At 49.7% G+C, this 143,593-nt stretch overlaps 2 long non-coding RNA genes across 2 annotated transcripts; both read right to left on the bottom strand.

Moving 5' to 3' along the window:
• Positions 1 to 8,101: 8,101 nt before the first annotated feature.
• LOC309542801 lies at positions 8,102 to 59,531 on the bottom strand. The gene is made up of 2 exons (XR_014224448.1): positions 58,873 to 59,531; positions 8,102 to 8,375 (listed from the first exon to the last, which is right to left on the bottom strand). It is a non-coding gene; the product is annotated as an uncharacterized lncRNA (long non-coding RNA).
• Positions 59,532 to 61,020: 1,489 nt separating this feature from the next.
• Positions 61,021 to 68,707, bottom strand: LOC309542758. The gene is made up of 3 exons (XR_014224399.1): positions 68,586 to 68,707; positions 64,100 to 64,175; positions 61,021 to 61,233 (listed from the first exon to the last, which is right to left on the bottom strand). It is a non-coding gene; the product is annotated as an uncharacterized lncRNA (long non-coding RNA).
• Between the last annotated feature and the right edge of the window lie 74,886 nt (positions 68,708 to 143,593).

Raw genomic sequence — 143,593 nt, forward strand, 5'->3', positions numbered from 1 at the left:
GAATCCAGGAAGGAAGAGACCCAGGGGGGCAGAGGGACCCAGAGAAGAACAGTCAGGCGGAAAAGGTGAAGTAAGGATATTAAGTTGGTGTACAAGGGGTGGAGACTCAGACGGAGCTTCGCCGGTCTAACCCATAAGACGTAGAGTTGCACGCAGCAGCTGGAGAATGGAAACTGTAACTCAATAAAGACTTTTACAAAGTGATTGCTGGCTAGCGTGATCCTCTGTGAGCTAGGATCTGGAAGCAGCTCTGACAGTATCCATTCTTAAGGAAATCAACCCTGAGTGCTCACTGGAAGGACAGATCGTGAAGCTGAGGCTCCAATACTTTGGCCACCTCATGAGAAGAGAAGACTCCCTGGAAAAGACCCTGATGCTGGGAAAGATGGAGGGCACAAGGAGAAGGGGACGACAGAGGACGAGATGGTTGGACAGTGTTCTCGAAGCTACAGACATGAGTCTGACCAAACTGCGGGAGGCAGTGGAAGACAGGAGTGCCTGGCATGCTCTGGTCCATGGGGTCACGAAGAGTCGGACAAGACTAAACGACTAAACAACAAGAACAAACAAGGTTAATTTAAGAAAGGTGAACATTTTGATCACGGCTATTTTGTCTGAGAGAGTGAAGTTGATGTTGTTCCATCTCTTTAGGTCTTTGTTGAGTGGAAGGAGTGGAGGTTTCTGGTTATTTGTACCTCTAGGTATCTGAACTTGGTGCGGCAAAGTTTTATCTTGGTGATGTTAGTGAATTCTTTTTCCGAGAATAGTCGCTTGTTCTTTTGCTGCATTCATTAAATATTAAACCATTGGCTGTGGTGAGGACTGCAGGGCCTGCTCCCTTCCAAGGCCTTTTCCAGGTGACACAGGGGGCGGGCGCCAAGGCCCTCACACTCCCAGCTACAAAAGGACTCCTTTTGCAATGCTTAGAGTGTGGGGCTGGACTCATTTGGAACAAACTCCTGGGGAAGTGTGGGGTTGACCATAACATCCTTCTGGACCGTCTAGAGGGGCTGGGATCTGGGTTCACTGTTATACTGTGGTTCCGCTCCTTCCTCCTGGGCTGTGTCCAGAAAGTGGTGGTGGGGAATGAGTGTTCAGACCCCTTGGCCCTCAGGGTTCCGTCTTCTCCCCCATGCTTTTTAACATCTACATGAAGCCGCTGGGAGGTTTGGACTGGGTGTCCATCAATATGCAGATGATACCCAGCTCTATCTCTCTTTCAAATCAGAACCAGTGAAGGCGGTGAAGGTCCTGGAGGTGGTTGGAGGATGGATGGCGGCTAATGGATTCTTGATTCCTGACAAGACAGAAGTACTGTTCTTGGGGGACAGAGGGCGGGCCTGGTCTTGAATGGGGTAACTGTGCCCCTGAAGGACCAGGTGTGCAGTCTGGGAGTCATTTTGTACCCACAGCTGTCCATGGAGGCGCAGGTCAGCTGTCTACCAGCTCCACCTGCTACGCAGGCTGAGACCCTACCTGCCCGCAGACCGTCTCACCAGAGTGGTGCATGCTCTGGTTATCTCCCTCTTGAACTACTGCAATGCGCTCCACGTGGGGCTACCTTTGAAGGTGACCCAGAAACTACAACTAATCCAGAATGAGACGAGACTGGTGACTGGGGGCGGCCGCCAAGATCACATAATACCAGTCTTGAAAGACCTACCTTGGCTCCCAGTACGTTTCCAAATACCATTCAAAGTGTTGGTGTTGACCTTTAAAGCCCAAAATTGCCTCGCCCCAGTATACCTGAAGGAGCATCTACCCCCCCACATTGTTCTGCCCTGACGCTGAGGTCCAGCGCCGTGGGCCTTCTGGCGGTTCCCTCATTGCGAGAAGCAAAGCTACAGGGAACCAGGCAGAGTGGCGCCTGCCCTGTGGAATGCCCTCCTATCCATTTAGGAGTCTGTCCCAAAATATTATTATTATTATTATTATTATTATTATTATTATTATTATTATTATTATTATTATTATTTCAGGGAAGTTCAGGGAAGTTTTTAATGTGTGACATTTTAATGTATTTTTAATCTTTGCTGGAAGCTGTCCCAAAATATTATTATTATTATTATTATTATTATTATTATTATTATTATTATTATTATTTCTGTTACTGGTAAGAGACTGCTTTCTCTTTGTACTGCTTATCTATGGCCAAGGGGGGAGGAAGCTGAGCCCCAAAGCCTGACAGCATCCTTGTTCTGTGACTCTTTGGATAGCTATGGTATTAGAGTCCATACTGTTAGTCCTGCATTTTGCTGAGGCTTGGGAGTATATTTGTTTGAGGGTTTGTAAGAAGTTTGAACCAAATTTCATGTTAGTTAGTACTGCTAATAGGTTCTTCCACTCTAAGCAATAAAAAGCTTTGAGGATGTCTAGGGACATAATTGTCAGTGGAAGTTTAGTTACCTCGCTGTGTTCAATCAGATTCAGTAGTTTCTTGATGGGGTCTGTTATATTGCGACCAGGGATGAAGCCAGTCTGGTCTGGGGCTATTAACTTGTGTAAGAATTTTTTTTGGCGGTTGGCCAAAATTGATGTGAATATCTTTTAATCTTGGTTTATTAATGAGACTGGGCAGTATGATTCTACTTTGAGGTTGCCTTTCAGTGGTTGGAGTAGTTGGGGAATGTGATTTGATGTTGTCTGGGTTGGTGTTGGGGTGGGAATGGGAATGGGGATCTCTATGGAGGTGTGGGGCAGGGGAGGCATTGGTTGTGTTGGCAATATTGCTGGCAAGGGGTAGAGGAAAAGGGAAAGGGAAAGGGGGGTCACTAGTCTGTCAGCTGTGTTGCTGCAGGGTTGTCAAACTATGGTTTGATTTATTTGGTTGATGTTGGTTTGGTGTCTTGTGGTGCATATTCAGTGGGACGATTCTATGAGCAGTGCTTGACTGTACCGGTTTGCATTGTTGTGTCGTGTCTGTGGTTTCTTCTTCCTCTTTACTGTCTTCCAATTAGTTGTTGTTGTTTTGTCATGGCTGTCACTTTGTGAGTCTGTCGATTGCCATTCTGGCGGAGGGTCGAGTCCGAGGTTCTTCAGTAATTGCAGGGCTTTAGGTATGTTGGTAGCCGTGTGCTGTACTGTGTTGGTTGTTACAATGAGGTGGAAGGGGAAGCCCCATCAGTACTTGATCCCTGCTTGTTGGAGATGTTGGGTAGGCTTTTTCTCCAGTTTAGGGTCTCCTGAGATAGATCCTGTAAGGCCATGATGGGGTTTTCAGAGATTGGTTGAGTTTCTGAGGTTGTTCCATACTTCTTTATTTTTGTAGCAGGCGAAGCACACAATGTTTTTTTGGGGGGCGTTGGTTTTCAGCATGGGAGTGTCAGGTTTGGAATTGTGGTTTTTAGCCAGTGTACTGTGAGGTCTGCTAGGCTTTTCTCCTCCACTTTTTCGGGAAATTTGCAGAAGCAAATGTTGCAATGTCCATAGCAATCTTCAATGTCCACTTGTTTGAGTCTCATTTCTGTGCTTTCTGTTTCCAGGCAGCTTACCAGTTCAGCCAATTTATTATTCACACATGTGTTTTCCTCTCGGTATTGCTCTACTATTCTTTCTTGCATTTGCTTCTTGTTCTCTAGAGTTCCCACTCTGGAGGTCAGGTCACTGATTATTATCTGCAGGGGAGACACTGTGGTCTTCAGTAGTTCTGCTAATCTCAGCTCCATTTCCCTCTGGTCTTGTTCTGTTGTTGGGTTGTTGTCATTTGGGCGTGTGTGTTGAGCTCTCAGTGCTATTCACCATCTCCCTGGTTGGTGCCATCTCGATCTCTCTGATGCTCTTGGTTTGAGATCTGCGTGGTGTCCTTTTGGTGTGGAGCATGTTACGGTTAGGAGATGTGGTAGTGGTGGTTCCTGGGTGTTGCTGGGTTGCTGAACATTATTGATTGGTGGCTTTTACAGAGCATCTGGATTAGATGGCCATTTTTGTCACATCTGGGATGTGTTTTAAGGGCTTCTCTGGGGTTTCCATAGTTGTCCCAGTGGTGTGGGTGAACAGTACTGAGAGCACAACAGACAAGCAGACAGACAAGTAGACCAACAGACAAACAGTTGACATAAAAGGGTGACATAAAAGGCAGAGATGCAAGAGACCGATGGGGTGGGGCCAGAGGGAGGATGGGCAGGTTAATTTTGGATGCCCCCGTGCATACAATGGGGAGGAGTGGGTCCAATTAAGGGTGGGAAATGAGATTAGAGAGTTAAAAATTTAAGACAGGCAGGGTTGTGTTCAGGAACCAAACCAAACCAAACAAAGACAAAAGGGAGAGAGGAAGAGGAAGAGATAAAGGGATAAAAAGGGATAAAAAAGGAGGGAAGTTAGAGTAAAATATAAAGACAAAAAATGAGAGAGAGAGAGAGAGAGAGAGAGAGGAGGGTGGAAATAGTAACAGTAATGATTAAAAAATTGCAGTGGTGGTCCAAGTTATGGATGTATGAGGTAGGTGACCACAAAGGGGGGGGGGTTTACTATTGAAAGTGGGTGGGGAGATATAGGTCTGTAATTTTAATTATTTTTATTATTATTATTTGTTGGAGGGGAAGGAGATAAAAGAAAGGAGAGAGGAAGGAGGCAGTAGGAAATTTAAGAGTTAAGAAAGAAGGAAAGAGAAAGCAAAAAACAACAAAACCGAAAAAAGAAAAGAGAAAAGAAGAAACTGAAGCTGTTGAGGTGGTGGTGCCTGGAAGTAGTATATATGCTATCAAATGATAAACGTAAAATATATCTATATATGTAGAAACTCGCTTTGAGAGGGGGAAAATAAAATAGGAGGGAAAGGAGGGGGGAATGGAAAAGTTTTGTTTTCAAAGAGGCTGATGGTAGTAATGGGAAGGTGGGGGGGAGGAAGGATTCCCCCCAAAAAAACAAACAAACAGGGACTCAGATTTTTTATTTTATTCTCTTTTTTCTATTTAATATAAAAAATGAGAAATAATAATAATAATAATAATAATAATAATAATAATAATAATAATAATAGAATAAAAATTAGAAGGACAGAAAATCAGGGCTGAAGTGGCGATCCCAGGAAGTGGCCTGTTCAGGTCTCCCTTCTGGGCACCTCCATTTTAATTCTTAGGAGTTAGAAAAAAATAGAGGTAAAAAATCCGCCCTGGCCCTCCTGGTTCTCACCTACCTCTCCTCTTTCTTTGGTGTCGGTGGCAGTGGCGACAGCCACTTTTTTCTTTGTTTTCCCTTTGGCTTCAGAGGCCTTCAGGCCCTGGAGCTCTGCCAGGGCATTGGTTGGGTCTCTTGGAGCCGGTGTTGTAAGCCAAAAATGGCTTATCTTCTGAGTTAAACCAATAAAACTCAGAGACAAGAGAAGTTAGGAATCCATTGTTGTTTATTGCAAAGCAATAGGTTACAGTCGAATCTTTTTGCCAAACTGCAACCCTGCCCAAGGGTCTGGGCAGGGGTATCTATAACATTTCAAACAAAGGATTTCAGTTTTCACCAATCATGTACATCATTACCTCATTTCATCTTTAATACACATGTGCAATAAGCATTGCTAACTAAACTTTGATTCTCACCGTGATTGTGTTAGTATGCATGTTGGGAAGCACGGCGACTTGCCAAATCATCACTTTTATAAACAACAGGTTACCATAACTTCTCTGTTAGAAACATATTCAAAGATTTATAGGGGTTCATATTATCACATTCATTATGGCCCTTTGGGCCACTACCACACCGGCACGGCCAAGGTCACTGGGGAGAGTCTTGGCGGCTTCCCCCGCTGACACCCGGTTCCCCTCCGGTGGTAGCAGACTGGAGGCCAGCCAGCCAGGCAGCGCAGTTGGAGCTGGCTGTTTTCAGGAGCTCCATGCTGCTGTGGCGCCCACTATCTTGCTTCGCCGGAAGTCCATGAGCCTTTTTTTTAAAATACCTCAGATCGCAGCAAAAATGTAAAGTCATTTTAAGAGTGGTAAAATGAGAAACTGCAGAAAGTTGTGCCATTCACAAGGGTGGGTGTGTTTACCCTCCCCCTGATTAGATTACCCAAGCCTTTTTTGCCTGCACATGTCCTAGGTGAATAAGGGAGCTATTATTGAAATCACAACATCATTGTGGATACACACACTCCATTGCCAGAAATGCCCCGTCTATTTTGATCTGTTTTCAAATGGACACAGGCCGCATTCACACCATATACTATACAATTTTTTTTTTTTTTTTTTTTTTGTATATACTATACAATTTTAAACAGTCATGGCTTCCCCTGAAGAATTATGCAATCTTTAGTTTGTTAAGACTGCTGGGAGAGACCCCTTTCAGAATTAGAATTCCCAGAATGGTTTTACACTGTTATGTAATGTAATGTTATGTTATGTAAGCTTGGGTTGTCTAATGACTCTCAGCACTCTTAAGAGGTCAGAGCTCTCAGAAATCTTTGGGAGAAGCCATGACTTTTGGCGTCATAGAGCTTTAAATGTATGAGTGTGAATGTGGCCTTACTGCAGGGCAATGCAGAATCAAACTGCAAATAAGCTTTTGTTTTTGGAATGAAACTAGTTTCTCAAGAAACACTTTTCAGGGGCAAAACAATGTGCAATGGATCTCAGTTGTGTGTGGATTGCATAGAAAGCACAAGTGCTCAGTTCACTTTGATTCTAGAATGAAAAGTCTGTATCCAACCCCTCTCTGCCTCCCACATTGTATGGGGGGAGGGGGCTCATTTAATTTCACTGCACACAGGTGGTGTAGTGACAATAAAGGTTTATTTATTTATTTATTTATTTATTACTACTACTACTACTACTACTACTACTACTACTACTACAGGCAGTGCCACAGGTGGTTAATGGCATGCTTCAGCCTGACAATAGAATCCTGGAAGAAGCACTGCAGGATGTGGCAAGCAGTCTCAGAGACATGGCCAGGGTGTTGAAGAAAATGCATGGTAAGCTTGATATTTCCCACTTTCATTCACAAACTATTGCTCAGCCATTCATAGCACAAGGACAGAAAAGGTAGAAAGCTGGAGAAAATAGCATAAAAGTGATATGCACTCTAAAATGGGAGTAGCAAATGCCCTCCAGATGTTGTTGGACACAACTCTCATCATCCCTGACTATTGCCCATGTTGGGTGGGGTTGATGGGAAATTGAGTCCAAAGACCCCTGAAGAACCACAGGCTGGCTATCTAAAAGACAACAGTTGTGTGTGTAGACTAAGATTGTGCAGAAATATGGAAAAGTCTCATGATGTGATCCTGACAACAGAATTCAACTTCCTGAGCATATTAAAGGTAAAGGTAAAGGTACCCCTGCCCGAACGGGCCAGTCTTGACAGACTCTGGGGTTTGTGCGCCCATCTCACATCTATTGGCCGGGGGCCAGCGCTGTCCGGGGACACTTCCGGGTCACGTGGCCAGCGTGACAACGCTGCTCTGGCGAGCCAGAGCCGCACACGGAACGCCGTTTACCTTCCCGCTGGTAAGCGGTACCTATTTATCTACTTGCCCCCGGGGGTGCTTTCGAGCTGCTAGGTGGGCAGGCGCTGGGACCGAGCAGCGGGAGCGCACCCCGCCGCGGGGATTCGAACCGCCGACCTATCGATCGGCAAGCCCTAGGCGTTGAGGCTTTAGCCCACAGCGCCACCCGCGTCCCTTACTGCCCTGTGAAAAAGAAAGTGCAGATTCAGCTACTCAAAGTAGTTCCACTGAAATGAATGAACCTAAGTTAGTAATGGGTTTGCTCTGAGTAGAACTAGCACTGGATAGGATCAGCACGGGAAACCCAATGAAGCCACTGAGGGTTGCCTGCTTGGCAGTGACCTGTCCACATGACTTTCTTGGTGAAACGTTCATTTGTGGAATGCCCTCCATTGTGAGGTGTGTCAGTCTCCCTCATTATTAGCTTTTAGGAGAAATTTTAAAACACCAAGCATTTGAGAGCTGAAAGTCCTGCCCCTCGCACCCCTGAAATTTTTAATTTAAGAATAAGAGCAGTTTTTTGGCAGTTTTAGAATATTGTTTTCAACTGTTTCAAGAAATCTCACTAGTCTTGTTTTGGTATTGATGTGTTTTCTGCATGGACTCCTTTGGAGAAAGGGTGTAATATAAATTTAATAAAATAAATAAATAAACTGACTTCACCAGTTTTGGAAATGTGAAATTTATTTTTGATCCAGTTTTGTTTTTGTTTTTATGCTTCACTTCCTAGATTACGTGGATCCTGCAATATTCTACGGTGTGATACAGATCTTCTTTTCTGGGTAAATACAGCATGTATACTTTTTGCTCTTTAAACGTTTTCCAAGTAGGAGTAGAGGGACAAGCAGGGGTACACTCTTGAGAAAATCCGCGCTCTAGAAACAGCCACACATGCTGCTCTTATTTCTTTATGCATTTGATTCCATTTATGCATCATTTCCTGTAAAATAAGTTGAGGTGAGTCCCAGGACCGCAGGCAGCTCTGCGCGGCCACCGGGAGCGGGGCGGAGCTTCTCCCCCGGCTCCCGGTGGCCGGGCAGAGCTGCGCTGGTCCCAGGAGCGCAGGCAGCTCTGCGCGGCCACCGGGAGCGGGGCGGAGCTTCTCCCCGGCTCCCGGTGGCCGGGCAGAGCTGCGCTGGTCCCAGGAGCGCAGGCAGCTCTGCGCGGCCACCGGGAGCGGGGCGGAGCTTCTCCCCCGCTCCCGGTGGCCGGGCAGAGCTGCGCTGGTCCCAGGACCGCAGGCAGCTCTGCGCGGCCACCGGGAGCGGGGCGGAGCTTCTCCCCCGGCTCCCGGTGGCCGGGCAGAGCTGCGCTGGTCCCAGGACCGCAGGCAGCTCTGCGCGGCCACCGGGAGCGGGGCGGAGCTTCTCCCCCGGCTCCCGGTGGCCGGGCAGAGCTGCGCTGGTCCCAGGACCGCAGGCAGCTCTGCGCGGCCACCGGGAGCGGGGCGGAGCTTCTCCCCCGGCTCCCGGTGGCCGGGCAGAGCTGCGCTGGTCCCAGGACCGCAGGCAGCTCTGCGCGGCCACCGGGAGCGGGGCGGAGCTTCTCCCCCGGCTCCCGGGCAGAGCTGCGCTGGTCCCAGGACCGCAGGCAGCTCTGCGAGGCCACTAGGAGCGGGGCGGAGCTTAGCTTGATGTTTTCACTGTGGACTCACCTCAACTTATTTTACAGGAAATGATGCATAAATGGAATCAAATGCATAAAGAAATAAGAGCAGCATGTGTGGCTGTTTCTAGAGCGCGGATTTTCTCAAGAGTGTACCCCTGCTTGTCCCTCTACTCCTACTTGGAAAACGTTTAAAGAGCAAAAAGTATACATGCTGTATTTACCCAGAAAAGAAGATCTGTATCACACCGTAGAATATTGCAGGATCCACGTAATCTAGGAAGTGAAGCATAAAAACAAAAACAAAACTGGATCAAAAATAAATTTCACATTTCCAAAACTGGTGAAGTCAGTTTATTTATTTATTTTATTAAATTTATATTACACCTGTCAGGGCTGCCACCCAGTCCCAGCTCACATAGGACCAAGTCCGCCAGCGTTCACTTTATAAGAGTCTTTATTAAGTTACAGGTTTCATTTCCGAACTGCAGCGTGCAGCTCTACACCTTCTGCCCTAGGTCGGCGAAGACCCGTCTGAGTCCCCGCCTCTTGCACACCAGCTTAATACCCTAGCCTTGCTCCACCTCCTTCGCCTCTCCCTACGTCTCTGGGTCCTTCTGCCCCCCTGGGCCTCCTCCCTTCTACTCTCCTCTGACGCTGACCCCCCTGATCCTTCTGCCTCCTTGCGGCGGGCTTCAGGACCTGGCTCACTCTCCGGGCTGCTTACTGCTCCAGCTTCCGCTGCATTTGAACTTGGCGCGCGCGCCCAACTCTCTACTTTCTTCTTAACCGTTGCCTCGCTCTCTGAGGAGGGCGTGACCACCCCTGACTCGTGCCCTCCCTCCTGCTGACAGCCTCCGGAACCCGATGCCTGGCTACCTTCCTCCCTGCTGCTCTCAGTCTTGAGCGTGGGTCCCGACTTCCAGCTGCTGCCGCCCTCAGTTATGAGCGTGGGTCCCGACTTCCAGCTGCTACTCTCTGAATCTCCTCTGTTCCCTTCCTCCTGGGGTGTCCCCCCGGATCCCCCCCTTGCTCTGCTCACTGGGGCTCCCTTTTGGGAGTCCTCTGACTCACTGCTTAGGCTTGGAGATCTCGGGTCGTCATCATCACTCATTTTCCCTTCGGATTCCTCCCCCTCGCTCTCTGCTTCCTCCCTTCTCTGCGTCTCTGCTCCTGAACCCCTGACATCCATCCCCCCCTCGAAGCCCCCCCTTCCCCCCTCCCCGCTTTCAGGTGTGGGTGCTGGGTGCTCCATCATCACGGGAGGGAATGCCGGATACAGTTCGCTCCCCGTGGTGGGCCACCAACTGAAGACCTCCGAGTCTTCCTCCTCGCGGTCGTCGACGTTGACCTGTTCCGCTTCCATCTCTGTACCGCCGTGCTCGAACCCAAGGTCCTCCCCGAACACGTCCATGTCAGTCTCTGCGTCGGTCGCTCGACCTGGCATCTCCAGCCACTTCCGGCGCCATTGCTCCTCCGGTCGATCGTCCCACCAATACGAGGTGTCTGACGCCGAACCCGCCGGCGATCCTTCTGGGGAACGGGTGCTCAGTGCGGGTTCCCCGTCCGAGTCGAATCCATGGAACGTGCTGGAAGAAAGTGTGGGCGTGAACAGCCAGTCGTCGAAGAAGCTCGCTGGCATGGGTCTGTGTGGGAAAAGGGCATGAAACTCGTCCTTGAGCAGGGGTTCCTCCAAAGCGTAGTCTGGCACCCAGCTATTGGCGCTGGCCCGGGTGCCCTCTCTGGCTAGGAGGTATTCGACTCCCTCTTCCCCCCATCTGGAGTCCAAAATCTCCGTGACCTCGTTGATGGGGTCTTGCTGCGTCACCCCCCGCGTCTCCGTCCGCTCCCGGAACGGACTCGGTGCCGTCCCTGGCTCCTGGAATCTGTGAGGTGCCTTGTAGGGAGTGAGCACCGACCTGTGGAACACCGGATGCATTCTGGAACCCTCCGGCAGCGCCAGTCGGAAGGCTACCGGGTTGATTTGTGCTTCGACTTGGTACGGACCGATTTGCTTGTGCCCCAACTTCTTCTTGGCTAGTGACCTGGTCGGCACTGCGTGGGCTGCCAACCAGACCCAGTCTCCCACTTGGATCTCTTCGCCAACCCGCCTGTGCTTGTCAGCTTGCACCTTGTAGGCGTGCTTAGCTAGCTCCAGCTGCCGTCTGAGTTGATCGTGGACCGCCTGCAACTCTGACGCGAACGCGTCCGCCGTCTGTGGTTCTCCTTCCCCCACTCTCTCCCGTCCCGGGAAGGTTCTGGGATGCCTCCCATTGTTGGCGAAGAACGGCGTCACCCCTGTGGACACGTGCTTCGTGTTGTTGTAAGCGAACTCGGCGAGCGGCAGGTAATCCACCCAGGTCGCAGGCTGTTGATTGGCATAGCATCTCAGGTACTGCTGCATGATGGCATTGACCCTCTCTGCTTGCCCGTTGGTCTGCGGGTGTCTTGCTGATGCCAGATCGACCTTGACATTTAGAAAACTCATCAGCTTCTGCCAGAAATTCGAGATGAACTGGCGTCCGCGGTCGGACAGGATAGACCGCGGCAGACCATGCACTTTGAACACGTGATCTATGAACAGTTTGGCGGTTTGTTCCGCCGTGGCCACCTTCGCACACGGAATGAAATGTGCCATCTTGGTGAACAAGTCCACCACCACTAGTACAGCTGTCTTGCCTTTCGAGCTGGGTAAATCCGTGACAAAGTCCAGGGCCACCCTCTCCCACGGTTCAAACGGCGTTTGCAGCGGTTCCAGCAGTCCCGCCGGTGGTTTGTGCACCGGTTTGGCCCTCTGGCAGGTGTCGCACCTCGCAACGTAGTCCGCGACTTCCCCTCTCAGTCTGGGCCACCAAAAGTCCCTTGCGACTAATTCCACCGTTTTTTCCGTGCCAAAGTGCCCGGCCGTGGGTGCGTCGTGCAGCTGCTGCAGTACCCTGGTGCGAAGTTCGTCTCCCGGCACGTAGATGGCCCCTTTACGTAAGAGCAAGCCGTCTCGTATCTGGAACTCGTCGCCCTTCGCCGTGCCCTTGTGCACCTCTGCCATCTTTGCCTGCGCGAATGAGTCGTCCTGCAACGCCCGCCGCACCGCATCCAGGTTTACTGTGGCTGAAGCGCACGCCCACGCCGTTGGCGCGAAGATGTGCATGGCTGCCGCTGGCGTCGCCTCTTCGAGGTATTGCGGTTTGCGGGACAGTGCATCCGCCATGATGTTGGTGTCGCCTGGGACGTACTCTATTCGGAAATTGAAGTCAGCAAAGAACTCCGCCCAACGTATCTGCCTCTGGTTCAGGAACTGAGCCGTGCGCCAGTGCTCCAGATTCTTGTGATCCGTGCAGACCTGCACCGTGTGCTTGGCGCCGATCAGGAAGTGCCTCCACGCCTTGAAAGCTGCATGAATGGCCAGCAACTCCCTGTCCCAGATGGTGTAGTTCTGCTCCGACTTGCTGAGCTTTCTGGAGTAGAACGCTCCCGGCCTCCAGACCCCCTGTGGGTCCCTTTGCAGCAGGACAGCTCCCACTGCTCTATCGGACGCGTCTGTCTCTACCCGCATCGGTCTGCTGGGGTCGATATGCAGCAGTTGCTCTTCCGACGCGAAGAGACGCTTGAGTGCCTGAAAGGACTGCTCCGCCTGCTCCGTCCAGATGAATTTCTTTTTCTTGGAGCTTAGCGTGTCCGTAATGGCCGCCGTCTGCATCGCGAACCCCTTGATAAACTTGCGATAGAAGTTGGCGAAGCCGACAAACCGCTGGACCTCCTTCCGGTTGCGCGGGCTCTTCCAATCCAACACCGCGCGAACCTTGGCGCTGTCCATGGCTAGCCCCTTGTCCGACAACTTGTAACCCAAGAAATCCACCTCCGTCGTGTCGAACTGGCACTTCTCCAGTTTGGCGTACAGTCTATGCTGCTGCAGCCTCTTCAGCACCTCCCGAACATCTTGGTCATGGGCTTGCTGCGATTCGGAGAATATCAGGATGTCATCCAGAAAGCAGACGCACTTCTTGTAAAGGAGTCCCGCCAACACATGATGCATGAAAGCTTGGAAACAGTGAGAACCGTTTTGCAATCCAAACGGCATCACTCTGTATTCGTAGGTGCCCAGAGGCGTGAACATGGCTGTCTTCCACTCATCGCCCTCCCTCATGCGGATGAGATTGTACGCACCTCGCAGGTCCAACTTGGTGAACACGCGTCCCTTGCGCACCGTCGCCAGTAGGTCGTCAATCCTGGGCATGGGGAAATCAGAAGGCTTGGTCATCTTGTTTAAGAGGCGAAAATCCACCACCAGTCTTTTTTGGGGCGTGTCTTTCTTCTTCACGAAGAAAACAGGACTGCCCCCTACTGCCCTGGACTCCCGGATGAAACCGCGCTGCAAATTGTGATCTATGAACTGTTTGAGTTCCTGTAATTCGTCCTCAGACATGGAATACAGCTTCCCTTTCGGCAGCGTCGCCCCTGGTAGGAGGTCAATCTTGCAGTCATATTGCCTGTGCGGTGGTAGCTTGTCAGCCTCTTTCTCGCAGAAGACCTCCAGAAAGTCTGCGTATTTGTGGGGGACTGCTTGCAACGTTCCCAACTGCAGTTGTGATTCCTCCTCCTCTCCCTCCTGTCTGGGCAGGATGCAGTGTTCTGCGCAATAAGAGGAGCCGAAGATCAGCTGTCTCTGGTACCAAGCCAGTGTCGGACTGTGCCTGTCCAGCCAACTCATGCCCAACACAATGGGCGTGTCCGACAGTTGGGTGACATTAAAACTGATGACTTCCCTGTGGTTGCCAAGGCGCATCACCATCGGTGGCGTCTGCTTCACCACCTGCCCCCCTAGCAACTCTCTGCCATCCACTGTGACGACTTGCAGGGGCAGAGTGGCAGGCAGTAGCTGTATAGCGTGCTGCTCCACAAAATCCTGCGCTATAAAGTCTGCGTTGCTTCCAGAATCCACAGAAAGCGGCACTTCGATAGTGACGCCATCGGGTAGCTGGAGAGATGCTGTGAGCTGCACTACTGGTTTGGGTGGGAGGGGGTCCGTGGGTTGCAAGATCGCTGGGGACTGCTTCACTGATGCGTCTGGCTGGGCCCCAGTGCCTCTGTCTCCAGCCAGACATCGTCGTTTCCCTGCTGTGGTTCTCCTTGCTGCGTTGCTGCAGTCACCATTGCTGAGGCTGCAGTGTGCTTGTGGAGCCTCCGGGGACACTCTTTCGCCAAATGGCCTGGATCCTCGCAGATGTAACACTTCCTGTTCCCTCTAGGAGGCTTCGCTTTCACTGCTGCCGGTGCTAGGGCTCTGGCTGCTGACTGAGCCCTTGCACCTCCAACCTCCATCGGTTCCCCTCCCCCTCCTGGCGGAGGTGTGGATTGCGCACGCGCTGCTTCTCTTGGAACGAAAGAGAAACTTCTCGCTGCTTCGCGCCCTCCACGTCCTTCATCTCTGCACCATGGACGTTCTTCCAGCCTCACCCCCACAGTCAGCGCCCTTTGGACCACCTCCTGCGTGCTTCGGGGCCTCTCCCCCCTTGCAATTTCATCCTTGACCGCAGCGCTTAGACCCTCCCAGAACAGGTCTCTGACAGGGGGCGAATCCCGGTCCCACTCTAAGGCACTGACCAGCGCAAAAAAGCGGGCGTGGTACTGCCGGACGCTTGCCCTCCCTTGTTTTAGTCCATGAATCTCCCGTCGGGCAAGATCCACATCAATAGTAGACAAAAAACACGCATCCATCGCTTTGATAAAGGCATCTGCATTCTGAAGCGCCGGATCTTTATCCCTCCACAAATTGCGTAGCCACGCTTACCATCCCCATGCAAATGGGATAGTATGAACCCCACTTTCTCTTCCTCATCTCTAAAGTCTTTTGCCAGCAGTTGCAGTGCGCACATTACGTCTGCTCGAAAATTGGGGTACTGTTGTAAATTCCCATCGAAGTGAGCCACAAGCCCTCCTGCTCTCCGTGCCAACCCAACCCCCTCCGGTCTGGGTCCTGGCTGCCCGTGTTTAACCCATGCTTCAAACCTGGCGTGGAGATCTCTGTAGGCGGCTGCCGCATCCTCCTCCCTCTTCTTGGATGCCAGTACCTCCGCGTTCAATTGGGTAACTGCCTGTTGCAGCGCTGTAACTTTCTCTGCTTCCGTCATCTCTGCTAACCGTCGTGAGCTTGCTCCCAAACACCGATCCCCTCCTCCAGCTGCCTCTCTCTCCGCTGCGAGATATCAGGTGTCCGAAGCTTTTGAGAGACGGGTCTTACTGTCAGGGCTGCCACCCAGTCCCAGCTCACATAGGACCAAGTCCGCCAGCGTTCACTTTATAAGAGTCTTTATTAAGTTACAGGTTTCATTTCCGAACTGCAGCGTGCAGCTCTACACCTTCTGCCCTAGGTCGGCGAAGACCCGTCTGAGTCCCCGCCTCTTGCACACCAGCTTAATACCCTAGCCTTGCTCCACCTCCTTCGCCTCTCCCTACGTCTCTGGGTCCTTCTGCCCCCCTGGGCCTCCTCCCTTCTACTCTCCTCTGACGCTGACCCCCCTGATCCTTCTGCCTCCTTGCGGCGGGCTTTAGGACCTGGCTCACTCTCCGGGCTGCTTACTGCTCCAGCTTCCGCTGCATTTGAACTTGGCGCGCGCGCCCAACTCTCTACTTTCCTCTTAACCGTTGCCTCGCTCTCTGAGGAGGGCGTGACCACCCCTGACTCGTGCCCTCCCTCCTGCTGACAGCCTCCGGAACCCGATGCCTGGCTACCTTCCTCCCTGCTGCTCTCAGTCTTGAGCGTGGGTCCCGACTTCCAGCTGCTGCCGCCCTCAGTTATGAGCGTGGGTCCCGACTTCCAGCTGCTACTCTCTGAATCTCCTCTGTTCCCTTCCTCCTGGGGTGTCCCCCCGGATCCCCCCCTTGCTCTGCTCACTGGGGCTCCCTTTTGGGAGTCCTCTGACTCACTGCTTAGGCTTGGAGATCTCGGGTCGTCATCATCACTCATTTTCCCTTCGGATTCCTCCCCCTCGCTCTCTGCTTCCTCCCTTCTCTGCGTCTCTGCTCCTGAACCCCTGACAACACCCTTTCTCCAAAGGAGTCCATGCAGAAAACACATCAATACCAAAACAAGACTAGTGAGATTTCTTGAAACAGTTTAAAACAATATTCTAAAACTGCCAAAAAACTGCTCTTATTCTTAAATTAAAAATTTCAGGGGTGCGAGGGGCAGGACTTTCAGCTCTCAAATGCTTGGTGTTTTAAAATTTCTCCTAAAAGCTAATAATGAGGGAGACTGACACACCTCACAATGGAGGGCATTCCACAAATGAACGTTTCACCAAGAAAGTCATGTGGACAGGTCACTGCCAAGCAGGCAACCCTCAGTGGCTTCATTGGGTTTCCCGTGCTGATCCTATCCAGTGCTAGTTCTACTCAGAGCAAACCCATTACTAACTTAGGTTCATTCATTTCAGTGGAACTACTTTGAGTAGCTGAATCTGCACTTTCTTTTTCACAGGGCAGTAAGGGACGCGGGTGGCGCTGTGGGCTAAAGCCTCAACGCCTAGGGCTTGCCGATCGATAGGTCGGCGGTTCGAATCCCCGCGGCGGGGTGCGCTCCCGCTGCTCGGTCCCAGCGCCTGCCCACCTAGCAGCTCGAAAGCACCCCCGGGGGCAAGTAGATAAATAGGTACCGCTTACCAGCGGGAAGGTAAACGGCGTTCCGTGTGCGGCTCTGGCTCGCCAGAGCAGCGTTGTCACGCTGGCCACGTGACCCGGAAGTGTCCCCGGACAGCGCTGGCCCCCGGCCAATAGATGTGAGATGGGCGCACAAACCCCAGAGTCTGTCAAGACTGGCCCGTTCGGGCAGGGGTACCTTTACCTTTACCTTTAATATGCTCAGGAAGTTGAATTCTGTTGTCAGGATCACATCATGAGACTTTTCCATATTTCTGCACAATCTTAGTCTACACACACAACTGTTGTCTTTTAGATAGCCAGCCTGTGGTTCTTCAGGGGTCTTTGGACTCAATTTCCCATCAACCCCACCCAACATGGGCAATAGTCAGGGATGATGAGAGTTGTGTCCAACAACATCTGGAGGGCATTTGCTACTCCCATTTTAGAGTGCATATCACTTTTATGCTATTTTCTCCAGCTTTCTACCTTTTCTGTCCTTGTGCTATGAATGGCTGAGCAATAGTTTGTGAATGAAAGTGGGAAATATCAAGCTTACCATGCATTTTCTTCAACACCCTGGCCATGTCTCTGAGACTGCTTGCCACATCCTGCAGTGCTTCTTCCAGGATTCTATTGTCAGGCTGAAGCATGCCATTAACCACCTGTGGCACTGCCTGTAGTAGTAGTAGTAGTAGTAGTAGTAGTAGTAATAAATAAATAAATAAATAAATAAACCTTTATTGTCACTACACCACCTGTGTGCAGTGAAATTAAATGAGCCCCCTCCCCCCATACAATGTGGGAGGCAGAGAGGGGTTGGATACAGACTTTTCATTCTAGAATCAAAGTGAACTGAGCACTTGTGCTTTCTATGCAATCCACACACAACTGAGATCCATTGCACATTGTTTTGCCCCTGAAAAGTGTTTCTTGAGAAACTAGTTTCATTCCAAAAACAAAAGCTTATTTGCAGTTTGATTCTGCATTGCCCTGCAGTAAGGCCACATTCACACTCATACATTTAAAGCTCTATGACGCCAAAAGTCATGGCTTCTCCCAAAGATTTCTGAGAGCTCTGACCTCTTAAGAGTGCTGAGAGTCATTAGACAACCCAAGCTTACATAACATAACATTACATTACATAACAGTGTAAAACCATTCTGGGAATTCTAATTCTGAAAGGGGTCTCTCCCAGCAGTCTTAACAAACTAAAGATTGCATAATTCTTCAGGGGAAGCCATGACTGTTTAAAATTGTATAGTATATACAAAAAAAAAAAAAAAAAATTGTATAGTATATGGTGTGAATGCGGCCTGTGTCCATTTGAAAACAGATCAAAATAGACGGGGCATTTCTGGCAATGGAGTGTGTGTATCCACAATGATGTTGTGATTTCAATAATAGCTCCCTTATTCACCTAGGACATGTGCAGGCAAAAAAGGCTTGGGTAATCTAATCAGGGGGAGGGTAAACACACCCACCCTTGTGAATGGCACAACTTTCTGCAGTTTCTCATTTTACCACTCTTAAAATGACTTTACATTTTTGCTGCGATCTGAGGTATTTTAAAAAAAAGGCTCATGGACTTCCGGCGAAGCAAGATAGTGGGCGCCACAGCAGCATGGAGCTCCTGAAAACAGCCAGCTCCAACTGCGCTGCCTGGCTGGCTGGCCTCCAGTCTGCTACCACCGGAGGGGAACCGGGTGTCAGCGGGGGAAGCCGCCAAGACTCTCCCCAGTGACCTTGGCCGTGCCGGTGTGGTAGTGGCCCAAAGGGCCATAATGAATGTGATAATATGAACCCCTATAAATCTTTGAATATGTTTCTAACAGAGAAGTTATGGTAACCTGTTGTTTATAAAAGTGATAATTTGGCAAGTCGCCGTGCTTCCCAACATGCATACTAACACAATCACGGTGAGAATCAAAGTTTAGTTAGCAATGCTTATTGCACATGTGTATTAAAGATGAAATGAGGTAATGATGTACATGATTGGTGAAAACTGAAATCCTTTGTTTGAAATGTTATAGATACCCCTGCCCAGACCCTTGGGCAGGGTTGCAGTGAAGGAAGATGGGAAAAGTTTCTCTCAATATTTTCTGTGCTTTGTATTCTGTACCTAAGAAAGGTTGCTCTCCCTGTGCTAATCCTGTGCTAATCTTATTTCTGCAACTTTTGCAAATTTTGGCCAGACAGTTAGCACGCCGCCAGTGACCGTTTGCTAAATTTGGTTGGCAGGGCAAAAGTTCATTTCCTGCCTTGCTAGCTAGCAGAAGCTGCTACTGTAAGCAATAACCGACCAGACCTGTTGCTAAAGAGGCCCCTTTTCCTGTCTTATGCTTACTAATGCTTAACTAGCAAAAGAGGACACGTGTACAAGGAGGTGGAAGGGAGTGCTTGGCTTAGCAGAAAGACAGGAATGTCTAGCAGGCGATATTTTGTGTTTAGCAAGCAATATTTGCTAGCCGATTGGGGGAAGTCTGCGGGTATAAGAGAGTGTGCTGAAGTGACTTGCTTTACAGCCAGTGTATTTTCAGGAACTATCCAGCTGGTTGTCTCTGAGTACAGACCTTGTCTCTGTGCACAGATTTTCAATAAACTCTTTTCTCCAAAGAAGATTTCTGCTTTCCTGGTACTTTTGTTCCCTCCGAGGTCCAGGGGATGGCGTGGCTAATGGATCCCTAGGTAAATAAGGCTTCATCTCTCTGGGGGCTCGTCCGGGATAAGCCCCCTCCCCAATATGGACCGGAGGCGTTCGCATTTCCGGTGCACACCCTGCCAGTTTGTAGGGGGAGATTGCCACACCGTCCTGGAGCGGAGACATCTAGTTGAGGGAGAATAAGAGGACAGAACGGCGCCGAGGGGACAGGTCCGCAGCGGAAAAAGGTAGGCCCGAGGGAAAGGGCTAGGGGCCCGAGGGAAAGGGCTAGGGGCCCGAGGGAAAGGGCTAGGGGCCCGATGGAAAGGGCGAGAGGCCTGATCAGCCTCACCTGGTAGTTGGCAGTACAGTGCCCGTGCAGTAAGAGTGCCACCAGGAAAGGAATTGGTAAGGTTTGGGAAAGGGAATGGGGCAGAGGGAATTGTGTGTGTTTTTTTGGCACGTTGCATGTCAGAATTATTTTGGTGTATTGCATGCTGGAGTTATTTTGGTGTGTTTAGTGTGTTATATTGATGTGTTTTGTATGTTGTATGTTGCATGCCAGATACTCTAGTGACTGAATTGTCAAGTGTGGGCCAAGGCTTAGTGTCCCCTTGGCCGAGCGATTGTAAGGTTGTGCATTTTCTGACAATATGTAGCATGTGGAGTGTGAGAGAATTTTGAAACCCTGTTAGGAGCAGAGTATCTGAATGCTTTTTAAATAACTGGAAAGCGGCCACGAAGAGTGATGATTTGGGGATTCAAATTGAAAAGAACAGAGACTCAGAACTTTATGTGAGGTGGACTTGCCAACCCAGGGAACTGCGTGGCTTTGATTTGCAATTAATCAACCCCCTGTGGCAAATCAACCCCCTGTGGCAAAATATATTAAATGTCTACCCAAACCAGATCCCCTATATCTCTACATGGAAGACCAATGTAGAAAAGAATCTACCATGGCTAAAGTCTTGCTGTGACAGCAACACACAGAACAGGATTTGTACAGTGGAGCCTCTGGTATTAGAAGACCCAGAAGATGAGGAGAGGGGAGTGATTAAGCCACCACCTTACACTCCACCAACAGCCCCCTCCAACCCCCCCCCCAGGCCAAGATCAAGAAGCACAGGGAGGTGCTGGTGTAGGGGGAGGAGGACCTGCGAAGGAAGATAACGAAGAGTTTAGGAAGACACTAGATGATATGAATCAAGGAAAGAAAATGTGGACAGAAAAACAGAAAAAGAGACTAAAGGAGTTTGTAAAGCCATTTGAGGAAGGAGTTGGATGTAAGCCCTTTGTTAGTTGAGGCAGCAGAAATGCTGCACCCCTGAAAAGAGGAAGTGGGGACAGGCGGCGAAGAAAGTATGTCTCACAGACAGTATGAGAAAACCAGGAAGGATCAGGCAGCCGGAGAAATGCCCCTTCGGAGAGTTTATGATCCACCAGCCCCTGTCCCAGCTGGACAAGCGAAGGCACCACAGACAGCATATACCCTTTTCAAGTGCAGATGTCTGTAATTGGAGAAATCAGAACCCCTCTTTTGAGGAGAATCCAGCAAAGATCATAAAACTGTTTGAAGGGATTTTTAAAACCTAAAATCCCACTTATGATGATGTACAATATCTCCTGGACTCACTACCAACTACAGAAGCATTGCTTGGCCCCTGCATGAGTCAACTAGGGGAATAGAGAAGGATCTTTTTATATGGGGCAGGGAACAGCAACAGGCTTTTCAGGATTTCAAAGTGGCATTATAACAAGCCTCAGCGCTTGGCATCCAAACCCCGAGAAGCCTTTTACCCTGTTCATAGATGAAGACCAAGGGGTAGCCAAGGGAGTCTTATGCCAGAAACTGAAAAATTGGCAGCAACCTGTCGCATACTTGTCAGAGAAGCTAACCCCAACAGAGCAGAGATTGCCCCCCCCCTGTATGAGAGCAGTTGTGGCAGTAGCCACCCTACTGAACAAAGCAGACAAATTTACTTTTGGTCAAGACACTGTTTGTGTGACTCCACACGCAGTCCCAGCACTGCTTGACATGAAGGGTACCTATTTTCTCTCCCAAGCAAAGATGAGAAAGTGTCAGATGTTATTGTTGCACCCACGTTTGAAGTTCCAAGTCACCACTGCCCTCAACCCAGCTACCCTGTTGCCGGTAGGAGAAGGTGAGGAGCAGATGCACGATTGCATTGAAGTAATGGACAAAGTATATTCCAGCAGGCCTGATCTCAAAGACGAGGCAAACGAGGCTGGGCAGCGGAAGGCAGGCTATGCAGTGGTAGCCCTGGAAGACCAGGTGATTGAAGCAAAGTCACTCCCGCCTGGAACATCGGCCCAGCTGGCAGAACTAACTGCGCTTACCAGAGCCCTGAGCCTGGCAAAGGGACAGAAGATAAACATTTATGCAGATTCTAAGTATGCATTCCTGACTTTACATGCCCATGGAGCCTTATGGAAAGAAAGAGGTTTGCTTACCTCCAGAGGAAACCAGGTGGCCCACCCACAAGCCTTATTGAACCTTCTGGATGCTGTATGGGAGCCCGAAGCAGTAGCAGTTATCCATTGTTATGGACACACAACTGGACCAGGAGAAGTGGCCAGAGGAAATCGACTGGCAGACAAGGTGGCCAAGGAAGCAGCCCGGGAACTGGCCCCAGCTCCGATCATTGGAGCACTGATCCCAGAAGAAATTTTAAGCACCGCTGACAAGCCGGCTTACACAACACAGGAAAGGGACACTGCAGACGCCCAGGAGCTGACATTGACCAAAGAAGGATGGTATCTCACCCCAGATGACAGGATATGGATTCCAGAGTCCCTGTCTCGGCAGATAACTCAGAGATACCATGAGTCAACCCACATGGGACCAGATGCTACCACCAAGCAGCTGGCAAAGTGCTTCTATATAACCCACCTTTATCAACTGGCAGCCCAGGTTTCCAGGAAATGTCTGCTATGTCAAAAGAATAATCCCAGAACCGGACCACTGGCTCCCCCGGGAGTTCAGCACAGTGGAACTGCACCTATGGAAGATCTTGTTGTGGACTTCACTGAATTACCCCGTTGTGGACTATATCGCTACCTGCTGGTGGCAGTGTGCACCTACACTGGATGGGTCGAAGCATGGCCAACAAAGACTGAAAAGGCAATTGAAGTAACCAGGTGCCTGCTTAAGGAAATCATCCCTCGCTATGGATTGCCAAGGTCCATAGGATCTGATAATGGACCAGCATTCGTTCATGTAGTCCTACAGGGACTGGCTAAAGCGCTTCAGATCAATTGGAAGCTGCATACTGCTTATAGACCCCAGAGTTCTGGAAAGGTGGAAAGAATGAACAGGACTCTAAAGAATCAGCTGTCCAAGCTGACACAGGAAACCGGGTCTAATTGGGTGTTCATGTTGCCCTTGGCTTTGCTTAGAGTCTGTAGCCTCCCATTGAAACGTATTCACTTGTCACCCTTTTGAAGTGATGTTTGGGAGACCGGTTCCTTATGTGTGCATGCTTTCACCTATCCCTGCTCAAGATGTGGAATTGAACAATTATGTACAGTCTTTCTCTCGAGATTCTCTCTCTCAACCCAGGCCCGAACTCCTTGCGTGACCAGTTTGAGCCAAGTGACGAGGTGTGGATAAGACTGGTCCCAGGCACCACTGCAACCGTGCTGGAAGGGCCCATCTGCTCTCCACACCCACAGCTGTGAAGATCGCTGGCACCACCCCTTGGGTCCACCACATTCAAGGAGGAAAGCTGTTTCAGATTGGACTGTGTCTCAGCATCCTGAGGATCCCCTCCAGTGACGACTGCCTTGCTGATATCACTCCAGAGGCTGATATCTCTACGCACGGTGAAGAATTGGATGGGAGGGGCGCCCGCAGGCAGCGCCCTCAACGTAGACATTTGTTCTCCAGCCAATTTAGAGGCACCACCAGAACTTTTGATATTGGTACCAGAACTCACTCCAGATGATGTGGAACCACGTTACACCCTTGATGAACAGCAGTGGACCAGCCAAGAAGGAGCAACGCTCCAGGAAGGACCAGACAGCCATGTTTTTGTGCCCCAACATCTGGCCAGCACAATTGTAAAGAATTACCACGAGTCCACCCATTTGGGAGGCCCAGCTGCTAAAGCACACCTTGGGAGAATATTCTATATCCCAATATGTGCCCTGTGCGCCAACCAAGAGACTGAGAGCTATCACCCTGTGAACTTCTATATGGCAGGCCAACCCCTTTCGTCCGAGGCATCCCCGCCAGTTTGGGGCAGATGGGAGATCACATCACCCAAGAACAAGTGCAATCCCTGTGTTTGTTGTGTGTGTTTGCTTTCTTTCCAGGTATTCCCTCGAGCGTACACCTGCAGTCCCGCGGCAGTCTCGCTGAGCCGGTTCACCAGTTCCTCTGAGTGACAGCGTCTGGCGACCCCCTCATCCCCAACTGCAGTGAAAGTAATCGAGGTGATCCCCTGGGTACATCACACGCATCTGAAGAAAGGTGTCAGGACTTGCAAAAGAAATCCTGCTGACCCTCTGAAGTTGATCATCACCTTGTGTCTGACGCTACCAGGAAAAAGCGTTAGGCCACGGGCAACGACTAATCATCACAAGGACAGTTACAAAGACTTTCTCTTTTCTCTCTTATATTCTTTATTGACTTGCTCTATGTCTTATTGCCCTGACCCTACCGAACCATACCGCCCTTATTGGCCTGCTGGCCTCTGCTACGACTGGTTCGTCTTGCCGGTGGTAAGAGATGGCGTGCTCCTTGGCTATTGGAAACTGGGGTTTGATGAGATTACCGTATTGAGACACCCCACTACCCCGTTGTGGCTCCTCTCCCACACCACTGACCAGCACGCGTGGACAGTACTCTTACGGGAAGCTGCAGAGACGATCGAAATCTATCTAGTTCTGTACCGCTCTTGCTGTTGTGGGAGGGTAGTCAACTGTTATCCGGAAGGTAGAGCACTGTACCAACCTCATTTGATAGACCAGGTCCTACTCTTAACCCAGGTGATAGATGGGACAGAACCTATCTTAATGCAAGTATTGCAGGGGTGGGAGCCTTAGCCAGGTGTGCATTGAAATTACTAAACAAGTGCCAGTAAGAATTGCCACCCCAGGATTTCAGCTTCCATATGTTCTGGTCACTAGGGAGGCAGCACGAGAGTTCAATCCACCCAACAGGGCTAGTAGAAAAATTGACCCACATAGTGGGAGCATCAGCTCACCGGTGGGCTCTCCTCCTTGAGGCTCAACAGGTAGTCAGGCACAAATATCAGTGGGCTCTTCAACAATGAGCACACCCCCTGAATATTGGTGGGAGGAACCATGAAGATATTGGGTTTGGTGGGTAGGAGTGATATGTACCGCCCTTGTCATATGGATGCTCTCGTATTTCTGTTGGCATGAACGGTATCGTATTTGTGGGAAGAAACGTAATCCATCTATACCTTTGATGATTCTCCTTCTCTTTCTAGTTGGAGAGCCCACATGTGTATTGGCACAAGGCAGGAAAAAGTCCCCCGACCTCCCTTGCCGACATTTCCCGTTTGATGACTAAGTGGGGTGCCCATAACCCCTACAATAGGTGGTTACAAATGGCTGAAATGGAGCATGTTGCTTCAACGTTTCAGACCATGGCGAGGCTATCCGTGATCTGGCGGCTAGCATTGAAAAGGTGGCACATGTCCCTGTACAAATTTGGGAGGGCTGGGATATGTCTTGGTTGGATAGCATCTTCCCAGGTGGATGGATGGGGAGAATATTTACCATGCTGGTGGGCCCAATAATGCTTCTATTGCTTCTTTGCTTTTGTATTCCCTGCTTGATGCAATGCTTGCAGAATATGGTGGGACCTCGCGTGATTGCTGTAATGAGAGAATATAGACCCCTACCCCAGAACGAATCTAAGTAATAGATTGTTCAAAAGAAGAGGAGGGAGTGAAGGAAGATGGGAAAAGTTTCTCTCAATATTTTCTGTGCTTTGTATTCTGTACCTAAGAAAGGTTGCTCTCCCTGTGCTAATCCTGTGCTAATCTTATTTCTGCAACTTTTGCAAATTTTGGCCAGACAGTTAGCACGCCGCCAGTGACCGTTTGCTAAATTTGGTTGGCAGGGCAAAAGTTCATTTCCTGCCTTGCTAGCTAGCAGAAGCTGCTACTGTAAGCAATAACCGACCAGACCTGTTGCTAAAGAGGCCCCTTTTCCTGTCTTATGCTTACTAATGCTTAACTAGCAAAAGAGGACACGTGTACAAGGAGGTGGAAGGGAGTGCTTGGCTTAGCAGAAAGACAGGAATGTCTAGCAGGCGATATTTTGTGTTTAGCAAGCAATATTTGCTAGCCGATTGGGGGAAGTCTGCGGGTATAAGAGAGTGTGCTGAAGTGACTTGCTTTACAGCCAGTGTATTTTCAGGAACTATCCAGCTGGTTGTCTCTGAGTACAGACCTTGTCTCTGTGCACAGATTTTCAATAAACTCTTTTCTCCAAAGAAGATTTCTGCTTTCCTGGTACTTTTGTTCCCTCCGAGGTCCAGGGGATGGCGTGGCTAATGGATCCCTAGGTAAATAAGGCTTCAGCAGTTTGGCAAAAAGATTCGACTGTAACCTATTGCTTTGCAATAAACAACAATGGATTCCTAACTTCTCTTGTCTCTGAGTTTTATTGGTTTAACTCAGAAGATAAGCCATTTTTGGCTTACAACACCGGCTCCAAGAGACCCAACCAATGCCCTGGCAGAGCTCCAGGGCCTGAAGGCCTCTGAAGCCAAAGGGAAAACAAAGAAAAAAGTGGCTGTCGCCACTGCCACCGACACCAAAGAAAGAGGAGAGGTAGGTGAGAACCAGGAGGGCCAGGGCGGATTTTTTACCTCTATTTTTTCTAACTCCTAAGAATTAAAATGGAGGTGCCCAGAAGGGAGACCTGAACAGGCCACTTCCTGGGATCGCCACTTCAGCCCTGATTTTCTGTCCTTCTAATTTTTATTCTATTATTATTATTATTATTATTATTATTATTATTATTATTATTTCTCATTTTTTATATTAAATAGAAAAAAGAGAATAAAATAAAAAATCTGAGTCCCTGTTTGTTTGTTTTTTTGGGGGGAATCCTTCCTCCCCCCCACCTTCCCATTACTACCATCAGCCTCTTTGAAAACAAAACTTTTCCATTCCCCCCTCCTTTCCCTCCTATTTTATTTTCCCCCTCTCAAAGCGAGTTTCTACATATATAGATATATTTTACGTTTATCATTTGATAGCATATATACTACTTCCAGGCACCACCACCTCAACAGCTTCAGTTTCTTCTTTTCTCTTTTCTTTTTTCGGTTTTGTTGTTTTTTGCTTTCTCTTTCCTTCTTTCTTAACTCTTAAATTTCCTACTGCCTCCTTCCTCTCTCCTTTCTTTTATCTCCTTCCCCTCCAACAAATAATAATAATAAAAATAATTAAAATTACAGACCTATATCTCCCCACCCACTTTCAATAGTAAACCCCCCCCCCTTTGTGGTCACCTACCTCATACATCCATAACTTGGACCACCACTGCAATTTTTTAATCATTACTGTTACTATTTCCACCCTCCTCTCTCTCTCTCTCTCTCTCTCTCTCTCATTTTTTGTCTTTATATTTTACTCTAACTTCCCTCCTTTTTTATCCCTTTTTATCCCTTTATCTCTTCCTCTTCCTCTCTCCCTTTTGTCTTTGTTTGGTTTGGTTTGGTTCCTGAACACAACCCTGCCTGTCTTAAATTTTTAACTCTCTAATCTCATTTCCCACCCTTAATTGGACCCACTCCTCCCCATTGTATGCACGGGGGCATCCAAAATTAACCTGCCCATCCTCCCTCTGGCCCCACCCCATCGGTCTCTTGCATCTCTGCCTTTTATGTCACCCTTTTATGTCAACTGTTTGTCTGTTGGTCTACTTGTCTGTCTGCTTGTCTGTTGTGCTCTCAGTACTGTTCACCCACACCACTGGGACAACTATGGAAACCCCAGAGAAGCCCTTAAAACACATCCCAGATGTGACAAAAATGGCCATCTAATCCAGATGCTCTGTAAAAGCCACCAATCAATAATGTTCAGCAACCCAGCAACACCCAGGAACCACCACTACCACATCTCCTAACCGTAACATGCTCCACACCAAAAGGACACCACGCAGATCTCAAACCAAGAGCATCAGAGAGATCGAGATGGCACCAACCAGGGAGATGGTGAATAGCACTGAGAGCTCAACACACACGCCCAAATGACAACAACCCAACAACAGAACAAGACCAGAGGGAAATGGAGCTGAGATTAGCAGAACTACTGAAGACCACAGTGTCTCCCCTGCAGATAATAATCAGTGACCTGACCTCCAGAGTGGGAACTCTAGAGAACAAGAAGCAAATGCAAGAAAGAATAGTAGAGCAATACCGAGAGGAAAACACATGTGTGAATAATAAATTGGCTGAACTGGTAAGCTGCCTGGAAACAGAAAGCACAGAAATGAGACTCAAACAAGTGGACATTGAAGATTGCTATGGACATTGCAACATTTGCTTCTGCAAATTTCCCGAAAAAGTGGAGGAGAAAAGCCTAGCAGACCTCACAGTACACTGGCTAAAAACCACAATTCCAAACCTGACACTCCCATGCTGAAAACCAACGCCCCCCAAAAAAACATTGTGTGCTTCGCCTGCTACAAAAATAAAGAAGTATGGAACAACCTCAGAAACTCAACCAATCTCTGAAAACCCCATCATGGCCTTACAGGATCTATCTCAGGAGGCCCTAAACTGGAGAAAAAGCCTACCCAACATCTCCAACAAGCAGGGATCAAGTACTGATGGGGCTTCCCCTTCCACCTCATTGTAACAACCAACACAGTACAGCACACGGCTACCAACATACCTAAAGCCCTGCAATTACTGAAGAACCTCGGACTCGACCCTCCGCCAGAATGGCAATCGACAGACTCACAAAGTGACAGCCATGACAAAACAACAACAACTAATTGGAAGACAGTAAAGAGGAGGAAGAAACCACAGACACGACACAACAATGCAAACCGGTACAGTCAAGCACTGCTCATAGAATCGTCCCACTGAATATGCACCACAAGACACCAAACCAACATCAACCAAATAAATCAAACCATAGTTTGACAACCCTGCAGCAACACAGCTGACAGACTAGTGACCCCCCTTTCCCTTTCCCTTTTCCTCTACCCCTTGCCAGCAATATTGCCAACACAACCAATGCCTCCCCTGCCCCACACCTCCATAGAGATCCCCATTCCCATTCCCACCCCAACACCAACCCAGACAACATCAAATCACATTCCCCAACTACTCCAACCACTGAAAGGCAACCTCAAAGTAGAATCATACTGCCCAGTCTCATTAATAAACCAAGATTAAAAGATATTCACATCAATTTTGGCCAACCGCCAAAAAAAATTCTTACACAAGTTAATAGCCCCAGACCAGACTGGCTTCATCCCTGGTCGCAATATAACAGACCCCATCAAGAAACTACTGAATCTGATTGAACACAGCGAGGTAACTAAACTTCCACTGACAATTATGTCCCTAGACATCCTCAAAGCTTTTTATTGCTTAGAGTGGAAGAACCTATTAGCAGTACTAACTAACATGAAATTTGGTTCAAACTTCTTACAAACCCTCAAACAAATATACTCCCAAGCCTCAGCAAAATGCAGGACTAACAGTATGGACTCTAATACCATAGCTATCCAAAGAGTCACAGAACAAGGATGCTGTCAGGCTTTGGGGCTCAGCTTCCTCCCCCCTTGGCCATAGATAAGCAGTACAAAGAGAAAGCAGTCTCTTACCAGTAACAGAAATAATAATAATAATAATAATAATAATAATAATAATAATAATAATAATAATAATAATAATAATATTTTGGGACAGCTTCCAGCAAAGATTAAAAATACATTAAAATGTCACACATTAAAAACTTCCCTGAACTTCCCTGAATAATAATAATAATAATAATAATAATAATAATAATAATAATAATAATAATAATAATAATATTATTATTTTGGGACAGACTCCTAAATGTCAGGTAGTTGTTTATCTCTTTGACATCTGATAGATAGGAGGGCATTCCACAGGGCAGGCGCCACTCTGCCTGGTTCCCTGTAGCTTTGCTTCTCGCAATGAGGGAACCGCCAGAAGGCCCACGGCGCTGGACCTCAGCGTCAGGGCAGAACAATGTGGGGGGGTAGATGCTCCTTCAGGTATACTGGGGCGAGGCAATTTTGGGCTTTAAAGGTCAACACCAACACTTTGAATGGTATTTGGAAACGTACTGGGAGCCAAGGTAGGTCTTTCAAGACTGGTATTATGTGATCTTGGCGGCCGCCCCCAGTCACCAGTCTCGTCTCATTCTGGATTAGTTGTAGTTTCTGGGTCACCTTCAAAGGTAGCCCCACGTGGAGCGCATTGCAGTAGTTCAAGAGGGAGATAACCAGAGCATGCACCACTCTGGTGAGACGGTCTGCGGGCAGGTAGGGTCTCAGCCTGCGTAGCAGGTGGAGCTGGTAGACAGCTGACCTGCGCCTCCATGGACAGCTGTGGGTACAAAATGACTCCCAGACTGCACACCTGGTCCTTCAGGGGCACAGTTACCCCATTCAAGACCAGGCCCGCCCTCTGTCCCCCAAGAACAGTACTTCTGTCTTGTCAGGAATCAAGAATCCATTAGCCGCCATCCATCCTCCAACCACCTCCAGGACCTTCACCGCCTTCACTGGTTCTGATTTGAAAGAGAGATAGAGCTGGGTATCATCTGCATATTGATGGACACCCAGTCCAAACCTCCCAGCGGCTTCATGTAGATGTTAAAAAGCATGGGGGAGAAGACGGAACCCTGAGGGCCAAGGGGTCTGAACACTCATTCCCCACCACCACTTTCTGGACACAGCCCAGGAGGAAGGAGCGGAACCACAGTATAACAGTGAACCCAGATCCCAGCCCCTCTAGACGGTCCAGAAGGATGTTATGGTCAACCCCACACTTCCCCAGGAGTTTGTTCCAAATGAGTCCAGCCCCACACTCTAAGCATTGCAAAAGGAGTCCTTTTGTAGCTGGGAGTGTGAGGGCCTTGGCGCCCGCCCCCTGTGTCACCTGGAAAAGGCCTTGGAAGGGAGCAGGCCCTGCAGTCCTCACCACAGCCAATGGTTTAATATTTAATGAATGCAGCAAAAGAACAAGCGACTATTCTCGGAAAAAGAATTCACTAACATCACCAAGATAAAACTTTGCCGCACCAAGTTCAGATACCTAGAGGTACAAATAACCAGAAACCTCCACTCCTTCCACTCAACAAAGACCTAAAGAGATGGAACAACATCAACTTCACTCTCTCAGACAAAATAGCCGTGATCAAAATGTTCACCTTTCTTAAATTAACCTTGTTTGTTCTTGTTGTTTAGTCGTTTAGTCTTGTCCGACTCTTCGTGACCCCATGGACCAGAGCATGCCAGGCACTCCTGTCTTCCACTGCCTCCCGCAGTTTGGTCAGACTCATGTCTGTAGCTTCGAGAACACTGTCCAACCATCTCGTCCTCTGTCGTCCCCTTCTCCTTGTGCCCTCCATCTTTCCCAGCATCAGGGTCTTTTCCAGGGAGTCTTCTCTTCTGATGAGGTGGCCAAAGTATTGGAGCCTCAGCTTCACGATCTGTCCTTCCAGTGAGCACTCAGGGTTGATTTCCTTAAGAATGGATACTGTCAGAGCTGCTTCCAGATCCTAGCTCACAGAGGATCACGCTAGCCAGCAATCACTTTGTAAAAGTCTTTATTGAGTTACAGTTTCCATTCTCCAGCTGCTGCGTGCAACTCTACGTCTTATGGGTTAGACCGGCGAAGCTCCGTCTGAGTCTCCACCCCTTGTACACCAACTTAATATCCTTACTTCACCTTTTCCGCCTGACTGTTCTTCTCTGGGTCCCTCTGCCCCCCTGGGTCTCTTCCTTCCTGGATTCTTCTGACGCCGACCCCCCGGACCCTCCTGCCTCCTTGCGCCGGGCTTTAGGACCTGGCTCCCTTTCCGGGCTGCTTACTGCGCCACCTTCCTGTGCATTTGAACTTGGCGTGCGCGCCCAACCTTCCACTTTCCGTCTGACCGTTTCTTCGCTCCCCGATGGAGGTGTGGCCACTCCTGACTCGTGCCCTCCCTCCTGTTGTGAGCTGCCAGCGCTTGATACCTGACGCCCTTCCTCTCCCCTGCTCTCTGTTGGTGACGCTGGTCCCGATTTCCAACTGCTCCCCTCTGAGCCCCCTCTGGCCCTTTCCTCCTGGGGTGTCCCCCTAGGCTCCCCCCTTGCCCTGGCCACTGGTGCTCCTTTCTGTGAATCTTCTGATTCACTGGAAAGACTCGGAGATCTCGGGTCATCGTCATCACTCATCCTTTCTTCTGCCTCCTCCCCCTCGCTCTCTGTTTCCTCCTTTGCCCTTGCCTCTGCTCCTGAACCACTGACAGATACGTTTGATCTTCTTGCTGTCCATGGGACTCTCAAGAGTCTCCTCCAGCACCATAATTCAAAAGCATCAATTCTTTGGCGATCAGCCTTCTTTATGGTCCAGCTCTCACTTCCATACATCACTACTGGGAAAACCATGGCTTTAACTATTCAGACCTTTGTTGGTAAGGTGATGTCTCCACTTTTTAAGATGTTGTCTAGATTTGCCATCGCCTTTCACCCAAGGAGCAGGCGTCTTTTAATTTCATGACTGCTGTCACCATCTGCAGTGATCATGGAGCCCAAGAAAGTAAAATCTCTCACTGCCTCCATTTCTTCCCCTTCTATTTGCCAGGAGGTGATGGGACCAATGGCCATGATCTTCGTTTTTTTGATGTTGAGCTTCAGACCATATTTTGCACTCTCCTCTTTCACTCTCATTAAATGGTTCTTTAATTCCTCCTCACTTTCTGCCATCAAGGTTGTGTCATCTGCATATCTGAGGTTGTTGATATTTCTTCCGGCTTGGGATTCATCCAGCCCAGCCTTTCGCATGATGAATTCTGCATATACCGTTAAGTTAAATAAGCAGGGGGACAATATACAGCCTTGCCATACTCCTTTCCCAATTTTGAACCAATCAGTTGTTCCATATCCAGTTCTAACTGTAGCTTCTTGTCCCACATAGAGATTTCTCAGGAGACAGATGAGGTGATCAGGCACTCCAATTTCTTTAAGAACTTGCCATAGTTTGCTGTGGTCGACATATAAAGGTAAAGGTACCCCTGCCCGTACGGGCCAGTCGTGTCCAACTCTAGGGTTGCGTGCTCATCTCGCTTAAGAGGCCGGGAGCCAGCGCTGTCCGAAGACACTTCCAGGTCACGTGGCCAGCGTGACGAAGCTGCTCTGGCGAGCCAGCACCAGCGCAGCGCATGGAAACGCCGTTACCTTCCCGCTATGAAGCGGTACCTATTTATCTACTTGCACTTGGGGGTGCTTTCGAACTGCTAGGTGGGCAGGAGCTGGGACCGAACGACGGGAGCTCACCCTGCCGCGGGGATTCGAACCGCCGACCATGCGATTGGCAAGTCCTAGGCACTGAGGTTTTACCCACAGCGCCACCCGCGTCCCTATGTGGTCGACATAGTGAAAGGCTTTTGCATAGTCAATGAAGCAGAAGTAGATATCTTTCTGGAACTCTCTAGCTTTCTCCATAATCCAGCGCATGTTTGCAATTTGGTCTCTGGTTCCTCTGCCTGTTCTAAATCCAGCTTGCACTTCTGGGAGTTCTCGGTCCACATACTGCTTAACCCTGCCTTGTAGAATTTTAAGCATAACCTTGCTAGTGTGTGAAATGAGTGCAATTGTGCTGTAGTTGGAACATTCTTTGGCACTTCCCTTCTTTGGGATTGGGATGTAGACTGATCTTCTCCAATCCTCTGGCCACTGCTGAGTTTTCCAAATTTGCTGGCATATTGAGTGTAGCACCTTAACAGCATCATCTTAAATAGTTCAGCTGGAATATCATCACTTCCACTGGCCTTGTTATTAGCAATGCTTTCTAAGGCCCATTTGACTTCACTTTCCAGGATGTCTGGCTCAAGGTCAGCAACCACACTACCTGGGGTATACGAGACATCCATTTCTTTCTGGTATAATTCGTCTGTGTATTCTTGCCACCTCTTCTTGATGTCTTCTGCTTCTGTTAGGTCCTTTCCACTTTTGTCTTTTATTATGGAAATCTTTGTACAAAATGTTCCTTTCATATTTCCAATTTTCTTGAACAGATCTCTGGTTTTTCCCATTCTATTGTTTTCCTCTATTTCTTTGCATTGCTCATTTAAGAAGGCCTTCTTATCCCTCCTTGCTATTTTTTGGAAATCTGCATTCAATTTCCTGTATCTTTCACTATCTCCCTCGCACTTTGCTTGCCTTCTCTCCCCCACTATTTGTAAGGCCTCGTTGGACAGCCACTTTGCTTTCTTGCATTTCCTTTTCATTGGGATGGTTTTAGTTGCTGCCTCTTGTATAATGTTACAGGCCTCCATCCATAGTTCTTCAGGCACTCTGTCCACCAAATCTAAATCCTTAAACCTGTTCCTCACTTCTACTGTGTATTCATAAGGGATTTGACTTAGATTGTATCTTACCGGCCCACTGGTTTTTCCTACTTTCTTCAGTTTAAGCTTGAATTTTACTATAAGAAGCTGATGATCTGAGCCACAGTCAGCTCCAGGTCTTGTTTTTGCTGATTGTATAGAGCTTCTCCATCTTTGGCTGCAGAGAATATAATCAATCTGATTTCAGTGCTGCCCATCTGGTGATGTCCATGTGTAGAGTCGTCTCTTGTGTTGTTGGAAAAGAGTGTTTGTGATGACCAGCTTGTTCTCTTGACAAAACTCTATTAGCCTTTGCCCTGCTTCGTATTGAACTCCAAGGCCAAATTTGCCAGTTGTTCCTTTTATCTCTTGACTCCCTACTTTAGCATTCCAATCCCCTATAATGAGAAGAACATCCTTCTTTGGTGTCATTTCTATACGGGGTTGTAAGTCTTCATAGAATTGGTCAATTTCAGTTTCTTCAGCACCAGTGGTTGGTGCATAAACTTGGATTACTGTGATATTAAAAGGTCTGCCTTGGATTCGAATCAAGATCATTCTATCATTTTTGAGATTGCATCCCAGTAAATTAACCTACCTATTCCAAATCCTCCCAATCAGGATTCCCCCAGCCCAAATGGCAGAAAAAATTATAGTCATTTATCTTCTCACACAAAAAATCAAGAATAAGCCCCAAATACTTGCACCTCCCTTTCTCAGAAGGAGGATGGGGAATCCCCAACATAGAAGCATATAACATCGCCAGCTAAGTACGCCACATAATCCCGTATATTAGAAGATGAGGGGAAAAGGGGAAAAGGAGGATCCAGACGGATCCTCAAGAATTCATATGATTTTTTCATTCAAATTAAATAAAACCACCATGATATTGTAGACCATGTCTTACTATGCAGACAGCATCAAAAAAATCATGCATCCACTGTTTTGTGGGGCCGCAGGGGCGCAAAAACCTGGTTAAAAAACATGGATCCTCATGGATCCTCATGATTTCTGCACTAGATCAGCCCAAAGTCACCATCAGATCAAACATCATGGCCATGGGCACAGCATGCACTACAAAAATCATGGATCCACGGCTTCCTGGCCATACCGTGGCCCAAAAACATGGTTTTGATGCACAGATCCTCATGGATCCTCAAACTTTTTGCATTGGGCCAACCCAAACTCAATGTGAGATCACACGTCTTAGCCAGGTGCACAGCCTGCACCACAAAAAACTAGGATCCATGGCTTCCTGGCCACTCCATGGCCCAAAATGTGGTTTTGAAGCACGGATCCTCATGGATCCTCACGCTTTGCGCATTGGGCCAACCCAAACTCAACGTCAGATCACATGTCATAGCCGGGGCACAGCCTGCACCACAAAAAAACATGAGTTGCACTACAAAAATCCCAAAAATGCCCTTACCTGGACTGTTAATGTCACCATTGGAACATTATTATTAGAGCCGATAGGAAATTGTATGACTATGTATTGTACCAAGATATGGTTCATCTTCAAGAACAGATCAAATACATGCCAAAGTATTAAAGAGGAGAAAAAATATGAAACTGCTTACATACTGTCAACTAATATCCAGATTCAAGAAAGACTATATGGCAAACATTTAAATCAGTGAAAAGACAGAATTTGAGTCCATCATAACAGAGTTCTACCTTTTGGGTAAAATTTATAAACTATTACTCAAATATGACACCGAGCCCGAACAAGCAAAACCTTATATGACAAAATGGATGCAAAAAGTTTGAGCACTTTACAGTGGAACAATGAGAACAATTACGAATAAAGGAATAAAATTTACTGCAAGTTAATCCCTAAAACAAAATTGGTACAGTGGAAGCTCAGGTTGCAGACATAACCCATGACGGAGGCACGTCCGCAACCCACAGCGCTAGCATCCTGAAGGGCCGCATCTGCACAGGCGCAAGCGCAATTTGGCCCTTCTGCGCATGCCCGAGCGGCAAAACCCAGAAGTAACCCGTTCCAGTACTTCCAGGTTTCCCATGGTCCGCAACCCAAAAGCACATAACCTGAAGCGGCCGTAACATGAGGTATGACTGTACAAAAATGTTCTTTCAATGGTATATTACTTTGAAAAATATACAGAAGATGAATAATGAAATGAATGGACATTGCTGGAAATGTCATAGACCTTAAGGAATCTTCTTCCATTTATGGTGGACCTGTGAAAAGACCAAAAGGTTTTGGGGGAAAGTTCATTTCGAAATGAATAAATGTAAAAAAAAACACCTAAATTTTAATTGGACCCCAAAACTATGCCATTGGGAATGAAATCGTCAGTGGAACTATTTAGTTATATGACCACAGCAGTCAGAGTGGTGTTGGCTAACATATGGAAATCTGACATATGTCCTGAAATAGATGCATGGAAAGAGAAACTATCAGAATATGCAGTAATGGCAAAACTCACCAATTTAGTAAATAATTGACTCATCTTTATAATTTGTATACAACTTAACAGAACTGTAACAAAATGAACATCTGTATGGATTTGTATAATAGACCTTAGTTACAAAAATATTTCCTGTTTAAAAATAGAAGCTTTGTGTGTGTGTGCTAAAGAAAGAAATATATAGAAGAAATCTTGTCTGTCTGATATAAAAATGAAATCATATTTTAAAATAATTCTTGCTTTAGATTTTTATAATCATATATGGTATTTCTCCAATAGCAAACAGCCTAGAATTGGAAATAATATTTAGTACACTAACCTTTGTTTAACTCTTGATAAATATCAGCTTGCTGAGTTATTTTGTACCATTGTGATTGAATGTTATATTTGTGCTCAACAAGGGAAACCCACATGACCTGAAGGTGTTGCTGTGCAATGCTAGGTCAATGATTCATAAGACCACTGCCATCCATGACTTGATTGTGGATGGAGGATTAGACCTGACATGTGTGACAGAGACCTGGTTGGATGAAGCAGATGGGCCTGTCCTTGCCGCTGCTTGCCCACCAGGTTTCTCTTAACACAGCAACCCAGGTCATGTGGGCGGGGAGGGAGGGTTGCAGTAATTTTAAGAAAGTCATTAGTCTGCACCAGGCATCCTACTGGGAAGACCCAGTTTTCTGAGTGCATGTTCTGGAAGTTGGGCTATAGGGGGAGTACAGGATTCCTATTGGTGTACCAACCTCCCCACTGCACCTAGGATTCCCTGCTCGAGCTGCTTCAGATCGTGGCGGATATGCTCCTGGAGACACCTAGCTTGGTTGTCCTGGGGGATTTTAATATCCATGCCAACCTGACCTTACAAGGGGCCACTCGGGACTTTGTGGAAAGCATGGCCTCCATGGGGCTGTCCCTGAATAAGTTTGGCCCAACTCATAGCCGCAGAAATGCCTTAGACTTGGTGTTTACCTCTATGGATGTTGGTGATCTGACACTAACTAAAAGCGAAACAAAAGAAGTGCCATGGTCAGATCACTTCCTGGTGCAACTGGACTTCTCTGCGACCCTTCCCCTCTGCAGGGAGGTGGGACCAATTTGGATGGTCCGCCCCCGCTACTTAATAGATCCAACTGGTTTCCAGAGAGTGGTAGGGGATGTTTTATCCCAAGCTGATGGCCTCTCAGCTGATTCCCTCGTGGCCCGCTAGAATGCGGAGTTAACCAGGGCTATTGACTGTCTGGCTCTGAAGCACCCTCTCCGATTGCATGGAGCCTGGACAGCCCCATGGTTTTCCCTGGAGCTGAGGGCAATGAAACAGTCGTTGAGACGGCTAGAGCGCCAGTGGCGGAAAACTCACTCTGAATCAGACCAGACACGGGCTAGAGCTCAACGTTGAGCCTACCAAGTGGCGATGGTGACGGCGAAGAGGGCCCTCTTCGCCGCCTCCATTGCATCTGCAGAAAACAGCAGCAGGAGACTTTTTCAGGTGGTTCACAATCTATCAGAACCACCTGCACCACCGGGGCCTGGTAGGGACCCCAAGATCTCCTGCAATGCTTTTGCAAAGTTTTTTGCAGATAAAGTCGCTCAGATTCAGGAGGTAGACTCCACCGTGGGAGCAGGGCCGGAGCGGGAGAGTGCTAGAGTTCTGTCTAGTCCTGTTGTTGTTGTTTAGTCGTTTAGTCGTGTCCGACTCTTCGTGACCCCATGAACCAAAGCACACCAGGCACTTCTGTCTTCAGGCACTTCTGTCTTCTCTAGTCCTGTTACATGGGGTCAATTCCAATCTGTTACCTCCGAGGATGTGGACAGGCTGCTTGGACAAGTGAAACCGACCACCTATCTCCTTGATCCTTGCCCATCCTGGCTGATAAAAGCGAGCCGGGAAGGGCTGGGCGATGGGTTCTGCGGGGTGGTGGATGCTTCCCTCTGTGAGGGAGCCTTCCCAGACCCGCTGAAAGAGGCGGTCATTAAACCGCTTCTTTAAAAAAAACATCTTTAGACCCGGCCAATTTGGCCAACTATCGCCCAGTCTCAAATTTACCATTCTTGGGCAAGGTGACTGAGCGGGTGGTTGCCGAACAACTCCAAGCACGCCTGGAGGATGTGGACCATTTGGATCCCTTCCAATTGGGATTCAGGCCTCACCATGGGACTGAAACTGCCTTGGTCGCGCTGGTTGATGATCTCCGGCAGGCTAGGGATAAAGGTGAGAGCTGTTTCCAAGTACTACTGGATCTCTCAGTGGCCTTTGACACCATCGACCATAACATCCTTCTGGACTGTCTAGAGGGGCTGGGAGCTGGGGGCACTGTTATACGGTGGTTCCGCTCCTTTCTCCTGGGCTGTGTCCAGTGGTGGTGGGGAATGAGTGTTCAGACCCCTGGGCTCTCACTTGTGGAGTGCCTCAGGGTTCCGTCCTCTCCCCCATGCTTTTTAAAATCTATATGAAGCCACTGGGAGAGATCATCAGGGGGTTTGGGCTGGGTGTTCATCAGACCTAGCAGGGCAGCAGTTGAAGAAGGAGCAAAAAAGGTTTTCTTGTGTGTGTGTGTGTTTCTTTGTGGCTGATTAGCTGTTCTCCCTGTGCAAAGGTCAGAGGGGGCAGGGTTTCTGTTGAGGCAGGGAATTAGCTGTGGGAGGAGCTTATCAGACCTAGCAGGGCAGCAGTTGAAGAAGGAGCAAAAAAGGTTTTATTGTGTGTGTGTGTGTTTCTTTGTGGCTGATTAGCTGTTCTCCCTGTGCAAAGGTCAGAGGGGGCAGGGTTTCTGTTGAGGCAGGGGATTAGCTGTGGGAGGAGCTTATCAGACCTAGCAGGGCAGCGGCGCGCGCCTAGTGGCGTGCGCAGTTTGATCCATCTTTTAGATTTAGGGAAGCTAGTCTCAAACGTTTGTTGGGGGAGACCTAGGTTTTTTTTCTTGTGGGGGGAGTTATTTGTCCTGTCTTCACGCTTTTTATGATGGAGGACCGCTGTAGCCACCCCCAACGACACGTTCTCAGGATGGAGGGGGAGGGAACAGCTGCAGTCGCCTGCAGTTCCTGCGCAATGTTTGCCATCTTGCCAAAGGTTGCAGGCAGCTTTACCTGCAGCAATTGCATGTTGATTGCCCTCTTAAAAGACAAAGTCCAGCAACTGGAGGAACGTGTAGCTACGCTCCAAAGAATTAGAGAGCTGGAGCTCTTCTTGGAAGCAACAGAGCACACCGTCTCCACCAAGGAGGAGACAGGGGACTCCCCTGAGAAGGAGGCTAGTTCACCAACACAGGAGCCAGATATATGGAGAAACGTGACTCAAAGAAGTAGGAGGCCCAGGGTTCGCTCTGACTGTTTAGAAATACACAATCGCTTTGAGGTCCTCTCCCCTAGCATGGAAGACGAAGAGCAGACTCCATTTGAGGATCTCTCCCTCATTACAGTCGATCAGGTATATGAAGACGAGCAGCAAAGTCAGTCCTCAGGGAATGTGCAGGCGACCTTGGAACGGACAGCTCACGGAAGAACCCCGACCAAACCTAAGAGGAGGCGTGTAGTGGTGATAGGGGATTCCCTACTGAGGGGAACAGAAGCAGTGATCTGTGGGCCTGACAAGATGTCTCGGGAAGTGTGCTGTCTCCCCGGGGCTAAGATCCAAGATGTAACTGAACGACTGCAAGGAATCATAAAACCCACTGACGAATACCCCTTCCTCTTGGTTCATGTGGGAACCAATGACACTGCAAGCAATAGCCTCCAGAAGATCAAAAGAGACTACGAGGCTCTCGGCAGGAAATTGAAGCAACTAAATGCACAAATTGTCATCTCATTTGTCCTCCCAGTTGAACGACGTGGCCCAGGGAGAGAGGGAAAAATAGTGGAAGTGAACAGCTGGCTTCGCAAATGGTGTAAACAGGAACAGTTTGGATTCTTAGATCACGGACTGCAGTTTCTTGAAGATGGACTTCTGGCAAGCGATGGGCTGCACCTCACAACGTTTGGGAGAAATGTTTTTGCCAAAAATCTCAGAAACCTCATCAGGAGGGCTTTAAACTAACTAATGTGGGAGAGGGAGACAGTGCTCCTGAAGGTAGGAGCCTATCAATTGATGAAGATGATCATCCAAATGTCATAGACCAAATGGAGCAAACAGCACACAGACCTAGTGGTGGGAGGAAAAAATCCTTAAATAAGAGACACGGGGGAATGATTAATGGACTTCAATGTCTGTACACTAATGCGCAAAGCATGGGAAATAAACAAGATGAGCTTGAGCTCTTGGTACAGCAAACTAAATATGACATAATAGGCATCACTGAAACCTGGTGGGATAAGTCCCACGATTGGAATGTAATAATGGGGGGATACAATCTATTTCAGGGACGCAGGTGGCACTGTGGGTAAAAGCCTCAGCGCCTAGGGCTTGCCGATCGAAAGGTCGGCGGTTCGAATCCCCGCGGCGGGGTGCGCTCCCGCTGCTCGGTCCCAGCCCCTGCCAACCTAGCAGTTCGAAAGAACCCCCGGGTGCAAGTAGATAAATAGGTACCGCTTACCAGCGGGAAGGTAAACGGCGTTCCGTGTACTGCGCTGGCTCGCCAGATGCAGCTTTGTCATGCTGGCCACGTGACCCGGAAGTGTCTCCGGACAGCGCTGGCCCCCGGCCTATAGATGTGAGATGGGCGCACAAACCCCAGAGTCTGTCAAGACTGGCCCATTCGGGCAGGGGTACCTTTACCTTTACAATCTATTTCAGAGAAACAGACCAGACAAGAAAGGAGGAGGAGTGGTGTTATATGTCAGGGATGTGTATACCTGTGAAGAGATCCAAGATTTAGAACCTCAAAGCCAAAGTGAGAGCATTTGGGTCAAAATTAAGGGAGAGAAGAATAACAGAGACCTCATTGTGGGAGTTTACTATAGATCCCCAACCCCAACCCTAACCCTAACCCTAACCCTAACCCTAACCCTAACCCTAACCCTAACCCTAACCCTAAACCTAACCTTAACGCTAACCCTAACCCTAACCCTAACCCCACCCTAACCCCAAACCCAACCCTAACCCTAACCCTAACCCTCACCCTCACCCTCACCCTAAAACTAACCCTAACCTTAACCCTATCCCTAACCCTAACCCTAACCCTCCACCTAACACCAACACTAACCCTAATCCCAACCCCAACCATAACCATAAATCTAACCCTAACCCTCACCCTAACCCCACACTAACCCCAAACCCAACCCTAACCCTTACCCTAACCCTAACCTTAACCCTAACACTAACACTAACACTAACCCTCCCCTTACACCAACCCTAACCCTAACCCCAACCCCAACCCTAACTGTAAATCTAACCCTAACTCTAACCCCAACCCTAACCCTAACCCTAACCCTAACCCAAACCCCAACCCCAACCCCAAACCTAACCCTAACCCTAACCCTAACCCTCCTAACCCTAACCCTAACCCTCCTAACCCTAACCCTAAACCTAAACTTAACCCTAACCCTAACCCTAACCCTAACCCTTGTAGAGGAGTCCCGCTAGCACGTGGTGCATATAAGCTTGGAAATAGTGGGAGCCATTTTGGAGACCAAACGGCATAACTCTGTATTCGTAGGTGCCCAACGGCATGAACATGGCCGTCTTCCACTCATCACCCTCTCGCACGCGTATGAGATTGTAAACTCCGCGGAGATCCAACTTGGTGAAGATCTTCCCTCTCCGCACCATCGCAAGCAGGTCGTCAATCTTGGGCATGGGAAAGGCCGCGGGCTTTGTTTTCGAGTTTATGAATCTGAAGTCTACGATCAGCCTTTTTTGGGGCGTGTCCTTCTTCTTCACAAAAAACACAGGACTGCCCCCTACAGCCTTTGATTCTCGGATGAATCCCCGCTGCAGGTTATGATCTATGAACTCCCTGAGCTCCTGCAGCTCCTCCTCGGACATGGAATACAGCTTCACAGGCGGCAGCGTTGTCCCTGGCAAGAGGTCAATAGCGCAATCGTAGGGCCGGTGAGGTGGCAACTGGTCTGCCTCCTTTTCGCAGAAAACCTCCAAAAACCCCTTGTACTTGAGGGGTACTGCTTGCGCCATGCTGAGACGTAGATGCTGCCCCTCCTCCTGACCTTCCTCCTCCTGAGCGATCTGGATGCAATGCTGCGCGCAATAGGACGAGCTGAATGTGAGCTGCCGCTGGTACCACGCCATGGTTGGGCTGTGCCTTTCCAGCCAACTCATGCCTAACACTACCGGCGTGTCTGACAGGTGGGTGACATTGAAACTGATGACTTCTCGGTGATTGCCAATCTGCATTACCATGGGTGGCGTCTGTTGTACCACCTGCCCACCCAGCAGCTTCCTGCCATCCACTGTGACTACGTCCAATGGCAGCGTGGCTGGTAGGAGCTCTATGCGATGCTGCTTGACGAAATGCACCCCCACGAAGTCTGCGTTGCTTCCACTGTCAATTGTAATGGGAACTTCCAGGGTGCGTCCATCAGGCAGCTGGAGAGTTGCAGTGAGTTGCACCACTGGCTTGGGTGGCAGGGGGTCTGTATGCTGCAAAAGCGCTGGGGACTGCCTTATTGACTCGCCTGGCTGTGTCCCAGCATTTCTGCTTCCAGCCAGGCATTCCCGTTTCCCTGAAAGTGCTCTTCATGTTGTGCTGCTGCAGTTACTGTTGCTAAAGCTGCAGTGTGCTTTTGGAGCCTCTGGGGACACTCTTTGGCCATGTGCATCGCACTGTCACAGATGTAACACTTCCTGTTCCCTCTAGGAGGCTTCGCCTTGACTGCTCCGGACGCTGGGGCTCTGGCAGCTGACTGAGCCTTTGCACCAGCCAGTTCCATTGGCTCCTCCCCTGCCTGCAACTGAGGAGAGGGACGCGTACGTCCTAGATCCTTGGGAAAGAAAGGAGGCTCTCTAGACGGTGCGCGAAGCTGGCTACCCTCCTCATTGCGCCAAGGGCGTTCTTCGTGGCGTACTCCAATGGCGAGCACCCGCTGCACCACTTCTGCTAGGGTTTGAGGTCTGTCCCCCCTTGCCAGTTCATCTTTTACAGGGCCAGAGAGCCCCTCCCAAAACAAGTCTCTTACTGCCAGGGAGTCTTTCTGCCATCCCAGTACATTCAGCAAGGCGAAAAAGCGAGCATGGTACTGACGTACTGAAGCCTTGCCTTGCCTTAAACCATGCATCTGTTGGCGAGCTACATCCACATCCACGCTAGACTGGAAGCAAGCGTCCATGCATTTGATAAATTCATCAGAGTCCCTTCGAGCAGGGCAATCCTCGCGCCACAGATTGCGCAGCCAAGCCCTCGCTTCCCCATGCAAGTGGGACACAATGAAACCCACTTTCTCCTCTTCATCTTTAAAGTCGTCGCGAAGCAAATGCAACGCATATTCTACGTCTGCTCGAAAACTGGGGTACTGCTTCAGGTTCCCGTCGAAGTGAGCTACCAAGTTGCCTCCCCTTCTGCCCAGTGCTACTCCAGCAGCTTTGGCCCCCGGGAACCCCACTTGGCATGCATGATCCCACCTGGCTTGCAGATCTTGGCACCGCTTTTCCACTTCTTCCCCCTTCTTCTGGGAGACCACTACCTCCGTGGTAAGCTGGGAGACTGCGTTGCGTAGCTCAGCTATCTGCTGCTCCATACTCATGGCTGCCAAACTTCGTGAGCTTTGCAAAAAAAAATTTGCGTACTTTTGGGAGGGGACTTACTGTCAGGGCTGCCTCAGGTCTCAGCTCACAAAAGACCAACGCCAAGCTCTTCTTAAATACAAGGATGTTTATTGCTGTTCATTATTGGTTCCACAACCGAGGCGCGCAGCCCCGCGTCTCTTAGCCTAGACGTTTGAAGTCCCCTCTGAATCGGTCCCGCCTCTACACCAGTTTAAGAGGCTTGTGCTAGACCACCTCTTCCTGTCCTTTCTTTTCCACAGGGTCTTTCTGCCCCCCTGGGTTCCTTCCCTCCTGCTTTCCCCTGACGCGGATTCCTCAGATGCCTGCTCCCCCCTCCTTCGTGCTTTGGGGCCAGGCTCCTCCTCCAGGCTCTCTGCATTTTCGCGCGCCTCCACATTTGAACTTGGTGCGCGTTCGCTACCCCTGACCTTCCTTTTGACAGCTACACTACTCCCTGTACTACTCTCCGCCCCTTCCGGCAGGACGTCCTGCCCCGATCTCCTTCCCCTGTCTCCTTCCTGCTCTGCTCCGTGTGTCACACTGGGAACTCCACCCTTCTCACTCCGTTCCTCCTGGGAAACCGACCCCGATCTCCCACTCCCACTCGGGGTTTCCCTGCTGCTTCCCTGCTCCTGGCAAGTCCCCCCTTTGACCCCCCTTGGCTTGACCAGGGGCGCCCCCTTCTGGGAATCCTCCGATTCACTTGAGAGACTCATGGAAGACCTCAAGTCATTGTCATCCTCTTCCTCACTGTCCTGGGTTTCTTCCCCATCGCTCTCCGTCTCCCCCCTCACCTGTGCCTCTGTCCCTGAACCCCTGACAGTTGGTCTTTAAGGTGCTGCAGGAAGGAATTTTTTTATTTAATCTGCATAGCTGTCGACCTTCCCTTTTGCTGCGGGAAATTCCTTTATTCCAGCACCGAGATTGTTAGATATCCTGTAGACTGTCCCCAGGACAGGTGAGGCTGCTGATCCCTTATTTTTGAGGTTGCTGATTCCTTATTTTCAAATCTGAAAGTTGACAGCTGTGGTCCACTGTATACCCGAAGCGGTTTAGTCATGCTGCCCTCATGACCTGGAAAGCTGTCTGCTGACAAACGCCGAATCCCTCGGCCTGAAAGTGAGATGAGCACTGCACCCCATAGTCTCCTTTGACTGGACTTAACCATCCAGGGATCCATTACCTTTTTTTTTTTTTTTTTACACACACACATATCCCAAAAATATAGATAAGCTGCTTGTCAGAGCTGCTCCAGATCCTAGCTCACAGAGGATCACGCTAGCCAGCGGTCACTTTGTAAAAGTCTTTATTGAGTTACAGTTTCCATTCTCAAGCTGCTGCGTGCAGCTCTACGTCTTATGGGTTAGACCGGCGAAGCTCCGTCTGAGTCTCCGCCCCCTGTACACCAGCTAAGTACCCTAGCCTTACTCTACCTTTTCCGCCTGACCGTTCTTCTCTGGGTCCCTCTGCCCCCCGTGGTCTCTTCCTTTCGGGACGCTTCTGACGCTGACCCCCCGGACCCTTCTGTCTCCTTGCGTCAGGCTTTAGGACCTGGCTCCCTTTCCGGGCTGCTTACTGCGCCACCTTCCTGTGTATTTGAACTTGGCGCGCCCGCCCAACCTTCCACTTTCCGCCTGACCGTTCCCTCGCTCCCCGATGGAGGTGTGGCCACTCCTGACTCATGCCCTCCCTCCTGCTGCGAGCTGCCAGAGCTCGGTACCTGGCGCCCTTCCTCTCCACTGCGTTCTGTTGGTGATGCTGGCCCCGATTTCCAACTGCTGCTCTCTGAGCCCCCTCTGGACCCTTCTTCCTGGGGTGTCCCCCTAAGCTCCCCCCTTGCTCTGGCCACTGGCGCTCCTTCCTGTGTATCGTCTGATTCACTGGAAAGACTCGGAGATCTCGGGTCGTCGTCATCACTCATCTTTTCTTCTGCCTCCTCCCCCTCACTCTCTGTTTCCTCCCTTGCCCTCGCCTCTGCTCCTGAACCCCTGACACTGCTAAATTTGAGAAACCCCAAGAAACCTCACTAATAATAATAATAATAATTTTTTATTATTATTATTATTATTATTATTATTATTATTATTATTATTATTATTAATACCCCGCCCATCTGGCTGAGTTTCCCAACCACTCTGGGTGGCTTCCAATCAAGTATTAAAAACAATACAGCGTTAAATATTTAAAACTTCCCTGAACAGGGCTGCCTTCAGATTTCTTTTAAAAATAGGATAGCTACTTATTTCCTTCACATCTGAAGGGAAGGTGTTCCACAGGGTGGGCGCCACTACCAAGAAGGCCCTCTGTCTGGTTCCCTGTAACTTTATTTCTCACAATGAGGGAACCGCCAGAAGGCCCTCGGAGCTGGATCTCAGTGAACGATGGGGGTGGAGACGCTCCTTCAGGTATACAGGACCGAGGCCATTTAGGGCTTTAAAGGTCAGCACCAACACTTTGAATGATGCTCGGAAACGTACTGGGAGCCAATGCAGATCTCTCAGAACCAGTGTTATGTGGTCCCGGCGGCCACTCCCAGGCACCAGTCTAGCTGCCGCATTCTGGATTAATCGCAGTTTCAGGGTCACCTTCAAAGGTAGCCCCACGTAGAGTGTGTTGCAGTAGTCCAAGCGGGAGATAACTAGAGCATGCAACACTCTAGTGAGACAGTCCGCGGGCAGGTAGGGTCTTAGCCTGCGTACCAGGTGGAGCTGGTAGACAGCTGCCCTGGACACAGAATTAACCTGCGCCTCCATGGACAGCTGTGAGTCCAAAACGACTCCCAGGCTGCGCACCTGGTCCTTCAGGGGCACAGTTACCCCATTCAGGACCAGGGAATCCACCACACCCGCCCGCCCCCTGTCCCCCAAAACCAGTACTCCTGTCTTGTCTGGATTCAACCTCAATCTGTTAGCCGCCATCCATCCTCCAACCACCTCCAGGCACTCACACAGGACCTTCACCACCTTCACTGGTTCTGATTTAAAGGAGAGGTAGATCTGGGTGTCATCTGCATACTAGAATCATAGAATCATAGAGTTGGAAGAGACCACAAGGGCCATCGAGTCCAACCCCCTGCCAAGCAGGAAACACCATCAGAGCACTCCTGACATATGGTTGTCAAGCCTCTGCTTAAAGACCTCCAAAGTAGGAGACTCCACCACACTCCTTGGCAGCAAATTCCACTGTCCAACAGCTCTTACTGTCAGGAAGTTCTTCCTAATGTTTAGCTGGAATCTTCTTTCTTGTAGTTTGGATCCATTGCTCCGTGTCCGCTTCTCTGGAGCAGCAGAAAACAACCTTTCTCCCTCCTCTATGTGACATCCTTTTATATATTTGAACATTGCTATCATATGAAACTAAATATGACATAATAGGCATCACTGAAACCTGGTGGGATAAGTCCCACGATTGGAATGTAATAATGGGGTGATACAATCTATTTCAGAGAAACAGACCAGACAAGAAAGGAGGAGGGGTGGCGTTATATGTCAGGGATGTGTATACCTGTGAAGAGATCCAAGATTTAGATCCTCAAAGCCAAAGTGAGAGCACTTGGGTCAAAATTAAGGGAGAGAAGAATAACAGAGACCTCATTGTGGGAGTTTACTATAGATCCCCAAGCCAAACGGAGGACATAGATGATGCCTTCCTGGAACAGATGGCCAAGCATGCAAAAGAAAGGGAGATAGTAGTAATGGGGGACTTCAATTACCCGGATATTTGTTGGACGTCAAACTCAGCCAAGAGCATAAGGTCAAACAGATTCCTCGCTGGCCTTGCAGACAACTTCATTGTCCAGAAAGTGGGAGAAGCAACAAGAGGAACAGCCATTTTAGATCTGGTCCTAACCAATGTTGATGACCTGGTAAGTGGGGTAGAAGTGGAAGGATCATTAGGCGCGAGTGATCATGCTCTTCTGAAGTTTACTGAAGTTTACCGCAGGCAGCTCTGCGCGGCCACCGGGAGCGGGGCGGAGCTTCTCCCCCGGCTCCCGGTGGCCGGGCAGAGCTGCGCTGGTCCCAGGACCGCAGGCAGCTCTGCGCGGCCACCGGGAGCGGGGCGGAGCTTCTCCCCCGGCTCCCGGTGGCCGGGCAGAGCTGCGCTGGTCGCAGGACCGCAGGCAGCTCTCCGCGGCCACCGGGAGCGGGGCGGAGCTTCTCCCCCGGCTCCCGGTGGCCGGGCAGCTGCGCTGGTCTCAGGACCGCAGGCAGCTCTGCGCGGCCACCGGGAGCGGGGCGGAGCTTCTCCCCTGGCTCCCGGTGGCCGGGCAGAGCTGCGCTGGTCCCAGGACCGCAGGCAGCTCTGCGCGGCCACCGGGAGTGGGGCGGAGCTTAGCGCCCCGCTCCGGATGGCAGCGCAGAGCTGCGCTGGTCCCAGGACCGCAGGCAGCTCTGCGCGGCCACCGGGAGCGGGGCGGAGCTTCTCCCCCGGCTCCCGGTGGCCAGGCAGAACTGCGCTGGTCCCAGGAGCGCAGGCAGCTCTGCACGGCCACCGGGAGCGGGACGGAGCTTCTCCCCCGGCTCCCGGTGGCCGGGCAGAGCTGCGCTGGTCCCAGGACCGCAGGCAGCTCTGCACGGCCACCGGGAGCGGGGCGGAGCTTCTCCCCCGGCTCCGGGTGGCCGGGCAGAGCTGCGCTGGTCCCAGGACCGCAGGCAGCTCTGCGCGGCCACCGGGAGCGGGGCGGAGCTTCTCCCCCGGCTCCCGGTGGCCGGGCAGAGCTGCGCTGGTCCCAGGACCGCAGGCAGCTCTGCGCGGCCACCGGGAGCGGGGCGGAGCTTCTCCCCCGGCTCCCGGTGGCCGGGCAGAGCTGCGCTGGTCCCAGGACCGCAGGCAGCTCTGCGCGGCCACCGGGAGCGGGGCGGAGCTTCTCCCCCGGCTCCCGGTGGCCGGGCAGCTGCGCTGGTCTCAGGACCGCAGGCAGCTCTGCGCGGCCACCGGGAGCGGGGCGGAGCTTCTCCCCTAGCTCCCGGTGGCCGGGCAGAGCTGCACTGGTCCCAGGACCGCAGGCAGCTCTGCGCGGCCACCGGGAGTGGGGCGGAGCTTAGCGCCCCGCTCCGGATGGCAGCGCAGAGCTGCGCTGGTCCCAGGACTGCAGGCAGCTCTGCGCGGCCAGCGGGAGCGGGGCGGAGCTTCTCCCCCGGCTCCCGGTGGCCGGGCAGAACTGCGCTGGTCCCAGGAGCGCAGGCAGCTCTGCACGGCCACCGGGAGCGGGACGGAGCTTCTCCCCCGGCTCCCGGTGGCCGGGCAGAGCTGCGCTGGTCCCAGGACCGCAGACAGCTCTACACGGCCACCGGGAGCGGGGCGGAGCTTCTCCCCCGGCTCCCAGTGGCCGGGCAGAGCTGCGCTGTCCCCAGGACCGTAGGCAGCTCTGCGCGGCCACGGGAGCGGGCCCCGCTCCGGATGGCAGCGCAGAGATGCGCTGGTCCCAGGACCGCAGGCAGCTCTGCGCGGCCACCGGGAGCGGGGCGGAGCTTCTCCCCCGGCTCCCGGTGGCCGGGCAGAGCTGCGCTGGTCCCAGGACCGCAGGCAGCTCTGCGCGACCACCGGGAGCGGGGCGGAGCTTCTCCCCCGGCTTCCGGTGGCCGGGCAGAGCTGCGCTGGTCCCAGGACCGCAGGCAGCTCTGCTTGGCCAACGAGAGCGGGGCGGAGCTTAGCGCCCCGCTCCGGATGGCAGCGCAGAGCTGCGCTGGTCCCAGGACCGCAGGCAGCTCTGCACGGCCACCGGGAGCGGGGCGGAGCTTCTCCCGCGGCTCCGGGTGGCCGGGCAGAGCTGCGCTGGTCCCAGGACCGCAGGCAGCTCTGCGTGGCCACCGGGAGCGGGGCGGAGCTTCTCCCCCGGCTCCCGGTGGCCGGGCAGAGCTGCGCTGGTCCCAGGACCGCAGGCAGCTCTGCGCGGCCACCGGGAGCGGGGCGGAGCTTCTCCCCCGGCTCCCGGTGGCCGGGCAGAGCTGCGCTGGTACCAGGAGCGCAGGCAGCTCTGCGCGGCCACCGGGAGCGGGGCGGAGCTTAGCGCCCCGCTCGGGATGGCGGCACAGAGCTGCACTGGTCCCAGGACCGCAGGCAGCTCTACGCGGCCACCGGGAGCGGGGCGGAGCTTCTCCCCCGGCTCCCGGTGGCCGGGCAGAGCTGCGCTGGTCCCAGGAGCGCAGGCAGCTCTGCGCGGCCACCGGGAGCGGGGCGGAGCTTAGCGCCCCGCTCGGGATGGCGGCACAGAGCTGCACTGGTCCCAGGACCGCAGGCAGCTCTACGCGGCCACCGGGAGCGGGGTGGAGCTTCTCCCCCGGCTCCCGGTGGCCGGGCAGAGCTGCGCTGGTCCCAGGAGCGCAGGCAGCCCGCTCGGGATGGCGGCACAGAGCTGCACTGGTCCCAGGACCGCAGGCAGCTCTACGCGGCCACCGGGAGCGGGGCGGAGCTTCTCCCCCGGCTCCCGGTGGCCGGGCAGAGCTGCGCTGGTCCCAGGAGCGCAGGCAGCTCTGCGCGGCCACCGGGAGCGGGGCGGAGCTTCTCCCCCGGCTCCCGGTGGACGGGCAGAGCTGCGCTGGTCCCAGGAGCGCAGGCAGCTCTGCGCGGCCACCGGGAGCGGGGCGGAGCTTAGTGCCCCGCTCGGGATGGCGGCACAGAGCTGCACTGGTCCCAGGACCGCAGGCAGCTCTACGCGGCCAACGGGAGCGGGGCGGAGCTTCTCCCCCGGCTCCCGGTGGCCGGGCAGAGCTGCGCTGGTCCCAGGAGCGCAGGCAGCTCTGCGCGGCCATCGGGAGCGGGGCGGAGCTTCTCCCCCGGCTCCCGGTGGCCGGGCAGAGCTGCGCTGGTCCCAGGACTGCAGGCAGCTCTGCGCGGCCAGCGGGAGCGGGGCGGAGCTTCTCCCCCGACTCCCGGTGGCCGGGCAGAACTGCGCTGGTCCCAGGAGCGCAGGCAGCTCTGCACGGCCACCGGGAGCGGGACGGAGCTTCTCCCCCGGCTCCCGGTGGCCGGGCAGAGCTGCGCTGGTCCCAGGACCGCAGACAGCTCTACACGGCCACCGGGAGCGGGGCGGAGCTTCTCCCCCGGCTCCCAGTGGCCGGGCAGAGCTGCGCTGTCCCCAGGACCGTAGGCAGCTCTGCGCGGCCACGGGAGCGGGCCCCGCTCCGGATGGCAGCGCAGAGCTGCGCTGGTCCCAGGACCGCAGGCAGCTCTGCGCGGCCACCGGGAGCGGGGCGGAGCTTCTCCCCCGGCTCCCGGTGGCCGGGCAGAGCTGCGCTGGTCCCAGGACCGCAGGCAGCTCTGCGCGGCCACCGGGAGCGGGGCAGAGCTTCTCCCCCGGCTCCCGGTGGCCGGGCAGAGCTGCGCTGGTCCCAGGAGCGCAGGCAGCTCTGCGCGGCCACCGGGAGCGGGGCGGAGCTTAGTGCCCCGCTCGGGATGGCGGCACAGAGCTGCACTGGTCCCAGGACCGCAGGCAGCTCTACGCGGCCAACGGGAGCGGGGCGGAGCTTCTCCCCCGGCTCCCGGTGGCCGGGCAGAGCTGCGCTGGTCCCAGGAGCGCAGGCAGCTCTGCGCGGCCATCGGGAGCGGGGCGGAGCTTCTCCCCCGGCTCCCGGTGGCCGGGCAGAGCTGCGCTGGTCCCAGGACTGCAGGCAGCTCTGCGCGGCCAGCGGGAGCGGGGCGGAGCTTCTCCCCCGGCTCCCGGTGGCCGGGCAGAACTGCGCTGGTCCCAGGAGCGCAGGCAGCTCTGCACGGCCACCGGGAGCGGGACGGAGCTTCTCCCCCGGCTCCCGGTGGCCGGGCAGAGCTGCGCTGGTCCCAGGACCGCAGACAGCTCTACACGGCCACCGGGAGCGGGGCGGAGCTTCTCCCCCGGCTCCCAGTGGCCGGGCAGAGCTGCGCTGTCCCCAGGACCGTAGGCAGCTCTGCGCGGCCACGGGAGCGGGCCCCGCTCCGGATGGCAGCGCAGAGCTGCGCTGGTCCCAGGACCGCAGGCAGCTCTGCGCGGCCACCGGGAGCGGGGCGGAGCTTCTCCCCCGGCTCCCGGTGGCCGGGCAGAGCTGCGCTGGTCCCAGGACCGCAGGCAGCTCTGCGCGACCACCGGGATCGGGGCGGAGCTTCTCCCCCGGCTTCCGGTGGCCGGGCAGAGCTGCGCTGATCCCAGGACCGCAGGCAGCTCTGCTTGGCCAACGAGAGCGGGGCGGAGCTTAGCGCCCCGCTCCGGATGGCAGCGCAGAGCTGCGCTGGTCCCAGGACCGCAGGCAGCTCTGCGCGGCCACCGGGAGCGGGGCGGAGCTTCTCCCGCGGCTCCGGGTGGCCGGGCAGAGCTGCGCTGGTCCCAGGACCGCAGGCAGCTCTGCGCGGCCACCGGGAGCGGGGCGGAGCTTCTCCCCCGGCTCCCGGTGGCCGGGCAGAGCTGCGCTGGTCCCAGGACCGCAGGCAGCTCTGCGCGGCCACCGGGAGCGGGGCAGAGCTTCTCCCCCGGCTCCCGGTGGCCGGGCAGAGCTGCGCTGGTCCCAGGAGCGCAGGCAGCTCTGCGCGGCCACCGGGAACGGGGCGGAGCTTAGCGCCCCGCTCGGGATGGCGGCACAGAGCTGCACTGGTCCCAGGACCGCAGGCAGCTCTACGCGGCCACCGGGAGCGGGGCGGAGCTTCTCCCCCGGCTCCCGGTGGCCGGGCAGAGCTGCGCTGGTCCCAGGAGCGCAGGCAGCTCTGCGCGGCCACCGGGAGCGGGGCGGAGCTTAGCGCCCCGCTCGGGATGGCGGCACAGAGCTGCACTGGTCCCAGGACCGCAGGCAGCTCTACGCGGCCACCGGGAGCGGGGTGGAGCTTCTCCCCTGGCTCCCGGTGGCCGGGCAGAGCTGCGCTGGTCCCAGGAGCGCAGGCAGCCCGCTCGGGATGGCGGCACAGAGCTGCACTGGTCCCAGGACCGCAGGCAGCTCTACGCGGCCACCGGGAGCGGGGCGGAGCTTCTCCCCCGGCTCCCGGTGGCCGGGCAGAGCTGCGCTGGTCCCAGGAGCACAGGCAGCTCTGCGCGGCCACCGGGAGCGGGGCAGAGCTTAGCGCCCCGCTCGGGATGGCGGCACAGAGCTGCACTGGTCCCAGGACCGCAGGCAGCTCTACGCGGCCACCGGGAGCGGGGCGGAGCTTCTCCCCCGGCTCCCGGTGGCCGGGCAGAGCTGCGCTGGTCCCAGGACCGCAGGCAGCTCTGCGCGGCCACCGGGAGCGGGGCGGAGCTTAGCGCCCCGCTCGGGATGGCGGCACAGAGCTGCACTGGTCCCAGGACCGCAGGCAGCTCTACGCGGCCACCGGGAGCGGGGCGGAGCTTCTCCCCCGGCTCCCGGTGGCCGGGCAGAGCTGCGCTGGTCCCAGGACCGCAGGCAGCTCTGCGCGGCCACCGGGAGCGGGGCGGAGCTTCTCCCCCGGCTCCCGGTGGCCGGGCAGAGCTGCGCTGGTCCCAGGAGCGCAGGCAGCTCTGCGCGGCCACCGGGAGCGGGGCGGAGCTTAGCGCCCCGCTCGGGATGGCGGCACAGAGCTGCACTGGTCCCAGGACCGCAGGCAGCTCTACGCGGCCAACGGGAGCGGGGCGGAGCTTCTCCCCCGGCTCCCGGTGGCCGGGCAGAGCTGCGCTTGTCCCAGGAGCGCAGGCAGCTCTGCGCGGCCATCGGGAGCGGGGCGGAGCTTCTCCCCCGGCTCCCGGTGGCCGGGCAGAGCTGCGCCAGGACCGCAGGCAGCTCTGCGCGGCCACCGGGAGCGGGGCGGAGCTTCTCCCCCTGGCTCCTGGTGGCCGGGCAGAGCTGCGCTGGTCCCAGGAGCGCAGGCAGCTCTGCGCAGCCACCGGGAGCGGGGCGGAGCTTCTCCCCCGGCTCCCGGTGGCCGGGCAGAGCTGCGCTGGTCCCAGGAGCGCAGGCAGCTCTGCGCGGCCACCGGGAGCGGGGCGGAGCTTCTCCCCCGGCTCCCGGTGGCCGGGCAGAGCTGCGCTGTCCCCAGGACCGCAGGCAGCTCTGCGCGGCCACGGGAGCGGGCCCCGCTCCGGATGGCAGCGCAGAGCTGCGCTGGTCCCAGGACCGCAGGCAGCTCTGCGCGGCCACCGGGAGCGGGGCGGAGCTTCTCCCCCGGCTCCCGGTGGCCGGGCAGAGCTGCGCTGGTCCCAGGACCGCAGGCAGCTCTGCGCGACCACCGGGAGCGGGGCGGAGCTTCTCCCCCGGCTTCCGGTGGCCGGGCAGAGCTGCGCTGGTCCCAGGACCGCAGGCAGCTCTGCTCGGCCAACGGGAGCGGGGCGGAGCTTCTCCCGCGGCTCCGGGTGGCCGGGCAGAGCTGCGCTGGTCCCAGGACCGCAGGCAGCTCTGCGCGGCCACCGGGAGCGGGGCGGAGCTTCTCCCCCGGCTCCCGGTGGCCGGGTAGAGCTGCGCTGGTCCCAGGACCGCAGGCAGCTCTGCGCGGCCACCGGGAGCGGGGCGGAGCTTCTCCCCCGGCTCCCGGTGGCCGGGCAGAGCTGCGCTGGTCCCAGGAGCGCAGGCAGCTCTGCGCGGCCACCGGGAGCGGGGCGGAGCTTAGCGCCCCGCTCGGGATGGCGGCACAGAGCTGCACTGGTCCCAGGACCGCAGGCAGCTCTGCGCGGCCACCGGGAGCGGGGCGGAGCTTCTCCCCCGGCTCCCGGTGGCCGGGCAGAGCTGCGCTGGTCCCAGGACCGCAGGCAGCTCTGCGCGGCCACCGGGAGCGGGGCGGAGCTTCTCCCCCGGCTCCCGGTGGCCGGGCAGAGCTGCGCTGGTCCCAGGACCGCAGGCAGCTCTGCGCGGCCACCGGGAGCGGGGCGGAGCTTCTCCCCCGGCTCCCGGTGGCCGGGCAGAGCTGCGCTGGTCCCAGGACCGCAGGCAGCTCTGCGCGGCCACCGGGAGCGGGGCGGAGCTTCTCCCCCGGCTCCCGGTGGCCGGGCAGAGCTGCGCTGGTCCCAGGAGCGCAGGCAGCTCTGCGCGGCCACCGGGAGCGGGGCGGAGCTTCTCCCCGGCTCCCGGTGGCCGGGCAGAGCTGCGCTGGTCCCAGGAGCGCAGGCAGCTCTGCGCGGCCACCGGGAGCGGGGCGGAGCTTCTCCCCCGCTCCCGGTGGCCGGGCAGAGCTGCGCTGGTCCCAGGACCGCAGGCAGCTCTGCGCGGCCACCGGGAGCGGGGCGGAGCTTCTCCCCCGGCTCCCGGTGGCCGGGCAGAGCTGCGCTGGTCCCAGGACCGCAGGCAGCTCTGCGCGGCCACCGGGAGCGGGGCGGAGCTTCTCCCCCGGCTCCCGGTGGCCGGGCAGAGCTGCGCTGGTCCCAGGACCGCAGGCAGCTCTGCGCGGCCACCGGGAGCGGGGCGGAGCTTCTCCCCCGGCTCCCGGTGGCCGGGCAGAGCTGCGCTGGTCCCAGGACCGCAGGCAGCTCTGCGCGGCCACCGGGAGCGGGGCGGAGCTTCTCCCCCGGCTCCCGGTGGCCGGGCAGAGCTGCGCTGGTCGCAGGAGCGCAGGCAGCTCTGCGCGGCCACCGGGAGCGGGGCGGAGCTTCTCCCCGGCTCCCGGTGGCCGGGCAGAGCTGCGCTGGTCCCAGGAGCGCAGGCAGCTCTGCGCGGCCACCGGGAGCGGGGCGGAGCTTCTCCCCCGGCTCCCGGTGGCCGGGCAGAGCTGCGCTGGTCCCAGGAGCGCAGGCAGCTCTGCGCGGCCACCGGGAGCGGGGCGGAGCTTCTCCCCCGGCTCCCGGTGGCCGGGCAGAGCTGCGCTGGTCCCAGGAGCGCAGGCAGCTCTGCGCGGCCACCGGGAGCGGGGCGGAGCTTCTCCCCCGCTCCCGGTGGCCGGGCAGAGCTGCGCTGGTCCCAGGACCGCAGGCAGCTCTGCGCGGCCACCGGGAGCGGGGCGGAGCTTCTCCCCCGGCTCCCGGTGGCCGGGCAGAGCTGCGCTGGTCCCAGGACCGCAGGCAGTTCTGCGCGGCCACCGGGAGCGGGGCGGAGCTTCTCCCCCGGCTCCCGGTGCACGGGCAGAGCTGCGCTGGTCCCAGGACCGCAGGCAGCTCTGCGCGGCCACCGGGTGCGGGGCGGAGCTTCTCCCCCGGCTCCCGGTGACCGGGCAGAGCTGCGCTGGTCCCAGGACCGCAGGCAGCTCTGCGCGGCCACCGGGAGCGGGGCGGAGCTTCTCCCCGGCTCCCAGTGGCCGGGCAGAGCTGCGCTGGTCCCAGGACCGCAGGCAGATCTGCGCGGCCACCGGGAGCGGGGCGGAGCTTCGCCCCCGGCTCCCGGTGGCCGGGCAGAGCTGCGCTGGTCCCAGGACCGCAGGCAGCTCTGCGCGGCCACCGGGAGCGGGGCGGAGCTTCTCCCCCGGCTCCCGGTGGCCGGGCAGAGCTGCGCTGGTCCCAGGACCGCAGGCAGCTCTGCGCGGCCACCGGGAGCGGGGCGGAGCTTCTCCCCCGGCTTCCGGTGGCCGGGTAGAGCTGCGCTGGTCGCAGGACCGCAGGCAGCTCTGCTCGCCCACCGGGAGCGGGGCGGAGCTTAGCGCCCCGCTCCGGATGGCAGCGCAGAGCTGCGCTGGTCCCAGGACCGCAGGCAGCTCTGCACGGCCACCGGGAGCGGGGCGGAGCTTCTCCCCCGGCTCCCGGTGGCAAATTCGCGAGGAGACATTCAGGGAGGGGAGGGAATTTCTGGGTCAGCAAAGTGAAACACCCTTGCATCCACAGATGGAGGAAAGGGAACTCAGTGGCCATGCAGCTGAAATTCTCGATTCCAGGTGGAGAGGGGGGGCGAGTGGAATACTTGGTGGCGTGGGAGGGGGAGTCAGAAGCGGAAAACGCATGGGTCCCAGCAGAAGAGATTAGGGATGAGTATCTGCAGGAGGAGTTTCATAGCAGGTATCCGAGAAAGCCCAAACCACCAGAGAGGTTCTGGGGGGAGCAATTTGGCACCACCGATGAGGAGGAAGAGTTTGTGGGGTTTCCCGCCTCCGAAGAGGAGGAAGGGGCATTATCCGATGAAGCATCCGACTGGGGAGATTGGGGAGAGAGAAGAGACAGCAGCGAATGGAGAGAGGTTTTTGAATCATCAGATGGAGGGGAGAGCTCCTTCCGGGGGTTTCCTGCATCACCGTCCGAGGAAAGGAAAGGGGAGGGGGAGGGCCCTGGGAGGGAGGTGGATGTCAGGGAACTGACATCGGAGCAGAGTGGAGAGGCTAGGCTCCCAGATTCTGCAGGAGAGGGAACTAGTAAGGGAAGAGAGAGAACGTCCTCTGGGGAAAGAAGTCCAGGTGACACCAGGAAGAAGGGAGAGGCAGAGAGCACTTCGGAGGGGAGGCTCCGAGACTCTTCCAGTGAAGTCAGTGAGGAGAGTGGAGGACCACCGCTTGGCACGCCCACTCTGCGCAGAAGGCTTCCGTGCAGAGAGGCGAGGCGAAGGTTGTCCGTTAAGGAATTCTTATGCTGGTGGAAATTTAGGAGACACCCACTGACGGATTCTGCCAGCGACTGAGCAGCAGCGCAAAAGGGCTGCTCAGCCAGGGAAAGACCAACCACCCCAAGCAGTTGGGAACGGCTGGAGGTTTACACACAAGCAACCCCAATTCCCATGATATATGCAGACAGTTTTTCTGGGTCATGTGGCCAGCATGACTAAGTCACTTCTGGCAAAACCAGAGCAACTCATGGAAACGCTGTTTACCTTCCCACCGGAGCGGTACCTATTTATCTACTTACACTTTTTGGAGTGCTTTCGAACTGCTCGGTTGGCAGGAGCTAGGACCGAGCAATGGGAGCTCACCCTGTCACAGGGATTCGAATTACCGACCTTCTGATCAGCAAGCCCAAGAGGCTCAGTGGCTTAGACCACAGCGCCACCCACGTCCCTACCATATACATATATGTATACAAATTTGCAAAGTTTTTACCTTGCCTCTCGTGAACACTGAACTGAAGGGAAATGAGACCCACCCAACATGAAGCAAAAATAAAAGTCAGGAACCAACACTGTATTTCAAGTATTAGAAGAAATATAGTGCTACTTTTAAATAACAATTATAATTACAATAATAAAATATTCTAACTAGAATGAATCCCTGTAGCCCATAGGAAGAAATATAACTTCTGCAGTAAATGGAGTTTTATTGTTCTCACTTGAGTGGTCTCCATTTTGCATTTGTGTGGCCTCCATCGAATGAGATTTAAATATTACAGAGCATTGCTTTATCCTCATGCAAATTTATCTTACTTGTTAAAAAGCATAATGGCATCCACTTCCATGAGAAAAGTTATTACCAGATCCATTGCAGTACTTTTCATCAAGCAATAAGATTATTCCCATTCAAACAACAATAATTTTATATAAGTTGGAATGTAGATACAAATGTCTGTAAGTTTCTTATCACAATAAATGCAATAGAAATGTGCTTAAAAAATGGGTTGATTTGTTTTGGTTAACTGTTCGTTTCTGCTGCTTGGTGAATGTGCTTATATGTAACATTGATGCAAATTCATGATTGCGCAGAAGGGGCTTTGGGTTGCATTCAGGAACATTTCCTTGAGCTTGGTATGGTCAAACATCCACAGATGAAGTTTCATAGATACCCATACATACATACAGGGAACATTGTGTTGACAATGCAATATTGTGAACTGGCCTTTAGAATTTAGAGAAAACACAAAGCTGTTTTCTCTGTGCGTGCAAATATCCATGACAATTTATAATAAAATATCTGTTTTTCTGCAAGTAGTTTCAATATCCCCGCCCTTAGAAGATGTGATTGTTGAGTACAGAAAGAAGGGAAATCTTTCGACTTCAAACAACATTTGCATATCCTCTACTATTTGATCCACTGCAAGTAGATAGCTCCTTTTCATGAAGCTGCTCTTAACTGTTCTGTGGAGGCAGATTTTCATATTTCCTAAAACTAGAATAAGCCCCTAAAATAAATAAGAAGAAAATGACCATTGGCCATGATAACTGAGGCTGATCATCTGGAGTGAACCATATTGCTTACCCCCATCCTATGTTGTATTTTGCTATGGTTATTGGGCGTGTGGGGGAAAGGGCTATTCTTATACCTTGAAATACTGTTAACTTTCACAATAGGTTTATATAGCTCTGGGATCTTCCTCTCGATCATTGGTCTGAGGTTCTCTTTCAACTTCTTGTAGTTCTTTTTCAATTCTTGTTGATATTCCCTTTGGTCAGCAGTAAGCAGGCACTTATTTTTCCCCACTGCTTCACCACATCTGTTCCCAAAAAATGACGAAAACAATTCACACTGATAAATTTCACCACGGTATTGGACCATAAAGTTTTGTTTTTGTCTGGCACCAAGCGTGACTTAGGTGGGGCAAGTGAAGGAAAAGCCATCAAAATTTAGAGGGTGGATGTGGAATTCAGCATCTGGGTAACCTAGGGTTTCATTTCAACAAAAGGATTCTAGCAAAAGAAGAGCCTTCAAAGCGTGTGCAAAATAACTGATGAAATCTCAGGCACCAGAAAGTGGGTCAGCAACCATGGGGAGGGACTCATAGAATTGTAGAGTTGGAAGGCACCCCAAGGGTCATGTAGTGCAGTGCAGGATTCGCAACTGAAGCTTCCATATAGAATCAATAGTTCAGTGCATTTCCCCATGACCAACAAAAGCAGAATATGGCTGTCGTTTTATATACACTCCTAGGCACGTCCTACTAAACTTAAGTTTTACTCCTGAGTAAACATGCACTGCAAATCATGTGCATTCTTAATTTATAGAGAAGTTTTTAAAATGTACAATTTGGATTGGAATAAGTGGGCAGCAGAATAGGACAAAGTATTTATTCATGCTGTGCATAATGAATGCATGGTACTAAAAAGCCACAGGATGTGCTCACGGTCACTGGCTTATAGGGGAATCAGACAAAATCATGGAGGAGTGGTCTGCCCAAAGGAGAAGTGATAGATCCTTGTACAAAGGCAGTATGTCTATGAATTCTAGTTGCTGGGGAGCAACAATTGGGGAGGGCTGTTGCTGGCTTTCCTAGAGGCATCTGATTGGCTGCTGGAAGAAGAAAGGCTCTTGGCTTTTGGTCTGACCCAGCAGGAGGTTTCTTGGCTTCTTATAGCACATAATTTGTAAATCACATTTGCACCCCCAACCCCCCACCCCGCTTTTAGCCTTATTCACTTACCGTATTTTTCGCCCCATAAGACGCACTTTTTCCCCTCCAAAAATGAAGGGGAAATGTGCCTGCGTCTTATGGGGCAAATGCAGGCTTTCGCTGAAGCCTGGAGAGCGAGGGGGGTCGGTGCGCACCGACCCCTCTCGCTCTCCAGGCTTCAGGAAGCTCTGCGCAACCCTCGGGAGACCGGCTCCGAGGGTTGCGCAGAGCTGCCTGCAGTCCCGGGACCAGCGCAGCTCTGCGCGGCCACGGGAGCCGGGGGAGAAGCTCCGCCCCGCTCCCGGTGGCCAAGCAGAGCTGCCTGCGATCCTGGGACCAGCGCAGCTCTGCCCGGCCACCGGGAGCCGGGGGGTGAAGCTCCGCCCCGCTCCCGGTGGCCGCGCAGAGCTGCCTGCGGTCCTGGGACCAGCGCAGCTCTGCGCTGCCGCTCCCGGTGGCCGCGCAGAGCTGCCTGCGGTCCTAGGACCAGCGCAGCTCTGCCCGGCCACCGGGAGCCGGGGGAGAAGCTCCACCCCGCTCCCGGTGGCCGTGCAGAGCTGCCTGCGGTCCTGGGACCAGCGCAGCTCTGCGCCGCCATCCCGAGCGGGCGCTAAGTCCCGCCCCGCTCCGGATGGCGGCACAGAGCTGCCTGCCGTCCCAGGACTGCAGGCAGGTCTGCGCCGCCATCCCGAGCGGGGCGCTAAGTCCTGCCCCGCTCGGGATGGCGGCGCAGAGCTGTCTGCCCTCCCGGGACTGGTGCACTTCTTCCCATCGCCAGCCCCACAAGCTCGGGGGACAGCGGGGGGGGGGCAGAGCGTGCCGTCCCACTGTTCCCGGACCTGGTTCTTCCAGCCCCGCACCTGGGGGGAAAATAAAAAAAAAATTCTTTATTTCCCCCCAAAAGAAGAGGAATATCAAATCTCAGTCACAAATCACTAAACAGTTGTTCCTATGTTGACTAGCTGGCACAGTTCAGGGGCTGGAGGTGCCTGAAGGAGCTGGGCCTCCAGCAAAGCTCTCCCACTGATGGCTGCCCCAGATAACAGTTGTGGGGAGAGGAGGCCTGAGGGAGCTGTCCTGTCACAGCAGAGCCAGTGGAGGGAGCTCTGCTTCACAGCTCTCACGGAAGTACTGTAGTTTGGATACTACGGGCTCCTCTGCAAAGCTGAAAGCAATTGCTCTGTGAAATAAATACAAAATTCAGCGTGTAGAAATCCTTTCACTATGTGTCTGTTTTGTATTTAAAGCTTCACAGCCACCAAGCGCTAATCAGCTTGAAGCATGCTACAAGTCTTTCATAACATTATTGATATAAGTAAAGAAACATCTCGTGTGGGAAAAATAGACACAATGTTTCCTTAAGAATTAAAAATTCCAGCACTCTCCATATGCAGCAGAATGAGGTGGCCAAATGGACCATACTTCAAGATACAGGTGGGGAATAACACTTCTATGCGTAAAAACCAAAGCTTAGCACATCATAGAGAAGGTACTTGTCAATTAAAAAAGCTAGCCTTTCCCCTGCTTTGCTGGCTTTCTAGTTCCAGGGAACTTTTAGTGTGTGAAAGCAATTTTCCATTACTGCTCTTGCAGTTTATTCGACAGTTTCAGATGTCTTTGTGTTGTTGTAAACAAAATCTGCCCTTATTCCTTTATTGGAGAACCTTGTAGGTTCTCCATCGGCAGGAGAAAATAACAGAGGCCAACCAGAGAATATTGAGAAGCAAAGCAGCTAGTAAGCCTGATCTTTATTAAACTGTTGCAACAGGGTGCTCCTCTCACACGCAGGAGAGGGGAGGAGGACCACGAACAATGTGTGCTTGCCATTTTGAAATTCCCTGCCCTGGAGCTCAAGACCACCCCCACAAACATCATACCTACATCACAGAAAAGGGAAATTTCTACAATAGAAATTTGAATGTTGTTTTTCCTGTCTGCCAGGTTATCTGATAATGCCTTATCTGATTGCCTTTCCTGGTAGTCTGGCCATTCCTTTGAGATGGTAATTACCCAATTCCTGAGACAATGGGAAGCAAAGACAGACCACTGAATACATAACAGTGAAAATACATTATTCCTTTCCACTTGGGATAATCTTGCCATAAATGCCCAAAACTAGCCTGACTAAGGAGTGGTGGAGAGGTATACTTCTGAATATTCAATAATTCTATAACATTTGCAGTATCAGATTGAGGTCTGCTGCTTCACATCAACAAGCTGAAAGGATTTACTCCATGACTTTATACTTTCCTTAATGGTAAATATTAAGTAGGGTAGACAAATTGCAGCATTGAGCTATTGTAGTTCCCATGCCAATATTGTGTTGTTTAGTCGTTTAGTCGTGTCCGGCTCTTCGTGACCCCATGGACCAGAGCACACCAGGCACTCCTGTCTTTCGCCATTTAAAATTCCTTCTTGCTCCCTGTCAGTGGAGGCTCATCCTTAAGGGGGACTGGGGCACTGCTCCACCAAGCTCAATTGCTTCTCTGCTGTCCTCCAACAGCCTGCTTCTTTCTTACATCCTCTCTAGGGTTGGCATGAGCAGTGAGCTCTTTCCTCCTCAGTCTCAGGCTGCCTTTGCAGAACTCAACGAGGGGAGAGGGGCATGCCCCACATGTCCAGGGGAGGAGAGGGGCAGGGAAGCTGCTGCTCAGGCTCCTTGAGTGCGCCAGGTCAGACGTGACCCGGAGGCGGAGCTGCTGCTGTGACTGGGAGCGAGGTGCACTGCGGCCACCCACCCTCCTGCTCTCTTCCCTGGGTCAGGCCTAACATAAGGACAGAACTCTGGCCAGCAGAAGCAAAGCAGCTTAGGTCAGCTCCTTCTCACACAGAGCCAGGCACCAATGAGGGAGCCTGCTTTGGGGGCACCTGTTTGTGCCCCCTGCCACAAATTTGTGCCCCCTGCCACAAATTTGTGCCCCCTGCCACAAATTTGTGCCCCCACGGCCCACACATGCTACACTGTAGTTGGCTTCATCCATGGGCGTAACCAGCATTTTTGTTAGTGGGGGCAGGCCTTTTGTTAGGGGGTCAGAACCTCAGTTAGCTATGTATTTTTATTTATTTTTATTTAGTTGGCCCCCCCTTGGCCACATCCATGGCTCCATCTATCATAACATTTTGGAAATGCCCTGACCCACCCACCCCAACACTGATGTTGATTTTCTGAGATATCAGGCGCTCAAGCACAAGATTCCACCTAAACATTAGGAAGAACTTCCTGACAGTAAGAGCTGTTCGACAGTGGAATTTGCTGCCAAGGAGTGTGGTGGAGTCTCCTTCTTTGGAGGTCTTTAAGCAGAGGCTTGACAACCATATGTCAGGAGTGCTCTGATGGTGTTTCCTGCTTAGCAGGGGGTTGGACTCGATGGCCCTTGTGGTCTCTTCCAACTCTATGATTCTATGATTCTAAGTCAAACATAAAGAATTGCTGCTGTTTCTTTTTGTGTAGCCTGTTTAGACTGGAAATTTGCCTCAGTTTTTTATTCTCTAAGGAAGGTTCTGTAAAGTGCAGGATAATGTAGTAGCTCACAGCATGGCAGGATGATCCCAAGAAGCTCAGTTAGTTGGGGACATGGGCATAACCAGGGGGTGAAGCGGCCACCCCTAAATCAAGTAAATAAATAAAAATACAGAGAGTCTGATATTCCAGATGCAATCACACTTCTTCCTTAGGGCAGCCTCCTATTCATTTATTTCTTGTTGAAAGATAAAGAAGTGTTTTGCAGAAACTAGCAACAACCTTATATATCAAGAAGACACATGTAGTTCATAGTAACTGTCTTTCAGGGCAGTTTGTCTAGGAACAAAATCAAGTGTTGCTATGAACAGTGACTAAAATGAAAGCTGGAGGTGGGGTTCGGGGTGGGGTTAGTCTTTCTTTAAACAAACATGTAAGTATGGATGCTAAGCAGAAGAAGAAGTAAGACAAGCGTTTCTGTGGGGGAGGGAGTTTATTGACTGCTCAGATATAAGACTCACAACATCATTTTATAACCAAAGAAAGTGCCTTTATGTGACCATTAAAACAAATCAACTGGAATTACCGGTATATTCACAGAAAGCCTTTAGCAGAATCATTTCCTGTCCTCGGAATCCAGCTGGAAGTGTTGGGCGAGCCGACTGCATAATCAAAAAGGCCAGTAAGTTACTGTGAGACAAACAGAGGAAGCTGTGTTCCTTTTCAAATCTGTCTGTCAACAGTCACACACACCAAGCAAAAGCCACCCATAACAGACGTTTTCCTTGATAAATGGGAGAACTGTCTGATAATCAACAACCATATCATTTTATCCAGTAGTATTAGTTTGATCTGACGGAAACTGCACATTTCCCGAGAAGCACTGAAAGAATGCTTCATTTAACTACAAAACCCCAAATCTGGGATCCCATCACAACTGATGTTTGGTAAAAGTTTTGCAGCAAAACCCCCACATTTTGTAACACCCCATAGAGTAATTGATACATCAAACCGGGGTTCATAATTAATATCCAAAACCCAACATTGTCCGGTTCACTCCAAACTGGTGCCAAAGTCTGGCAAAAGTTTTGTAGCATTTTGCCAGACATTGTAGAATTTTTTTAGCATTTTGCCCGACAAACCAAGTAAGTGACAGGGGTCATAAGGTCACCCCAAGACCCAACATTGCCTGATTCACTCCAAATCAAGGCCAAAGTCTGGCAAAATGTTTGCAGTAAAAACCGCATGTTTTGCAGTGCCCCCCAAACGGAGTGGTTCCTAGCACATCAGGAGGAAGAGTCAAGACAACCAAAAGTGGATAAATAGGTTGTATTTATTAAATATAACAACTTGAGGATCGGCAAAACTAGTCAGATTCGACCAATGTAACCAAATCAAATTACTGGTAAGTCTGGGCAGGTGTGCTTGTTCACCTCCACCCACAAACACGCAAGTGCTCAAACAGAGCTCTTTGCAGATCCTTAAGAATCATGTCACAACCCAAATCAGAAAGATGCATACCACCAGGTCTATACAACTGTGGGGCACAGAACATAATTCTGCCATGAGGGATATAAGCACCCACATCTTCAAACACAAACATCGTTGTAGAATGATTAGCTTTATGTCTTGCCCATCCACCTTCTTAGGAAGGCTGCCCCCACTCCATAAGCACCTCTACAACATTCCAAACCAAACTATGATAAACTCAGGAATGAGGAAGCACAGCTGATATTTAGTGATCTCAACTGAATTTACCTCACCAGATTGTTATCCCCAAGATGGATGACCAGAATATCAGGGTTAGGGTTAGGGCTAGGGCAGGGGATAGGTGGACGTTCAGGGTTAGGGTTAGTGCCTGGGGTTTTGTTTTTTGTTTTTTCATGCTTTTTAAGCTTCTAATGATATTGCTTCATTTTTATGAGACTGAATAATTCCAAAAAGTAAGCAAACTACCTGAAACGTAGCAAAACTAAGAGAAATGTGAAAACCAAAAGTGAGATACCAGAAACCCAACAAGGAAGGAATTCATGAAAAAGGAAAATTGCCAGACAGAGACTTTAATCAAATCATTACCAAATTCACCAGAATCCCAAAACCAATTGAAAAGAAGCAGAAATGTGAGAAGCAGAAGAAATACCACCAGAAACCCCCCAAAAGAGGGGAAAAGTAAATTGCGCAGAAACCCCAAAGCCAGTTAAACCTTAGTTTTGCATGGTGTGGGGGTGATTTTGCTTTTCCCTGAGATGTTTACTGCGTGAGTTTCTTGAATTTCTATTCAATTGGTTTTCTCATCTTTGGTGGATGTGGTTTGTTTCTGTTGTTTCTGGTTTGTTTTTGGGATTATGTTGAATTTTTTCTGTGGTTTTCGTTTCATAGATTCTTTTATATAAATTACAATTGTGAAATATACTCAGAGTCTTGTATGTATTTCATGCTCTTTATTGCCCCCCCCCAACCTCAGGCTTTTATATACATTATTTACACAATGAGTCCCGTCTGACTGGCTAACTCTGCTTCCCTCTTGGAGCCTGATTGGCCTGCAGGAAAAGACCAATCAGTTGTTGCATTCTAGGATCCAAGGTTAGTACATAACCTTGTACTGCAGGAAACCTTGTGCCTGCAGGAAAAGACCAATCAGTTGTTGCATTCTAGGATCCAAGGTTAGTGCTGGATTTATGGTGAGTTTGCTTCATTTCTAGGTTTTTTGGGTTTTGCACCTTTGAGAATATTAATTTGTATGAGATCTGATAATCCCAAGAATAAAAGGAAAACCACCAGAAATGAAGCAAAACCACCAGAAATGTCTAATGACCATTCCAACAATGAAGTCAACCACTAAAAACACAAAAACCTACTGAAAAGAAGCAGAAGAACCATGTAAAAGCAACATCAATGGAAACTGACAAAGAAGCCAACCAACCCCAAACAAAGCAGATTCACCAGAAACCCCCAAAGCATTCAAAAGTATTACCACCAGAATGCAAAAACAAGAAAACTTCTCAAAAGAAGCAATAAAGCAAAAGTCCAAAAAACAAGCTAAACCAATGGAAAAGAAATGAAGCCAGCTGCAAACAAAGCACATTCACCAGAAACCCAAGACTAAGTGAAAACTAGTATGCTGTGTTGGTTAATTTCTGTTGCTTGAAGTGCTTTTGGACTCCCACAAATTGCATGTTGTTGAGTTTCTGGTTTTGCTTTTTAAAAACTGGTTTCCAGTTTCTTGTGGCATTGCTTTGTAATTGGTGGCTTTACTGCTTTTTTGTTTTCTGCTGATTTGTTTAATTTGGGGTGGTTTTGCTTGTTTTTTGCTGTCAGGGGTTCAGGAGCAGAGGCAAGGGCAAGGGAGGAAACAGAGAGCGAGGGGGAGGAGGCAGAAGAAAGGATGAGTGATGACGACGACCCGAGATCTCCGAGTCTTTCCAGTGAATCGGAAGATTCACAGAAAGGAGCACCAGTGGCCAGGGCAAGGGGGGAGCCTAGGGGGACACCCCAGGAGGAAAGGGCCAGAGGGAGCTCAGAGGGGAGCAGTTGGAAATCGGGACCAGCGTCACCAACAGAGAGCAGGGGAGAGGAAGGGAGTCAGGTATCAAGCGCTGGCAGCTCACAACAGGAGGGAGGGCACGAGTCAGGAATGGCCACACCTCCATCAGGGAGCGAAGAAACGGTCAGACGGAAAGTGGAAGGTTGGGCGCGCGCGCCAAGTTCAAATGCACAGGAAGGTGGCGCAGTAAGCAGCCCGGAAAGGGAGCCAGGTCCTAAAGCCCGGCGCAAGGAGACAGAAGGGTCCGGGGGGTCAGCGTCAGAAGAGTCCCGGAAGGAAGAGACCCCGGGGGGCAGAGGGACCCAGAGAAGAAGAGTCAGGCGGAAAAGGTGGAGTAAGGCTAGGATATTAAGTTGGTGTACAGGAGGCGGGGACCCAGACAGAGCTTCGCCGATCTAACCATAAGACGTAGAGTTGCACGCAGCAGCTTGAGAATGGGAACTGTAACTCAATAAAGACTTTTACTAAATGATCGCTGGCTAGCGTGATCCTTTGTGAGCTAGGATCGGGGAGCAACTCTGACATTTGCATTTAATTGTTTTGCTTCTTTTACTTTGAATGGTTCTGCGGTTTTGGGTGAGATTGTTTCTTTTCCATTGATTTGGCTTGGTTTTCATGTCTCCTGGTTTTGCCTCATTTTGGGAATATTTCTTGGTTTTTGTGCTTCTGGTGGTATGTCTTCAATTTTTTGGCATAACCAAGCCAAAACACCAGAAACACAAGAAGCAGAGCTACAAGAAACACAAGAAGCAGAAACACAAGAAACACAAGAAGCAGAGCTACCAGAAATCCAAAGCAAATTAATCAGAAATCCAAACAACCTATGAAGATGATGCAATACCAAAAGAAACACAAAAGCCAATTAAAAAACTGCTAAATGAAGCAACACCACAAGAAACAAAGAAAGCCTCGTGACCTAACAAATGAAGCAATAACACAAAACACCACAAAAAGGAGCAAAGCGTTTAGGATTAGGTTTGGGTAAAGGTTAGGGTTACAGTGAGAGTTGGGTTTGAGTTGGATTAGGATTAGGAGTTAAAGTTGGGGTTGAGTTACGGTAAGAGAAGAACAGCAGAAGTAGAAATATAATTTTATTACTTAGGGTTAGGGTTAAATTAGGCTTAGGTTTAGACTGAGGCTTAGGTTTGGGTTAAATTTAGGGTTAGAGTGAGGATTAGGTTTGAGTTAGGGTGAGCATTCGGGTTAAGGTTTGGTATTGGGTTGGATGTGAGTTAGGCTAAGAGAAGAACAGCAGCAGGAGCAATATAATTTTATTATTTATACTCCACCCAAGTCACTTGTGGCCGCTTTCAATAAAAGGTAAAAACATGAGCGCACTCTAAGTGAATGCTCATGAATGTAGAAACTCTTACTTCCCATAGAATTCCCAAAGAAGACCTGGGAATTGTAGCTCTGAGCTTCTTTGCAGAGGGTTGGACTAGATGACCCTTGGATGCTCCCTGTCTCACTCTCACTCACTCACTCACTCACACACACACTCCTCCTCTCCTTTTCCTGGCAGTTTCACCTTTTTCTGCACTCCTAGCTCGGAAGGGCAGAAGAGGCTGTGCTACCGCCATGTTGGGCGAGAGCAGGGGTACCGGAAGGAGATGCCACCGGAGGAGAGGCAAGAGGACAGGAAGGGGAGGGAAACGGGCGGAAGAGCCTGTGCTGCCGCCATCTTGGGCGAGGGCAGGGGTACCCGGAAGGAGGTGCCACCGGAGGAGAGGCAAGAGGACAGGAAGGGGAGGGAAACGGGCGGAAGAGCCTGTGCTGCCGCCATCTTGGGCGAGGGCAGGGGTACCGGAAGGAGGTGCCACCGGAGGAGAGGCAAGAGGACAGGAAGGGGAGGGAAACGGGCGAAAGAGCCTGTGCTGCCGCCATCTTGGGCGAGGGCAGGGGTACCGGAAGGAGGTGCCACCGGAGGAGAGGCAAGAGGACAGGAAGGGGAGGGAAACGGGCGGAAGAGCCAGGCTGGCCCTCTCTCTTTCTCCCGCCCACTCTCTCTCGACCCCGCTCTCCCCAGGGGGCAGCCCCGCCCCCCGCCCCGCCCTCACCTGCCTTTCTCCCCCCGTGGCCTTCCTCTCGTGCCCCTTGGCGGAGGGATGGGGCGGGGGGGCCGCGGAAGTTTATATACAAGAATATACATACCTAGATATAGGTGTCCGTTTGTAAATATATAAAAATAAAACGGATATATGTATATGTGTGTGTATATATGCGGTGCTTCTTTTCTAAAAAAATGATTGGGGGTACTCTCATTTTGACTCAAGAAAATCGCCATTTTTTAGTTCAAACCGGGAAAAATAAATACAGTAAATGGACAAAAGTACATTCACAAAATGTTTTATGCATTCCCCAGAAAAAAGCACTGTATATGTTCTGCCAAGGGCAGGGTTATTTCTGGATCTGGAGCCAATAAGCACACCAGTGGATGAAGAATAAGCAATGCTTTATTTGCATAAGGTTTTTTTTGTTTTTTTTTAAATAATAAATTTTATTGATTTTCCATGCAATTATACATTTTTATCCAAAATACAACAAATTATCTCCTTTTTTGAACTTCCTTCAGCGTCTCTGATAATCATCCATATTTATAACTTTAATTACACATTCCCTTCTTTCGTATTGCCATTATACCTCCCTTCCCCCACTATTTCATATTAACAATATTTCTCTATTTTTACAGTGCCTCTTGAAATCCCACTAGAGTTGTGTTCACGCCGCATACGTTTTTCAGATAATCTACGAACTTTCCCCAGTCTTCGATGAACTTTTGGTCTTTGGTGTATCTGATTTTCCCAGTTAATTTGTCCAATTCCGCATAATCTGTCAATTTCAGTCTCCATTCTTTTATCGTCGGTATTTCCTCTTGCTTCCATTTCTGGGCCAACAAGATTCTGGCTGCCGTTGCTGCATATTGAAAGAGTTTACAGTCTTTTCTTCTTATGTCCTTTCCTAAGATCTCTAAAAGAAAAGCCTCCGGTTTTTTTGCAAAAGTCAGTGGCGTAGCGTGGGTTGTCAGCACCCGGGGCAAGGCAAGTAATTTGCGCCCCCTAACCCGTGGATTTGCGCCCCCTAACCCTAACCCCCAGATGTTGCACCCGGTGCGGCCGGGCCCCCCTGCACCCCCCACGCTACGCCACTGGCAAAAGTATATCTTAACAGTTTTTTCATTTTATTGTATATCATTTCCCAAAAGCTTTTCACTTTCTTATTCCCACCACACATGAAAGAACGTCCCTTCTTTTTCTTTACATTTCCAACATTTGTTACACGTCTTATACATCTTTACTAACTTTACAGGTGTGATGTACCATCTGTAAAACATTTTCATAACATTTTCTTTCAGTGCCGTGCATGCAGTAAATTTTATATTCTCTTTCCACAATTTTTCCCATTCATCAAATTGAATATTATACCCAAAATCTTTGGCCCACTGTATCATTACCGATTTAACCTCTTCATCTTTCGTATGCCATTCCAACAATATCTTATACATTTTTGACTGAGTTTTATATTAATTGTTTATTATGTCTATTTGAAATTTAGATTCTTTTTCTACATAACCCCTTTCTTTTAAGTCTTTTTTAAACATTTCATTTACTTGAAAGTAATGCAACCAATCATATACATAATCTTTAACTTGTTCAAATGGTTTCAATTTCCATTTTCCTCCTTTTTTAATTACCAATTCACCATATGTACTCCAATTACCTCTCATATTAATTTTCTTAACACTCATTACCTCCAGCGGAGATAGCCAATAAGGGACTTTTGGCTCCAATATATTTTTGTATCTATCCCATACTTCTATTAAAGAACTCCTGAAAATGTGGTTTCCCGCTCAGGCTTGTGCGATTTTGAATATGGCACCTGAAGCTGGAGGATGCCCCACGGCGATTGGTGGAGCCGGGATTGGGCTGAGGTGGGTGATGAAGGTGGGGCTCACACAAGGCACCCCTAAGTGTCCGGGTCAGGAGGGATGACCATTGAGTGCCTCCAGCTCACAACCCTGTGTGGTGGGCTGAGGGGATGGGAATGAATCATCCCAATAACAATTTACACCCAGCTGGGTGTGAACGGAGCTGATTCAGCCCTCTCTTTCTCTCCCGATAAGTATTTTCTATTTTCTGGGGTGCTAGTCTCCGTCCAGGTGGGCGCCGTGCCACCCGCCTCGCAAGCGAGACTCTTCCGCTACCACTACCAGCTTTCCAGGGAGAAAGTGGCAAGTCAGGGTTTGCTTGGGCCAATGGAACTCCCTGCCAAAGGAAGAGCCTCCGGCACTTGAATCCACTGCCCACCTGACTCTTCTTTTCATCTCTCAGCCGGCACCGAGTTCTGGTTGGGCCTGGCAAGAGGAGAAGCTTCTGGTCGACAGTGGTGGCAAGTTTCAGGCAAGCCTTCTCAGAAAGTTTGGGGGCTGTGGGACTGCCTGCCACTGGAGTTGTGATAATAATGAATTTTCCTTATGTTATTCCTGTTAAACTCCTTTTAAAGGTGACAGTGTTTGTCCACTTTTGGGACTGCCTGCCACTGGATGCCCTATAAAGATATGGGGCTTTTCAGCATGAAAAAGAAATCCCAATGACCCCTTTGGGACTCACTGCTACAGTGCCGGGGGGGGGGGCTTTGGAACTCCCTGCCACTTTGAAATGCCTCTCTGGGTGAGGTGTTCAGCAGGTGGTGGGTTCGAATTCCTCCCTGGCAGGAATGCAGACTTAAAGCTGCTAGTCTGAACCCGTGTCTTGCGGTGGACAACATAGCGTACGCAGCCGGAGGTGGGTGCGAGGAGCAGTGCCAGGGGAGCAGCAAGGAAGGTGAAGAAGCCCAGCAATTTGTGGATCCAGGGTTTGAGAGACAGTATTTTTGCACGGCTTCTTTCCGGCCAGAGCAAAGAAAAGTGACCATGAGAGTAGAGATAATTTATTAAATTTATCTGCTTTATCTGGTTCAATAATTATAATAATTATTATTATTATTTAATTATATATTCTAATTTTAATAATTACAATTACAATAAGAAAAGTAATCAAAATTACAATAAGAAAAATTGCAATCATTATTATAATTATAATCACTGTCAGAGCTGCTCCAGATCCTAGCTCACAGAGGATCACGCTAGCCAGCGGTCACTTTGTAAAAGTCTTTATTGAGTTACAGTTTCCATTCTCAAGCTGCTGCGTGCAGCTCTACGTCTTATGGGTTAGACCGGCGAAGCTCCGTCTGAGTCTCCGCCCCCTGTACACCAGCTAAGTACCCTAGCCTTACTCCACCTTTTCCGCCTGACTGTTCTTCTCTGGGTCCCTCTGCCCCCCCGTGGTCTCTTCCTTTCGGGACGCTTCTGACGCTGACCCCCCGGACCCTTCTGTCTCCTTGCGTCGGGCTTTAGGACCTGGCTCCCTTTCCGGGCTGCTTACTGCGCCACCTTCCTGTGTATTTGAACTTGGCGCGCGCGCCCAACCTTCCACTTTCCGCTTGACCGTTTCCTCGCTCCCCGATGGAGGTGTGGCCACTCCTGACTCATGCCCTCCCTCCTGCTGCGAGCTGCCAGAGCTCGGTACCTGGCGCCCTTCCTCTCCACTGCGTTCTGTTGGTGATGCCGGCCCCGATTTCCAACTGCTGCTCTCTGAGCCCCCTCTGGACCCTTCTTCCTGGGGTGTCCCCCTAAGCTCCCCCCTTGCCCTGGCCACTGGTGCTCCTTTTTGTGAATCTTCTGATTCACTGGAAAGACTCGGAGATCTCGGGTCGTCGTCATCACTCATCTTTTCTTCTGCCTCCTCCCCCTCGCTCTCTGTTTCCTCCCTTGCCCTCGCCTCTGCTCCTGAACCCCTGACAATCACGATAGCAATTTTTCTTTCTAAACACACAGACACAGGTAGAAGCCCAGAATGGTAGAGCTAGAAGGGACCCTGGTGGTCATCCAGTCCAATCCCCTGCAATGCATAGACACACAGGCACATACTAATGGATACTTTCTGCCCCCAGGGAGCAGAGCCCCCACCCTGCCTTGGGGGGTGCCGTCACTTTGCATTTGTAGGACCGGGTCTGGATTGCGGAGCTGCCCGTTGGTGGACTAACAGGTTCGCCCCCTTCTCACAAGAAGCCTGCCCAGAAAAGAGAAGTCTGCCTCAGAGATAGTAGTCTGCCCAGAGACAGCCTGTTGGTTGGTTAACAGTAGGTGTAAGATAATAAGCCTAAAGAAAGCAAAACAGGTTGTTTTGGGTTCCGTCTACATAGAAAGAAGAATCTTGGATTTTGCTTATTAAAAAGTCGTGTTCTTTGGTGTTGTCAGAGTTGCTCCCCGATCCTAGCTCACAGAGGATCACGCTAGCCAGCGATCATTAAGTAAAAGTCTTTATTGAGTTACAGTTCCCATTCTCAAGCTGCTGCGTGCAACTCTACGTCTTATGGTTAGATCGACGAAGCTCCGTCTGAGTCTCCGCCCCTTGTGCACCAACTTAATATCCTAGCCCTGCTCCACCTTTTCCGCCTGACTGTTCTCCTCTGGGTCCCTCTGCCCCCCGGGGTCTCCTCCCTCCAGGACTCCTCCGACGCCGACCCCCCGGACCCTTCTGTCTCCTTGCGCCGGGCTTTAGGACATGGCTCTCTTTCAGGGCTGCCTACTGCGTCACTTTCCTGTGCATTTGAACTTGGCGTGCGCACCAAACCTTCCACTTTCCGTCTGACCGTTTCTTCGCTCCCTGATGGAGGTGTGGCCACTCCTGACTCGTGCCCTCCCTCCTGTTGTGAGCTGCCAGCGCTTGATCCCTGGCCCCCTTCCTCTTCCCTGCTCTCTGGCGGTGACGCTGGTCCCGATCTCCAACTGCTCCCCTCTGAGTCCCCTCTGGCTCTATCTTCCTGGGGTGTCCCCCTAGGCTCCCCCCTTGCCCTGGCCACTGGTGCTCCTTTCTGTGAATCTTCTGACTCACTGGAAAGACCCGGAGATCTCGGGTCGTCGTCATCACTCATCTTTTCTTCTGCCTCCTCCTCCTCGCTCTCTGTTTCCTCCCTTGTCCTTGCCTCTGCTCCTGAACCCCTGACATCCATCCCCCCCTCGAAGCCCCCTCTTCCCCCCTCCCCTCCTTCCGGTGCGGGAGCTGGGTGCTGCTGTGTCAGGGGGACGAATGTCGGGTACAGTTCGCTTCCCGTGGCGGGCCTCCATCTGAAGTCTTCCGGTTCTTCCTCCCTGCTCTCGTCGACGACGGTCACCTCCGCTTCCATCTCGGTGCCGCCGTGCTCGAAACCTGGGTCGTCCCCGAAAACGTCCATGTCCGTCTCTCCCTCGCTTCCTCCTGGGGGCGTCGCTCGTCCTGGACCCTCCAGCCACTTTCTGCGCCACTGCTCCTCTGGTCTATCGTCCCACCAATACGAGGGTTCTGAGGCAGATCCCGAGGGTGACCCCTCCGGGGAACGTGCGTCGCGTGTCGGTTCCTCGTCCGAGTCGAACCCCCGGAACGTGCTGGCTGAAAGCGTGGGCGTGAAAAGCCAGTCGTCGAAAAAATCAGCTGGCATGGGCCTGTGTGGGAAGAGGGCATGAAACTCTTCTTTGAGCAGAGGTTCGTCTAGAGCGTAGCCTGGCACCCAGCTGTTGGCACTGGCCGGGGTGCCCTCCTTGGCGAGAAAGTATTCTACCCCCTCTTCCCCCATCTAGAGTCCAAAATCTCTGTGACTTCGTTGATGCGCTCCTCCTGTGCCACTCCCCCTTGCTCGGTTCTCTCTCGGAGTGGACTTGGTGCCGTGCCTGGTTCCTGAAATCTGTGAGGTGCCTTGTAGGGAGTGAGCACCGATCTGTGGAACACCGGATGCATCCTGGAACCCTCCGGAAGCGCCAGACTGAAAGCCACCGGGTTGACCTGCTCTTCGACTTGGTAGGGCCCCAGTTGCTTATGCCCTAGTTTCTTCTTGGCCAACGACCTGGCCGGCACTGCGTGGGCTGCTAACCAGACCCAGTCTCCCACATGGATCTCTTCGCCAACCCTTCTGTGTTTGTCCGCCTGCACCTTGTATGCGTGTTTGGCCAGCTCCAGGTGCCGCCGCAGCTGATCGTGGACCTCCTGCAACTCCGACGCGAACGCATCTGCTGTCTGCGGCTCCCCCTCCACCATTCTTTCCAGTCCCGGGAAGGTTCTGGGGTGCCTCCCGTTGTTGGCGAAGAACGGCGTGACCCCTGTGGACACGTGCTTCGTGTTGTTGTAGGCGAACTCGGCGAGCGGCAGGTAATCCACCCACGTCGCAGGCTGTTGATTCGCATAGCATCTCAGGTACTGCTGCATGATGGCATTGACCCGCTCCGCTTGCCCGTTGGTCTGCGGGTGTCTCGCCGACGCCAGGTTGATCTTGACGTTTAGGAAGCCCATCAGCTTCTGCCAGAAATTCGAGATGAACTGCCGCCCGCGGTCGGACAGAATAGACCGTGGCAGACCGTGAACCTTGAACACGTGGTCTATGAACAGTTTGGCGGTCTGTTCCGCCGTGGCCACCTTCGCACACGGGATGAAATGTGCCATCTTGGAGAACAAGTCCACCACCACCAGCACAGCCGTCTTGCCCCTTGAGCTGGGCAGATCTGTGACGAAGTCCAGGGCGACTCTCTCCCATGGTTTGACCGGAGTTTGCAGCGGTTCCAACAGTCCGGCCGGCGGTCTGTGCACTGGTTTGGCCCTCTGGCAGGTGTCGCACCTCGCGACGTAGTCCGCGACCTCCCCTCTCATTCCGGGCCACCAGAAATCCCTGGCGACTAATTCCACCGTCTTCTCCTTGCCAAAGTGCCCGACAGTGGGCGCGTCGTGCAGCTGATGCAGTACCTTGGCGCGAAGTTCGTCTCCCGGCACGTAGATGGCCCCTTTACGGATGAGCAATCCATCTCTCAGCTGGAACCCGTCGGTCGCTGCCGTGCCCCTTTGCACCTCTGCCATCTTTGCTTGCGCGAAGGAGTCATTCTGCAACGCTCGTCGCACCGCCTCCAGGTCCACTGTCGCCGCAGCGCACGCCCACACTGTTGGTGCGAAGATGTGCATGGCGGCCGCTGGCGTGGCGTCCTCCAGATACTGTGGCTTACGGGAGAGCGCGTCCGCCATGATGTTGGTGTCCCCCGGGACATACTCTATTCGGAAGTCGAAGTTCGCAAAGAACTCAGCCCAACGTATCTGCCTCTGATTCAGGAACTGTGCCGTGCGCCAGTGCTCCAGATTCTTGTGGTCCGTGCAGACCTGCACCGTGTGCTTGGCGCCGATCAGGAAGTGCCTCCACGCTTTGAATGCTGCATGAATGGCCAGCAACTCCCTGTCCCAGATGGTGTAGTTCTGTTCGGACTTGCTGAGCTTCCTGGAGTAAAACGCCCCCGGCCGCCAAACCCCCTGCGGGTCTCTCTGCAGCAGGACTGCTCCCACGGCTCTGTCCGAGGCGTCTGTCTCGACCCTCATCGGCCTGCTGGGGTCGACATGCAGCAGCTGCTCTTCCGACGCGAAGAGACGTTTGAGTGCCTGAAAGGACCGCTCCGCCTGCTCCGTCCAGATGAACTTCTTTTTCTTGGAGCTAAGCGTGTCCGTGATGGCCGCTGTCTGCATAGCGAAGCCTTTGATGAACTTGCGATAGAAATTCGCGAAGCCGACAAATCGTTGGACCTCCTTCCGGTTGCGCGGGCTTTTCCAATCCAACACCGCTCGAACCTTGGCGCTGTCCATGGCGAGCCCCTTGTCTGACAACTTGTAGCCTAGGAAATCCACCTCCGTCACGTCGAATTGGCACTTCTCCAGCTTGGCGTAGAGCCTATGCTGCTGCAGCCTGCTCAGCACTTCCTTGACGTGTCTGTCATGCTCCTGCTGCGATTCCGAAAAGATCAGGATGTCATCTAAGAAACAGACGCACGTCTTGTAGAGGAGCCCCGCCAACACGTGATGCATGAACGCTTGAAAAACGTGGGAGCCATTTTGCAATCCAAAAGGCATAACTCTATACTCGTAGGTGCCCAGTGGTGTGAACATGGCTGTCTTCCACTCATCTCCCTCCCGCATGCGAATGAGGTTGTACGCCCCCCGCAGGTCTAACTTGGTGAACACGCTGCCCTTCCGTACGTTTGCGAGGAGGTCGTCGATTCGGGGCATGGGGAAGTCCGATGGCTTGGTCACACTGTTTAAGATGCGATAGTCCACGACCAGCCTTTTTTGGGGCGTGTCCCGCTTCTTAACAAAGAATACAGGACTGCCCCCCGCTGCCTTGGACTCCCGGATGAAACCGCGCTCCAAATTATGATCTATGAACTCTTTGAGTTCCTGCAGTTCGTCCTCAGACATGGAATACAGCTTCCCTTTAGGCAGCGCCGCCCCCGGCAGCAGGTCAATTTTGCAGTCATATGGTCTGTGGGGGGGTAGCCTGTCTGCCTCCTTCTCGCAGAAAACCTCCAAAAATTCTGCGTACTTGTGGGGAATCGCTTGCAGCGTGCCTAGCAGCAGCTGTGACTCCTCTTGCTCTCCTTCCTGCCGGGGCATGATGCAGTGTTCAGCACAAAAGGAAGAGCCGAAGGTCAGCTGCCTCTGGTACCAAGCCAGCGTCGGGCTGTGCTTGTCCAGCCAACTCATGCCCAATACAATAGGCGTGTCCGACAGTTGAGTGACGTTGAAGCTGATGATTTCCCTGTGATTTCCAAGCCGCAGCACCATAGGTGGCGTCTGCTTCACCACTTGCCCCCCTAGCAGCTCCCTGCCATCCACCGTGACAACCTGCAGGGGCAGCGTGGCAGGCAGCAACTGTATAGCGTGCCGGTCGACAAAGTCCTGCCCTATGAAGTCTGCATTGCTTCCAGAGTCGACGGTGATTGGCACATCCATGGTGATTCCATTGGGTAGCTGGAGCGATGCGGTGAGCCTCACTACTGGCTTGGGCGGGAGGGGGTCCATGGGCGGTAAAATCCCTGGGGACTGCTTCACTGACACGTTTGGCTGGGCCCCAGTGCCTCTTCCTCCAGCCAGACAGCGTCGTTTTCCTGCTGTGGTTCTCCTTGCTGCGTTGCTGCAGTCACCATTGCTGAGGCTGCAGTGTGCTTGTGGAGCCTCCGGGGACACTCTTTCGCCATATGCCCTGGATCCTCGCAGATATAACACTTCCTGTTCCCTCTAGGAGGCTTCGCTTTCACTGCTGCCGGTGCTAGGGCTCTGGCTGCTGACTGAGCCCTTGCACTTCCAACCTCCATCGGTTCCACCCCTCCCCCTGTTGGAGGCGTGGATTGCGCACGCGCTGCTTCTCTGGGAAGGAAGGAGGAGCCCCTGGCTGGTTCGCGCCCGCTACGCCCTTCGTCCCTGCTCCACAGACGTTCTTCCAGCCACACCCCCACCGCCAGCGCCCTCTGAACGATCTCCTGCGTGGTCCGGGGTCTCTCCCCCCTCGCAATTTCATCTTTAACCGAGCTGTGCAATCCCTCCCAAAACAGGTCTCTTACCGGAGCCGAATCTCTGTCCCATTCCAGGGCACTGACCAAGGCGAAAAAGCGTGCATGATACTGCCTTACGCTGGCCCTCCCTTGTTTCAATCCATGTATCTGCTGCCGAGCAAGATCCACGTCAATACTTGATAAGAAACATCCATCCATCGCTTTAATAAAGGCATCCGCATTTTGGAGCGCCGGATCCCCATCCCTCCACAAATTGCGCAGCCATGCTTTAGCATCTCCATGCAAATGAGACATGATGAATCCCACTTTCTCTTGCTCATCTCTAAAGTCTCTTTTCAGCAGTTGCAGTGCACACATTACATCTGCTCTAAAGTTGGGGTACTGTTGCAGATTCCCATCGAAGTGAGAGACCAGACCGCCTGTTCGTCTCGCCAACCCAATTCCCTCCTGTTTGGGTGTCAGTTGCCCTTGCTTAGTAAGCATGTCCAACCTGATCTGGAGATCCCTGCAGGCGGCAGCTGCCTCCTCCTCTCTCTTCCTGGATGCGAGAGCCTCGGCATTCAGTTGTGACACTGCTTCTCTGAGTTCCGCTATCTGCTGCTCAGCCGTCATGTCGTCTGCCGTTCGTGAGCTCGCTAGTAGGCACCTGCTTCTCTCCTCTCCTCGAGGCTGTAGATGCCCACAATTAGTGAGACGGGACTTACTGTCAGAGCTGCTTCCAGATCCTAGCTCACAGAGGATCATGCTAGCCAGCGATCATTTAGTAAAAGTCTTTATTGAGTTACATTTTCCATTCTCAAGCTGCTGCGTGCAACTCTACGTCTAATGGCTAGATCGGCGAAGTCCCGTCTGAGTCTCCGCCCCTTGCGCACCAACTTAATATCCTAGCCCTGCTCCACCTTTTCCGCCTGACTGTTCTCCTCTGGGTCCCTCTGCCCCCCGGGGTCTCTTCCTTCCTGGATTCTTCTGACGCCGACCCCCCGGACTCTCCTGTCTCCTTGCGCCGGGCTTTAGGACCTGGCTCTCTTTCAGGGCTGCCTACTGCGTCACTTCCCTGTGCATTTGAACTTGGCGCGCGCGCCCAACTTTCCACTTTCCGTCTGACCGTTTCTTCGCTCCCCGATGGAGGTGTGGCCACTCCTGACTCATGCCCTCCCCCCTGTTGTGAGCTGCCAGCGCTTGATCCCTGGCTCTCTTCCTTTTCCCTGCTCTCTGACGCTCTGATTGGGCTTATTTCACATAGCTGTTTTTGGGGTTAGATGCACATTCAACCAAAAATCACAGAGCGAAATGTGTGTTATCAGCCAAAATCAAACATAGACGTTTTAGTTAATGTCAATAGAAAGAGGACGAATAAGCTTGGATTGCTCTTTAGGTGTTCATTCACCCACAAATTCCAAAGCCTAAAGAAAGCAAAACAGGTTGTTTTGTGTTCCATCTACATAGAAAGAAGATGAAAACGCTCTGATTGGGCTTATTTCAAATAAGTGTTTTTGGGGTTAGAATGCACATTCAACCAAAAATCGCAGACTGAAATGTATGTTATCAGCCCAAATCAAGCATGGGTGTTTTGGGTGTCTTTCATCTCAATTGAGAGAATAAGCTTGGATTGCACTCGGTTTTCATTCACCCACAAATAGAAAATCGAAGTATCATAAGCATAATCAACGCAAGACAGGTTGTTTTGGGTTCCGTCTACATAGAAAGAAGAATCTTGGTTTTCGCTTATTTCAAAGTCGTGTTCTTTGGTATTCATGCACTTTTACCCAGAAATTGCAAAGTGTATGTAATGAGATCAAAATATCAAAACTCCATATTTCCGTGTCCATATGCGTAGAAACAAGAGAAATGCTTCGATTGGGCTTATTTCAATCCATACAATCATAGAATCATAGTTGGAATTTACATGGTGTTTTTTGGGTGAGCACCAGAATGACCCCCAAACAAAGCCAAAAGGTGTTTTGCGTTCCATCCACGTAGAAAGATGAAAACGCTCTGATTGGGCTTATTTCACATAGCTGTTTTTGGGGTTAGATGCACATTCAACCAAAAATCGCAGAGCGAATTGTGTGTTATCAGCCAAAATCAAACATAGACGTTTTAGTTAATGTCAATAGAAAGAGGACGAATAAAGCTTGGATTGCTCTTTAGGTGTTCATTCTCCCACAAATTCCAAAGCCTAAAGAAAGCAAAACAGGTTGTTTTGTGTTCCATCTACATAGAAAGAAGATGAAAACGCTCTGATTGGGCTTATTTCAAATAAGTGTTTTTGGGGTTAGGAATGCACATTCAACCAAAAATCGCAGACTGAACTGTATGTTATCAGCCCAAATCAAGCATGGGTGTCTTTCATCTCAATTGAGAGAATAAGCTTGGATTGCACTCGGTTTTCATTCACCCACAAATAGAAAATCGAAGTATCATAAGCATAATCAACGCAAGACAGCTTGTTTTGGGTTCCGTCTACATCGAAAGAAGAATCTTGGGTTTCGCTTATTAAAAAGTCGTGTTCTTTGGTGTTAATGCACATCTACCCAAAAATCGCAAAGTGAATGTAATGTGACCAAAATAAGAAACACCATATTTCCTCTTCCATATGCTTCTTCCAGAAGACGAATAAGCTTCGAGAGGGCTTATTTGAATTTGCATGGTGTTTTTTGGGTTTGCACTAGAATCACACAACCAAAGCAAAAAGAATGCATTCAACCAAAAATCGCAGTGAAATGTTTATTATCAGCCAAAATCAAACGTAGGTTGTTTAAATTAATCTCAATCGAAAGAGGACGAATAAGCCTGGATTGCGTTTCGGTATTCATTTACCCACAAACTGCAAATCGAAGTATCATAAGCATAAACAAAGCAAAACAGGTTGTTTTGGATATCATATACATAGAAAGAAGAATCTTGGATTTCGCTTATTTCAAAGTCGTGTTCTTTGGTTCTAATGTACATTGACCCACACATCGCCAAGTGAGTGTAATGAGCCTAAAATGACAAAACACCATATTTCCGCTTCCATATGCGGAGAAAGAAGACGGATAAGCTTCGAGGCTTATCTCAATTCACAGGGTGTTTTTTGGGTTTGCACTAGAATCACACAACCAAAGCAAAAAGAATACACATTCAACCAAAAATCGCAGAGTAAAATGTTTTTTATCAGCCAAAATCAACCATAGGTGTTTAAGTTCATCTCAATAGAAAGAACGAATAAGCTTGGATTGCTCTTTCGGTGTTCATTCACCCAAAAATAACAAAGTAACGTGTAATAAGCCTAAAGAAAGCAAAACAGGTATTCGGTTCCATCTGCATAGAAAGAAGAATCTTGGATATCGCTTATTTCAAAGTCGTGTTCTTTGGTATTAATGCATTTACCCAGAAATCGCAAAGTATGTAATGAGTCCAAAATAACAAAACGCCCTATTTCCGCATCCATATGCGTAGAAAGAAGAGGAATAAGTTTCAATTGGGCTTATTTCAATTCATAGAATCATAGAATCATAGTTGGAATTTACATGGTGTTTTTTGGGTGAGCACCAGAATGACCCCCAAACAAAGCAAAAAGGTGTTTTGCGTTCCATCCACGTAGAAAGAAGATGAAAACGCTCTGATTGGGCTTATTTCAAATAGCTGTTTTTGGGGTTAGAATGCACATTCAACCAAAAATCACAGAGTGAAATGTTTGTTATCAGCCCAAATCAAGCATAGGTGTTTTAGTTAATAGAAAGAGGACAAATAAGCTTGGATTGCTCTTTCGGTGTTCATTCTCCCACAAGCTGCAAAGCAAAGTGTCATAAGCATAAACAACGCAAAGCAGGTTGTTTTCGGTTCCATCTACATAGAAAGAAGAATCTTGGATTTCGCTGATTTCAAAGTCGTGTTCTTTGGTATTAATGCACATTTACCCTGAAATCGCAAAGTGTGTGTAATGAGACCAAAATAACAAAACGCCATATTTCCGCTTCCATTTGCGTAGAAAGAAGACGAATAAGCTTCGATTGGGCTTATTTCAATTCATAGAATCATAGAATCATACAGTTGAATTTAGCCTTTTGTTTTTTGGGTGTGCACCAGAATCACACAACCAAAGCAAAAAGGTCTTTTGGCTTCCATCTGCATAAAAGAATCATATTGGATTTCGCTTATTAAAAAGTAGTGTTCTTTGGTGAATGCACATTTACCCAAAAATCACAAAGTGACTGTAATGCGACCAAAATAAAGAAACACCATATTTCCGCTTCCACATGCATAGAAAGAAGACGAATAAGCTTCGAGAGGGCTTATTTGAATTTGCATGGTGTTTTTTGGGTATATACCAGAATCACCACCAAAGAAAGCAATAAAGTATTTTGCGCTCTATCTACGTAGGAAGAAGAAAAAAACGCTCTGATTGGGATTATTTCAAATACGTGTTTTGGGGGTTAGAATGCACATTCAACAAAAAATTACAGAGCGAAATGTTTGTTATCAGCCAAAATCAAGCATAGACGTTTTAGTTAATCTCAATAGAAAGAGGACGAAAAAGCTTGGATTTCTCTTTCACCCACAAATTCCAAAGCCTAAAGAAAGCAAAACAGGTTGTTTTGGGTTCCATTACATAGAAAGAAGAATCTTGGATTTCGCTTATTTCAAAGTAGTGTTCTATGGTATTAATGCACTTTTACCCAGAAATCGCAGTGTATGTAATGAGACCAAAATAACAAAACGCCATATTTCCGCATTCATATGCGTAGAAAGAAGACGAATAAGCTTCGATTCGGCTTATTTCAATTCACAGAATCATAGAATCATATTTAGAATTTATATGGTGTTTTTTGGGTGAGCACCAGAATCACTCCCAAACAAAGCAATAAGGTGTTTTTCGTTCCATCCACGTAGAAAGAAGATGAAAACGCTCTGATTGGGCTTATTTCACATAGCTGTTTTTGGGGTTAGATGCACATTCAACCAAAAATCACAGAGCGAAATGTGTGTTATCAGCCAAAATCAAACATAGACGTTTTAGTTAATGTCAATAGAAAGAGGACGAATAAGGTTGGATTGCTCTTTAGGTGTTCATTCACCCACAAATTCCAAAGCCTAAAGAAAGCAAAACAGGTTGTTTTGTGTTCCATCTACATAGAAAGAAGATGAAAACGCTCTGATTGGGCTTATTTCAAATAAGTGTTTTTGGGGTTAGAATGCACATTCAACCAAAAATCGCAGACTGAAATGTATGTTATCAGCCCAAATCAAGCATGGGTGTTTTGGGTGTCTTTCATCTCAATTGAGAGAATAAGCTTGGATTGCACTCGGTTTTCATTCACCCACAAATAGAAAATCGAAGTATCATAAGCATAATCAACGCAAGACAGGTTGTTTTGGGTTCTGTCTACATAGAAAGAAGAATCTTGGTTTTCGCTTATTTCAAAGTCGTGTTCTTTGGTATTCATGCACTTTTACCCAGAAATCGCAAAGTGTATGTAATGAGATCAAAATATCAAAACTCCATATTTCCGTGTCCATATGCGTAGAAACAAGAGAAATGCTTCGATTGGGCTTATTTCAATCCATACAATCATAGAATCATAGTTGGAATTTACATGGTGTTTTTTGGGTGAGCACCAGAATGACCCCCAAACAAAGCCAAAAGGTGTTTTGCGTTCCATCCACGTAGAAAGATGAAAACGCTCTGATTGGGCTTATTTCACATAGCTGTTTTTGGGGTTAGATGCACATTCAACCAAAAATCGCAGAGCGAATTGTGTGTTATCAGCCAAAATCAAACATAGACGTTTTAGTTAATGTCAATAGAAAGAGGACGAATAAAGCTTGGATTGCTCTTTAGGTGTTCATTCTCCCACAAATTCCAAAGCCTAAAGAAAGCAAAACAGGTTGTTTTGTGTTCCATCTACATAGAAAGAAGATGAAAACGCTCTGATTGGGCTTATTTCAAATAAGTGTTTTTGGGGTTAGGAATGCACATTCAACCAAAAATCGCAGACTGAACTGTATGTTATCAGCCCAAATCAAGCATGGGTGTCTTTCATCTCAATTGAGAGAATAAGCTTGGATTGCACTCGGTTTTCATTCACCCACAAATAGAAAATCGAAGTATCATAAGCATAATCAACGCAAGACAGCTTGTTTTGGGTTCCGTCTACATCGAAAGAAGAATCTTGGGTTTCGCTTATTAAAAAGTCGTGTTCTTTGGTGTTAATGCACATCTACCCAAAAATCGCAAAGTGAATGTAATGTGACCAAAATAAGAAACACCATATTTCCTCTTCCATATGCTTCTTCCAGAAGACGAATAAGCTTCGAGAGGGCTTATTTGAATTTGCATGGTGTTTTTTGGGTTTGCACTAGAATCACACAACCAAAGCAAAAAGAATGCATTCAACCAAAAATCGCAGTGAAATGTTTATTATCAGCCAAAATCAAACGTAGGTTGTTTAAATTAATCTCAATCGAAAGAGGACGAATAAGCCTGGATTGCGTTTCGGTATTCATTTACCCACAAACTGCAAATCGAAGTATCATAAGCATAAACAAAGCAAAACAGGTTGTTTTGGATATCATATACATAGAAAGAAGAATCTTGGATTTCGCTTATTTCAAAGTCGTGTTCTTTGGTTCTAATGTACATTGACCCACACATCGCCAAGTGAGTGTAATGAGCCTAAAATGACAAAACACCATATTTCCGCTTCCATATGCGGAGAAAGAAGACGCATAAGCTTCGAGGCTTATCTCAATTCACAGGGTGTTTTTTGGGTTTGCACTAGAATCACACAACCAAAGCAAAAAGAATACACATTCAACCAAAAATCGCAGAGTAAAATGTTTTTTATCAGCCAAAATCAACCATAGGTGTTTAAGTTCATCTCAATAGAAAGAACGAATAAGCTTGGATTGCTCTTTCGGTGTTCATTCACCCAAAAATAACAAAGTAACGTGTAATAAGCCTAAAGAAAGCAAAACAGGTATTCGGTTCCATCTGCATAGAAAGAAGAATCTTGGATATCGCTTATTTCAAAGTCGTGTTCTTTGGTATTAATGCATTTACCCAGAAATCGCAAAGTATGTAATGAGTCCAAAATAACAAAACGCCCTATTTCCGCATCCATATGCGTAGAAAGAAGAGGAATAAGTTTCAATTGGGCTTATTTCAATTCATAGAATCATAGAATCATAGTTGGAATTTACATGGTGTTTTTTGGGTGAGCACCAGAATGACCCCCAAACAAAGCAAAAAGGTGTTTTGCGTTCCATCCACGTAGAAAGAAGATGAAAACGCTCTGATTGGGCTTATTTCAAATAGCTGTTTTTGGGGTTAGAATGCACATTCAACCAAAAATCACAGAGTGAAATGTTTGTTATCAGCCCAAATCAAGCATAGGTGTTTTAGTTAATAGAAAGAGGACAAATAAGCTTGGATTGCTCTTTCGGTGTTCATTCTCCCACAAGCTGCAAAGCAAAGTGTCATAAGCATAAACAACGCAAAGCAGGTTGTTTTCGGTTCCATCTACATAGAAAGAAGAATCTTGGATTTCGCTGATTTCAAAGTCGTGTTCTTTGGTATTAATGCACATTTACCCTGAAATCGCAAAGTGTGTGTAATGAGACCAAAATAACAAAACGCCATATTTCCGCTTCCATTTGCGTAGAAAGAAGACGAATAAGCTTCGATTGGGCTTATTTCAATTCATAGAATCATAGAATCATACAGTTGAATTTAGCCTTTTGTTTTTTGGGTGTGCACCAGAATCACACAACCAAAGCAAAAAGGTCTTTTGGCTTCCATCTGCATAAAAGAATCATATTGGATTTCGCTTATTAAAAAGTAGTGTTCTTTGGTGAATGCACATTTACCCAAAAATCACAAAGTGACTGTAATGCGACCAAAATAAACACCATATTTCCGCTTCCACATGCATAGAAAGAAGACGAATAAGCTTCGAGAGGGCTTATTTGAATTTGCATGGTGTTTTTTGGGTATATACCAGAATCACCACCAAAGAAAGCAATAAAGTATTTTGCGCTCTATCTACGTAGGAAGAAGAAAAAAACGCTCTGATTGGGATTATTTCAAATACGTGTTTTGGGGGTTAGAATGCACATTCAACAAAAAATTACAGAGCGAAATGTTTGTTATCAGCCAAAATCAAGCATAGACGTTTTAGTTAATCTCAATAGAAAGAGGACGAAAAAGCTTGGATTTCTCTTTCACCCACAAATTCCAAAGCCTAAAGAAAGCAAAACAGGTTGTTTTGGGTTCCATTACATAGAAAGAAGAATCTTGGATTTCGCTTATTTCAAAGTAGTGTTCTATGGTATTAATGCACTTTTACCCAGAAATCGCAGTGTATGTAATGAGACCAAAATAACAAAACGCCATATTTCCGCATTCATATGCGTAGAAAGAAGACGAATAAGCTTCGATTCGGCTTATTTCAATTCACAGAATCATAGAATCATATTTAGAATTTATATGGTGTTTTTTGGGTGAGCACCAGAATCACTCCCAAACAAAGCAATAAGGTGTTTTTCGTTCCATCCACGTAGAAAGAAGATGAAAACGCTCTGATTGGGCTTATTTCACATAGCTGTTTTTGGGGTTAGATGCACATTCAACCAAAAATCACAGAGCGAAATGTGTGTTATCAGCCAAAATCAAACATAGACGTTTTAGTTAATGTCAATAGAAAGAGGACGAATAAGCTTGGATTGCTCTTTAGGTGTTCATTCACCCACAAATTCCAAAGCCTAAAGAAAGCAAAACAGGTTGTTTTGTGTTCCATCTACATAGAAAGAAGATGAAAACGCTCTGATTGGGCTTATTTCAAATAAGTGTTTTTGGGGTTAGAATGCACATTCAACCAAAAATCGCAGACTGAAATGTATGTTATCAGCCCAAATCAAGCATGGGTGTTTTGGGTGTCTTTCATCTCAATTGAGAGAATAAGCTTGGATTGCACTCGGTTTTCATTCACCCACAAATAGAAAATCGAAGTATCATAAGCATAATCAACGCAAGACAGGTTGTTTTGGGTTCTGTCTACATAGAAAGAAGAATCTTGGATTTCGCTTATTTCAAAGTCGTGTTCTTTGGTTCTAATGTACATTGACCCACACATCGCCAAGTGAGTGTAATGAGCCTAAAATGACAAAACACCATATTTCCGCTTCCATATGCGGAGAAAGAAGACGGATAAGCTTCGAGGCTTATCTCAATTCACAGGGTGTTTTTTGGGTTTGCACTAGAATCACACAACCAAAGCAAAAAGAATACACATTCAACCAAAAATCGCAGAGTAAAATGTTTTTTATCAGCCAAAATCAACCATAGGTGTTTAAGTTCATCTCAATAGAAAGAACGAATAAGCTTGGATTGCTCTTTCGGTGTTCATTCACCCAAAAATAACAAAGTAACGTGTAATAAGCCTAAAGAAAGCAAAACAGGTATTCGGTTCCATCTGCATAGAAAGAAGAATCTTGGATATCGCTTATTTCAAAGTCGTGTTCTTTGGTATTAATGCATTTACCCAGAAATCGCAAAGTATGTAATGAGTCCAAAATAACAAAACGCCCTATTTCCGCATCCATATGCGTAGAAAGAAGAGGAATAAGTTTCAATTGGGCTTATTTCAATTCATAGAATCATAGAATCATAGTTGGAATTTACATGGTGTTTTTTGGGTGAGCACCAGAATGACCCCCAAACAAAGCAAAAAGGTGTTTTGCGTTCCATCCACGTAGAAAGAAGATGAAAACGCTCTGATTGGGCTTATTTCAAATAGCTGTTTTTGGGGTTAGAATGCACATTCAACCAAAAATCACAGAGTGAAATGTTTGTTATCAGCCCAAATCAAGCATAGGTGTTTTAGTTAATAGAAAGAGGACAAATAAGCTTGGATTGCTCTTTCGGTGTTCATTCTCCCACAAGCTGCAAAGCAAAGTGTCATAAGCATAAACAACGCAAAGCAGGTTGTTTTCGGTTCCATCTACATAGAAAGAAGAATCTTGGATTTCGCTGATTTCAAAGTCGTGTTCTTTGGTATTAATGCACATTTACCCTGAAATCGCAAAGTGTGTGTAATGAGACCAAAATAACAAAACGCCATATTTCCGCTTCCATTTGCGTAGAAAGAAGACGAATAAGCTTCGATTGGGCTTATTTCAATTCATAGAATCATAGAATCATACAGTTGAATTTAGCCTTTTGTTTTTTGGGTGTGCACCAGAATCACACAACCAAAGCAAAAAGGTCTTTTGGCTTCCATCTGCATAAAAGAATCATATTGGATTTCGCTTATTAAAAAGTAGTGTTCTTTGGTGAATGCACATTTACCCAAAAATCACAAAGTGACTGTAATGCGACCAAAATAAACACCATATTTCCGCTTCCACATGCATAGAAAGAAGACGAATAAGCTTCGAGAGGGCTTATTTGAATTTGCATGGTGTTTTTTGGGTATATACCAGAATCACCACCAAAGAAAGCAATAAAGTATTTTGCGCTCTATCTACGTAGGAAGAAGAAAAAAACGCTCTGATTGGGATTATTTCAAATACGTGTTTTGGGGGTTAGAATGCACATTCAACAAAAAATTACAGAGCGAAATGTTTGTTATCAGCCAAAATCAAGCATAGACGTTTTAGTTAATCTCAATAGAAAGAGGACGAAAAAGCTTGGATTTCTCTTTCACCCACAAATTCCAAAGCCTAAAGAAAGCAAAACAGGTTGTTTTGGGTTCCATTACATAGAAAGAAGAATCTTGGATTTCGCTTATTTCAAAGTAGTGTTCTATGGTATTAATGCACTTTTACCCAGAAATCGCAGTGTATGTAATGAGACCAAAATAACAAAACGCCATATTTCCGCATTCATATGCGTAGAAAGAAGACGAATAAGCTTCGATTCGGCTTATTTCAATTCACAGAATCATAGAATCATATTTAGAATTTATATGGTGTTTTTTGGGTGAGCACCAGAATCACTCCCAAACAAAGCAATAAGGTGTTTTTCGTTCCATCCACGTAGAAAGAAGATGAAAACGCTCTGATTGGGCTTATTTCACATAGCTGTTTTTGGGGTTAGATGCACATTCAACCAAAAATCACAGAGCGAAATGTGTGTTATCAGCCAAAATCAAACATAGACGTTTTAGTTAATGTCAATAGAAAGAGGACGAATAAGCTTGGATTGCTCTTTAGGTGTTCATTCACCCACAAATTCCAAAGCCTAAAGAAAGCAAAACAGGTTGTTTTGTGTTCCATCTACATAGAAAGAAGATGAAAACGCTCTGATTGGGCTTATTTCAAATAAGTGTTTTTGGGGTTAGAATGCACATTCAACCAAAAATCGCAGACTGAAATGTATGTTATCAGCCCAAATCAAGCATGGGTGTTTTGGGTGTCTTTCATCTCAATTGAGAGAATAAGCTTGGATTGCACTCGGTTTTCATTCACCCACAAATAGAAAATCGAAGTATCATAAGCATAATCAACGCAAGACAGGTTGTTTTGGGTTCTGTCTACATAGAAAGAAGAATCTTGGTTTTCGCTTATTTCAAAGTCGTGTTCTTTGGTATTCATGCACTTTTACCCAGAAATCGCAAAGTGTATGTAATGAGATCAAAATATCAAAACTCCATATTTCCGTGTCCATATGCGTAGAAACAAGAGAAATGCTTCGATTGGGCTTATTTCAATCCATACAATCATAGAATCATAGTTGGAATTTACATGGTGTTTTTTGGGTGAGCACCAGAATGACCCCCAAACAAAGCCAAAAGGTGTTTTGCGTTCCATCCACGTAGAAAGATGAAAACGCTCTGATTGGGCTTATTTCACATAGCTGTTTTTGGGGTTAGATGCACATTCAACCAAAAATCGCAGAGCGAATTGTGTGTTATCAGCCAAAATCAAACATAGACGTTTTAGTTAATGTCAATAGAAAGAGGACGAATAAAGCTTGGATTGCTCTTTAGGTGTTCATTCTCCCACAAATTCCAAAGCCTAAAGAAAGCAAAACAGGTTGTTTTGTGTTCCATCTACATAGAAAGAAGATGAAAACGCTCTGATTGGGCTTATTTCAAATAAGTGTTTTTGGGGTTAGGAATGCACATTCAACCAAAAATCGCAGACTGAACTGTATGTTATCAGCCCAAATCAAGCATGGGTGTCTTTCATCTCAATTGAGAGAATAAGCTTGGATTGCACTCGGTTTTCATTCACCCACAAATAGAAAATCGAAGTATCATAAGCATAATCAACGCAAGACAGCTTGTTTTGGGTTCCGTCTACATCGAAAGAAGAATCTTGGGTTTCGCTTATTAAAAAGTCGTGTTCTTTGGTGTTAATGCACATCTACCCAAAAATCGCAAAGTGAATGTAATGTGACCAAAATAAGAAACACCATATTTCCTCTTCCATATGCTTCTTCCAGAAGACGAATAAGCTTCGAGAGGGCTTATTTGAATTTGCATGGTGTTTTTTGGGTTTGCACTAGAATCACACAACCAAAGCAAAAAGAATGCATTCAACCAAAAATCGCAGTGAAATGTTTATTATCAGCCAAAATCAAACGTAGGTTGTTTAAATTAATCTCAATCGAAAGAGGACGAATAAGCCTGGATTGCGTTTCGGTATTCATTTACCCACAAACTGCAAATCGAAGTATCATAAGCATAAACAAAGCAAAACAGGTTGTTTTGGATATCATATACATAGAAAGAAGAATCTTGGATTTCGCTTATTTCAAAGTCGTGTTCTTTGGTTCTAATGTACATTGACCCACACATCGCCAAGTGAGTGTAATGAGCCTAAAATGACAAAACACCATATTTCCGCTTCCATATGCGGAGAAAGAAGACGCATAAGCTTCGAGGCTTATCTCAATTCACAGGGTGTTTTTTGGGTTTGCACTAGAATCACACAACCAAAGCAAAAAGAATACACATTCAACCAAAAATCGCAGAGTGAAATGTTTTTTATCAGCCAAAATCAACCATAGGTGTTTAGGTTCATCTCAATAGAAAGAACGAATAAGCTTGGATTGCTCTTTCGGTGTTCATTCACCCAAAAATAACAAAGTAACGTGTAATAAGCCTAAAGAAAGCAAAACAGGTATTCGGTTCCATCTGCATAGAAAGAAGAATCTTGGATATCGCTTATTTCAAAGTCGTGTTCTTTGGTATTAATGCATTTACCCAGAAATCGCAAAGTGTATGTAATGAGACCAAAATAACAAAACGCCCTATTTCCGCATCCATATGCGTAGAAAGAAGAGGAATAAGTTTCAATTGGGCTTATTTCAATTCATAGAATCATAGAATCATAGTTGGAATTTACATGGTATTTTTTTGGGTGAGCAACAGAATGACCCACAAACAAAGCAAAAAGGTGTTTTGCGTTCCATCCACGTAGAAAGAAGATGAAAACGCTCTGATTGGGCTTATTTCAAATAGCTGTTTTTGGGGTTAGAATGCACATTCAACCAAAAATCACAGAGTGAAATGTTTGTTATCAGCCCAAATCAAGCATAGGTGTTTTAGTTAATAGAAAGAGGACAAATAAGCTTGGATTGCTCTTTCGGTGTTCATTCTCCCACAAGCTGCAAAGCAAAGTGTCATAAGCATAAACAACGCAAAGCAGGTTGTTTTCGGTTCCATCTACATAGAAAGAAGAATCTTGGATTTCGCTGATTTCAAAGTCGTGTTCTTTGGTATTAATGCACATTTACCCTGAAATCGCAAAGTGTGCGTAATGAGACCAAAATAACAAAACGCCATATTTCCGCTTCCATTTGCGTAGAAAGAAGACGAATAAGCTTCGATTGGGCTTATTTCAATTCATAGAATCATAGAATCATACAGTTGAATTTAGCCTTTTGTTTTTTGGGTGTGCACCAGAATCACACAACCAAAGCAAAAAGGTCTTTTGGCTTCCTTCTGCATAAAAGAATCATATTGGATTTCGCTTATTAAAAAGTAGTGTTCTTTGGTGTTAATGCACATTTACCCAAAAATCACAAAGTGAATGTAATGCGACCAAAATAAAGAAACACCATATTTCCGCTTCCACATGCATAGAAAGAAGACGAATAAGCTTCGAGAGGGCTTATTTGAATTTGCATGGTGTTTTTTGGGTATATACCAGAATCACCACCAAAGAAAGCAATAAAGTATTTTGCGCTCTATCTACGTAGGAAGAAGAAAAAAACGCTCTGATTGGGATTATTTCAAATAGGTGTTTTGGGGGTTAGAATGCACATTCAACAAAAAATCACAGAGCGAAATGTTTGTTATCAGCCAAAATCAAGCATAGACGTTTTAGTTAATCTCAATAGAAAGAGGACGAATAAGCTTGGATTTCTATTTCACCCACAAATTCCAAAGCCTAAAGAAAGCAAAACAGGTTGTTTTGGGTTCCATCTACATAGAAAGAAGAATCTTGGATTTCGCTTATTTCAAAGTAGTGTTCTATGGTATTAATGCACTTTTACCCAGAAATCGCAAAGTGTATGTAATGAGACCAAAATAACAAAACGCCATATTTCCGCATTCATATGCGTAGAAAGAAGACGAATAAGCTTCGATTCGGCTTATTTCAATTCACAGAATCATAGAATCATATTTAGAATTTATATGGTGTTTTTTGGGTGAGCACCAGAATCACTCCCAAACAAAGCAATAAGGTGTTTTTCGTTCCATCCACGTAGAAAGAAGATGAAAACGCTCTGATTGGGCTTATTTCACATAGCTGTTTTTGGGGTTAGATGCACATTCAACCAAAAATCACAGAGCGAAATGTGTGTTATCAGCCAAAATCAAACATAGACGTTTTAGTTAATGTCAATAGAAAGAGGACGAATAAGGTTGGATTGCTCTTTAGGTGTTCATTCACCCACAAATTCCAAAGCCTAAAGAAAGCAAAACAGGTTGTTTTGTGTTCCATCTACATAGAAAGAAGATGAAAACGCTCTGATTGGGCTTATTTCAAATAAGTGTTTTTGGGGTTAGAATGCACATTCAACCAAAAATCGCAGACAAATGTATGTTATCAGCCCAAATCAAGCATGGGTGTTTTGGGTGTCTTTCATCTCAATTGAGAGAATAAGCTTGGATTGCACTCGGTTTTCATTCACCCACAAATAGAAAATCGAAGTATCATAAGCATAATCAACGCAAGACAGGTTGTTTTGGGTTCTGTCTACATAGAAAGAAGAATCTTGGTTTTCGCTTATTTCAAAGTCGTGTTCTTTGGTATTCATGCACTTTTACCCAGAAATCGCAAAGTGTATGTAATGAGATCAAAATATCAAAACTCCATATTTCCGTGTCCATATGCGTAGAAACAAGAGAAATGCTTCGATTGGGCTTATTTCAATCCATACAATCATAGAATCATAGTTGGAATTTACATGGTGTTTTTTGGGTGAGCACCAGAATGACCCCCAAACAAAGCCAAAAGGTGTTTTGCGTTCCATCCACGTAGAAAGATGAAAACGCTCTGATTGGGCTTATTTCACATAGCTGTTTTTGGGGTTAGATGCACATTCAACCAAAAATCGCAGAGCGAATTGTGTGTTATCAGCCAAAATCAAACATAGACGTTTTAGTTAATGTCAATAGAAAGAGGACGAATAAAGCTTGGATTGCTCTTTAGGTGTTCATTCTCCCACAAATTCCAAAGCCTAAAGAAAGCAAAACAGGTTGTTTTGTGTTCCATCTACATAGAAAGAAGATGAAAACGCTCTGATTGGGCTTATTTCAAATAAGTGTTTTTGGGGTTAGGAATGCACATTCAACCAAAAATCGCAGACTGAACTGTATGTTATCAGCCCAAATCAAGCATGGGTGTCTTTCATCTCAATTGAGAGAATAAGCTTGGATTGCACTCGGTTTTCATTCACCCACAAATAGAAAATCGAAGTATCATAAGCATAATCAACGCAAGACAGCTTGTTTTGGGTTCCGTCTACATCGAAAGAAGAATCTTGGGTTTCGCTTATTAAAAAGTCGTGTTCTTTGGTGTTAATGCACATCTACCCAAAAATCGCAAAGTGAATGTAATGTGACCAAAATAAGAAACACCATATTTCCTCTTCCATATGCTTCTTCCAGAAGACGAATAAGCTTCGAGAGGGCTTATTTGAATTTGCATGGTGTTTTTTGGGTTTGCACTAGAATCACACAACCAAAGCAAAAAGAATGCATTCAACCAAAAATCGCAGTGAAATGTTTATTATCAGCCAAAATCAAACGTAGGTTGTTTAAATTAATCTCAATCGAAAGAGGACGAATAAGCCTGGATTGCGTTTCGGTATTCATTTACCCACAAACTGCAAATCGAAGTATCATAAGCATAAACAAAGCAAAACAGGTTGTTTTGGATATCATATACATAGAAAGAAGAATCTTGGATTTCGCTTATTTCAAAGTCGTGTTCTTTGGTTCTAATGTACATTGACCCACACATCGCCAAGTGAGTGTAATGAGCCTAAAATGACAAAACACCATATTTCCGCTTCCATATGCGGAGAAAGAAGACGCATAAGCTTCGAGGCTTATCTCAATTCACAGGGTGTTTTTTGGGTTTGCACTAGAATCACACAACCAAAGCAAAAAGAATACACATTCAACCAAAAATCGCTGAGTGAAATGTTTTTTATCAGCCAAAATCAACCATAGGTGTTTAAGTTCATCTCAATAGAAAGAACGAATAAGCTTGGATTGCTCTTTCGGTGTTCATTCACCCAAAAATAACAAAGTAACGTGTAATAAGCCTAAAGAAAGCAAAACAGGTATTCGGTTCCATCTGCATAGAAAGAAGAATCTTGGATATCGCTTATTTCAAAGTCGTGTTCTTTGGTATTAATGCATTTACCCAGAAATCGCAAAGTGTATGTAATGAGACCAAAATAACAAAACGCCCTATTTCCGCATCCATATGCGTAGAAAGAAGAGGAATAAGTTTCAATTGGGCTTATTTCAATTCATAGAATCATAGAATCATAGTTGGAATTTACATGGTGTTTTTTGGGTGAGCACCAGAATGACCCCCAAACAAAGCAAAAAGGTGTTTTGCGTTCCATCCACGTAGAAAGAAGATGAAAACGCTCTGATTGGGCTTATTTCAAATAGCTGTTTTTGGGGTTAGAATGCACATTCAACCAAAAATCACAGAGCGAAATGTGTGTTATCAGCCAAAATCAAGCATAGACGTTTTAGTTAATCTCAATAGAAAGAGGACGAAAAAGCTTGGATTTCTCTTTCACCCACAAATTCCAAAGCCTAAAGAAAGCAAAACAGGTTGTTTTGGGTTCCATTACATAGAAAGAAGAATCTTGGATTTCGCTTATTTCAAAGTAGTGTTCTATGGTATTAATGCACTTTTACCCAGAAATCGCAGTGTATGTAATGAGACCAAAATAACAAAACGCCATATTTCCGCATTCATATGCGTAGAAAGAAGACGAATAAGCTTCGATTCGGCTTATTTCAATTCACAGAATCATAGAATCATATTTAGAATTTATATGGTGTTTTTTGGGTGAGCACCAGAATCACTCCCAAACAAAGCAATAAGGTGTTTTTCGTTCCATCCACGTAGAAAGAAGATGAAAACGCTCTGATTGGGCTTATTTCACATAGCTGTTTTTGGGGTTAGATGCACATTCAACCAAAAATCACAGAGCGAAATGTGTGTTATCAGCCAAAATCAAACATAGACGTTTTAGTTAATGTCAATAGAAAGAGGACGAATAAGCTTGGATTGCTCTTTAGGTGTTCATTCACCCACAAATTCCAAAGCCTAAAGAAAGCAAAACAGGTTGTTTTGTGTTCCATCTACATAGAAAGAAGATGAAAACGCTCTGATTGGGCTTATTTCAAATAAGTGTTTTTGGGGTTAGAATGCACATTCAACCAAAAATCGCAGACTGAAATGTATGTTATCAGCCCAAATCAAGCATGGGTGTTTTGGGTGTCTTTCATCTCAATTGAGAGAATAAGCTTGGATTGCACTCGGTTTTCATTCACCCACAAATAGAAAATCGAAGTATCATAAGCATAATCAACGCAAGACAGGTTGTTTTGGGTTCTGTCTACATAGAAAGAAGAATCTTGGTTTTCGCTTATTTCAAAGTCGTGTTCTTTGGTATTCATGCACTTTTACCCAGAAATCGCAAAGTGTATGTAATGAGATCAAAATATCAAAACTCCATATTTCCGTGTCCATATGCGTAGAAACAAGAGAAATGCTTCGATTGGGCTTATTTCAATCCATACAATCATAGAATCATAGTTGGAATTTACATGGTGTTTTTTGGGTGAGCACCAGAATGACCCCCAAACAAAGCCAAAAGGTGTTTTGCGTTCCATCCACGTAGAAAGATGAAAACGCTCTGATTGGGCTTATTTCACATAGCTGTTTTTGGGGTTAGATGCACATTCAACCAAAAATCGCAGAGCGAATTGTGTGTTATCAGCCAAAATCAAACATAGACGTTTTAGTTAATGTCAATAGAAAGAGGACGAATAAAGCTTGGATTGCTCTTTAGGTGTTCATTCTCCCACAAATTCCAAAGCCTAAAGAAAGCAAAACAGGTTGTTTTGTGTTCCATCTACATAGAAAGAAGATGAAAACGCTCTGATTGGGCTTATTTCAAATAAGTGTTTTTGGGGTTAGGAATGCACATTCAACCAAAAATCGCAGACTGAACTGTATGTTATCAGCCCAAATCAAGCATGGGTGTCTTTCATCTCAATTGAGAGAATAAGCTTGGATTGCACTCGGTTTTCATTCACCCACAAATAGAAAATCGAAGTATCATAAGCATAATCAACGCAAGACAGCTTGTTTTGGGTTCCGTCTACATCGAAAGAAGAATCTTGGGTTTCGCTTATTAAAAAGTCGTGTTCTTTGGTGTTAATGCACATCTACCCAAAAATCGCAAAGTGAATGTAATGTGACCAAAATAAGAAACACCATATTTCCTCTTCCATATGCTTCTTCCAGAAGACGAATAAGCTTCGAGAGGGCTTATTTGAATTTGCATGGTGTTTTTTGGGTTTGCACTAGAATCACACAACCAAAGCAAAAAGAATGCATTCAACCAAAAATCGCAGTGAAATGTTTATTATCAGCCAAAATCAAACGTAGGTTGTTTAAATTAATCTCAATCGAAAGAGGACGAATAAGCCTGGATTGCGTTTCGGTATTCATTTACCCACAAACTGCAAATCGAAGTATCATAAGCATAAACAAAGCAAAACAGGTTGTTTTGGATATCATATACATAGAAAGAAGAATCTTGGATTTCGCTTATTTCAAAGTCGTGTTCTTTGGTTCTAATGTACATTGACCCACACATCGCCAAGTGAGTGTAATGAGCCTAAAATGACAAAACACCATATTTCCGCTTCCATATGCGGAGAAAGAAGACGCATAAGCTTCGAGGCTTATCTCAATTCACAGGGTGTTTTTTGGGTTTGCACTAGAATCACACAACCAAAGCAAAAAGAATACACATTCAACCAAAAATCGCAGAGTGAAATGTTTTTTATCAGCCAAAATCAACCATAGGTGTTTAGGTTCATCTCAATAGAAAGAACGAATAAGCTTGGATTGCTCTTTCGGTGTTCATTCACCCAAAAATAACAAAGTAACGTGTAATAAGCCTAAAGAAAGCAAAACAGGTATTCGGTTCCATCTGCATAGAAAGAAGAATCTTGGATATCGCTTATTTCAAAGTCGTGTTCTTTGGTATTAATGCATTTACCCAGAAATCGCAAAGTGTATGTAATGAGACCAAAATAACAAAACGCCCTATTTCCGCATCCATATGCGTAGAAAGAAGAGGAATAAGTTTCAATTGGGCTTATTTCAATTCATAGAATCATAGAATCATAGTTGGAATTTACATGGTGTTTTTTTGGGTGAGCAACAGAATGACCCACAAACAAAGCAAAAAGGTGTTTTGCGTTCCATCCACGTAGAAAGAAGATGAAAACGCTCTGATTGGGCTTATTTCAAATAGCTGTTTTTGGGGTTAGAATGCACATTCAACCAAAAATCACAGAGTGAAATGTTTGTTATCAGCCCAAATCAAGCATAGGTGTTTTAGTTAATAGAAAGAGGACAAATAAGCTTGGATTGCTCTTTCGGTGTTCATTCTCCCACAAGCTGCAAAGCAAAGTGTCATAAGCATAAACAACGCAAAGCAGGTTGTTTTCGGTTCCATCTACATAGAAAGAAGAATCTTGGATTTCGCTGATTTCAAAGTCGTGTTCTTTGGTATTAATGCACATTTACCCTGAAATCGCAAAGTGTGCGTAATGAGACCAAAATAACAAAACGCCATATTTCCGCTTCCATTTGCGTAGAAAGAAGACGAATAAGCTTCGATTGGGCTTATTTCAATTCATAGAATCATAGAATCATACAGTTGAATTTAGCCTTTTGTTTTTTGGGTGTGCACCAGAATCACACAACCAAAGCAAAAAGGTCTTTTGGCTTCCTTCTGCATAAAAGAATCATATTGGATTTCGCTTATTAAAAAGTAGTGTTCTTTGGTGTTAATGCACATTTACCCAAAAATCACAAAGTGAATGTAATGCGACCAAAATAAAGAAACACCATATTTCCGCTTCCACATGCATAGAAAGAAGACGAATAAGCTTCGAGAGGGCTTATTTGAATTTGCATGGTGTTTTTTGGGTATATACCAGAATCACCACCAAAGAAAGCAATAAAGTATTTTGCGCTCTATCTACGTAGGAAGAAGAAAAAAACGCTCTGATTGGGATTATTTCAAATAGGTGTTTTGGGGGTTAGAATGCACATTCAACAAAAAATCACAGAGCGAAATGTTTGTTATCAGCCAAAATCAAGCATAGACGTTTTAGTTAATCTCAATAGAAAGAGGACGAATAAGCTTGGATTTCTATTTCACCCACAAATTCCAAAGCCTAAAGAAAGCAAAACAGGTTGTTTTGGGTTCCATCTACATAGAAAGAAGAATCTTGGATTTCGCTTATTTCAAAGTAGTGTTCTATGGTATTAATGCACTTTTACCCAGAAATCGCAAAGTGTATGTAATGAGACCAAAATAACAAAACGCCATATTTCCGCATTCATATGCGTAGAAAGAAGACGAATAAGCTTCGATTCGGCTTATTTCAATTCACAGAATCATAGAATCATATTTAGAATTTATATGGTGTTTTTTGGGTGAGCACCAGAATCACTCCCAAACAAAGCAATAAGGTGTTTTTCGTTCCATCCACGTAGAAAGAAGATGAAAACGCTCTGATTGGGCTTATTTCACATAGCTGTTTTTGGGGTTAGATGCACATTCAACCAAAAATCACAGAGCGAAATGTGTGTTATCAGCCAAAATCAAACATAGACGTTTTAGTTAATGTCAATAGAAAGAGGACGAATAAGGTTGGATTGCTCTTTAGGTGTTCATTCACCCACAAATTCCAAAGCCTAAAGAAAGCAAAACAGGTTGTTTTGTGTTCCATCTACATAGAAAGAAGATGAAAACGCTCTGATTGGGCTTATTTCAAATAAGTGTTTTTGGGGTTAGAATGCACATTCAACCAAAAATCGCAGACAAATGTATGTTATCAGCCCAAATCAAGCATGGGTGTTTTGGGTGTCTTTCATCTCAATTGAGAGAATAAGCTTGGATTGCACTCGGTTTTCATTCACCCACAAATAGAAAATCGAAGTATCATAAGCATAATCAACGCAAGACAGGTTGTTTTGGGTTCTGTCTACATAGAAAGAAGAATCTTGGTTTTCGCTTATTTCAAAGTCGTGTTCTTTGGTATTCATGCACTTTTACCCAGAAATCGCAAAGTGTATGTAATGAGATCAAAATATCAAAACTCCATATTTCCGTGTCCATATGCGTAGAAACAAGAGAAATGCTTCGATTGGGCTTATTTCAATCCATACAATCATAGAATCATAGTTGGAATTTACATGGTGTTTTTTGGGTGAGCACCAGAATGACCCCCAAACAAAGCCAAAAGGTGTTTTGCGTTCCATCCACGTAGAAAGATGAAAACGCTCTGATTGGGCTTATTTCACATAGCTGTTTTTGGGGTTAGATGCACATTCAACCAAAAATCGCAGAGCGAATTGTGTGTTATCAGCCAAAATCAAACATAGACGTTTTAGTTAATGTCAATAGAAAGAGGACGAATAAAGCTTGGATTGCTCTTTAGGTGTTCATTCTCCCACAAATTCCAAAGCCTAAAGAAAGCAAAACAGGTTGTTTTGTGTTCCATCTACATAGAAAGAAGATGAAAACGCTCTGATTGGGCTTATTTCAAATAAGTGTTTTTGGGGTTAGGAATGCACATTCAACCAAAAATCGCAGACTGAACTGTATGTTATCAGCCCAAATCAAGCATGGGTGTCTTTCATCTCAATTGAGAGAATAAGCTTGGATTGCACTCGGTTTTCATTCACCCACAAATAGAAAATCGAAGTATCATAAGCATAATCAACGCAAGACAGCTTGTTTTGGGTTCCGTCTACATCGAAAGAAGAATCTTGGGTTTCGCTTATTAAAAAGTCGTGTTCTTTGGTGTTAATGCACATCTACCCAAAAATCGCAAAGTGAATGTAATGTGACCAAAATAAGAAACACCATATTTCCTCTTCCATATGCTTCTTCCAGAAGACGAATAAGCTTCGAGAGGGCTTATTTGAATTTGCATGGTGTTTTTTGGGTTTGCACTAGAATCACACAACCAAAGCAAAAAGAATGCATTCAACCAAAAATCGCAGTGAAATGTTTATTATCAGCCAAAATCAAACGTAGGTTGTTTAAATTAATCTCAATCGAAAGAGGACGAATAAGCCTGGATTGCGTTTCGGTATTCATTTACCCACAAACTGCAAATCGAAGTATCATAAGCATAAACAAAGCAAAACAGGTTGTTTTGGATATCATATACATAGAAAGAAGAATCTTGGATTTCGCTTATTTCAAAGTCGTGTTCTTTGGTTCTAATGTACATTGACCCACACATCGCCAAGTGAGTGTAATGAGCCTAAAATGACAAAACACCATATTTCCGCTTCCATATGCGGAGAAAGAAGACGCATAAGCTTCGAGGCTTATCTCAATTCACAGGGTGTTTTTTGGGTTTGCACTAGAATCACACAACCAAAGCAAAAAGAATACACATTCAACCAAAAATCGCTGAGTGAAATGTTTTTTATCAGCCAAAATCAACCATAGGTGTTTAAGTTCATCTCAATAGAAAGAACGAATAAGCTTGGATTGCTCTTTCGGTGTTCATTCACCCAAAAATAACAAAGTAACGTGTAATAAGCCTAAAGAAAGCAAAACAGGTATTCGGTTCCATCTGCATAGAAAGAAGAATCTTGGATATCGCTTATTTCAAAGTCGTGTTCTTTGGTATTAATGCATTTACCCAGAAATCGCAAAGTGTATGTAATGAGACCAAAATAACAAAACGCCCTATTTCCGCATCCATATGCGTAGAAAGAAGAGGAATAAGTTTCAATTGGGCTTATTTCAATTCATAGAATCATAGAATCATAGTTGGAATTTACATGGTGTTTTTTGGGTGAGCACCAGAATGACCCCCAAACAAAGCAAAAAGGTGTTTTGCGTTCCATCCACGTAGAAAGAAGATGAAAACGCTCTGATTGGGCTTATTTCAAATAGCTGTTTTGGGGGTTAGAATGCGCATTCAACCAAAAAATCACAGAGTGAAATGTTTGTTATCAGCCCAAATCAAGTATAGGTGTTTTAGTTAATAGAAAGAGGACAAATAAGCTTGGAGTGCTCTTTCGGTGTTCATTCTCCCACAAGCTGCAAAGCAAAGTGTCATAAGCATAAACAACGCAAAGCAGGTTGTTTTCGGTTCCATCTACATAGAAAGAAGAATCTTGGATTTCGCTGATTTCAAAGTCGTGTTCTTTGGTATTAATGCACATTTACCCTGAAATCGCAAAGTGTGTGTAATGAGACCAAAATAACAAAACGCCATATTTCCGCTTCCATTTGCGTAGAAAGAAGACGAATAAGCTTCGATTGGGCTTATTTCAATTCATAGAATCATAGAATCATACAGTTGAATTTAGCCTTTTGTTTTTTGGGTGTGCACCAGAATCACACAACCAAAGCAAAAAGGTCTTTTGGCTTCCGTGTGCATAAAAGAATCATATTGGATTTCGCTTATTAAAAAGTAGTGTTCTTTGGTGTTAATGCACATTTACCCAAAAATCACAAAGTGAATGTAATGCGACCAAAATAAAGAAACACCATATTTCCGCTTCAACATGCATAGAAAGAAGACGAATAAGCTTCGAGAGGGCTTATTTGAATTTGCATGGTGTTTTTTGGGTATATACCAGAATCACCACCAAAGAAAGCAATAAAGTATTTTGCGCTCTATCTACGTAGGAAGAAGAAAAAAACGCTCTGATTGGGATTATTTCAAATAGGTGTTTTGGGGGTTAGAATGCACATTCAACAAAAAATCACAGAGCGAAATGTTTGTTATCAGCCAAAATCAAGCATAGACGTTTTAGTTAATCTCAATAGAAAGAGGACGAAAAAGCTTGGATTTCTCTTTCACCCACAAATTCCAAAGCCTAAAGAAAGCAAAACAGGTTGTTTTGGGTTCCATCTACATAGAAAGAAGAATCTTGGATTTCGCTTATTTCAAAGTAGTGTTCTATGGTATTAATGCACTTTTACCCAGAAATCGCAGTGTATGTAATGAGACCAAAATAACAAAACGCCATATTTCCGCATTCATATGCGTAGAAAGAAGACGAATAAGCTTCGATTCGGCTTATTTCAATTCACAGAATCATAGAATCATATTTAGAATTTATATGGTGTTTTTTGGGTGAGCACCAGAATCACTCCCAAACAAAGCAATAAGGTGTTTTTCGTTCCATCCACGTAGAAAGAAGATGAAAACGCTCTGATTGGGCTTATTTCACATAGCTGTTTTTGGGGTTAGATGCACATTCAACCAAAAATCACAGAGCGAAATGTGCGTTATCAGCCAAAATCAAACATAGACGTTTTAGTTAATGTCAATAGAAAGAGGACGAATAAGCTTGGATTGCTCTTTAGGTGTTCATTCACCCACAAATTCCAAAGCCTAAAGAAAGCAAAACAGGTTGTTTTGTGTTCCATCTACATAGAAAGAAGATGAAAACGCTCTGATTGGGCTTATTTCAAATAAGTGTTTTTGGGGTTAGAATGCACATTCAACCAAAAATCGCAGACTGAAATGTATGTTATCAGCCCAAATCAAGCATGGGTGTTTTGGGTGTCTTTCATCTCAATTGAGAGAATAAGCTTGGATTGCACTCGGTTTTCATTCACCCACAAATAGAAAATCGAAGTATCATAAGCATAATCAACGCAAGACAGGTTGTTTTGGGTTCTGTCTACATAGAAAGAAGAATCTTGGTTTTCGCTTATTTCAAAGTCGTGTTCTTTGGTATTCATGCACTTTTACCCAGAAATCGCAAAGTGTATGTAATGAGATCAAAATATCAAAACTCCATATTTCCGTGTCCATATGCGTAGAAACAAGAGAAATGCTTCGATTGGGCTTATTTCAATCCATACAATCATAGAATCATAGTTGGAATTTACATGGTGTTTTTTGGGTGAGCACCAGAATGACCCCCAAACAAAGCCAAAAGGTGTTTTGCGTTCCATCCACGTAGAAAGATGAAAACGCTCTGATTGGGCTTATTTCACATAGCTGTTTTTGGGGTTAGATGCACATTCAACCAAAAATCGCTGAGTGAAATGTTTTTTATCAGCCAAAATCAACCATAGGTGTTTAAGTTCATCTCAATAGAAAGAACGAATAAGCTTGGATTGCTCTTTCGGTGTTCATTCACCCAAAAATAACAAAGTAACGTGTAATAAGCCTAAAGAAAGCAAAACAGGTATTCGGTTCCATCTGCATAGAAAGAAGAATCTTGGATATCGCTTATTTCAAAGTCGTGTTCTTTGGTATTAATGCATTTACCCAGAAATCGCAAAGTGTATGTAATGAGACCAAAATAACAAAACGCCCTATTTCCGCATCCATATGCGTAGAAAGAAGAGGAATAAGTTTCAATTGGGCTTATTTCAATTCATAGAATCATAGAATCATAGTTGGAATTTACATGGTGTTTTTTGGGTGAGCACCAGAATGACCCCCAAACAAAGCAAAAAGGTGTTTTGCGTTCCATCCACGTAGAAAGAAGATGAAAACGCTCTGATTGGGCTTATTTCAAATAGCTGTTTTGGGGGTTAGAATGCGCATTCAACCAAAAAATCACAGAGTGAAATGTTTGTTATCAGCCCAAATCAAGTATAGGTGTTTTAGTTAATAGAAAGAGGACAAATAAGCTTGGAGTGCTCTTTCGGTGTTCATTCTCCCACAAGCTGCAAAGCAAAGTGTCATAAGCATAAACAACGCAAAGCAGGTTGTTTTCGGTTCCATCTACATAGAAAGAAGAATCTTGGATTTCGCTGATTTCAAAGTCGTGTTCTTTGGTATTAATGCACATTTACCCTGAAATCGCAAAGTGTGTGTAATGAGACCAAAATAACAAAACGCCATATTTCCGCTTCCATTTGCGTAGAAAGAAGACGAATAAGCTTCGATTGGGCTTATTTCAATTCATAGAATCATAGAATCATACAGTTGAATTTAGCCTTTTGTTTTTTGGGTGTGCACCAGAATCACACAACCAAAGCAAAAAGGTCTTTTGGCTTCCGTGTGCATAAAAGAATCATATTGGATTTCGCTTATTAAAAAGTAGTGTTCTTTGGTGTTAATGCACATTTACCCAAAAATCACAAAGTGAATGTAATGCGACCAAAATAAAGAAACACCATATTTCCGCTTCAACATGCATAGAAAGAAGACGAATAAGCTTCGAGAGGGCTTATTTGAATTTGCATGGTGTTTTTTGGGTATATACCAGAATCACCACCAAAGAAAGCAATAAAGTATTTTGCGCTCTATCTACGTAGGAAGAAGAAAAAAACGCTCTGATTGGGATTATTTCAAATAGGTGTTTTGGGGGTTAGAATGCACATTCAACAAAAAATCACAGAGCGAAATGTTTGTTATCAGCCAAAATCAAGCATAGACGTTTTAGTTAATCTCAATAGAAAGAGGACGAAAAAGCTTGGATTTCTCTTTCACCCACAAATTCCAAAGCCTAAAGAAAGCAAAACAGGTTGTTTTGGGTTCCATCTACATAGAAAGAAGAATCTTGGATTTCGCTTATTTCAAAGTAGTGTTCTATGGTATTAATGCACTTTTACCCAGAAATCGCAGTGTATGTAATGAGACCAAAATAACAAAACGCCATATTTCCGCATTCATATGCGTAGAAAGAAGACGAATAAGCTTCGATTCGGCTTATTTCAATTCACAGAATCATAGAATCATATTTAGAATTTATATGGTGTTTTTTGGGTGAGCACCAGAATCACTCCCAAACAAAGCAATAAGGTGTTTTTCGTTCCATCCACGTAGAAAGAAGATGAAAACGCTCTGATTGGGCTTATTTCACATAGCTGTTTTTGGGGTTAGATGCACATTCAACCAAAAATCACAGAGCGAAATGTGTGTTATCAGCCAAAATCAAACATAGACGTTTTAGTTAATGTCAATAGAAAGAGGACGAATAAGCTTGGATTGCTCTTTAGGTGTTCATTCACCCACAAATTCCAAAGCCTAAAGAAAGCAAAACAGGTTGTTTTGTGTTCCATCTACATAGAAAGAAGATGAAAACGCTCTGATTGGGCTTATTTCAAATAAGTGTTTTTGGGGTTAGAATGCACATTCAACCAAAAATCGCAGACTGAAATGTATGTTATCAGCCCAAATCAAGCATGGGTGTTTTGGGTGTCTTTCATCTCAATTGAGAGAATAAGCTTGGATTGCACTCGGTTTTCATTCACCCACAAATAGAAAATCGAAGTATCATAAGCATAATCAACGCAAGACAGGTTGTTTTGGGTTCTGTCTACATAGAAAGAAGAATCTTGGTTTTCGCTTATTTCAAAGTCGTGTTCTTTGGTATTCATGCACTTTTACCCAGAAATCGCAAAGTGTATGTAATGAGATCAAAATATCAAAACTCCATATTTCCGTGTCCATATGCGTAGAAACAAGAGAAATGCTTCGATTGGGCTTATTTCAATCCATACAATCATAGAATCATAGTTGGAATTTACATGGTGTTTTTTGGGTGAGCACCAGAATGACCCCCAAACAAAGCCAAAAGGTGTTTTGCGTTCCATCCACGTAGAAAGATGAAAACGCTCTGATTGGGCTTATTTCACATAGCTGTTTTTGGGGTTAGATGCACATTCAACCAAAAATCGCTGAGTGAAATGTTTTTTATCAGCCAAAATCAACCATAGGTGTTTAAGTTCATCTCAATAGAAAGAACGAATAAGCTTGGATTGCTCTTTCGGTGTTCATTCACCCAAAAATAACAAAGTAACGTGTAATAAGCCTAAAGAAAGCAAAACAGGTATTCGGTTCCATCTGCATAGAAAGAAGAATCTTGGATATCGCTTATTTCAAAGTCGTGTTCTTTGGTATTAATGCATTTACCCAGAAATCGCAAAGTGTATGTAATGAGACCAAAATAACAAAACGCCCTATTTCCGCATCCATATGCGTAGAAAGAAGAGGAATAAGTTTCAATTGGGCTTATTTCAATTCATAGAATCATAGAATCATAGTTGGAATTTACATGGTGTTTTTTGGGTGAGCACCAGAATGACCCCCAAACAAAGCAAAAAGGTGTTTTGCGTTCCATCCACGTAGAAAGAAGATGAAAACGCTCTGATTGGGCTTATTTCAAATAGCTGTTTTGGGGGTTAGAATGCGCATTCAACCAAAAAATCACAGAGTGAAATGTTTGTTATCAGCCCAAATCAAGTATAGGTGTTTTAGTTAATAGAAAGAGGACAAATAAGCTTGGAGTGCTCTTTCGGTGTTCATTCTCCCACAAGCTGCAAAGCAAAGTGTCATAAGCATAAACAACGCAAAGCAGGTTGTTTTCGGTTCCATCTACATAGAAAGAAGAATCTTGGATTTCGCTGATTTCAAAGTCGTGTTCTTTGGTATTAATGCACATTTACCCTGAAATCGCAAAGTGTGTGTAATGAGACCAAAATAACAAAACGCCATATTTCCGCTTCCATTTGCGTAGAAAGAAGACGAATAAGCTTCGATTGGGCTTATTTCAATTCATAGAATCATAGAATCATACAGTTGAATTTAGCCTTTTGTTTTTTGGGTGTGCACCAGAATCACACAACCAAAGCAAAAAGGTCTTTTGGCTTCCGTGTGCATAAAAGAATCATATTGGATTTCGCTTATTAAAAAGTAGTGTTCTTTGGTGTTAATGCACATTTACCCAAAAATCACAAAGTGAATGTAATGCGACCAAAATAAAGAAACACCATATTTCCGCTTCAACATGCATAGAAAGAAGACGAATAAGCTTCGAGAGGGCTTATTTGAATTTGCATGGTGTTTTTTGGGTATATACCAGAATCACCACCAAAGAAAGCAATAAAGTATTTTGCGCTCTATCTACGTAGGAAGAAGAAAAAAACGCTCTGATTGGGATTATTTCAAATAGGTGTTTTGGGGGTTAGAATGCACATTCAACAAAAAATCACAGAGCGAAATGTTTGTTATCAGCCAAAATCAAGCATAGACGTTTTAGTTAATCTCAATAGAAAGAGGACGAAAAAGCTTGGATTTCTCTTTCACCCACAAATTCCAAAGCCTAAAGAAAGCAAAACAGGTTGTTTTGGGTTCCATCTACATAGAAAGAAGAATCTTGGATTTCGCTTATTTCAAAGTAGTGTTCTATGGTATTAATGCACTTTTACCCAGAAATCGCAGTGTATGTAATGAGACCAAAATAACAAAACGCCATATTTCCGCATTCATATGCGTAGAAAGAAGACGAATAAGCTTCGATTCGGCTTATTTCAATTCACAGAATCATAGAATCATATTTAGAATTTATATGGTGTTTTTTGGGTGAGCACCAGAATCACTCCCAAACAAAGCAATAAGGTGTTTTTCGTTCCATCCACGTAGAAAGAAGATGAAAACGCTCTGATTGGGCTTATTTCACATAGCTGTTTTTGGGGTTAGATGCACATTCAACCAAAAATCACAGAGCGAAATGTGTGTTATCAGCCAAAATCAAACATAGACGTTTTAGTTAATGTCAATAGAAAGAGGACGAATAAGCTTGGATTGCTCTTTAGGTGTTCATTCACCCACAAATTCCAAAGCCTAAAGAAAGCAAAACAGGTTGTTTTGTGTTCCATCTACATAGAAAGAAGATGAAAACGCTCTGATTGGGCTTATTTCAAATAAGTGTTTTTGGGGTTAGAATGCACATTCAACCAAAAATCGCAGACTGAAATGTATGTTATCAGCCCAAATCAAGCATGGGTGTTTTGGGTGTCTTTCATCTCAATTGAGAGAATAAGCTTGGATTGCACTCGGTTTTCATTCACCCACAAATAGAAAATCGAAGTATCATAAGCATAATCAACGCAAGACAGGTTGTTTTGGGTTCCGTCTACATAGAAAGAAGAATCTTGGTTTTCGCTTATTTCAAAGTCGTGTTCTTTGGTATTCATGCACTTTTACCCAGAAATTGCAAAGTGTATGTAATGAGATCAAAATATCAAAACTCCATATTTCCGTGTCCATATGCGTAGAAACAAGAGAAATGCTTCGATTGGGTTTATTTCAATCCATACAATCATAGAATCATAGTTGGAATTTACATGGTGTTTTTTGGGTGAGCACCAGAATGACCCCCAAACAAAGCCAAAAGGTGTTTTGCGTTCCATCCACGTAGAAAGATGAAAACGCTCTGATTGGGCTTATTTCACATAGCTGTTTTTGGGGTTAGATGCACATTCAACCAAAAATCACAGAGCGAAATGTGTGTTATCAGCCAAAATCAAACATAGACGTTTTAGTTAATGTCAATAGAAAGAGGACGAATAAGGTTGGATTGCTCTTTAGGTGTTCATTCACCCACAAATTCCAAAGCCTAAAGAAAGCAAAACAGGTTGTTTTGTGTTCCATCTACATAGAAAGAAGATGAAAACGCTCTGATTGGGCTTATTTCAAATAAGTGTTTTTGGGGTTAGAATGCACATTCAACCAAAAATCGCAGACTGAAATGTATGTTATCAGCCCAAATCAAGCATGGGTGTTTTGGGTGTCTTTCATCTCAATTGAGAGAATAAGCTTGGATTGCACTCGGTTTTCATTCACCCACAAATAGAAAATCGAAGTATCATAAGCATAATCAACGCAAGACAGGTTGTTTTGGGTTCCGTCTACATAGAAAGAAGAATCTTGGTTTTCGCTTATTTCAAAGTCGTGTTCTTTGGTATTCATGCACTTTTACCCAGAAATTGCAAAGTGTATGTAATGAGATCAAAATATCAAAACTCCATATTTCCGTGTCCATATGCGTAGAAACAAGAGAAATGCTTCGATTGGGTTTATTTCAATCCATACAATCATAGAATCATAGTTGGAATTTACATGGTGTTTTTTGGGTGAGCACCAGAATGACCCCCAAACAAAGCCAAAAGGTGTTTTGCGTTCCATCCACGTAGAAAGATGAAAACGCTCTGATTGGGCTTATTTCACATAGCTGTTTTTGGGGTTAGATGCACATTCAACCAAAAATCGCAGAGCGAATTGTGTGTTATCAGCCAAAATCAAACACAGACGTTTTAGTTAATGTCAATAGAAAGAGGACGAATAAAGCTTGGATTGCTCTTTAGGTGTTCATTCTCCCACAAATTCCAAAGCCTAAAGAAAGCAAAACAGGTTGTTTTGTGTTCCATCTACATAGAAAGAAGATGAAAACGCTCTGATTGGGCTTATTTCAAATAAGTGTTTTTGGGGTTAGGAATGCACATTCAACCAAAAATCGCAGACTGAACTGTATGTTATCAGCCCAAATCAAGCATGGGTGTCTTTCATCTCAATTGAGAGAATAAGCTTGGATTGCACTCGGTTTTCATTCACCCACAAATAGAAAATCGAAGTATCATAAGCATAATCAACGCAAGACAGCTTGTTTTGGGTTCCGTCTACATCGAAAGAAGAATCTTGGGTTTCGCTTATTAAAAAGTCGTGTTCTTTGGTGTTAATGCACATCTACCCAAAAATCGCAAAGTGAATGTAATGTGACCAAAATAAGAAACACCATATTTCCTCTTCCATATGCTTCTTCCAGAAGACGAATAAGCTTCGAGAGGGCTTATTTGAATTTGCATGGTGTTTTTTGGGTTTGCACTAGAATCACACAACCAAAGCAAAAAGAATGCATTCAACCAAAAATCGCAGTGAAATGTTTATTATCAGCCAAAATCAAACGTAGGTTGTTTAAATTAATCTCAATCGAAAGAGGACGAATAAGCCTGGATTGCGTTTCGGTATTCATTTACCCACAAACTGCAAATCGAAGTATCATAAGCATAAACAAAGCAAAACAGGTTGTTTTGGATATCATATACATAGAAAGAAGAATCTTGGATTTCGCTTATTTCAAAGTCGTGTTCTTTGGTTCTAATGTACATTGACCCACACATCGCCAAGTGAGTGTAATGAGCCTAAAATGACAAAACACCATATTTCCGCTTCCATATGCGGAGAAAGAAGACGCATAAGCTTCGAGGCTTATCTCAATTCACAGGGTGTTTTTTGGGTTTGCACTAGAATCACACAACCAAAGCAAAAAGAATACACATTCAACCAAAAATCGCAGAGTGAAATGTTTTTTATCAGCCAAAATCAACCATAGGTGTTTAGGTTCATCTCAATAGAAAGAACGAATAAGCTTGGATTGCTCTTTCGGTGTTCATTCACCCAAAAATAACAAAGCAAAACAGGTATTCGGTTCCATCTGCATAGAAAGAAGAATCTTGGATATCGCTTATTTCAAAGTCGTGTTCTTTGGTATTAATGCATTTACCCAGAAATCGCAAAGTGTATGTGTCAGGGCTGACAGTATGTAATGAGACCAAAATAACAAACCGCCCTATTTCCGCATCCATATGCGTAGAAAGAAGAGGAATAAGTTTCAATTGGGCTTATTTCAATTCATAGAATCATAGAATCATAGTTGGAATTTACATGGTGTTTTTTTGGGTGAGCACCAGAATGACCCCCAAACAAAGCAAAAAGGTGTTTTGCGTTCCATCCACGTAGAAAGAAGATGAAAACGCTCTGATTGGGCTTATTTCAAATAGCTGTTTTTGGGGTTAGAATTCAACCAAAAATCACAGAGTGAAATGTTTGTTATCAGCCCAAATCAAGCATAGGTGTTTTAGTTAATAGAAAGAGGACAAATAAGCTTGGATTGCTCTTTCGGTGTTCATTCTCCCACAAGCTGCAAAGCAAAGTGTCATAAGCATAAACAACGCAAAGCAGGTTGTTTTCGGTTCCATCTACATAGAAAGAAGAATCTTGGATTTCGCTGATTTCAAAGTCGTGTTCTTTGGTATTAATGCACATTTACCCTGAAATCGCAAAGTGTGCGTAATGAGACCAAGATAACAAAACGCCATATTTCCGCTTCCATTTGCGTAGAAAGAAGACGAATAAGCTTCGATTGGGCTTATTTCAATTCATAGAATCATAGAATCATACAGTTGAATTTAGCCTTTTGTTTTTTGGGTGTGCACCAGAATCACACAACCAAAGCAAAAAGGTCTTTTGGCTTCCATCTGCATAAAAGAATCATATTGGATTTCGCTTATTAAAAAGTAGTGTTCTTTGGTGTTAATGCACATTTACCCAAAAATCACAAAGTGAATGTAATGCGACCAAAATAAAGAAACACCATATTTCCGCTTCCACATGCATAGAAAGAAGACGAATAAGCTTCGAGAGGGCTTATTTGAATTTGCATGGTGTTTTTTGGGTATATACCAGAATCACCACCAAAGAAAGCAATAAAGTATTTTGCGCTCTATCTACGTAGGAAGAAGAAAAAAACGCTCTGATTGGGATTATTTCAAATAGGTGTTTTGGGGGTTAGAATGCACATTCAACAAAAAATCACAGAGCGAAATGTTTGTTATCAGCCAAAATCAAGCATAGACGTTTTAGTTAATCTCAATAGAAAGAGGACGAATAAGCTTGGATTTCTCTTTCACCCACAAATTCCAAAGCCTAAAGAAAGCAAAACAGGTTGTTTTGGGTTCCATCTACATAGAAAGAAGAATCTTGGATTTCGCTTATTTCAAAGTAGTGTTCTATGGTATTAATGCACTTTTACCCAGAAATCGCAAAGTGTATGTAATGAGACCAAAATAACAAAACGCCATATTTCCGCATTCATATGCGTAGAAAGAAGACGAATAAGCTTCGATTCGGCTTATTTCAATTCACAGAATCATAGAATCATATTTAGAATTTATATGGTGTTTTTTGGGTGAGCACCAGAATCACTCCCAAACAAAGCAATAAGGTGTTTTTCGTTCCATCCACGTAGAAAGAAGATGAAAACGCTCTGATTGGGCTTATTTCACATAGCTGTCTTTGGGGTTAGATGCACATTCAACCAAAAATCACAGAGCGAAATGTGTGTTATCAGCCAAAATCAAACATAGACGTTTTAGTTAATGTCAATAGAAAGAGGACGAATAAGCTTGGATTGCTCTTTAGGTGTTCATTAACCCACAAATTCCGAATTCCCCAGAACCTTCCTGAAAGCCACCAGGTTGACCTGTTCTTCGACTTGGTAGGGCCCCAGTTGTTTATGCCCTAGTTTCTTCTTCGCCAACTACCTGGCCGGCACTGCGTGGGCTGCTAACCAGACCCAGTCTCCCACATGGATCTCTTCGCCAACCCTCCTGTGTTTGTCCGCTTGTACCTTGTATGCGTGCTTAGCCAGCTCCAGGTGCCGCCGAAGCTGATCGTGGACCTCCTGCAACTCCGACGCGAATGCATCTGCTGTCTGCGGCTCCCCCTCCCCCATTCTTTCCAGTCCCGGGAAGGTTCTGGGGTGCCTCCCGTTGTTGGCGAAGAACGGCGTGACCCCCGTGGACACGTGCTTCGTGTTGTTGTAGGCGAACTCGGCGAGAGGCAGGTAATCCACCCACGTCGCAGGCTGTTGATTCGCATAACATCTCAGGTACTGCTGCATGATGGCATTGACCCGCTCCGCCACCACTAGCACCGCCATTGTCCACCACCACTAGCACCGCCGTCTTGCCCCTCGAGCTGGGCAGATCCGTGACAAAGTCCAGGGCCACTCTCTCCCACGGTTCGCACGGGGTTTGCAGCGGTTCCAGCAGTCCCGCCGGCGGTCTGTGTACTGGTTTGGCCCTCTGGCAGGTGTCGCACCTCGCCACATAGTCCGCGACCTCCCCTCTCATTCTGGGCCACCAGAAGTCCCTGGCGACTAATTCTATCGTCTTCTCCTTGCCAATGTGCCCGGCAGTGGGTGCGTCGTGCAGCTGCTGCAGTACCTTGGCACGAAGATCGTCCCCCGGCACGTAGATGGCCTCTTTACGGAGGAGTAATCCATCGCGAACTTGGAACTCGCCGGTCGCCGCCGCGCCCCTTTGCGCCTCTGCCATTTTGGCTCGCGCGAAGGTGTCGTCCTGCAGCGCTCTCCTCACCGCATCCAGGTCAACTGTCGCCGAAGCGCACGCCCACACCGTCGGTGCGAAGATGTGCATGGCAGCCGCTGGCGTCGCCTCCTCCAGGTACTGTGGTTTACGGGATAGGGCATCCGCCATGACGTTGTTGTCTCCTGGGACATACTCTATTCGGAAGTCGAAGTTAGCAAAGAACTCAGCCCAACGTATCTGCCTCTGGTTCAGGAACTGCGCCGTGCGCCAGTGCTCCAGATTTTTGTGGTCCGTGCAGACCTGTACCGTGTGCTTGGCGCTGATCAGGAAGTGTCTCCACGCCTTGAATGCTGCATGAATGGCCAGCAACTCCCTGTCCCAGATGGTGTCTGTCAGAGCTGCTTGAAGATCCTAGCTCACAGAGGATCACGCTAGCCAGCGATCATTAAGTAAAAGTCTTTATTGAATTACAGTTTCCATTCTCACGCTGCTGCGCGCAACTCTACGTCTAGTAGCTAGATCGACGAAGCTCCGTCTGAGTCTCCGCCCCGTGCGCACCAACTTAATATCCTAGCCCTGCTCCACCTTTTCCGCCTGACTGTCCTCCTCTGGGTCCCTCTACCCCCCGGGGCTTCTTCCTTCCGGGATTCTTCTGACGCTGACCCGGACCCTCCTGCCTCCTTGCGCCGGGCTTTAGGACCTGGCTCCCTTTCCGGGCTGCTTACTGCGCCGCCTTCCTCTGCATTTGAACTTGGCGCGCGCGCCCAACCTTCCACTTTCCTCTTAACCGTTTCTTCGCTCCCCGATGGAGGTGTGGCCACTCCTGACTCATGCCCTCCCTCCTGTGGTGAGCTGCCAGCGCTTGCCCCCTGGCTCCCTTCCTCTTCCCTGCTCTCTGGCGGTGACGCTGGTCCCGATTTCCAACTGCTCTCCTCTGAGTCCCCTCTGGCTCTATCTTCCTGGGGTGCCCCCCTAGACTCCCCCCTTGCCCTGGCCACTGGTGCTCCTTTCTGTGAATCCTCTGATTCACTGGAAAGACTCGGAGATCTCGGCTCGTCGTCATCACTCATCTTTTCTTCTGCCTCCTCCCCTTCGCTCTCTGTTTCCTCCCTTGCCCTTGCCTCTGCTCCTAAACCCCTGACATCCATCCCCCCTCGAAGCCCCCCATTCCCCCCTCCCCTCCTTCCGGTGCTGGAGCTGGGGTCTGCTGTTGCAAAGGGACGAACGTCGGATATCGTTCGCTTCCCGTGGCGGGCCTCCATCTGAAGTCTCGCGGGTCTCCGTCCCTGCTCTCGTCGACGACGGTCACCTCCGCTTCCATCTCTGTGCCGCCGTGCTCGAAACCAGGGTCGTCCCCGAAAACGTCCATGTCCGTCTCTCCCTCACTTCCTCCTGGCGGCGTTGCTCGTCCTGGGCCTTCCAGCCACCTTCTGCGGAACTGCTCCTCTGGTCTATCGTCCCACCAATACGAGGGTTCTGATGCAGATCCCGAGGGTGACCCCTCCGGGGAACGGACGTCTTGTGTCGGGTCCTCGTCCGAGTCGAACCCCCGGAAAGTGCTGGCCGAAAGCGTGGGCGTGAAAAGCCAGTCGTCGAAAAAGTCTGCTGGCATAGGTCTATGTGGGAAGAGGGCATGAAACTCGTCTTTGAGTAGAGGTTCGTCCAAGGCGTAGCCCGGCACCCAGCTGTTCGCACTGGCCGGGGTGCCCTCCTTGGCGAGAAAGTATTCTACCCCCTCTTCCCCCCATCTGGAGTCCAAAATCTCCGTGACGTCATTGATGCGCTCCTTCTGTGCCACTCCCGCGTGCCCCGTTCTGTCTCTGACCGGACTCGGCGCCGTTCCGGGTTCCTGGAACCTGTGCGGTGCCTTGTAGGGAGTGAGCACCGATCTGTGGAACACCGGATGCATTCTGGAACCCTCCGGAAGTGCCAGTCTGAAAGCTACCGGGTTGACCTGCTCTTCGACTTGGTAGGGCCCCAGTTGTTTATGCCCTAGTTTCTTCTTGGCCAACGACCTGGCCGGCACTGCGTGGGCTGCTAACCAGACCCAGTCTCCCACGTGGAGCTCTTCGCCAACCCTTCTGTGCCTGTCCGCTTGTACCTTGTATGCGTGTTTGGCCAGCTCCAGGTGGCGCCTCAGCTGATCGTGGACTTCCTGCAGCTCCGACGCGAACGCATCTGCTGTCTGCGGCTCCCCCTCCCCCATTCTTTCCAGTCCCGGGAAGGTTCTGGGGTGCCTCCCGTTGTTGGCGAAGAACGGCGTGACCCCCGTGGACACGTGCTTCGTGTTGTTGTAGGCGAACTCGGCAAGCGGCAGGTAATCCACCCACGTCGCAGGCTGTTGATTCGCATAGCATCTCAGGTACTGCTGCATGATGGCATTGACCCGCTCCGCTTGCCCGTTGGTCTGCGGGTGTCTCGCCGACGCCAGGTTGATCTTGACGTTTAGGAAGCCCATCAGCTTCTGCCAGAAATTCGAGATGAACTGCCGCCCGCGGTCGGACAGAATAGACCGCGGCAGACCGTGAACCTTGAACACGTGGTCTATGAACAGTTTGGCGGTTTGCTCCGCCGTGGCCACCTTCGCACACGGAATGAAATGTGCCATCTTGGAAAACAGGTCCACCACCACCAGCACTGCCGTCTTGCCCCTCGAGCTGGGCAGATCTGTGACAAAGTCCAGAGCCACCCTTTCCCAAGGTTCGACCGGAGTTTGCAGCGGTTCCAACAGTCCTGCCGGCGGTCTGTGCACTGGTTTGGCCCTCTGGCAGGTGTCACACCTCGCCACGTAGTCTGCGACCTCCCCTCTCATTCCAGGCCACCAGAAATCCCTGGCTACCAATTCCACCGTCTTCTCCTTGCCAAAGTGCCCGGCCGTGGGCGCGTCGTGCAGCTGCTGCAGCACCTTGGCGCGAAGGTCGTCTCCCGGTACGTAGATGGCCCCTTTACGGATGAGCAATCCATCTCGTAGCTGGAAACCGTCGGCCTCAGCCTTGCCCCTTTGCACCTCTGCCATCTTTGCTTGCGCGAAGGAGTCATCCTGCAACGCTCGCCGCACCGCCTCCAGGTCCACGGTGGCCGCGGCGCACGCCCATACTGTTGGTGCGAAGATGTGCATGGCGGCCGCTGGCGTTGCGTCCTCCAGATACTGTGGCTTACGGGAGAGGGCGTCCGCCATGATGTTAGTGTCCCCCGGGACATACTCTATGCGGAAGTCGAAGTTCGCAAAAAACTCAGCCCAACGTATCTGCCTCTGGTTTAGGAACTGTGCCGTGCGCCAGTGCTCCAGATTCTTGTGGTCCGTGCAAACCTGCACCGTGTGCTTGGCGCCGATCAGGAAGTGCCTCCACGCTTTGAACGCTGCATGAATGGCCAGCAACTCCCTGTCCCAGATGGTGTAGTTCTGCTCGGACTTGCTGAGCTTCCTGGAGTAAAACGCTCCCGGCCGCCACACCCCCTGCTGGTCCTTTTGCAGCAGGACCGCCCCCACGGCTCTGTCCGAGGCGTCTGTCTCCACCCTCATCGGCCTGCTGGGGTTGACGTGAAGCAGCTGCTCTTCCGACGCGAAGAGACGCTTGAGTGCCTGAAAGGACTGCTCCGCCTCCTCTGTCCAAACGAACTTCTTTTTCTTGGAGCTAAGCGTGTCTGTGATGGCCGCTGTCTGCATAGCGAAGCCCTTGATAAACTTGCGATAGAAGTTCGCAAAGCCGACAAACCGTTGGACCTCCTTCCGGTTGCGTGGGCTTTTCCAATCCAACACCGCTCGAACCTTGGCGCTGTCCATGGCGAGCCCCTTGTCAGACAACTTGTAGCCCAGAAAATCCACCTCCGTCACGTCAAATTGGCACTTCTCCAGCTTGGCGTAGAGCCTATGTTGCTTTAGTCTGGTCAGCACTTCCTTGACGTGTCTGTCATGCTCCTGCTGCGATTCCGAAAAGATCAGGATGTCATCTAAGAAACAGACGCACGTCTTGTAGAGAAGTCCCGCCAACACGTGATGCATGAAAGCTTGAAAAACGTGGGAGCCATTTTGCAATCCAAAAGGCATAACTCTGTATTCGTAGGTACCCAGTGGCGTGAACATGGCCGTCTTCCACTCATCTCCCTCCCGCATGCGAATGAGGTTGTACGCCCCTCGCAGGTCTAACTTGGTGAACACTTTTCCCTTCCGCACCTTCGCCAGGAGGTCGTCGATTCGGGGCATGGGGAAGTCCGACGGCTTGGTCCCATTGTTTAAAATGCGATAGTCCACGACCAGTCTTTTTTGGGGCGTGTCTCGCTTTTTAACAAAGAATACAGGACTGCCCCCCGCTGCCTTGGACTCTCGGATGAAACCGCGCTCCAAATTATGATCTATGAACACTTTGAGTTCCTGCAGCTCGTCCTCAGACATGGAATACAGTTTCCCTTTAGGCAGCGCCGCCCCCGGCAGCAGGTCAATTTTGCAGTCATATGGTCTGTGAGGGGGTAGCCTGTCCGCCTCCTTCTCGCAGAAAACTTCCAAAAATTCTGCGTACTTGTGGGGAATCGCTTGCAGCGTGCCTAGCAGCAGCTGTGACTCCTCTTCCTCTCCTTCCTGCCGGGGCACTATGCAGTGTTCAGCACAAAAGGAAGAGCCGAAGATCAGCTGCCTCTGGTACCAAGCCAGCGTCGGGCTGTGCTTGTCCAGCCAACTCATTCCCAATACAATGGGCGTATCCGATAGTTGAGTGACATTGAAGCTGATGATTTCTTTGTGATTCCCAAGTCGCATCGCCATTGGCGGCGTCTGCTTCACCACTTGCCCCCCTAGCAACTCCCTGCCATCCACCGTGACAACCTGCAGGGGCAGTGTGGCCGGCAGCAACTGTATAGCGTGCTTGTCGACAAACTCCTGCCCTATACAGTCCGCGTTGCTGCCCGAGTCGACGGTAATTGGCACGTCCATGGTGATTCCATTGGGCAGCTGGAGAGATGCGGTGAGCCTCACCACTGGTTTGGGCGGGAGGGGGTTCACGGGCTGTAAAATCTCTGGGGACTGCGTCACTAACACGTCTGGATGGGCCCCAGGGCCTCTTCCTCCAGCCAGACTGCTTCGTTTCCCTGCTGTGGTCCTCCTTGCTGCGTTGCTGCAGTCACCATTGCTGAGGCTGCAGTGAGCTTGTGGAGCCTCTGGGGACACTCTTTCGCCATATGCCCTGGCTCCTCACAGACGTAACACTTCCTGTTCCCTCTAGGAGGCTTCGCTTTCACTGCTGCCGGTGCTAGGGCTCTGGTTGCTGACTGAGCCCTTGCACCTCCAACCTCCATAGGTTCGGCTCCTCCTCCTGGCGGAGGCGTGGATTGCGCCCGCGCTGCTTCTCTGGGAAGGAAGGAGGGGCCCCTGGCTGGTTCGCGCCCTCCACGCCCTTCGTCCCTGCTCCACGGACGTTCTTCCAGCCTCACCCCCACTGCCAGTGCCCTCTGAACGACCTCCTGGGTGGTTCGGGGTCTCTCCCCCCTCGCGATCTCATCTTTAATCGAGCTGTGCAGCCCCTCCCAAAAGAGGTCTCTTACCGGGGCCGAATCTCTGTCCCATTCCAGGGCACTGACCAAGGCGAAAAAGCGGGCATGGTACTGTCTGACGCTGGCCCTCCCTTGTCTTAGCCCATGCACCTCCTTCCGGGCAAGATCCACGTCAATACTTGATAAAAAACACCCATCCATCGCTTTAATAAAGGCATCTGCATTCTGGAGCGCCGGATCCTTATCTCTCCATAAATTGCGTAGCCATGCTTTAGCATCCCCATGCAAATGGGACATGATGAATCCCACTCTCTCTTGCTCATCTCTAAAGTCTTTATGCAGCAGTTGCAGTGCGCACAGTACGTCTGCTCTAAAGTTGGGATACTGTTGCAGGTTCCCATCGAAGTGAGAGACCAGCCCGCCTGTTCGTCTCGCCAACCCAATTCCCTCCTGCCGGGGTGTCTGCTTCGTCAGCACGTCTAACCTGACCTGGAGATCCCTGCAGGCGGCAGCTGCCTCCTCCTCTCTCTTCCTGGATGCGAGAGCCTCGGCATTCAGTTGTGCCACTGCTTTTCTGAGTTCCTCTATCTGCTGCTCAGCCGTCATGTCGTCTGCTGTTCGTGAGCTCACTAGTAGGCACCTGTTTCTCTCCCCTCCTCGGGGCTGTAGATGCCCACAATTTGCAGACGGAGCTTACTGTCAGAGCTGCTTGAAGATCCTAGCTCACAGAGGATCACGCTAGCCAGCGATCATTAAGTAAAAGTCTTTATTGAATTACAGTTTCCATTCTCACGCTGCTGCGCGCAACTCTACGTCTAGTAGCTAGATCGACGAAGCTCCGTCTGAGTCTCCGCCCCGTGCGCACCAACTTAATATCCTAGCCCTGCTCCACCTTTTCCGCCTGACTGTCCTCCTCTGGGTCCCTCTACCCCCCGGGGCTTCTTCCTTCCGGGATTCTTCTGACGCTGACCCGGACCCTCCTGCCTCCTTGCGCCGGGCTTTAGGACCTGGCTCCCTTTCCGGGCTGCTTACTGCGCCGCCTTCCTCTGCATTTGAACTTGGCGCGCGCGCCCAACCTTCCACTTTCCTCTTAACCGTTTCTTCGCTCCCCGATGGAGGTGTGGCCACTCCTGACTCATGCCCTCCCTCCTGTGGTGAGCTGCCAGCGCTTGCCCCCTGGCTCCCTTCCTCTTCCCTGCTCTCTGGCGGTGACGCTGGTCCCGATTTCCAACTGCTCTCCTCTGAGTCCCCTCTGGCTCTATCTTCCTGGGGTGCCCCCCTAGACTCCCCCCTTGCCCTGGCCACTGGTGCTCCTTTCTGTGAATCCTCTGATTCACTGGAAAGACTCGAAGATCTCGGCTCGTCGTCATCACTCATCTTTTCTTCTGCCTCCTCCCCTTCGCTCTCTGTTTCCTCCCTTGCCCTTGCCTCTGCTCCTAAACCCCTGACAGTGTAGTTCTGTTCCGACTTGCTGAGCTTCCTGGAGTAGAATGCTGCCGGCCTCCAAGCCCCCTGCGGGTCTTTCTGCAGCAGGACAGCTCCCACGGCCCTGTCAGACGCGTCCGTCTCCACCCTCATAGGCCTGCTGGGGTCGACATGCAGCAGCTGCTCTTCCGACGCGAAGAGACGCTTGAGTGCCTGAAAGGACCGCTCCGCCTGTTCCGTCCAGATGAATTTCTTCTTCTTGGAACTGAGCGTGTCCGTGATGGCCGCCGTTTGCATAGCAAACCCCCTGATAAACTTGCGGTAGAAGTTCGCAAAGCCGACAAACCGCTGGACCTCCTTCCGGTTGCGCGGGCTCTTCCAATCCAACACCGCGCGAACCTTGGCGCTGTCCATGGCGAGCCCCTTGTCTGACAACTTGTAGCCTAGGAAATCCACCTCCGTCACATCGAACTGGCACTTTTCCAGCTTGGCGTACAGCCTATGCTGCTTTAGCCTGCTCAGCACTTCCTTGACGTCGCTGTCGTGATCCTGCTGGGACTCAGAAAATATCAGGATGTCATCTAAGAAGCAGACACACGTCTTGTAGAGGAGCCCGCTAACACGTGATGCATGAAAGCTTGAAAACAGTGGGCGCCATTTTGTAGTCCAAAAGGCATAACTCTGTATTCGTAGGTGCCTAGGGGCGTGAACATGGCTATCTTCCACTCATCTCCTTCCCGCATGCGAATGAGGTTGTACGCCCCTCGCAGGTCCAACTTGGTGAACACGCGGCCTTTGCGTACCGTCGCGAGGAGGTCGTTGATCCTGGGCATGGGGAAGTCCGATGGCTTGGTCACGCTGTTTAAGGTCCGATAGTCCACAACGAGCCTTTTCTGGGGCGTGTCTCGCTTCTTAACAAAGAATACAGGACTGCTCCCCGCTGCCTTCGATGAAACCGCGCTCCAAATTATGTTCTATGAATTCTTTGAGTTCCTGTAGTTCGTCCTCAGACATGGAATACAGCTTCCCTTTGGGCAGCGCCGCCCCTGGCAGTAGGTCAATCTTGCAGTCATATGATCTGTGGGGGGGTAGCCTATCCGCCTCCTTCTCGCAGAAGACCTCCAAAAATCCAGCGTATTTGTGGGGGATTGCTTGCAGCGTCCCCAGCTGCAGCTGCGCTTCCTCCTCCTCTCCCTCCTGCCGGGGCAGGATGCAGTGTTCAGCGCAGTATGAGGAGCCAAAGACTAGCTGCCGCTGGTACCAAGCCAACGTCGGACTGTGTCTGTCCAGCCAACTCATTCCCAAGACAATAGGTGTGTCCGACAGTCTGGTGACATTAAAACTGATGATTTCTCTGTGATTTCCAAGTCGCATCACCATTGGTGGCGTTTGCTTCACCACCTGCCCCCCTAGCAGCTCCCTGCCATCCACCGTGACGACCTGCAGGGGCAGCGTGGCAGGCAGCAGCTGTATAGCGTGTTTATCGACAAAGTCCTGCCCTATAAAGTCTGCATTGCTTCCTGAGTCAATGGTGATTGGCACGTCCATGGTGAGTCCATTGGGTAGCTGGAGCGATGCGGTGAGCCTCACCACTGGTTTGGGTGGGAGGGGGTCTGTGGGCTGCAAAATCTCTGGGGACTGCTTCACTGACACGTCTGGCTGGGCCCCAGTGCCTCTCTCTCCAGCCAGACTGCGTCGTTTCCCTGCTGTGGTTCCCCTTGCTGAGTTGCTGCAGTTACCATTGCTGAGGCTGCAGTGTGCTTGTGGAGCCTCTGGGGACACTCTTTCGCCAGGTGCTGCGGACTTTCGCAGATGTAACACTTCCTGTTCCCTCTAGGAGGCTTCGCCTTGACTGCTCCCGGTGCTGTGGCTCTGGTTGCTGACTTAGCCCTGGCACCGCCAACCTCCATCGGTTCCGCTCCCCCTCCTGGCGGAGGCGTGGATTGCGCACGCGCAGCTTCCCTGGGAACGAAGGAGAAACCTCTCGCTGGTTCGCGCCCTCCACGTCCTTCGTCCCTGCTCCATGGACGTTCCTCCAGCCGCACTCCCACCGCCAGCGCCCTTTGAACGACCTCCTGCGTGGTCCGGGGTCTCTCCCCCCTTGCAATTTCGTCTTTAACCGCACTGTTCAAGCCTTCCCAAAATAGATCTCTGACTGGAGCTGAATCTCTGTCCCATTCCAAGGCACTGACTAATGCAAAAAAGCGGGCATGGTACTGTCTTACGCTGGCCCTCCCTTGCTTCAGCCCATGCACCTCCCTCCGTGCAAGATCCACGTCTATGCTAGACAAAAAGCAGCCATCCATCGCTTTAATAAAGGCATTCGCTGTTTGGAGCGCTGGATCCTTATCCCTCCACAAATTGCGCAGCCATGCTTTAGCATCTCCATGCAAATGGGACATGATAAATCCCACCTTTTCTTGCTCATCTCTAAAGTCTTTGTCCAGCAGTTGCAGTGCACACTGTACATCTGCTCTAAAGTTGGGATACATTTGTAAATTCCCATCGAAGTGAGAGACCAGACCGCCTGTTCTTCTTCCCAATCCAATCCCCTCCCGTTTGGGTGTCAGTTCCCCTTGCTTCGTAAGCACTTCCAACCTGACCTGGAGATCCCTGTAGGCGGCAGCTGCGTCCTCCTCTCTCTTCCTGGATGCAAGTATTTCGGCATTCAGACGTGTCACTGCTTCTCTGAGTTCTCCTATCTGCTTTTCAGCCGTCATCTTGTCTGCCGTTCGTGAGCTGAGTCGCAGGCACCCTCCTTCTCCTCTGTCCGTGAGGCTGTAGATGCCCACAACGGGGGACGGAGCTTACTGTCAGAGCTGCTTCCAGATCCTAGCTCACAGAGGATCACGCTAGCCAGCAATCACTTTGTAAAAGTCTTTATTGAGTTACAGTTTCCATTCTCCAGCTCCTGCGTGCAACTCTACATCTTATGGGTCAGACCGGCGAAGCTCCGTCTGAGTCTCCGCCCCTTGTGCACCAACTTAATATCCTAGCCTTACTCCACCTTTTCCGCCTGACTGTTCTTCTCTGGGTCCCTCTGCCCCCCTGGGTCTCTTCCTTCCTGGATTCTTCTGACGCCGACCCCCCGGACCCTCCTGCCTCCTTGCGCCGGGCTTTAGGACCTGGCTCCCTTTCCGGGCTGCTTACTGCGCCACCTTCCTGTGCATTTGAACTTGGCGCGCGCGCCCAACCTTCCACTTTCCGTCTGACCGTTTCTTCGCTCCCCGATGGAGGTGTGGCCAGTCCTGACTCGTGCCCTCCCTCCTGTTGTGAGCTGCCAGCGCTTGATACCTGACGCCCTTCCTCTCCCCTGCTCTCTGTTGGTGACGCTGGTCCCGATTTCCAACTGCTCCCCTCTGAGCTCCCTCTGGCCCTTTCCTCCTGGGGTGTTCCCCTAGGCTACCCCCTTGCCCTGGCCACTGGTGCTCCTTTCTGTGAATCTTCTGATTCACTGGAAAGACTCGGAGATCTCGGGTCGTCGTCATCACTCATCCTTTCTTCTGCCTCCTCCCCCTCGCTCTCTGTTTCCTCCCTTGCCCTTGCCTCTGCTCCTGAACCCCTGACATCCATCCCCCCCTCAAAGCCCCCTCTTCCCCCCTCCCCGCCTTCCGGTGCGGGAGCTGGGTGCTGCCGTGTCAAGGGGACGAATGTCGGGTACAGTTCGCTTCCCGTGGCGGGCCTCCATCTGAAATCTTCCGGTTCTTCCTCCCTGCTCTCGTCGACGACGGTCACCTCTGCTTCCATCTCTGTGCCGCCGTGCTCGAAACCCTGGTCGTCCCCGAAAACGTCCATGTCCGTCTCTCCCTCGCTTCCTTCTGGAGGCGTTGCTCGTCCTGGACCCTCCAGCCACTTCCTGCGCCACTGCTCCTCTGGTCGATCATCCCACCAATACGAGGGTTCTGAAGCAGATCCCGAGGGCGACCCCTCCGGGGAACTGGCGTCTCGTGTCGGTTCCTCATCCGAGTCGAACCCCCGGAACGTGCTGGCTGAAAGCGTGGGCGTGAAAAGCCAGTCGTCGAAAATGTCCGCTGGCATTGGCCTATGTGGGAAGAGGGCATGAAACTCTTCCTTGAGCAGAGGTTCGTCTAAAGCGTAGCCTGGCACCCAGCTGTTGGCACTGGCCGGGGTGCCCTCCTTTGCGAGAAGGTATTCTACCCCCTCTTCCCCCCATCTGGAGTCCAAAATCTCCGTGACTTCGTTGATGCGCACCTCCCGTGCCACTCCCCGTTGCCCGGTTCCCTCTCGGAGCGGACTCGGCGCCGTTCCTGGTTCCTGAAACCTGTGCGGTGCCTTGTAGGGAGTGAGCACCGATCTGTGGAACACCGGATGCATCCTGGAACCCTCCGGAAGCGCCAGCCTGAAAGCCACCGGGTTGACCTGCTCTTCGACTTGGTAGGGCCCCAGTTGCTTATACCCTAGTTTCTTCTTGGCCAACGACCTGGCCGGCACTGCGTGGGCTGCTAACCAGACCCAGTCTGCCTGCACCTTGTATGCGTGTTTGGCCAGCTCCAGGTGCCGCCGCAGCTGATCGTGGACCTCCTGCAACTCCGACGCGAACGCATCTGCTGTCTGCGGCTCCCCCTCCACCATTCTTTCCAGTCCCGGGAAGGTTCTGGGGTGCCTTCCGTTGTTGGCGAAGAACGGCGTCACCCCCGTGGACACGTGCTTCGTGTTGTTGTAGGCGAACTCGGCGAGAGGCAGGTAATCCACCCACGTCGCGGGCTGTTGATTTGCATAACACCTCAGATACTGCTGCATTATGGCATTGACTCGCTCCGCGTCTCCGTTGGTCTGCGGGTGTCTAGCCGAAGCCAGGTTGATTTTGACGTTCAGGAAGCCCATCAGCTTCTGCCAGAAATTCGAGATGAACTGTCGCCCCTGGTCGGACAGAATAGACCGCGGCAGACCGTCGACCTTGAACACGTGATCTATGAACAGTTTGGCCGTTTGTTCCGCCGTGGCTACCTTCGCACACGGAATGAAATGTGCCATCTTGGAGAACAAGTCCACCACTACTAGCACTGCCATCTTGCCCCTCGAGCTGGGCAGATCCGTGACGAAGTCCAGGGCGACTCTCTCCCATGGTTCGAACGGAGTTTGCAGCGGTTCCAGCAGTCCGGCCGGCGGTCTGTGCACTGGTTTGGCCCTCTGGCAGGTGTCACACCTCGCCACGTAGTCCGTGACTTCCCCCCTCATTCCGGGCCACCAGAAGTCTCTGGCGACTAATTCCACCGTCTTCTCCTTGCCAAAGTGCCAGGCAGTGGGCGCGTCGTGCAGCTGCTGCAGTACCTTGGCGCGAAGTTCGTCTCCCGGCATGTAGATGGCCCCTTTACGGATGAGCAAGCCATCTCGCACCTGGAACTCGTCGGTTGCAGCCGTACCCCTGTGCACCTCTGCTATCTTTGCTTGCGCGAAGGAGTCATCCTGCAACGCCCGTCGCACCGCATCCAGGTTAACTGTCGCCGAAGCGCACGCCCACACGGTCGGTGCGAAGATGTGCATGGCGGCCGCTGGCGCCGCCTCCTCTAGATACTGTGGTTTACGGGATAGGGCATCCACCATGACGTTGGTGTCTCCTGGGACATACTCTATTCGGAAGTCGAAGTTAGCAAAGAACTCAGCCCAACGTATCTGCCTCTGGTTCAGGAACTGCGCCGTGCGCCAGTGCTCCAGATTCTTGTGGTCCGTGCAGACCTGTACCGTGTGCTTGGCGCCGATCAGGAAGTGCCTCCACGCCTTGAATGCTGCATGAATGGCCAGCAACTCCCTGTCCCAGATGGTGTAGTTCTGTTCAGACTTGCTGAGCTTCCTGGAGTAGAACGCTGACGGCCTCCAAGCCCCCTGCGGGTCTTTCTGCAGCAGGACAGCTCCCACGGCCCTGCCAGATGCGTCCGTCTCCACCCTCATCGGCCTGCTGGGGTCGACATGTAGCAGCTGCTCTTCCGACGCGAAGAGACGCTTGAGTGCCTGAAAGGACCGCTCCGCCTGTTCCGTCCAGATGAATTTCTTCTTCTTGGAACTGAGCGTGTCTGTGATGGCCGCCGTTTGCATAGCAAACCCCCTGATAAACTTGCGGTAGAAGTTCGCAAAGCCGACAAACCGCTGGACCTCCTTCCGGTTGCGCGGGCTTTTCCAATCCAACACCGCACAAACCTTGGCACTGTCCATGGCGAGCCCCTTGTCTGACAACTTGTAGCCCAGGAAATCCACCTCTGTCACGTCGAACTGGCACTTTTCCAGCTTGGCGTACAGCCTATGCTGCTTTAGCCTGCTCAGCACTTCCTTGACGCCGCTGTCGTGATCCTGCTGGGACTCAGAAAATATCAGGATGTCATCTAAGAAGCAGACACACGTCTTGTAGAGGAGCCCCGCTAACACGTGATGCATGAAAGCTTGAAAACAGTGGGCGCCATTTTGTAGTCCAAAAGGCATAACTCTGTATTCGTAGGTGCCTAGGGGCGTGAACATGGCTATCTTCCACTCATCTCCTTCCCGCACGCGAATGAGGTTGTACGCTCCTCGCAGGTCCAACTTGGTGAACACGCGGCCCTTGCGTACCGTCGCGAGGAGGTCGTCGATCCTGGGCATGGGGAAGTCCGATGGCTTGGTCATGCTGTTTAAGGTCCGATAGTCCACAACGAGCCTTTTCTGGGGCGTGTCCCGCTTCTTAACAAAGAATACAGGACTGCCCCCCGCTGCCTTGGACTCCCGGATGAAACTGCGCTCCAAATTATGCTCAATGAATTCTTTGAGTTCCTGTAGTTCGTCCTCAGACATGGAATACAGCTTCCCTTTTGGTAGCGCCGCCCCTGGCAGTAGGTCAATTTTGCAGTCATATGGTCTGTGAGGGGGAAGCCTGTCTGCCTCCTTCTCGCAGAAAACCTCCAAAAATCCAGCGTATTTTTGGGGGATTGCTTGCAGCGTCCCCAGCTGCAGTTGTGTCTCCTCCTCTTCTCCCTCCCGCCGGGGCAGAATGCAGTGTTCAGTGCAATATGATGAGCCGAAGACCAGCTGCCGCTGGTACCAAGCCAACGTCGGACTGTGTCTGTCCAGCCAACTCATGCCCAAGACAATAGGCGTGTCCGACAGTCTGGTGACATTAAAACTGATGACTTCCCTGTGATTTCCAAGTCGCATCACCATTGGTGGCGTTTGCTTCACCACCTGCCCCCCTAGCAGCTCCCTGCCATCCACTGTGACGACCTGCAGGGGCAGCGTGGCAGGCAGCAGCTGTATAGCGTGTGCTTATCAACAAAGTCCTGCCCTATAAAGTCAGCATTGCTTCCTGAGTCAACGGTGATTGGCACGTCCAGAATGAGGCCAGTGGGTAGCTGGAGCGATGCAGTGAGCTGCACTACCGGTTTGGGTGGGAGGGGATCCATGGGCTGCAAAATCTCTGGGGACTGCTTCACTGACTTGTCTGGCTGGGCCCCAGTGCCTCTTTCTCCAACCAGACTCCGTCGTTTCCCTGCTGTGATTCAGGGGAGGCTGGCCCTGATTCCCAGCTGCCGCTTTGGGGTCCCCTGCTGGCCCCCCGCTCCTGACACTTTCCCCCCGGGGCTCCCCTTGCCCTTACCACAGGCGCCCCTTTCTGGGAATCCTCTGATTCGCTGGAGAGACTCATGGAATCCCCTGCCTCATTGCTATCCTCTTCCTCGCTCTCCTGGGATTCCTCTCCATCGCTCTCCATTTCCTGCCTTCCCTGTGCCTCTGTCCCTGTACCCCTGACATCCATCACCCCTCGAAGCCCCCCTTCCCCCCTCCCGCTGCTCGGGAGCAGGTTCCGGAAGCTCCTCAGACGCTGGGGTAGATCTTGGATACAGTTCGTTGACGTCAATCGTCTCTGCTTCCAGCTCATTGCATGTGTGCTCGAAACCAAGGTCCTCTCCTAACACGTCCATGTCCTCCCCTCCCCTCCTGTGCCTGTCTGCCTGCACCTTGTAGGCATGTTTAGCCAGCTCTAAGTGCCATCGGAGCTCCTTGTGGACCTCCTGCAATTCTGCGGCCAAATGCTCCGCTCCCTGCGTCGCTCCCTGCACCGTCGTCTCCACTCCCGGAAAGGTTCTGGGATGCCGCCCATTGTTGGCGAAGAACGGCGTCACCCCCGTGGACGCGTGCTTCGTGTTGTTGTAGGCAAACTCGGCCATCGGCAAGTAGTCCACCCAAGTCGCAGGCTTCTGATTGGCGTAACAGCGCAGGTACTGCTGCATGATGGCGTTGACCCTTTCCGCTTGGCCGTTGGTCTGCGGGTGTCTCGCCGACACTAAGTTGATCTTGACGTTCAGGATACCCAGGAGCTTCTGCCAAAAACTGGAAACGAACTGGCGACCGCGGTCGGACAGGATGGATCGTGGCAAGCCGTGCACCCTGAACACGTGGTCTATGAACAGTTTGGCGGTCTGCTCCGCAGTCGCCACCTTCGCGCAAGGAATGAAATGCGCCATCTTGGTGAACAGGTCTACAACCACAAGCACTGCCGTCTTGCCTAGCAAACTGGGCAGATCAGTGACAAAGTCCAGCGCCACCCTCTCCCACGGATGCAGTGGCGTCTCCAACGGTTCCAGCAGTCCCGCTGGTTTCTGGTGCACTGGCTTGGACCTTTGGCAAGTGTCACACCTGGCAACGTAGTCCGCGACCTGCCCTCGCATCTGGGGCCACCAAAAGTCTCTGGCCACTAATTCCGCCGTCTTTTCCTTGCCGAAGTGGCCAGCGCTGGGTGCGTCGTGAACTGCTGCAGAACCTTCGCGCGGAGATCGTCTCCCGGAACGTAGAGAGCACCTTTACGGGTTAGCAGGCCGTCACGTATCTGGAACTCGTCGTCCCTCGCTGTGCCTCTCCGCACCTCTTCCATCTTGGACTGTGCGAACGGATCCGTCAGCAGCGCGCGACGCACCGCCTCCAGGTCCACGGCGGCTGAAGCGCACGCCCACGCCTGCGGTGCAAAAATGTGCTTGGCTGCCACAGGTGCCGCATCCTCGAGATACTGCGGTTTCCTGGAGAGCGCATCTGCTATGACATTGTTGTCGCCTGGGATGTACTCAATCCTGAAATCGAAGTCCGCAAAGAACTCTGCCCAGCGTATGTGCCTCTGGCTCTGTAGCTTCGCCGTGCGCCAGTACTCAAGGTTCTTGTGGTCCGTGCGGACCTGCACGGTGTGCTTGGCTCCGATGAGGAAGTGCCTCCATGCCTTGAAAGCCGCGTGGATGGCCAGCAACTCCCTGTCCCAGATGGTGTAGTTCTGTTCCGACTTGCTGAGCTTCCGGGAGTAGAAAGCGCAGGGCCTCCAGTTCCCCTGCGGGTCTTCCTGTAAAAGGACGGCCCCCACCGCTCTGTCAGATGCGTCAGTCTCAACTCTTATTGGCCTGCTGGGATTCACGTGTAGCAGCTGTTCTTCGGACGCGAAGAGACTCTTAAGTCTCGGGAAGGACTGCTCCGCCTGGTCTGTCCAGGTGAACTTCTTCTTCTTGGAGCTGAGAGTGTCCGTGATAGCTGCCGTCTCCCTGGCGAAACCCCTGATGAACTTGCGGTAAAAATTGGCGAAGCCGACGAACCTCTGGACCTCCTTCTGATTCTGCGGGCTTTTCCAGTCCAACACCGCGCGGACCTTGGCGCTGTCCATGGCAAGTCCCCTGTCTGACAGCCTATAGCCTAGAAAATCCACCTCCGTCATGTCGAATTGGCACTTCTCCAGCTTGGCGTAGAGCCTGTGCTCCCGTAGCCTCTGCAAGACCTCCTTAACGTCGCTCTCGTGAGCTTCCGGCGATTCCGAGAAGATCAGAATGTCGTCGAGGAAACATACTGTCAGAGCTGCTTCCAGATCCTAGCTCACAGAGGATCACGCTAGCCAGCAATCACTTTGTAAAAGTCTTTATTGAGTTACAGTTTCCATTCTCCAGCTGCTGCGTGCAACTCTACGTCTTATGGGTTAGACCGGCGAAGCTCCGTCTGAGTCTCCGCCCCTTGTACATCAACTTAATATCCTAGCCTTACTCCACCTTTTCCGCCTGACTGTTCTTCTCTGGGTCCCTCTGCCCCCCTGGGTCTCTTCCTTCCTGGATTCTTCTGACGCCGACCCCCCGGACCCTCCTGCCTCCTTGCGCCGGGCTTTAGGACCTGGCTCCCTTTCTGGGCTGCTTACTGCGCCACCTTCCAGTGCATTTGAACTTGGCGCGCGCGCCCAACCTTCCACTTTCCGTCTGACCGTTTCTTCGCTCCCCGATGGAGGTGTGGCCACTCCTGACTCGTGCCCTCCCTCCTGTTGTGAGCTGCCAGCGCTTGATACCTGACGCCCTTCCTCTCCCCTGCTCTCTGTTGGTGACGCTGGTCCCGATTTCCAACTGCTCCCCTCTGAGCCCCCTCTGGCCCTTTCCTCCTGGGGTGTCCCCCTAGGCTCCCCCCTTGCCCTGGCCACTGGTGCTCCTTTCTGTGAATCTTCTGATTCACTGGAAAGACTCGGAGATCTCGGGTCGTCGTCATCACTCATCCTTTCTTCTGCCTCCTCCCCATCACTCTCTGTTTCCTCCCTTGCCCTTGCCTCTGCTCCTGAACCCCTGACATCCATCCCCCCTCGAAGCCCCCTCTTCCCCCCTCCTCTCCTTCCGGTGCGGGAGCTGGGTGCGGCTGTGTCAGGGGGACGAATGTTGGATACAGTTCGCTTCCCGTGGCGGGCCTCCATCCGAAGTCTTCCGGTTCTTCCTCCCTGCTCTCGTCGATGACGGTCACCTCCGCTTCCATCTCTGTGCCGCCGTGCTCGAAACCCGGGTCGTCCCCGAATACGTCCATGTCCGTCTCTCCCTCGCTTCCTTCTGGGGGCGTCGCTCGTCCTGGACCCTCCAGCCACTTTCTGCGCCACTGCTCCTCTGGTCTATCGTCCCACTAATACGAGGGTTCTGAGGCAGATCCTGAGGGTGACCCCTCCGGGGAACGTGCGTCGCGTGTCGGTTCCTCGTCCGAGTCGAACCCCCGGAACGTGCTGGCTGAAAGCGTGGGCGTGAAAAGCCAGTCGTCGAAAAAATCAGCTGGCATGGGCCTGTGTGGGAAGAGGGCATGAAACTCTTCTTTGAGCAGAGGTTCGTCTAAAGCGTAGCCCGGCACCCAGTTGTTGGCACTGGCCGGGGTGCCCTCCTTGGCGAGAAGGTATTCTACCCCCTCTTCCCCCCATCTAGAGTCCAAAATCTCTGTGACTTCGTTGATGCGCTCCTCCTGTGCCCCTCCCCCTTGCTCGGTTCTCTCTCGGAGCGGACTTGGTGCCGTTCCTGGTTCCTGAAATCTGTGAGGTGCCTTGTAGGGAGTGAGCACCGATCTGTGGAACACCGGATGCATCTTGGAACCCTCCGGAAGCGCCAGCCTGAAAGCCACCGGGTTGACCTGTTCTTCGACTTGATAGGGCCCCAGTTGTTTATGCCCTAGTTTCTTCTTCGCCAACGACCTGGCCGGCACTGCGTGGGCTGCTAACCAGACCCAGTCTCCCACATGGATCTCTTCGCCAACCCTCCTGTGTTTGTCCGCTTGTACCTTGTATGCGTGCTTAGCCAGCTCCAGGTGCCGCCGAAGCTGATCGTGGACCTCCTGCAACTCCGACGCGAATGCATCTGCTGTCTGCGGCTCCCCCTCCCCCATTCTTTCCAGTCCCGGGAAGGTTCTGGGGTGTCTCCCGTTGTTGGCGAAGAACGGCGTGACCCCCGTGGACACGTGCTTCGTGTTGTTGTAGGCGAACTCGGCGAGAGGCAGGTAATCCACCCACGTCGCAGGCTGTTGATTCACATAACATCTCAGGTACTGCTGCATGATGGCATTGACCCGCTCCGCTTGCCCGTTGGTCTGCGGGTGTCTAGCCGACGCCAGGTTGATCTTGACGTTCAGGAAGCTCATCAGCTTCTGCCAGAAGTTCGAGATGAACTGCCGCCCCCGGTCGGACAGTATAGACCGCGGCAGACCGTGAACCCTGAACACGTGATCTATGAACAGTTTGGCGGTTTGTTCCGCTGTGGCCACCTTCGCACACGGGATGAAATGTGCCATCTTGGAGAACAAGTCCACCACCACTAGCACTGCCGTCTTGCCCCTCGAGCTGGGCAGATCCGTGACAAAGTCCAGGGCCACTCTCTCCCATGGTTCGAACGGGGTTTGCAGCGGTTCCAGCAGTCCCGCCGGCGGTCTGTGTACTGGTTTGGCCCTCTGGCAGGTGTCGCACCTCGCCACGTAGTCCGCGACCTCCCCTCTCATTCTGGGACACCAGAAGTCCCTGGCGACTAATTCTATTTTCTTCTCCTTGCCAAAGTGCCCGGCAGTGGGTGCGTCGTGCAGCTGCTGCAGTACCTTGGCGCGAAGATCGTCCCCCGGCACGTAGATGGCCCCTTTACGGAGGAGTAATCCATCGCGAACTTGGAACTCGCCAGTCGCCGCCGCGCCCCTTTGCGCCTCTGCCATTTTGGCTCGCGCGAAGGTGTCGTCCTGCAGCGCTCTCCTCACCGCATCCAGGTCAACTGTCGCCGAAGCGCACGCCCACACCGTCGGTGCGAAGATGTGCATGGCAGCCGCTGGCGTCGCCTCCTCCAGGTACTGTGGTTTACGGGATAGGGCATCCGCCATGACGTTGGTGTCCCCCGGGACATACTCTATTCGGAAGTCGAAGTTCGCAAAGAATTCGGCCCAACGTATCTGCCTCTGGTTCAGGAACTGCGCCGTGCGCCAGTGCTCCAGATTCTTGTGGTCCGTGCAGACCTGCACCGTGTGCTTGGCGCCGATCAGGAAGTGCCTCCACGCCTTGAAAGCTGCATGAATGGCAAGCAACTCCCTGTCCCAGATGGTGTAGTTCTGTTCAGACTTGCTGAGCTTCCTGGAGTAAAACGCTCCCGGCCTCCAGACCCCCTGCGGGTCTTGCTGCAACAGGACTGCTCCCACGGCTCTGTCTGATGCGTCCGTCTCCACCCTCATGGGCCTGCTGGGGTTGACATGCAGTAGCTGCTCTTCCGATGCGAAGAGACGCTTGAGTTCCTGAAAGGACTGCTCCGCCTGCTCCGTCCAGATGAACTTCTTCTTCTTGGAACTGAGCGTGTCTGTGATGGCCGCCGTTTGCATAGCGAACCCCTTGATAAACTTGCGATAGAAGTTCGCAAAGCCAACAAACCGCTGGACCTCCTTCCGGTTGCGCGGGCTCTTCCAGTCCAACACGGCACGAACCTTGGCACTGTCCATGGCGAGCCCCTTGTCCGACAATCTGTAGCCCAGGAAATCCACCTCCGTCACGTCGAACTGGCACTTTTCCAGCTTGGCGTAAAGCCTATGCTGCTGTAGTCTGCTCAGCACTTCCCTGACGTGTCTGTCGTGATCCTGCTGGGACTCAGAAAATATCAGGATGTCATCCAAGAAGCAGACGCACGTTTTGTAGAGGAGCCCCGCCAGCACGTGATGCATGAAAGCTTGAAAACAGTGAGAGCCATTTTGCAATCCAAAAGGCATAACTCTGTATTCGTAGGTGCCCAGGGGCGTGAACATGGCCGTCTTCCACTCATCACCCTCCCGCATGCGAATGAGGTTGTACGCCCCACGCAGGTCCAACTTGGTGAACACGCGACCCTTGCGTACCGTCGCGAGGAGGTCATCGATCCTGGGCATGGGGAAGTCCGATGGCTTGGTCACACTGTTCAAGATCCGGTAGTCCACTACAAGTCTTTTTTGGGGCGTGTCCTTCTTCTTAACAAAGAATACAGGACTGCCTCCCACCGCCTTGGACTCCCGGATGAAGCTGCGCTCCAAATTATGATCTATGAATTCCTTGAGTTCCTGTAGTTCGTCCTCAGACATGGAATACAGCTTCCCTTTGGGCAGCGCCACCCCTGGCAGTAGGTCAATCTTGCAGTCATATGATCTGTGGGGGGGTAGCTTATCCGCTTCCTTCTCGCAGAAGACCTCCAAAAATCCCGCGTATTTGTGGGGGATTGCTTGCAGCGTCCCCAGCTGCAGCTGCGCCTCCTCCTCCTCTCCCTCCTGCCGGGGCAGGATGCAGTGTTCAGCGCAGTATGAGGAACCAAAGACTAGCTGCCGCTGGTACCAAGCCAACGTCGGACTGTGTCTGTCCAGCCAACTCATGCCCAAGACAATAGGCGTGTCCGACAGTCTGGTGACATTAAAACTGATGATTTCCCTGTGATTTCCAAGTCGCATCACCATTGGTGGCGTTTGCTTCACCACCTGCCCCCCTAGCAGCTCCCTGCCATCCACCGTGACGACCTGCAGGGGCAGCGTGGCAGGCAGCAGCTGTATAGCGTGTTTATTGACAAAGTCTTGCCCTATAAAGTTCGCATTGCTTCCTGAGTCAATGGTGATTGGCACGTCCATGGTGAGGCCATTGGGTAGCTGGAGCGATGCGGTGAGCCTCACCACTGGTTTGGGTGGGAGGGGGTCTGTGGGCTGCAAAATCTCTGGGGACTGCTTCACTGACACGTCTGGCTGGGTCCCAGTGCCTCTCTCTCCAGCCAGACTCCGTCGTTTCCCTGCTGTGGTTCGCCTTGCTGAGTTGCTGCAGTTACCATTGCTGAGGCTGCAGTGTGCTTGTGGAGCCTCTGGGGACACTCTTTCACCAGGTGCTGTGGACTTTCGCAGATGTAACACTTCCTGCTCCCTCTAGGAGGCTTCGCCTTGACTGCTCCCGGTGCTGTGGCTCTGGTTGCTGACTGAGCCCTGGCACCGCCAACCTCCATAGGTTCCGCTCCCCCTCCTGGCGGAGGTGTGGATTGCGCACGCGCAGCTTCCCTGGGAACGAAGGAGAACCCTCTCGCTAGTTCGCGCCCTCCACGTCCTTCGTCCCTGCTCCATGGACGTTCCTCTAGCCGCACTCCCACCGCCAGCGCCCTCTGAACGACCTCCTGCGTGGTCCGGGGTCTCTCCCCCCTTGCAATTTCATCTTTAACTGCACTGTTCAAGCCTTCCCAAAATAGATCTCTGACTGGAGCTGAATCTCTGTCCCATTCCAAGGCACTGACTAATGCAAAAAAGCGGGCATGGTACTGTCTTACGCTGGCCCTCCCTTGCTTCAGCCCATGCACCTCCTTCCGGGCAAGATCCACGTCAATGCTTGATAAAAAACACCCATCCATCGCTTTAATAAAGGCATCCGCGGTTTGGAGCGCTGGATCCTTATCCCTCCACAAATTGCGCAGCGATGCTTTAGCATCTCCATGCAAATGGGACATGATAAATCCCACTTTCTCTTGCTCATCTCTAAAGTCTTTGTCCAGCAGTTGCAGTGCACACTGTACATCTGCTTTAAAGTTGGGGTACATCTGTAAATTCCCATCGAAGTGAGAGACTAAACTGCCTGTTCTTCTTCCCAATCCAATCCCCTCCCGTTTGGGTGTCAATTCCCCTTGCTTTGTAAGCACTTCCAACCTGACCTGGAGATCCCTGTAGGCGGCAGCTGCGTCCTCCTCTCTCTTCCTGGATGCAAGTATTTCGGCATTCAGACGTGTCACTGCTTCTCTGAGTTCTCCTATCTGCTGTTCGGCCGTCATATTGTCTGCCGTTCGTGAGCTGAGTCGCAGGCACCCTCCTTCTCCTCTGTCCGCGAGGCTGTAGATGCCCACAACGGAGACGGAGCTTACTGTCAGAGCTGCTTCCAGATCCTAGCTCACAGAGGATCACGCTAGCCAGCAATCACTTTGTTAAAGTCTTTATTGAGTTACAGTTTCCATTCTCCAGCTGCTGCGTGCAACTCTACGTCTTATGGGTTAGACCGGCGAAGCTCCGTCTGAGTCTCCGCCCCTTGTACACCAACTTAATATCCTAGCCTTACTCCACCTTTTCCGCCTGACTGTTCTTCTCTGGGTCCCTCTGCCCCCCTGGGTCTCTTCCTTCCTGGATTCTTCTGACGCCGACCCCCCGGACCCTCCTGCCTCCTTGCGCCGGGCTTTAGGACCTGGCTCCCTTTCTGGGCTGCTTACTGCGCCACCTTCCTGTGCATTTGAACTTGGCGCGCGCGCCCAACCTTCCACTTTCCGTCTGACCGTTTCTTCGCTCCCCGATGGAGGTGTGGCCACTCCTGACTCGTGCCCTCCCTCCTGTTGTGAGCTGCCAGCGCTTGATACCTGACGCCCTTCCTCTCCCCTGCTCTCTGTTGGTGACGCTGGTCCCGATTTCCAACTGCTCCCCTCTGAGCCCCCTCTGGCCCTTTCCTCCTGGGGTGTCCCCCTAGGCTCCCCCCTTGCCCTGGCCACTGGTGCTCCTTTCTGTGAATCTTCTGATTCACTGGAAAGACTCGGAGATCTCGGGTCGTCGTCATCACTCATCCTTTCTTCTGCCTCCTCCCCCTCGCTCTCTGTTTCCTCCCTTGCCCTTGCCTCTGCTCCTGAACCCCTGACACATACGCACTTCTTGTAGAGGAGTCCCGCTAGCACGTGGTGCATAAAAGCTTGGAAATAGTGGGAGCCATTCTGGAGACCAAACGGCATAACTCTGTATTCGTAGGTGCCCAACGGCGTGAACATGGCCGTCTTCCACTCATCACCCTCTCGCACGCGTATGAGATTGTAAGCTCCGCGGAGATCCAACTTGGTGAATATCTTTCCTTTCCACACCGTCGCGAGCAGGTCGTCAATCTTGGGCATGGGAAAGGCCGCGGGCTTTGTCTTAGAGTTTATGAATCTAAAGTCCACTATCAGTCTTTTTTGGGGCGTGTCCTTCTTCTTCACGAAAAACACAGGACTGCCCCCTACAGCCTTTGATTCCCGGATGAATCCCCGCTGCAGGTTGTGATCTATGAACTCTCTGAGCTCCTGCAACTCATCCTCGGACATGGAATACAGCTTCACAGGCGGCAGCGTTGTCCCCGGCAAGAGGTCAATTGCGCAATCGTAGGGCCGGTGGGGCGGCAACTGGTCGGCTTCCTTTTCGCAGAAGACCTCCAAAAACCCCTTGTACTTGAGGGGTACTACTTGCGCCATGCTGAGGCTTAGCTGCTGCCCCTCCTCCTGGCCTTCCTCCTCCTGAGCGATCTGTATGCAATGCTGTGCACAATAGGACGAGCCGAAAGTGATCTGCCGCTGGTACCACGCCATGGTTGGGCTGTGCCTATCCAGCCAACTCATGCCTAACACTATAGGCGCGTCTGACAGGCGGGTGACGTTGAAACTGATGACTTCTCGGTGATTGCCAATCTGCATTACCATGGGTGGCGTCTGTTGTACCACCTGCCCACCCAGCAGCTTCCTGCCATCCACTGTGACGACGTCCAATGGCAGCGTGGCTGGTAGGCGCTCTATGCGATGCTGCTTGACGAAATGCACCCCCACGAAGTCTGCGTTGCTTCCACTGTCAACTGTAATGGGAACTTCCAGGGTGCGTCCATCAGGCAGCTGGAGAGTTGCAGTGAGTTGCACCACTGGCTTGGGTGGCAGGGGGTCTGTATGCTGCAAAAGCACTGGGGACTGCCTTACTGACTCGCCTGGCTGTGCCCCAGCATTCCTGCTTCCAGCCAGGCATTTCCGTTTCCCTGAAATTGCTCTTCAGGTAGTGCTGCTGCAGTTACTGTTGCTAAGGCTGCAGTGTGCTTTTGGAGCCTCTGGGGACACTCTTTGGCCATGTGCATCGCACTGTCACAGATGTAACACTTCCTGTTCCCTCTAGGAGGCTTCGTCTTGACTGCTCCGGACGCTGGGGCTCCGGCAGCTGACTGAGCCTTAGCACTCCCAAGTTCCATTGGTTCCTCCCCTGCCTGCAGCTGAGGTGAGGGACGCGTACGTCCTAGATCCCTGGGAAGGAAAGGAGGCGCTCTAGACGGTGTGTGAAGCTGGCGACCCTCCTCATTGCGCCAAGGGCGTTCTTCGTGGCGCACTCCAATGGCGAGCGCCCGCTGCACAACTTCTGCTAGGGTTTGAGGTCTGTCCCCCCTTGCCAATTCATCTTTTACAGGGCCAGACAACCCCTCCCAAAACAAGTCTCTTACTGCCAGGGAGTCTTTCTCCCATTTCAATACATTCAGCAAGGCGAAAAACCTAGGATGGTACTGACGTACTGTAGCCTTGCCTTGCCTTAAACCATGCATTTCCTTGCGTGCTACATCCACATCCACGGTAGATTGGAAGCAAGCGTCCATGGCTTTGATAAATTCATCTGAGTCCCTTCGAGCAGGACAATCTTCGTGCCACAGATTGCGCAGCCAAGCCCTCGCTTCCCCATGCAAGTGGGACACAATGAAACCCACCTTCTCCTCCTCATCTTTAAAGTCGTCGCGAAGCAAATGCAACGCATATTCGATGTCTGCTCAAAAACTGGGGTACTGCTTCAGGTTCCCATCGAAGTAGGCTACCAAGTTGCCTCCCCTTCTGCCCAGTCCTACGCCTGCAGATCTGGACCCCGGGAATCCCACTTGGCATGCATGATCCCACCTGGCTTGCAGATCCTGGCATCGCTTTTCTGCCTCTTCCCCCTTCTTCTGGGAGACCACTACCGCAGTGGTAAGCTGGGAGACTGCGTTGCGTAGATCAGCTATCTGCTCCTCCATACTCATGGCCGCCAAACTTCGTGAGCTTCGCAAAAAATTTTTTTGCGTTCTTTTGGGAGGGGACTTACTGTCAGGGCTGCCTCAGGTCTCAGCTCACAAAAGACCAACACCAAGCTCTTCTTATATACAAGGATGTTTATTGCAGTTCATTATTGGTTCCACAACCGAGGCGTGCAGCCCCGCGTCTCTTTCTCCTAGACATTAGAAGTCCCCTCTGAATCGGTCCCTCCCCTACACCAGTTTAATAAGCTAACGCTGCCCCACCTCTTTCTCTCTTTCCTTTTCCGCAGGGTCTTTCTGCCCGTCGGGGTTCCTCCCCTCCTGCTTTCTCCTGAAGCGGAGTCTCCAGACTGCTCCTGCCCCCTCCTGCGGGCTTTGGGTCCTGGCCCCTCCTCCTCCGGGCTCCCTGTTCTCCCGCGCGCCTCCTCATTTGAACTTGGCGCGCGCGCCCAACTTCTGACCTTCCTTTTGACAGTTATGCTACTCCCCTCACTGCTTTCCTCCCCTTCTGGGAGAACGGCTTGCTCTGATCCCTCCCCTTTCTCTGTCACCGGAGCTGCTCCCTCTGACACACTGGAACCTCCCCCTCCCTCGCTGCGCTCTGGTGGGGAGGCTGGCCCTGATTCCCAGCTGCCGCTTTGGGGTCCCCTGCTGGCCCCCCGCTCCTGACACTTTCCCCCCGGGGCTCCCCTTGCCCTTACCACAGGCGCCCCTTTCTGGGAATCCTCTGATTCGCTGGAGAGACTCATGGAATCCCCTGCGTCATTGCTATCCTCTTCCTCGCTCTCCAGGGACTCCTCTCCATTTCCTGCCTTCCCTGTGACTCTGTCCCTGTACCCCTGACAACCATATTTCCGCTTCCATATGCGTAGAAAGAATACGGATAAGCTTTATTTCAGCTCATTTCAATTCGCATTGTGTTTTTTGGGTGTGCACAAGAATTACCCAACCAAAGCAAAAAGTTATTTTCGCTTCCATCTATATAAAAAGAAGATGATAACGCTCTTATTGGGCTTATTTCAAATTCGTGTTTTTTGGGTTAGAATGCACGTTCAACCAAAATCGCAGTGAAATATTTGTAATCAGCCCAAATCAAGCATAGGTGTCAGAGCTGCCCGAGGTCCCAGCTCACAAAGGACCAACGCCGGTTCGTTCTTATATACAAAAGTCTTTACTGAAGTTCAGTTTTGCTTTCACAGTCGCAGCGTGCAGCTCTACGTCTGAAACTCTAAACCGCTGAAGCTCCGTCTGAATCTCCGCCCCCCAGACACCAGTTTATGACTCTAGCCTTGCTTGACCTCTTCCTTTGCTCTTTCCTCCTCTGGCTCCGCCTGTCAGCTGGGGTCTCGCCCTTCCTAGACTCTTCTGACGCTGAATCCCCTGAGTCTTCTCCCCGCCTCCGGCGGGCTTTAGGACCGGGTTCCCAATCCGGGTTTTCTGCTGTCCCACGCGCCTGTACATTCGAACTCGGCGTGCGCGCCCAGCCGGCAACCTTCCTCCTGACCGTTATACTGCTCCTGTCACTGCTTCCCCCTTCGGGGAGGCTAGCTGGACCCAACCTCCCCTCCGTTCCCCCACTCTCCGATGGAGGCGTGGTCAGCCCTGACTCATCTTCTCTCCCTGACACATGGGACTCTTCCCCCCCACTACGCTCTGGTGGGGAAGCTGGTCCTCATTTCCAGCTGCTGCTTTGGGAGTCCCCGCTGGCCCCTTGTTTCTGGTGCGTCCCCCCTGGGACCCCCCTTGCCCATGGGCGCCTCCTTCTGGGAATCTTCTGATTCGCTGGAGAAGCTCATGGAATCTCTCGGGTCACTGCTATACTCCCCTACGCTGCCCTCAGATTCTTCCCCTTCGCTCTCCATTTCCTCTCTCCCCTGTGCCTCTGTTCCTGAGCCCCTGAAAGCCGTGAACTTTGAACACGTGGTCTATGAACAGCTTGGTGGTCTGTTCCGCTGTGGCCACCTTCGCACAAGGAATGAAGTGCGCCATCTTGGTGAACAGGTCTACGACCATGAGTACCGCTGTTTTGCCTCGCGAGCTGGGCAGATCTGTGACAAAGTCCAGGGCCACTTTCTCCCATGGTTCGAGCGGCGTCTGTAGCGGTTCCAGCAGTCCCGCCGGCTTCCTGTGCACTGGTTTGGCCGTTTGGCATGTGTCACACCTAGAGACGTAATCTGTGACTTCTCCCCTCATCTGGGGCCACCAAAAGTCTCTGGCTACTAATTCTGCCGTCTTGTCCTTGCCGAAGTGCCCAGCGCTGGGCGCGTTGTGTAACTGCTGCAGGACTTTCGCGCGGAGGTCGTCTCCCGGCACGTAGAGAGCCCCTTTGCGGGTGAGCAGTCCGTCGCATATCTGGAACTCGTCATCCTTCGCTGTGCCTCTTCACACCTCCTCCATCTTGGATTGTGCGAACAAATCCGTCTGCAGCGTGCGACGCACCGTGTCCAGGTCCACGGTGGCTGAAGCGCATGCCCATGCTTTAGGTGCGAAAATGTGTTTGGCCACCACCGGTGCCACTTCCTCGAGATACTGCGGTTTCCTGGATAGTGCATCCACCATGATATTGTTGTCTCCCGGGATGTATTCTATCCGGAAGTCAAAATCCACAAAGAACTCTGCCCAGCGGATGTGTCTCTGGTTCAGGAACCGCGCCGTGCGCCCGTACTCCAGGTTCTTATGGTCCGTGCGGACCTGCACAGTGTGTCTGGCTCCGATGAGGAAGTGCTGCCACGCCTTGAAGGCTGCATGGATGGCCAGCAACTCCCTGTCCCAGATGGTGTAGTTCTGTTCCAACTTGCTGAGTTTCCTGGAGTAGAATGCGCAGGGCCTCCAGTTCCCTTGCGGATCTTGCTGCAACAGGACCGCCCCCACCGCTCTGTCCGAGGCGTCCGTTTCCACCCTCATTGGTTTGCTGGGGTTTACGTGTAGCAGCTGTTCTTCGGACGCGAAGAGACGCTTGAGTCTCCGAAAAGACTGCTCCGCCTGGTCCGTCCAGGTGAACTTCTTCTTCTTGGAGCTGAGAGTGTCCGTGATAGCCGCCGTCTCCCTGGCGAACCCCTTGATGAACTTGCGATAAAAGTTGGCGAAGCCGACGAACTTCTGGACCTCCTTCCGATTGCACGGGCTCTTCCAGTCCAACTACCAACACCGAGCGGACCTTGGTGCTATCCATGGCGAGTCCCTTGTCGGACAGCTTGTAGCCCAGGAAATCCACCTCCGTCATGTCGAACTGGCACTTCTCCAGTTTGGCGTAAAGTCTGTGCTCCCGTAGTCTCTGCAGGACCTCCTTGACGTCTCCCTCGTGAGCCTCCTGCGATTCCGAGAAGATCAGGATGTCATCTAGGAAGCATACGCACTTCTTGTAGAGGAGTCCCGCTAACACGTGGTGCATGAAGGCTTGGAAATAATGGTAGCCATTTTGCAGACCAAACGGCATAACTCGATATTCATAGGTGCCTAAAGGCGTAAACATGGCTGTCTTCCACTCATCGCCCTCCCGCATGCGTATAAGGTTGTACGCCCCTCGTAGATCCAACTTGGTGAAGATTCGTCCCTTCCTCACCGTCGCGAGCAGGTCGTCGATCTTAGGCATGGGGAATGCTGTGGGCTTTGTCCTGGAATTGATGATTCTGTAATCAACTACCAGCCTCTGTTGGGGCGTGTCTTTCTTCTTCACGAAAAACACGGGACTGCCCCCCGCTGCTTTGGATTCTTGGATGAATCCCCACTTCAAGTTGTGATCTATGAACTCCCTGAGTTCTTGCAGTTCGTCTTCAGACATGGAATACAGTTTTCCAGTCGGCAGCGTCGCCCCCGGTAGGAGGTCAATCATGCAGTCGTAGGGCCTGTGGGGAGGCAGCTTGTCCGCTTCCTTCTCGCAGAAGACCTCCAAAAACGCCTTGTACTTGTTTGGTACCGCTTGCACCATGCCTAGGTGTAGCTGTGGTTCATCCTCTTGCCCCTCCTCTTCCTGGCTGGTCCGGATGCAATGTTCTGCGCAGTAGGAGGAGCAGAAGGTCAATTGCCGCTGGTACCATGCTAATGCCGGGCTGTGCC

Source organism: Podarcis vaucheri, assembly GCF_965113315.1.
Source record: "Podarcis vaucheri genome assembly, chromosome: 11".
In the NCBI taxonomy this organism is placed as follows: Eukaryota; Metazoa; Chordata; class Lepidosauria; order Squamata; family Lacertidae; genus Podarcis; species Podarcis vaucheri.